Raw genomic sequence first — 124,507 nt, forward strand, 5'->3', positions numbered from 1 at the left:
GAACTCCTGGCCTCAAGTGATCCTCTGGCCTCAGCCTCCCAAAGTGTTGGGATTACAGGCATGAGACACTGCACCCAGCCAGTATAGTCTTTTAACAGCTTTACTGAGGTACGGCTAACATTGAAAAAACTACACAAATGTAAAGTATGTAACTTGATAATTTTGACAAATGTATACACCAGTGAAACTATCACTACAGTCAAAATAATGAACATATCCATCACTCCCAATTTCCTCACGCCCCTTGGTAACCCCTCTCTCCAAACTCCCTGCCCCCTAACATCAGACAACTTCTGATGCATTCTGTCTCCATAGGCTCATTTACATTTTCTAGAATTTTACATAAATAAAATGATATAGTATATACTCCTTCATATATGGCTTCTTTTAGCCCAATTATGTCAAGATTCATGCTTATGGCTGTGCGTATCCTTAGCCCATCTTTTTGTCTTGCTGAGTAGGATACCATTGCATAGACAGACCACAGCTTGCTCATCCATTCACCTTGACAACATTGAATTGTCTCAGTTTTTAGCAATGACAAATAAGGTTGCTATGTACATTCCTGTATAGACATTTGTATAAGCACAGGCTCTCATTTCTCTTGGGTAAAGACCTAGCAGTGGAAGGGCTGAGTCATATGGTAAATATATGTCTAACTTTTTAAGAAACCGTCAAACTGTTTCCCAAAGGGATTGTACCATTTTACATCCCCACCAGCGGTGTATGAAAGTTCCCGTTCTTCCACATCCTCACCAATATTTGGTGTGGTCGGTCTTTTTAATTTTGGACATGCTAATAAGTGCAAAATGAGGCCCAGAGAGTCCGAAGTTACATTTGTATCCTTTTTGGCATCCAAAACGGTGTCAAGCATAGAGAAAATACTTGTTCCTTGAATGGTCAGTCATTTACAAGCAGAATTTATTACAAACCGGTAGTTCTACCGGGTTAAACTATGCCTTACTGTCACAGGCACATACACAATACAGAGAGACAGGAAGGCACAGAGACAAGGCAGGGCATTGATAAGAAGGTGACCTGGGCTCTAGCTCTGGCCTGTCACCTAGTAAAATATTAGTTAAGTAGCCATGAGTAACTCACTTAACTTACCACGGGCTCCATTTTCTTATCTGTAAAACAGGAAAATGGAAACAGCTAATCTCCAAGGTTTGTGGATAATCAGAATTACAAAGATCAGTGACATTTCTATGAGAGAAACATATTTCCAAGTATTTTATGGAGTATATCAGACACAAAGGAAAGGAAACTGAATATTTTTGAGTTTTTTTTTTTACCAAGAAATTCACATTTTGTTACATTTTCAGAACTACCTCCTGAGGAAAGTGTAGCTGCACCCATTTAGAATGATAGAAAACATCAATCTGTCTGACTCCAAAGCCAAGTTCTTGCTACAACGAGAAATGAAACAACTGGATCCCTACAGATGCAGAGACCTGGGCCCCACAAATGTGAATTCTGTTCCCCTACCGAATAGAGTTATAGTTCCATAATACAGTACTCCCTCACTTTTCCACAGTTTCACATTCCACAGTTTCAGCTACCCACAGTAAACTGCAATCCAAAAATATTAATGAAAAATTCCAAAAATAAACAATTCAGAAGTTTTAAATTGTGCTCCATTCTGAGTAGTGTGATAAAATCTTGTGCCACCATCCCACCTGTCCAGCTTATCATTAGTCATTGACATCATCTGCTCCTGACATCCAACCATTGACATCATCATGACTCTATGATCCAGGATCACCGAAGCAGATGACCCTCCTTCTGACATATCATCAGGCCAATATCAGCCTAAACACTGCATCACTATACCCACATCAGTCACCTCACTTCATCTCATCAAGGAGGCAATGGATCAACTCACATCATCACAAGAAGAAGAGTGGGTATAGAACAATAAGATAATTTTGGGGCAGGCATGGTGGCTCACGCTTGTAATCCCAGTACTTTGGGAGGCCATGGCAGAAGGATTGCTTGGGCCCAGGCATTCAAAACCAGCCTGGGAAACATAGTGAGCCCTCCTCTCTCTGCAAAAAAAATAAACAAAATTATTCAGATACAGTGCTGCATGCCTGTGGTCCCAGCTACTCAGGAGGCTAAAGTGGGAGGATCGCTTGGTCCCAGGAGGTCGAGGCAGCAGTAAGCTCTAATTGCGCCACTGCACTCCAGCCTGGGCAATAAAGTGAGACCCTGTCTCAAAAAAAAAAGGTAATTTTGAGAAAGAGACCACATTCATACAACTTTTATTATAGTATATTGTTAGAATTATTGTATTTCATTACTTATTGTTGTTAATTTCTTTCTTTGCCTAATTTTTTTTTTTTTTTTGAGTCAGAGTTTCACTCTTGTTGCCCAGGCTGTAGTGCAATGACATGATCTCAGCTTACCGCAAATTCTGCCTCCCGGGTTCAAGCGATTCTCCTGCCTCAGCCTCCCGAGTAGCTGGGATTACAGGCGCCTGCCACCATGCCTGGCTAATTTTGTATTTTTAGTAGAGACGGGGTTTCTCCATGTTGGTCAGGCTGGTCTCAAACTCCTGACCTCAGGTGAGGCCTCAGCCTCCTAAAGTGATGGGATTACAGGCTTGAGCCACTGCGCCCAGCCTCTTTGCCTAATTTATAAATTAAACATTGTCATAGGCATGTACTAATTTATAGGAAAATCATAGACATATAGAGTTGGGTACGCTATAAACCACAGTTTCAGGCATTCACTGAGAGGCTTGGAACATGCCCTCCTCAGATGAGGGGGGACTACTGTCATCTCCTCAATCATTCTTGACTCAATCCTCAACACAAATGGTTTAGCCAGGTCTTGCCTCTAGAGACAAAATTGCTAAGGATTTAGAGGGGAAAAAGAATGTGGTTCACTGGGAAAGTAACCTCTGCTCCACTGGACAGCAACTTAAAACCCAGACCATGACAAGCAAAAAGGTCACCCTCCACTCTCCTTCACACCTGGAGTATTCAGGAGTCAATCATATTTCAGGACCACCAGGAGCAAACTGGGAAAAACTGAGCTGCCTTGAGGAAAGCAATCAGCTCCACAAGGGGCTTAAGAAACAAGCTCTGGGAGGAGTGGTTGGAGAAGACTTGGGGACACATAAGAAATGCCATCAAATTTCTAAGGGCTCCCTCGTGGTGTCAGACCTGTGCATCTTCAAGGGCGTAAACAGATGGGATAAGCAGATGAGACTCACAGAGGACATCAAAATATTGGCTCCCCAGAAGGGAGAACATTCTAGTAACAGAGCTGTCCAGCTGCAGAGTGGACTGCTTCACAAAGCAACAGGTGCCCTGCCTTTTGAATCACCATCTTCATAGGAATGCAGTAGAAGGGACTTAACTCCTGCTCAGAGGAAAAGGTTAGGCTAGGGAAACAGCTCCAAAATTTTTTAAAAGGAAGCAACATAGGCATCTACTGGGAGTTTTCTAAAGCCTTTGTTTAATGAAACTAAAGAGCTGGGATGGGAAATGTTAAATTAAATTAATAGAGCCTTGCTTTAAGACAATGCAAGTGGATGGTAATGAAGGAATGAGTCCTAGGCCCTGGATCAACCGTATTAAGCAATGCTGAGCATAGAGCCAATTCTGTTCACTAGATTTGCTTAGAAAGGGCCAGACGAGAAGGACTTTTCTAAAGGCGCCTACTACCCAAAAAGCTGCCAAGGCGTCAAATGGAGCCCAGAGAGAATATGCTAACAATAAAAAGTTGAACACCCTCAATAAAAAAGGGTACAAGTAATTAACAGAAAATTACTGAAAGCTTTTTTGAAACCAAAAGTAGTCAGCATTGGTAAAAGTCTACAAAAGTGGACACTTTTATATAATGTTGGCAGGAGGGTAAAAAGACATAACCTTTTTGGAGGACAATTTGGCAATAGAGTACCAAAAACCTTACAATTGAAGAGAACTTTGGCCTGAGTGCAGTGGCTCACACCTGTAATGCCAACACTTTGGAAGGCCAAGGTGGGAGGATTGCTTGAGCCCAAAAGTTTGAGACCAGCCTGGGGTAACACAGTAAGACCTCGTCTCTATGAAAAATAAGAAAAGTTAGCTGGGCATGGTGGCATGTGCCTGTGGTCCCGACTACTCGAGAGACTGAGGCAGGAGGATTGCTTGAGCCTGGGAGGTCAAGGCTGCTGTAAGCCATGTTCATGTCACTGTTCTCCAGTCTGGGTGACAGAATGAGACCCTGTCTCACCAAAAAAAAAAAAAGAGAGAGAGAGAGAGAGAGAGAAAGAAAGAAAGAAAGAAAGAAAGAAAGAAAGAAAGAAAGAAGGAAGAGAGGGAGGGAGGGAGGAAGGAAGGAAGGAAGGAAGAGGGAAGGAAGGAAGGAAAGAGAAGGAATGAAGGAGAGGAAGAAAGGAAAGGAAAGGAATGAAGGAAGGAAGGAAGGAAGGGAGAGAAAGAAGGAAGGAAAGAAAGAAAGAAGGAAGGAAAGCAAGCAAGCAAACAGGCAAGCAGGAAAGGAAGGAAGGAGAGAAGGAAAGAAGGAAGGAAGGGAAAAAAGAAAGGAAGAAAGAAAGAAAGAAAAGAAAGAAAAAAGGAAAGGGAAAGGGAAAAGAAAAGAAAGAAAAGAAAAGGACAAAGAAAAGACCTTTGAACCCTGAATTTCACTTTCAGAGATTCATCTTAAGGAAATCATTCCAAAGAAATTTATCCCCAGGATTATCTAAATATTTGCCTTTATTTTCTTCTAGTAATTTTATGGTTTAACTTTTTTATGTTTAAGCCTTTAATTTATTTGGAATTTACTTTGGTATGAGAAAGATGTGACCTTTTTTCTTTTACTTTAAAAAAATATATTACGATTATTATTTTAGAGACAGCGTCTTGCTCTGTCACCCAGGCTAGAGTGCAGTGGTGTGATCATAACTCACTGCAGCCTTGAACTCCTGGCCTCAAGTGATTGTCCCTCGTCAACCTAGGAGTAACTGGGACCACAGGCATGTACCACCATGCCCAACTAATTTTTTTTATTTTTTGTAGAGACAGAGTCTTGCTTGTTGCCCAGTCTTGCAATGTTGTCTCAAACTCCTGGGCTCAAGCGATCCTGTCGCCTCAGCCTCCCAAAGCACTGGGATTACAGCCGTGAGCCACTGCACTCAGCTGCTTTTTTATTTTTTAATTTTTCAAATGCTTTGTTGGTTCCAAAATAGCACTAATTAACCCACGCTTTCCCCCTCTGGTTTTAAATACTGGAAGTTTGGCTTTGAAATACAACCCACTGCCTTATTCAGGCTACATTCAAGGAAATCTGAGACCAAGAGTCTGAAGGCCCAGTTTCCTTCCTCAAACCCAGGAGGTGGTAAATGTGTTACTTCCACTCTTTCTATCTATTTCTAAGAACTCCTTCTTTCCAAACTCTGACATGCCCCTGGCTCAGGTCTATAGAAATTCCCAGGGTCCACAGACAAAGCAGAACTCACTTATGGGGAAATCTTGGAAATACTTATCTATTCAGTTAAGCCTGCCCCATATGGTGACTCAGATTGTCTAAAGCCCAAAGCATCATTTTCCACCCCAAATTATTTCCTCCTCCAGACTTCTCTATTTCTGTGGTCCAGAGTCAAGATCTTGATATTACCCTAGAGTCCCTCTTCTGCTCTCCTGCACACCCAGATGGGCCTCCCTCCGCAGATCCATTCTCCCACCCTCCCTCCCATCAGTTTGGTGGGCCCATCACCACTTCCCCTGGCCCAGGCTCTCCTTTCGTGCGCTTGGAGCAGCAGACTGATCTCCCAGCCTTCACTCACTTCATGTGGTAATCTGTTGTGTTCACCACTGTCAGAATCTTCTGTGTCCCCTCACTACTCTGCTGAAACACTCTAGTGGTTCCTCACTGCTCATTAATGAAAGTCTAGATATTAAACGTAGAAGGCCCAGCACAATTTGCCCCTATGCCACCTACCTCTCTAATCTTTTCTCCTTACTCTGACAGACTCTGTCTGTCATTTATATATTCTTTTATTGCCCTCTTCTACTTTTAGTATGAACTGGATTTACGGATTTTTTTAACATTGCTTTCAAGTATGGAATAAAGAATTTTATTTATTTGTTTATTTATTTATTTATTTATTTATTTATTTATTTATTTGAGACTGGGTCTCACTCTGTTGCCCAGGCCAGAATGCAATGGTACAATCATATCTCACTGTAACCTCGAATTCCTAGGCTCAAGCCATCCTCCTGCCTCAGCCTCCTAAGTAGCTATGACTACAGGTGTGCATCACCACATCTGGCTAATGGAATAAAATATTACAATGCCTAATCTTAATTTTCAAAATTTTAAATTACATTGTACCTAATGCCCATGCATTTACTTTTTTCAGTGGGTCAACAGCCCTCACTTTGGCAAAGGTCCCAGGCCCAAGGTAAGGCCTTGCTTTTTCCAAACTCATCTTTTGAAAGACATAAGTGCCTGTAAGTTGTACCATGTTAGGTTCTAGGAATTTTTCATTGAAGACTTTATCAGACTATTTTCCTCTAAGTTGAGAAAGAGCTGGGGGCAGAATACAGCACTGAATGACTGAAGAGAAGGCACTGAAATCAGGCCAGAGGTTGCTGGAAAGAGCAATGAGGAACACCAGCAGCAATGAGGAGCCGGTGATGATTTTGGCTTCACAGGGAGGTGTGTACCACACCGATTTTATCTCTATGTGGATGAACCACAGCTGTCGGCTCTCTTGTCTCCAGGACATCACACTCTCCACATTCCCTCCCATCTTCCGGCTTCTGCTTCCCAGGGGCCCTCATCTGCCCCGCCCTGGGTGAACACTGGTCCGTCAACTGCTGGGCGTGCCTTCCCACTCTGCACACCCTCCCTGGCCACCCCACCCACTCTCACAGCTCATACTGCAGAGGAGCCACATCTCTAGCTCCAGCCCATCTGCCTCTCCTGAGCTCTAAATTCATACAGGTGACTCCTGCCGGTGTTGCCTCACAGGCCCATCATACTTCAAAGCATTTTCCCCTCAGAACACCGTGTCTTGGCTGCTCCCTCCAGAAGATACATCTCTCAAGCACATCCCCGCGGCTCTCCCCTGGATGACTGCATTCGCCTTCTGCCACATTTGTCCCCTCCTTTGGAATTTATATAGATTGTTTTAAAACACAAATCCGATGTGCTTGCTCTCCAGCTTAAAACACCTCAAAACTGCCTTCAGGATAAACCGCTGCCCTTAACATGTTCACAGGTTGCCCATGGCCTGGCCCTGCCCATCTCTTCAGCCTCATCTCATGCCCCTTGCCCCTCACTCTCTGGGCATCTGCCTCCCTGGCCCTCCTTTAGGTTCTCTAACACACCATAGTCCTTCTAGTGTTGGGGCCTCTGCACCTGCTGTTCCCATTGCCTGAGACATGAATTCCTCTCCCTATCTCTACCTGCACCTTCATCTGATTAATCCCTACCCTTCCTACTCATGATGTTGCTTTCTCAGGGACTCTCTCTGACTTTTTAAACTAATCAGGGTCTCCCCAGTATATATCTTCATAGCACCTTGTATTACTTCTTTCTTAATGACCACCTGCTATAGACTCAATGTTTGTGTTCCTCCAAAATTCATATGTTAAAACCTAGTCCCAAATGTGATAATATTTGGAGGAAGGCTCTTTGGGAGGCAGACCCCTCATGAATGGGATTAGTAGCCTTATAAAGGAGACCCCTGAGGGCTCCCTTGTCCCCTCCACCGTGTAAGGATGCTACAAGAAGGTATGGTCTATGATCCAAAAAGCAGACCCTCGCCAGGTACCCAATATGCTGGCACTTGAACTTCCCAGCCTCCAGAACTGTGAGAAATAAATTTCTATTTTTCATAAGCCACCGAGTCTATGGTATTTTGTTATAGCAGCACAAACAGACTGGTGTGCCACCCAACCATGATTATACGTGTAATTTATGGTTTCTCTGCTAGTAGGGATGCACCATGGGGTTAGGAACCATGATTTTCTTATTTCCCACACAGTCCTTAGCTCTAAGCACGTTCCTGAATCAAAATTGCCATCTTTTATGAATGAAGGAGTCAGTGAATGAATTAATGAAAGAACTGATAACCCTCAATAATTATTCCAGCCTTTTATACCTACTATTAACAAGCTTGCATTCTACTCCAAATTTATTGGGCTTTAACTCTATTTTTGGCCAGCCACATTTGACATTCCCTGCAGTAAATCTATGCTTTCCATCCTATAACAAGGAAGGACCTGGACTAGTAGGGCCAAGAAAGGTCTAAATTCCATGGGTGGGAGAGAGAGACTAAATCTGAAAGGAAGAATAGATTGAGCAAAGGTGTAGAGAATGGGGAAGGCTGGACATTTGGAGAGAAGGAAAAGGAAACTGACACTAAACCGAACAGTCTCGCAAACACAATCTCATCCTTCCAAAACCCTGTGAAGTAAGAATTACTATCCCAGGGCTAGGCACAGTGGCCCACGCCTGTAATCCCAGCACTTTGGGAGGCCAAGGTGAGTGGATCACCTGAAGTCAGGAGTTCAAGACCAACCTGATCAACATGGTGAAACCCCATCTCTACTAAAAATACAAAATTAGCTGGGCGTGGTGGTGCACACCTGTAATCCCAGCTACTTGGGAGGCTGAGGCAGGAGAATCACTTGAACCTGGGAGGTGGAGGTTGCAGTGAGCAGAGATCGTGCCACTGCACTCCAGCCTGGGTGACAGGGAGACTCCGTCTCAAAAAAACCAAAAACAAAACAAAACAAAAAAACAAGAATTACTATCCCAGTTTTGCAGATGAGGCAATGGAAGCTCTAAAAAGTTAAGTAGGAGAAACAGACATGAAATGTATGTCTTATGCTTTTCCTCATCCTATTTCCTCAGCCTGGAATGTCCATTCTCCCTCCACTATGCAAATCTAACTCTTCAAGCTAACACATAGCAACGTCTGAGAAACCGTCCCTGTGTTCACTCTGTTAGCCTCACTTGCTCCCTCCCCATCCCTCTGCTTCCTCTCTGTTATAACACTTCTTTATTCTGCTGGCATCACAGTCATCTCCACCTGCCTTCCTCACAAGTTAAAAGCTTGTTAAGGGCAAGTGGTGTTCTTTGCCACCTCTTTCCCCAGGGCTTCTAACACAATGCCTCATGCATGACAGAGTTGTGAAACAGGTTACCAAGCTGGCTCCAGGCAGGTTTGCATGGAACTGTGCTCTACAGGAATACCTGCTCCCCCCAGGCCCTGGGTCTTCCTCCTGAGTCCAGGCTCAGACTCTCTCATCCTGCTTGTTCTCTCTTGGGGAGCCACAGTACCTTTGAGCAACTTTGCATGGGATAGAATGGCCTATTAGGGGCAGCACAAAGACCTCATGGAGGGAAGAGTACAGAAAAGGAAAATGATAATCGTATTTTTTTTTAGATGTGCATTTTCTTAACAAAATGCTCTAATACTTGTCCAGACTTTCAAACTCAAAAACCTAAGCGTCCTTTTCTTGAAGATCATCAAAGACCCCGATGGTCCTTCAGGTATGCCAAGCTTTCTAGAAAATAAAGCTAAGTCATAATCACTTAACACACATGGCTAAATGGCCATTTCCTTCTAATTTATCAGCAACTGTTATATATTTCTATACTAGAAAAGAAAAAAATTTATATTTATATTCAGAGTGATAAGTTAAATTTGCTATCGAAGTAAAGCAGAAAGAGCGTAGCATGTATGTATATGTAACTCAACCGTGCATGAGACAAAGATCTATTGAGGAGAATGTGTCTAGCATGGGTCCTGAGCAACCAAACACAATCTATCAAGAGCGTAGAGGTGCCATGAAGCAAAACATAGTCATGTTCAGGGTAGTCATGAAATACTGAATGAACAGGGCTGGAAGAACCCCAGTAGTCACCCAGTCCAATCTCCTCCTTTCATAGATAAGGAAAGCCCAGAGACATGTGGGAATTGCCAGAGGTCACGTAGCTCCTAGAATCAGAGCCAGGATGAGGATCCAAGTCTCTTGCATCTGCAGCCACATTGTATGCCACACCTGCCATTCCCAGTCCATCGCCACAATTGCCCTAACCAGGGTCCCTTCCTCCCCGCAGCCAGGAGTTCACACCAAAAGGAGGAAGGAGAGAACTGTGCACTGGCATAGGACTTCACTGTTGACTATTTGCAATGGATAAAAAGCCTTGTATCAGATTGAATGCTTATATTTGTGTTTATTAAAAACGCTTTGAAAAACTGTAAAGCACCATATAAATGTTAGATTAGTAATATATTTGTTACATGATTTGTATCTGAGATATTAACTCAACAGTACCAACCTTATTATTGGCCATTTTATTTTCACAGCTAATTTATCTTTAATCTGGAATCCAAATTTGGCCAACATGAAAGCATCTGATTAGTTTCTGGGTTTGTCTTATTGGAAAGTTCATCTCCCAGAAGGTAGAGAATGTGACAGAGGAATGCTAATCTAGACATATTTCTGTCCAAGAAGAAAATGATTTGTGAAAGAGGAATTTGAGATAAAGGTTATACTACAGTAACAAATAAATTCCAAAATCTCAGTGACTTACTACATCTAATACAGGTCGTTCTATTCTCATGCATTTGCGACCACACCTAATTCATTTGTAGCACATTCTCTAGAACACGTGACTTCCAAAGTTGCTGCATCAGGGCAAGTTTATGTAACACAGGCATACACTGGCCCTTGATTGCATCAGCCAAGACACGTAACACCTCATCTATCACTTCCTCTCACAGTTCACTGGCCAGAAAAAAACACATGTCCCCAGTCTAAACTGCAAGGGAGACCAGGAAATGAAGACAGACATTAATCGAGTAATCTCTCATATGAGCAGGTATTTGGTGAGCACTGCCTACCACATGTATGTTCTCTAGATTTCAGGAAAGCAAATATCATAAAAAGTTTTTAGTGTCCTAATTGTCTAAAAACAAATCTATATATGCCTTGAAAAAAAGAAAGACTGAAAGAAAAGACAATGGAGTCATAACAATGATTATCTCTAGTTATTAAACTGTGGATTTTCTTTTCTTCTTTATATTTTTATATTTCCTCAGCAAAATTTAATGAACATGTTTTAGAATCTGAAAAAAGTAATACAAGCTATTCCTGGAAGTTGAAAAACAAGCTCAGATCAGAGATAACCTTGACTCCACTAAAGAAAATGACTCAAAAGGAAACGGAATTTCTTAAAAATGCACTTTTGATGAGATAACCAGAATTAGTAAGAAGAAAAGTGAGAGACGGGCACAGACATGACTGCTTCCATACCGGAAGCTCTCTGAGAACTCTGATTTTTAAAGGGCATCCATGAAGAGGGAAAGAAGGACAGGTCTCCAAAAAAGAAGAGAAAGAGGAAGCAGTCCTGTTCATCACTGTATTAGGCCATATTTGTGTTGCCATAAAGAAATACCTAAGGCTGAATAATTTACAAGGAAAGGAGGTTTATTTTGGCTTATGGTCTTGCAGGCTATACAAAAAGTATGACACCACCATCTGTGTCTGGGGAGGGCCTCAGGAAGTTTCCAATCATGGCAGAAGTCAAAGAGGGCCAGGCATGTCACATGGTGAGAGCAGGAGCAAGACAGTGAGGGAGGAGGTACCACACACTTCTAAACAACCAGGTCTTGTGAGAACTCAGTCCCTATTGAGAGGACAGCACTGAGCTATTCATGAGGGATCTGTCCCCATGATCCAAACATTTCCCAGCAGGCCTCACCTTCAACACTGGGGATTACATTTCAATGTGAGATTTGGAGGGGGCAAACATCCAAACCATATTATTCCATCCTTGGTCCCCCAAATCTCATGTGCTTCTCATATTGCAAAATAAAATCGTGCCTTCCCAATAATCCCCCCAACTTTTAACTCATTCCAGACCCAACCCAAAAGTCCCAAAGTCCTAAGTGTCATCTGAGATTCAAGTCAAGTTCCTTTCACCTATGAGGCTGTAAAGTCAAAAACAAATTATTTACTTCCAAGATTCAAAAGTGATACAGGCATTGTGTAAACATAACCATTCCAGAAGGGAGAAATTGGCCAAAATGTTACCAGAAAGAGGTCCCGATCCAGACCCAAGAGAACAAGAAAGAATTCCAGGCGAGTCCATACAGTAAAGTAAAAGCAATTTTATTAAGAAAGTGATGGAATAAAGAATGGCTACTCCATAGGCAGAACAGCAGCTTGGGCTGCTGAACTAAGGATACTTAATAGTTATTTCTTAATTATATGTTAAACAAGCAGTGGATTATTCACAAGCTTTCTGGGAACAAAGTAGGCAATTCCCAGAGCTGAGGCTTCCTCCCCTTGTTAGTCCATGTGGGGTACATTTTAGACGTTGCCATGCCATTTGTAAACTGTCATGGTGCTGAGACAGGCACAGGCATGACTGTTTGGGTCATGGTGGGAATGTCTTTTGGCATGCTAATACATTATAATTAGCATATAATGAGCAGTGAGGACAACCAGAGGTCACTCTCATCGCCAGCAGTTCTCGCACTGCTGTAAAGAACTGCCCAAGACTGGTAATTTATAAAGAAAAAGGGTTATATTGACTCACAGTTCTGCATAGCTAGGAAGGCTTAGGAAACTTACAATCATGGCAGAAAGGAAAGCAAGCACCTTCTTCATAAAGCTGCAGGAGAGAGTGTGAGCATGTGTGTAGGAGGAACTTCCAAATACTTATAAAACCATCAGATCTTATGAGAACTCACTCAGTATCACAAGAACAGCATGGGGGAAATTGCCTCCATAATCCAATCACCTCCAACCACTTCCTCCCCTCAACATGTGGGGATTATGGGATTTATAATTCGAGATGAGATTTGGGTGGGGACACAGAGCCAAATTATACCACCATTTTGGCTTTGTGGGTTTTGGCCAGCTTCTTTACTCCAACTTATTTTACCGGCAAGGTCTTTGCTAGCTGTATCTTGTGCCGACCTCCTATCTCCTCCTGTGAATTAGAATTCCTAACCTCCTAGGAATGCAGTTCAGTAGGTCTCAGCCTTATTTTACCCAGCCCCTATTCAAGATGGAATTGTTCTGGTTCAAACACCTCTGACAAAAAAAAAAAAAAAAAAAAAAGCAACAGGTCCCACACAAGTCTGAAATTGAGCAGGGAAGACATTAAGCCTTAAAGCTGCAACATAATCTTTGATTCCATGTCCTGCAAGCTGGTTCAAGGGGTAGGCTCCCAAGGCCTTAGACAGCCCTGCCTCTGTGGGCTTCCCTGGGAGTAGCCCATGTAGCTGATCTCATGGGTTGGAGTTGAGTGCCCGCAGCTTTTCCAGGCTCAGGGTGGCAGCTGCCAGTTCATCTACCATTCTGGGGTCTGGAGGGCAGCAGCCCCATTCCCACAGCATCACCAGGCAGCGCTCCAGTGGGGACTGTGTGTGAGGACTCCAACCCCACATTTTCCTTTGGCATTGCCCTAGTAGAGGTTCTCTGTAAGGGCTCTGCCCCTGTATCATGCTTCTGCCTGGGAACCTAGGGTTTCTGACACATCCTCTGAAATCTAGGTGGAAGTGCCCAAGCTCCCTCAATCTTGCATTCTGTGCACCTGCAGGCTTAACGCCACATGGAAACCACTAAGGCTTATGGCTTGTGCCCTCGGGAGCAGTGGTCCAAGCTGTATCTTGGCCCGTTTGAGCGAAGGCCGGAGCCAGAGCAGAGTGGCCAGGATGCGGGCAGCAGTGTCCCAAAGCTGTGCATAGCAGTGTGGCCCTGGCCTGGCCCATAAAACCTCTGGGCCTAGTGCACCAAACCTCTGCACCTGTGATGGGAGGGGCTGCTTCATAGATCTCTGAAATGCCCTCAAGGCCTTTGTCTTGAATATTAGCACTTGGCTCCCTTTTAGTCATGCTAATCTCTCTAGCAATGATTGCTCTGCGGCCTACTTGGATTCTTTCTCTGCCACAAGGCCAGGCTGCAAATTTTCCAAATTTTTGGACTCTACTTCCATTTTAAATATAGGTTCCAACTTTAAGTCATTTCTTTACCCCTAAGCATAGGCTGTTAGAAGCAGACAGACCATATCCTGGCTTAGAAATTTCTAAGCAGGCCAGGCAGGGTGGCTCATGCCTGTAATCCCAGCACTTTGGGAGGCCGAGGCAGGTGGATCCCGAGGTCAGGAGATTGAGACCATCCTGGCTAACATGGTGAAACCCCGTCTCTACTAAAATACTAAAAAATTAGCCGGGCGTGGTGGCAGGCGCCTGTAGTCCCAGCTACTCAGGAGGCTGAGGCAGGGGAATGGCATGAACCCGGGAGGCAGAGCTTGAAGTGAGCCAAGATTGCGCCACTGTGCTCCAGCCTGGGCAACACAGCGAAACTCCAGCTCAAAAAAAAAAAAAAAAAAAAAAAAAAAAAGAAATTTCTAAGCAACACTTTGTTGCCTAGAGGTTTCTTGGTTTCTTCCACTAGATACCCTAAGTCACCACTCTTACATTCAAACTTCCACAGATCCCCAAGACATGAACACAATGCACCCAATTTCCTTGCTGAGTCATAGCAAGGGTGACCTTTGCCCCGGTTCCCAATAAATTCCCCATTTCCATCTGAGACTTTGTCACCCTGGACTTCATTGTCCGTATCACTGTCAGCATTTTGGTCACAACCATTTAGCCAGTCTCTAAGAAGTTCCAAACTTTCCCTCATCTTCTTGTTTTCTTCTGAGCCCTTTAAATTCTTCCAATCTTTGCCCGTTACTCAGTTCCAAAGTTGACTCTACATTTTTAGATATCTTAATAGCTATGCCCCATTCTTCAGTACCAATTTTCTGTATTAACCCATTCTTTTTTTTTTTTCTTTTTTTCTTTTTTTCTTTTTTTTGAGACGGAGTCTCACTCTGTCGCCCAGGCTGGAGTGCAGTGGCGCGATTTCGGCTCACTGCAAGCTCCGCTTCCCGGGTTCATGCCATTCTCCTGCCTCAGCCTCCCGAGTAGCTGGGACTACAGGCACCCGCCACCATGCCCGACTAATTTTTTGTATTTTTAGTAGAGATGGGGTTTCACCGTGTTAGCCGGTGGTCTCAATCTCCTGACCTCATGACCCACTCGCCTCAGCCTCCCACAGTGCTGGGATTACAGGCGTGAGCCACCATGCCTGGCCTGTATTAAGCCATTCTTATGTTGCTATAAAGAAATATCTGAGGCTGGGTAATTTATATGGAAATGAAGTTTATTTTGGCTCACAGTTCTGCAGGCTGTACAAGCATGGCACCCACGTCTGCTCAGCTTTTGGCGAGGCCTTAGGAAACTTCCAATCATGGCAGAGAGCGAAGGGGAGCAGGGATGTTACATGTCGAAAGCAGTAACGAGAGCAAAGGGGGAGTGCCACACACTTTTAAACAACCATATCTCAGGAGAACTCATTCACTATTGAGAGGATAGTACCGAGCTATTCATGAGGGATCTGCCTCCATGATCCAAACACCTCCCACCAGGCCCTACCTCCAACAGTGGGGATTACATTTCAACATGAGATTTGGAGAGAACAAATACCCAGACTACATCAATCACCCATCTCCAAAGAAAAGGAAAAGGGAATTTAGAACCAAAAATACACACATCCATCAGAGAACAGATGAGCTAAGGTGAAGAGGTAATTGCAGCTAAATAGAAATTTGCTGACTGAACGTGAAGCTGTCCCTTCCCGCTATGGACTTCAGATTTTAGCGCACTTGAATTGCTCCATATCCTCCAAGCCATGGCCATCCCTTGACTCTCTGGGCTCCCAAGCACTTGCTGCCTTCGTCACACAGTTTGAGTTAAGGCAGAAAGACTGGTTTCCATGTACACTTTGTGGAAGCTTTCTCATTTCTCTATATAATCTCTGTCCTTTGTCTACTGCTTTAAAATCTAGAAATTGTTTACGAACACAAAAAGCTCAAAGCTGATTGTGTCACCTATATATACCACTCTAATGGCTTCCCATTAAACTTTGAGTAAAGACTTTATGGAGCCTACATAAGGCCATGACTATCTGGCTCTTATTTTCTTCCTCATCCTCATCTCACCAAGTCACCCTCCACTCTTACCCCTCACTCTTTCCCCCTCCTCTCTCTGAGCTCCAGACTCCCAATTACCTACTTCCACCCTTTTTGACCCCCAGGGACTTATCTCAGCCTGGAATTTTCCCTCTTTGCTCTCCACTGAACTGTCCACTCCCAGTCTAAGACATATGCTTATGTCACACGCCCTTTCCGTGCTTATCTCAGTTTGTAATTATCTACTCATTTAGAAAAGTATTGATGAAGATCTTCACTGTCAGCTTTCAGGATAGCAGGAATCATAGCTGATTTTACTTACTTAACGGGGTTTCATTCTTTGTAACTTTTTTTTTTTTTTGAGATGGAGACACTCTTGCCCAGGCTGGAGTACAATGGCACGATCTTGGCTCACTGCAATCTCCACCTCCTGGGTTCAAGTGATTCTCCTGTTTCAGCCTCCCGAGTAGCTGGGATTACAGGTGCCTGTCACCACACTCAGCTAATTTTTTGTATTTTTCGTAAAGACGGGGTTTCATCATGTTGGCCAGGCTGGTCTCAAACTCCTGACCTCAGGCGATCCACCCACCTCAGCCTCCCAAAGTGCTGGAATTACAGGCATGAGCCACGGCATCCAGCCACTCCTTTTTTACTTATGGGTGAGAAGCCATTAGAGATTATTTCTTCTTTTTTTTTCTCTCTTCACTGATGCACCAGGGTCACTAAGTGGTAGGATACTTTGAACTAGAATTCAAGAAATTGAATTTTAACTTTACCTCCCACTCTCATATGAATTCTCCATGTGACCTCGGGCCATACTTCCCCTGTACCCTGTTTCCTCTTTTATAAAAGTAAGAGTTTAAACTAGATGGTCTCCGACATGCATCCTTCTCTAACATATTCTGGGACCTTCAATAAACTAAGATAAAGCAGAATAATTAAAACTTAATTTAAAAGAACACAGGAAAGGAAGCAGCTACATTAAGGAAACGAGACATCCTCATGGTTGAAGAAGTGTATGCCCTGGTGTCTGGATCCCATTTAGGAAACTTGGTAACCTTGCAATCTTGGGCACATTGCTTAATTTCTCCAGACCTTGACTTCCTCTTCTGTAAGATGTGATAAGAACATCTACCTCACGGGTTTCATGAGAGGATTAAGTGAGATAATGTATTATAATCCCTTGAACATGGTAGGCTGTTATGTTAAGTCCTTTCTTCCTTCTCTGTAGCTATCATGGAATTTAAAAACACATTATAACTAGAGCATGAGTTGCGACTAAAGGCTCAATTATCTCTGCATGTGTTGGCTCATGCATGCTTTATTCCTCTGAAGAGCTTTTATACCACGTGAAAGGAAATAATTGCATTTCTCTGAAAATTCACAATATTATAAAACAAAGTTATGTTTTTCTCTTTATTCAAGTGATTCTGTCAGACCCAACCACATGCAACAATTTTAGAGTTGCTTCCAAATATATTTACAAATATTTCCTGTCTTCATGGAACAATGGCAAGAACATGACTCAAGTTCACATCCAGATTCCACCACTAACCATGTACCCAATTACTTCAGTCACCTTCATTCAGGTCTTATATATCACAGAATAAAATCAGATTTCATCAGAGGAGGTGAAGAGAGGGAGAGGAGATATTTCAATCCCTTCTCCCCAACCCCCGTTTTTGTTTTTGTTTTTTTAACAAGGATCCTAGAGTTACCGAATGATAGCATGTTTGAGGGGGAAAGACCCTAAGGATGATCTTTTTAAGCCATCACTTGGTGTTGGTGGTGATAAGAGACTCGAGCATCTTTATGCAGTGGAAACAGAAGACTGGACTCGGAATCAGAAGCTTGAGTTCAAGCACTGGTTTCATCAGTCTTGTGATCTTGGGTTGGTCACTTAAACTCTTCAAGTGTCCTCAGCTATGAAAGAGGATAGTATCAGCTAATTCTTGTAGGTGCAGTGAGGAGGCAGTGAGACAGTGCAGGTAAACTATAAAACAATTGTCACATGAAAGGCATCACAATGGTTCTTTGGACCCACAAGCTCCAATATTATAAAACATATCCAGTCACCTACCAACGTAGATAATCTCACCTTGCATATCTGATTTTGTGGATCATGGGAAAAAACTGCTTATTCCTAGCAAAACCCATGGCATAGAATAAGTGCACAATAATTTTTTTTTCCTAAATGATTTAGATGACAGTGACTCATTAAGGGTTTTTTGAGGCCTCCTCAGAGTTGAGAGGTGGGTGCCTGAAGCCACCCAAAGTCCCTGTCACAGGATGGCTCCCAACGCACACACCACAGGCCTGCCCAGTATATTCCACTATTTACCCAGTAGAGCCCTGCCCAGTACGTTCCACTATCCCTTCCCTAGAAGAGGTGACCGTTGTTCACAGTCCCAGAAAAGCGGGCTCCCCAAAACAGTGCAAGGATCCACCTCTCTCTGAACCTCATGCATCCTAGTTTTCCTTTAAAAATCAATTTACAAGAAGATCATGTGAAGGAAAAGGTTGGGTGATATTCTAACCCAAGTTGGCTGTTTCTCAAGCAAGTTCTCTTTGAAAAATTCAACAGCCACCTTTGGGGAATTATCTACAACAGAGGAGTGAGGATGGGACCAGGATGGGTATTGCCTATGTTGGCGGAACCAGGGTTTTTTCCTGGATTACCAAAGAGATGGTACGCATTGCTCCCAGAAACTAAATATCTTCAGGCTTTCAATGGTGGTCTTTACCTGAAAATGTTATCCCTGTTGAAGCTTTCAAGCCAGTATTTTCATAAGAACTATATTTTCTTTGGTGAACTAAGGCATTATAATGATGACTATACAGGTTCTTGAGTGACTGAAGCCATCATTAGCGTTGTTATTATTTTTGTTTAGTTGCATCTCCATAGCAGCTCACATTCACAATGTGCTTTGCAATTGTTCCTTAGCAATAGCCCTCACAAGATTCTCAGGAGGAGAGGGTTAATCAGGATTAACATTTCTGTGTTGCCTAAGGAAGAACCAAGGTAAGCAGAAATGTAGCCAGTTGGCTGGCATCACTGTTGCTTTAGGATTCATCCGTAGACACCCAAGCTTCTACCCTAGTCTGGTGCTACACTTACATTGCTTACATCCAAGTGTGGTTATTTCTGTGGCTCTTGTTGTAACTATTATATCACCAAGTCTATGACCAGGAGAATTAGACTGGCATTAAATCAGAATAAGAGATTTTGCACCTGCAATAGACCTTATGGCATCTAACCAACCCCATTATTTACAATTAAACAGGAACAGAGGGAATACTTTATCCAACTCACACAAGATGCTTTCCTCCCAGATCCACGCTTTTTTGCTTTTATTATTTTTTAGAGATGGGGGCTTCATTATGTTGCCCACACTGGACTCAAACTCTGGGCCTCAAGTGATCATCCTGCCTCAGCCTCCTGAATAGCTGGGACTACAGAGACATGCCACCACACCTAGTTCATTTCCTTTATTTAAAATATACATGGCTTAAACTCCAACTGGCAACCCAAAACATTCATTTGCTAAGAGTCTGGTGTTCTGCCACCTGAACTAGGCTGGCCACGGGAATTATAAAAGCTGAGAAATTCTTTAATAATAGTAACCAGGCAACACCATTGAAGTCTCATATGTAAAAATCCATGCCTTCCTTTCTCCCAATCTCCATTCCCAAATTTAGCCACTGGCTTCTGGCTGAGGCCTTACGCATACCTCCCGGGGCTTGCATACACCTTCTACAGAAGACACACCTTGGGCGTATCTTACAGAAGACCAGGCTTCTCTCTGGTCCTTGGTAGAGGGCTACTTTACTGTAACAGGGCCAGGGTGGAGAGTTCTCTCCTGAAGCTCCATCCCCTCTGTAGGAAATGTGTTGACAATATTCAGAAGAGTAAGAGGATCAAGACTTCTTTGTGCTCAAATACCACTTTTCTCTTCTCTACCCTGCCCTAACCAGGAGCTTGTCGCCCCATACTCTGAGGTGATTTATGCCTTAATCAAGCAAACTTCCCTCTTCAGAAAAGATGGCTCATTTTCCCTCAAAAGTTGCCAGGAGCTGCCAAGTATTCTGCCAATTCACACTCAACCCTGGAGCACAGTCAACAAATTCAGCCAGAACACAACTACAGCTACTATTAGAACTATTATTATTAATAAACTTCTCTCCAAATCTAGCCCCTTGACTTCTGATTTCACGATTTCTCCCTTCCTCCTAGAAACTTGATAAGTTTCCTGCGCTTCCCTTTTTCTAAGACTACATGTTTGTCATCTTATAAAGCAAAGCGGTGAATATATGAACCAAATCAATAACTTCTGGAATATCTGCAAACAACAATAATATCAGCTATGCCATCTTTCATTATTTTAGCCAGTATCGAGTTGAATGAACATAGAAAAATACAAAACTGAATTCTTCCCTGTAAATTCCCCGTTTTGACGACGCACTTGTAGCCATGTAGCCACGCCTACTTAAGACAATTACAAAAGGCGAAGAAGACTGACTCAGGCTTAAGCTGCCAGCCAGAGAGGGAGTCATTTCATTGGCGCTTGAGTCAGCAAAGGTATTGTCCTCACATCTCTGGCTATTAAAGTATTTTCTGTTGTTGTTTTTCTCTTTGGCTGTTTTCTCTCACATTGCCTTCTCTAAAGCTACAGCCTCTCCTTTCTTTTCTTGTCCCTCCCTGGTTTGGTATGTGACCTAGAATTACAGTCAGATTTCAGAAAATGATTCTCTCATTTTGCTGATAAGGACTGATTCATTTTACTGAGGGACGGCAGAACTAGTTTCCTGTGAGGGCATGGGTGAATACAACTGAGGCTTCTCATGGGAGGGAATCTCTTCATCCGAAATTATTAGGAGAAAATTGAACATTTCCAACTCTGTCTCTCTCTTACCTCTGCGTAAGGCCAATACCTTATTTTTGTGGTGTTTTTGTAACCTCTTCAAACTTTCATTGATTGAATGCCTGTTCTGTGCAATACATTAGGTTGGGCACATAAGGAATACCAATATAAATAAAACATTCTAAAAGAAGTTTACGATCTAATAAAGGAGACAGGTACATAGCAAACTAATTCAAAGGAGCTAGAAGATGGAGAAAATGCTGAATGTGGACGAAGTCATTCAACAAAGTTTTCGGGAAGCACAAAGAGGAGGGGCTCCCCTCACAGGTATCTGGATTAGAGGCTGGCTGAGCTGATGGTGGCTGGTGTTCTCTGTTGCAGAAGTCAAGATGGCCAAAGTTCCAGACATGTTTGAAGACCTGAAGAACTGTTACAGGTAAGGAATAAGATTTATCTCTTGTGATTTAATGAGGGTTTCAAGGCTCACCAGAATCCAGCTAGGCATAACAGTGACCAGCATGGGGGCAGGCCGGCAGAGGCTGTAGAGATGTGTACTAGTCCTGAAGTCAGAGCAGGTTCAGAGAAGACCCAGAAAAACTAGGCATTCAGTGTGTTAAACTGAGATTACATTGGCAGGGAGACCGCCATTTTAGAAAAATTATTTTTGAGGTCTGCTGAGCCCTACATGAACTTCAGCATCAAATTAGACACAGCCTCTGTTGAGATCACATGCCCTGATATAAGAATGGGTTTTACTGGTCCATTCTCAGGAAAACTTGATCTCATTCAGGAACAGGAAATGGCTCCACAGCAAGCTGGGCATGTGAACTCACATATGCAGGCAAATCTCACTCAGATGTAGAAGAAAGGTAAATGAACACAAAGATAAAATTACGGAACATATTAAACTAACATGATGTTTCCATTATCTGTAGTAAATACTAACGCAAACTAGGCTGTCAAAATTTTGCCTGGATATTTTACTAAGTATAAATTATGAAATCTGTTTTAGTGAATACATGAAAGCAATGTGTAACATATAATCTATTTGGTTAAAATAAAAATGAAGTGCTTCAAAACCTTTATTTTCTCTTAAGGAGCTTAACATTCTTCCCCGAACTTCAATTAAAGCCCTTCAATTTGTTAGCCAAGTCCAATTTTTACAGATAAAGCACAGGTAAAGCTCAAAGCCTGTTTTGATGATTACTAATTCCAGATTAGTAAGGTATGAATTACTCTATCTATGTGTATGTATAGAAGTCCTTAAATTTCAAAGATGACAGTAATGGCCATGTGCATGTGTGTGACCCACAACTATCATGGTCATTAAAATACGTTGGCCAGAGACCACATTGAAATAACAACAATTACATTCTCATCATCTTATTTTGACAGTGAAAATGAAGAAGACAGTTCCTCCATTGATCATCTGTCTCTGAATCAGGTAAGCAAATGACTGTAATTCTTGTGGGACTGCTATTCTTACACAGTGGTTTCTTCATCAAAAGAGAACAGCAATGACTTGAATCTTAAATGCTTTTGTTTTACCCTCACTAGTGGTCCAGAGACCTGTCTTTCATTATAAGCAAGACCAGCTGCCTCTCTAAACTAATAGTTGATGTGCATTGGCTTCTCCCAGAACAGAGCAGAACTATCCCAAATCCTTGAGAACTGGAGTCTCCTGGGGCAGGCTTCATCAGGATGTTAGTTATGCCATCCTGAGAAAGGCCCTGCAGGCCGCTTCACCAGGGGTCTGTCTCCTAACGTGATGTGTTGTGGTTGTCCTCTCTGACACCAGCATCAGAGGTTAGAGAAAGTCTCCAAACATGAAGCTGAGAGAGAGGAAGCAAGCCAATTGAAAGTGAGAAATCTACAGCCACTCACCAATCTGTGTTATTGTGTTTGGAGACCACAAATAGACAGTGTAAGTACTGCCTGGTATGTCTTCAGTACTGGCTTTAAAAGCTGTCCCCAAAGGAGTATTTCTAAAATATTTTGAGCATTGTTAAGTAGATTTTTAACCTACTGAGAGGGAACTAATTGGAAAGCTACCACTCACTACAATCATTGTTAACCTATTTAGTTACAACATCTCATTTTTGAGCATGCAAATAAATGAAAAAGTCTTCCTAAAAAATCATCTTTCTATCCTGGAAGGAGGAGGGAAGGTGAGAGAAAAGGGAGAGAGGGAGGGAAGCCTAATGAAACATGAGTTACCTAAGACCAGAATGGAGATCCTCCTCACTACATTTGTTGAATACAGCACCTACTGAAAGAACTTTCATTCCCTGACCATGAACAGCCTCTCAGTTGCTGTTTTCCTTCCTCATAGAAATCCTTCTATCATGTAAGCTATGGCCCACTCCATGAAGGCTGCATGGATCAATCTGTGTCTCTGAGTATCTCTGAAACCTCTAAAACATCCAAGCTTACCTTCAAGGAGAGCATGGTGGTAGTAGCAACCAACGGGAAGGTTCTGAAGAAGAGACGGTTGAGTTTAAGCCAATCCATCACTGATGATGACCTGGAGGCCATCACCAATGACTCAGAGGAAGGTAAGGGGTCAAGCACAATAATATCTTTCGTTTACAGTTTTAAGCAAGTAGGGACAGTAAAATTTAGGGGAAAATTAAACCTGGAGTCAGAATAACAAGAAGACAACCAAGCATTAGTCTGATAACTATACAGAAGGAAAATTAATTTTTATCCTTCTCCAGGAGGGAGAGATGAGAAGTGGCCTGAATCGAGAATACTTGCTCACAGCCATTATTTCTTAGCCATATTGTAAAGGTCATGTGACTTTTAGCCTTTCAGGAGAAAGCAGTAATAAGACCACTTACAAGCTATGTTCCTCTCATACTAACTATGCCTCCTTGGGCATGTTACATAATCTTTCCGTGATTCAGTTTCCTCTACTGTAAAATGGAGATAATCAGAATCCTCCACTCATTGGATTGTTGTAAAGATTAAGAGTCTCGGGCTTTACAGACTGAGCTAGCTGGGCCCTCCTGACTGTTATAAAGATTAAATGAGTCAACATTCCCTAACTTCTGGACTAGAATAATGTCTAGTACATAGTAAGCATCCAATAGATGTTAGCTATTATTATTATTATTTATTTATTTATTTATTTTTTTTTTTTGAGACAGAGTCTGACTCTGTCACCCAGGCTGGAGTGCAGTGGCGCAATCTCGGCTCACTGCAAGCTCCGCCTCCTGGGTTCATGCCATTCTCCTGCCTCAGCCTCCCGAGTAGCTGGGAGTACATGTACCTGCCACCACGCCTGGCTAATTTTTTGTATTTTTAGTAGAGACGGGGTTTCACAGTGGTCTCGATCTCCTGATCTCGTGATCCGCCCACCTCGGCCTCCCAAAGTGCTGGGATTACAGGCGTGAGCCACCGCACCCGGCCTATTATTATTATTATTACTTACTATCATTACTACCTATATGAATACTACCAGCAATACTAATTTATTAATGACTGGATTATGTCTAAACCTCACAAGAATCCTACCTTCTCATTTTACATAAAAGGAAACTAAGCTCATTGAGATAGGTAAACTGCCCAATGGCACACATCTGTAAGTGGGAGAGCCTCAAATCTAATTCAGTTCTACCTGAGTAAAAAAATCATGGTTTCTCCTCCATCTCTTTACTGTACAAGCCTCCACATGAACTATAAACCCAATATTCCTGTTTTTAAGATAATACCTAAGCAATAACACGTGTTCACCTAGAAGGTTTTAAAATGTAACAAAATATAAGAAAATAAAAATCACTCATATTGTCAGTGAGAGTTTACTACTGCCAGCACTACGGTATGTTTCCTTAAAGTCTTTGCTATACACATACCTACATGTGAACAAATATGCCTAACATCAAGACCACACTATTTACAACTTCATATCCAGCTTTTCTTACTTAGCAATGTATTGAGGACATTTTAGAGTGCCCGTTTTTCACCATTATAAGCAATGCAACAATGAACATCTGTATAAATAAATATTCATTTCTCTCACCCTTTATTTCCTTCAAATATATTCCTAGAAGTAGAATTTCCTAGAGCCATGAGGATTTGTGATGCTATTGATATGTGCCACTTTGCAGAATCGTGGTGGATCTGCACTCTCTGTGACATATATAATTATTTTTAATGCATTCATTTTTTTCTCAGAGTGCATTCGTTTGAAAACATAGACGGGAAATACTGGTAGTCTTCCTTGTCAGTTAGAAACACCCAAACAATGAAAAATGAGAAAGTTGCTCAAATAGTCTTTAAAAACAATGAAACTATTGCCTGAGGAATTGAAGTTTAAAAAGAAGCACATAAGTAACAACAAGGATAATCCTAGAAAACCAGTTCTACTGCTGACTGCATGATTTCACTTCTCTTTGCTTCCTCATCTGGATTAGAATATTCCTACTATCCCCTCCAAAACTATTTTCCCTGCTTGTACTAGAGTGTGTATATCATCTGTGTTTGTACATAGACATTAATCTGCACTTGTGATCATGGTTTTAGAAATCATCAAGCCCAGGTCAGCACCTTTTAGCTTCCTGAGCAATGTGAAATACAACTTTATGAGGATCATCAAACATGAATTCATCCTGAATGACGCACTCAATCAAAGTATAATTCGAGCCAATGATCAGTACCTAACGGCTGCTGCATTACATAATCTGGATGAAGCAGGTACATTAAAATGGCACCAGACATTTCTGTCATCCTCCCCTCCTTTCATTTATTTATTTATTTCAATCTTTCTGCTTGCAAAAAATATACCTCTTCAGAGTTCTGGGTTGCACAATTCTTCTAGAATAGCTTGAAGCACAGCATCCCCATAAAAATCCCAAGCCAGGGCAGAAGGTTCAACTAAATCTGGAAGTTCCACAAGAGAGAAGTTTCCTGTCTTTGAGAGTAAATGGTTGTGCACAAAGCTAGCTGATGTACTACCTCTTTGGTTCTTTCAGACATTCTTACCCTCAATTTTAAAACTGAGGAAACTGACTGTCAGACATATTAAATGATTTACTCAGATTTACCCAGAAGCCAATGAAGAACAATCACTCTCCTTTAAAAAGTCTGTTGATCAAACTCACAAGTTAACACCAAACTAGGAAGGTCTTTATTATCTCTGATAACATATTTGTGAGGCAAAACCTCCAATAAGCTACAAATATGGCTTAAAGGATGAAGTTTAGTGTCCAAAAACTTTTATCACACACATCCAATTTTCATGGCGGACATGTTTTAGTTTCAACAGTATACATATTTTCAAAGGTCCAGAGAGGCAATTTTGCAATAAACAAGCAAGACTTTTTCTGATTGGATGCACTTCAGCTAACATGCTTTCCACTCTACATTTACAAATTATTTTGTGTTCTATTTTCCTACTTAATATTATGTCTGCAATTTTCCCAATATTGACATCATATATGTATTTTCCATTTTTAATGTCACTAGACAATTCAATCAGATTGCTATGTTGGCCCCTTGGGTTTACTCTAAATAGCTTGGTTGCAAATATCTTTGTATATATTATTGTTTTTTTCTCCTATCTGGTAATTTCTTTGAGCATATCCCAAAGTGGAATGCCTAGATCAATGGGCATAAATAATTTGACAGCTCTTACTAAACGTTATTCTGTAAGTAAAAACTGAACTACTTTTCAGTATCCCTAGCAACATATGAGTGTATCAGCTTCCTAAACCCCTCCATGTTAGGTCATTATGAACTTATGATCTAACGAATTACAGGGTCTTATCCCACTAATGAAATTATAAGAGATTCAACACTTACTCAGCCCCCAAAGATTCATTTAATATAGAAAATTCGAAGAACATTAACCAAGTATTTACCTGCCTGGTGAGTGTGGAAGACATTGTGAAGGACACAAAGATGTATAGAATTCCATTCCTGACTTCCAGGTATTTACACCATAGGTGGGGACCTAACTACGCGCACACACACACACACACACACACACCATGCACACAGTCTACATCAATACTTGATTTTATACAAATACAATGAATTTACTTTCTTTTTGGTTCTTCTCTTCACCAGTGAAATTTGACATGGGTGCTTATAAGTCATCAAAGGATGATGCTAAAATTACCGTGATTCTAAGAATCTCAAAAACTCAATTGTATGTGAGTGCCCAAGATGAAGACCAACCGGTGCTGCTGAAGGTCAGTTGTCCTTTGTCTCCAACTTTCCCTCATTTACATCTCATATGTTTGTAAATAAGCCCAATAGGCAGACATCTCTAACAAGGTGACACCTTCCTCTTTCCTTCCTACCACAGCCCCCACCTGCCCACCCCACTCCCATCGCTTCCAGAGGCATGCCTAGGCAGGATCTATGAGAAAATATAACAGAGAGTAAGAAGAAAATAACCTTCTTCTTTCTTTTTCCTTTCCCTGCCTGACCTTATTCACCTCCCATCCTAGAGCATCCATTTATTCCACTGATCTTTACTGACATCTATTATCTGACCTACACAATACCAGACATTAGGACAATGTGGCCTGCCTCCAAGAAACTCAAGCCAACTGAGATCAGAGAGGATTAATCACCTGCCAATGGGCACAAAGCAACAAGCTGGGAGCCAAGTCCCAAAATGGGGCCTGCTGCTTCCAGTGCCCCTCTCTCTGCATTGACGTCAGCATTATCCTTCGTCCCAGCCCTATCTCCACTACCACTTTCCCCCTCAAACACACACACACACAATAGCCTTAGATGTCTTCTCCACTGATAAGTAGGTGACTCAATTTGTAAATATATAATCCAAGACCTTCTATTCCCAACTAGAATTTATGTGCCTGCCTGTGCTTTCCTACCTGGATCAACTGATGTCTACAGAGTAGGGCAGTAGCCTCATTCATGAACTCATTCAACAAGCATTATTCATTGAGAACCTTCTATTTTTCAGGCATAGTGCCAACAGCAGTGTAGGTAGACAGTGGTGCATCAAAGCCTCTAGTCTCTTAGAACTTAGTCTTCTGGAGGATATGGAAAACAGACAACCCAAACAACCAACAAAAGAGCAAGATGCTGCAGAAAAAAAAAATGAACAGGGTGCTAAGATAGAGAAAATAGGAGAGTGCTATTTAGACAAAGTGGTAAGAACAAAGCCCCTTGTGAGATGAGAGCTGCTGACAGGAGGGGGCGGGTCATGGTTGTGGGTTTGGGGGTAGGACATTCAGAGGAGTCTGAATGCACCCAGGCCCTACAACTTCAAGATGGTAAAGGACAGCTCCAAGGATCAGAAGAAGCACTCTTGGAACTCAGGCATTTTGAGAAGGAGGAAAAATATGCAGAGACTAGTGCTTGCAGAGCTTGCATTTGGATTTCATTTGAGGTACAATGAAAACCCAACCCATTAATGGGTTTCAGACAGTGCAATGGCCTGACCTCACTTATATTTCCTATAATAGAAAACAGATCAGAAGGAAGGCAATAGAGAAGCAGAAAGTCCAATGAGGAGGTTTCACAGCAGTCATGGGGGTGGAGTAAGGAAAAGAAGTGGAAAGAAACAGACAGAATTGGGTTATATTTTGGAGATAGAACCAACAGAAGGAAGAGGAGAAACAACATTTACTGAGAAGGGAAAACTAGGAGAGGAATAGGTTTGGGAAATAAATCCTGCTGACATTGGAAACCCCAAGGAAGCCTCAAAAGTATATTTACTTGCCTTAGATTTAAAAGAGTAGGAAAGAAGCATCTCAACTTGGAATTTGAAATCTATTTTTCCATAAAAGTATTGTTAAATTCTACTCATACTCACAAGACAAGTACATTCTAAAGAGAGTATATTGAAAGAGTTTAGTTACTGATATACTTAGGAATTTTGTGTATATGTGTGTGTGTATGTGTGTGTGTGTGTTTAACCTTCAATTGTTGACTTAAATACTGAGATAAATGTCATCTAAATGCTAAATTGATTTCCCAAAGGTATGATTTGTTCACCTGGAGATCAAAATGTTTAGAGGGCTTAGAATCACCAGTGCTCAGATTTGACGCAAAATGTCTTAGGCCTATGTTGAAGGCAGGACAGAAACAATGTTTCCCTCCTACCTGCCTGGATACAGTGAGATACTAGTGTCACTGGCAATCTTCATAACTAATTTAGATCTCTCTCCAATCAACTAAGGAAATCAACTCTTATTAATAGACTGGGCCACATATCTACTAGGCACGTAATAAATGCTTGCTGAATGAACAAATGAATGAAGAGCCTATAGCATCATGTTACAGCCATAGTCCTAAAGTGCTGTTTCTCATGAAGGCCAAATGCCAAGGGATTGAGCTTCAGTCCTTTTTCTAACATCTTGTTCTCTAACAGAATTCTCTTCTTTTCTTCATAGGAGATGCCTGAGATACCGAAAACCATCACAGGTAGTGAGACCAACCTCCTCTTCTTCTGGGAAACTCACGGCACTAAGAACTACTTCACATCAGTTGCCCATCCAAACTTGTTTATTGCCACAAAGCAAGACTACTGGGTGTGCTTGGCAGGGGGGCCACCCTCTATCACTGACTTTCAGATACTGGAAGACCAGGCTTAGGTCTGGAGTCTGCTCACTTGTGCAGTGTTGACAGTTCATATGTACCATGTACATGAAGAAGCCAAATCCTTTACTGTTAGTCATTTGCTGAGCACGTACTGAGCCTTGTAATTCTAAATGAATGTTTACACTCTTTGTAAGAGTGGAACCAACACTAACATATAATGTTGTTTGTTATTTAAAGAACACCCTATATTTTGCATAGTACCAATCATTTTAATTATTATTCTTCATAACAATCTTAGGAGGACCAGAGCTACTGACTATGGCTACCAAAAAGACTCTACCCATATTACAGATGGGCAAATTAAGGCATAAGAAAACTAAGAAATATGCACAATAGCAGTTGAAATAAGAAGCCACAGACCTAGGATTTCATTTCAACTGTTTGCCTTCTACTTTTAAGTTGCTGATGAACTCTTAATCAAATAGCATAAGTTTCTGGGACCTCAGTTTTATCATTTTCAAAATGGAGGGAATAATACCTAAGCCTTCCTGCCGCAACAGTTTTTATGCTAATCAGGGAGGTCATTTTGGTAAAATACTTCTTGAAGCTGAGCCTCAAGACGAAGGCAAAGCACGAAATGTTATTTTTTAATTATTATTTATATATGTATTTATAAATATATTTAAGATAATTATAACATATTATATTTATGGGAGCCCCTTCATCCTCTGAGTGTGACCAGGCATCCTCCACAATAGCAGACAGTGTTTTCTAGGATGAGTAAGTTTGATTTCATTAATACAGGGCATTTTGGTCCAAGCTGTGCTTATCCCATAGCCAGGAAACTCTGCATTCTAGTACTTGGGAGACCTGTGATCATATAATAAATGTACATTAATTACTTTGAGCCGGTAATTGGTCCGATCTTTGACTCTTTTGCCATTAAACTTACCTGGGCATTGTTGTTTCATTCCATTCCACCTGCAATCAAGTCCTACAAGCTAAAATCAGATGAACTCAACTTTGACAACCATGAGACCACTGTTATCGAAACTTTCTTTTCTGGAATGTAATCAATGTTTCTTCTAGGTTCTAAAAATTGTGATCAGACCATAATGTTACATTATTATCAACAATAGTGACTGATAGAGTATTATCAGTCATAACTGAATAAAGCTTGCAACAAAATTCTCTGACACACAGTTATTCATTGTCTTAATCATTATTTTACTGCATGGTAATTAGGGACAAATAGTAAACATTTACATAAATAATTGTATTTAGTGTTACTTTATAAAACCAAACCAAGATTTTATATTTTTTTCTCCTCTTTGTTAGCTGCCAGTATGTATAAATGGCATTAAGAATGATAATATTTCCGGGTTCACTTAAAGCTCACATTACACATACACAAAACATGTGTTCCCATCTTTATACAAACTCACACATACAGAGCTACATTAAAAACAACTAATAGGCCAGACACGGTGGCTCAGACCTGTAATCCCAGCACTTTGGGAAGCCAAGGTGGGAAGACCACTTGAGGTCAGGAGTTCAAGACCAGCCTAAGCAACATAGCAAGACCTCATCTCTACAAAAAAAAAAAAATAAAATAAAAAAATGAGCTGGACGTGGTAGTACACACCTGGAGTCCCAGCTACTTGGGAGGCTTGAGGTGGGAGGATCACTTGAGCCTGGGAGATGGAGGCTGCAGTGAGCCATAATCACACCACTGCACCCCAACCTGGGTGACAGAGTGAGACCCAGTCTCAAAAGATAAATTTTTTAAAATGTTAAAAAAAATAAAAAAGAATTTTAAAAGAACAACTAATAGATCCAAGCATGGATGCAATATATATTTAGTTGGAAAATCAAGGTTAAAATCAAGGGATCTTGGAATTAGGTGTGGTAGATTTGGGTAAGGAGTAGTCTAAGATGACCCCGTTTCTTGGTACTGGAGACTGGATGAGTGGCAGCGTCTTAACCACATTTTTGGTAGAAATATGGAGGTCTTCATTCCAGGATGAATGATGAGTAAAATTTTAGGCATGTAATTTGAGCTACTAGAAGGACAGTCAATTGCAGATGTACAATGGGGAGATGATAACATATTTGGAACTCAGAAAAATAACTGTATATAGGTATGGAAGACATCAGTAGGTATGTAGTAGATAAAATCCTAAAAGTGATGTCAAAGAGAGAAGAGAAGTATATGGTGAACACTGTTGGTTATCCATGCAATTGCCATCTCTCCTTCTTCCTTACTGACAGAACCCTGATTTCATTGAGAAGTCAACATGCCCTTCCCCAGTGGATGAATCCAATTGGTTTAAAATTATGTTCATTCTATTCTTACATGACTAAGTCATGTTGACTTAATCCTATCAAATGAGATGTCGATCTGGAAACAATTTCTGGAAAAGATTTTCTACCTTGATAAAATAAAGAGCCATATAGATGGTCCTTTATCTTCCTTCTTCCTTGAATGAGATATGTTCTATAAGGAAGTGAAGCTCGGAACTGTGGTCAGCAACTTGCAACGACTGGGAAGTCAGAGCCACGCAATGAAGAATGCAGAATGGAAGGAGAAAAGGAGCCAGCATCTCTGACAACATTGTTACACCGAGAACCTACCTCCAGATTTTAAGAAAACAAGAAATGCTACTGTTATTAAGCCATTTTCACTGGGTTTGCTATGACTTGCAGTCAAATCTAGCTTAACTGATACAGAGCGCCACAGAGACCTGGTCTCTCGTTTGTCTCACCCTGTTCTTCCTTGCAGCCACGACTTTCCCAGGTTTCCTTACCCCAAGTCTGGCTAGAGCAAGACTAAGTAAGACTTGATTCCTTACTGTCCTTTGGTTTTAAGAAATATTAAAGAATTGTTTTAATATTAATGTATTTTAAGAAATAAGGAAACACAAAACACTGAGCAAGCAACACAAATTCAAGAAATCTTAAAAAGTATAATAGCTGCTCAGTCTCTGATTAACAGTGAAATATGGAATCATTGTAGAAATGGCCTTGGAGTGTTATTCTCTCAGGCCAGCTATCCTTATGGTCTGCCCCACCTCCCTCATTGCCTAAACAGTAAGAGAGTCACCATAGTGAGACTCAACAGTCTTAGCACAGAACTTGTTACAGTCTATTTCTTTTCTTAAGGTCCTATATATCAGGTTCCAAGTCAGAGTAAAGCCAAATCCCTGCCTTTAAACTCAAGTGACAGAGGCAAAAAGCCAAAAGATATTTCCCTAACCTTCCTCCCACTGAGTAGACTCCTCTGACATTTAAAAACACCTACACTTGAAATTTGAGGGGTGATGGAATTGTTGAGATGGTAATAATTATTGTGGTGGATATAAAATATGCTTGTGTATCTATATCTCTGAATGACTGAATGATTTATAAGTTTAATGGTTATATACATTTCTGACTTTTAAAAATGAATGTATGATTATATGACAATATAATAATTTACAAAAAATTTATTATCTACAACACCTCATTGAACTACACATAAAATAGATTAAATTATACCTTAGTAACAAGGGATTTTTTTAATTTACAAGGAAAAAAAATCTTTATTCCATTTATTGTGTTGTGTATCCAGAGTGGTCTTTTCTTTTTTTTTTTGTACCCTCTCTCAACCCTAGGCATGAGATGTTCATTTATCCTAAAATGCTCTATAGGGTAATTTACCTATACATTGTTTGCATTTCCCTGTCATTGGCTCTCACTGGCCAAGAACACCTTTGCTCCTTCTTCTCTAAAACTTACGCCTTACCAATTTTTTTTTTTATCAGAGTGGCTGACAGACAAACAAAGGGTATTATGCAACCTTATGAGCAAAGAGGCTAAGCTCTGGAGGGTAAACTGAGGTCTGGCTCAAAAGTATACATCCCTGGGCCTCACCTCTGGAGATTCAGTCAGTTTGGGTAGACCTTGAGCATCTTAATTTTTTTAAGCTCCAAAAGTAACTCTCATGTTTATCACTGGTTAAGAACCACTGCATGAAAAGAGTCCCAGATTAAGGATGGTTTTATTGTAGTGTTAATAATGGCTTCCCTTTGGGCAAGTCAATCCAGGGTTAGAAGAGATGAGAACACACAACTTCCAACAATTCAGTAGAGGCCTTCTCATAGCCACAGTGACACCGGCAGTCCTCATTTGGAAATAAGGTACTCAACGACACAAGTACCCCCATTTTATATACTCACTTATACTTGCATAGAAGCTGAGGGGCCTGCCAGGCAGGTGCTTGCCTTTGGAGTCACTCTTCCAAAAGGTCTGGAGTGCTTTGTCCAATTGAGAGAGGCCTATGAAATAAGAAAAACATCAGTGGATGGTCCCTGTCTTATCTTCTCAACTCTCCGCACTCTAAAAAACAACTTTGGCTCCTAGCATGACAAGAGCCTTGATTTTCAGAGGAACACTCCCTTCTCATCTCCACCAAGAAGTAGAGTTAATTTCCTTCCACACAGCTCCTATTCACTATTTCATAGATGGTGAAGTCATTTCTTTGTCATGTAAGGAGAAATGCTGCTACTATTTTTTAAAACAGAAAGGAGAGAGTTTATGGAGATTACAGACAGGTATTCTTGATATGAATGTATCGCATCGATTTAGAAGATTATTCAACAGATGTTTTGTGCATATGTAGAATAAAATGCTGCAATCCCAAGGTCTCAGGCTGGGATCACTAAGAACAAGTCATGCTGCAGACCTCATTACCACTTTTGATGGGATTACCTGAGTGGCATTGGCAGGTATATCTCTATTGTGGCAGTGAGTGGACTGTGGCTTAATGCCATTAAGCATTTGGATCAGATAGATAATTCGTCTTGTTCTGATCCATACCAAAGGAGTTTTCTTGAAGTTGTTTTGTGTTTGTTTTTGTTTTTGTTTGTAGAGACAGGGTCTCACTATATTGCCCAGGCTGTTCTCAAACTCCTGTCGTCAAGCGACCCTCCCACCTTGACCTCCCAAAGTGCTGGAATTACAAGTGTGAGCCCCTGCACCTGGCCTTCACCAAAGGAATTTCTTATTATAGATTTCCTGCATATTTGCCTACAGGAGGATGATGCACTGGCTAGAGGTATGAATGTCAGGTCTCTTCTGCCATTCTAACCCTGTTATAAAGTAAAATTGGCGCTCCATCTTATAATTTAGTCTCCTTGAATTTAGAATACTGTAGAGTTTGGAATCAAGACTGGATTCAAATCTCATTTACTTTGTGATTTGGGCTAGTCTTTTAATCTTTCAATGTCAGTTTCCTTACTTGTAAAAATGGAGATAGTCATTACTATTAACACATCGAATATTTGTAATATCAAATGAGATAAAATACAGAAAGAGCTTAGCATAGCACCATGGATTTAGAGTGTTTGATTCATTCATTATTTTACTTAAAAGTAGCTATTATCACTTTTACTTAGTGAATGCATCCCTTAGAATCTAATCCACAATCACGACACCAATTAAATCAAGCTCCTGAATCCACACTGAGGATTGGCTCAAGCACTTCTCCCACCTGGGTGAAGGTAAATATTCTACAAACCATCAGGTAAAGTCACTTGACCAGCCAGTCAGCCATCTTTGGTGACTTCAACCCAGCCATACTTCTTTCTTTTCTGGGAGGGTTGGGAGTGTGGTTCATAGAGATGGGGTCTATGTTTCCCAGGCTGGTCTCAAATGCCTGGCTTCAAGCAATCCTCCCACCTTGGCTTCCCAAAGTGCTGGAATTACAAGCATGAACCACCGTACCCAGCCTGTATTTTGATTTTTACCATTGCATTTAGCAAAGTCTCTGCTGATACTGTGGTAGACAAGGCAGAGACATATGGGCTATAAGAGCTAGTAGTATTATTGAATGGGCTTGTGGCTACTTATACAAAGTGTGGTTACTGTATTGAAGGGATCTTTAAAAGGAGAAAGCCCTATTCATTCAAAAGACATTAATTTAGTTTCTATTTGGTGCCAAGAACAATGAATATAGAGGCCTACCCTCAGTTTACAGACGAGCAGGGAGAAAGATAAGCAAATAATCAAGCTAATCACAATCCTTGAGAAAGGGATGTTTTGTCTGAGACTGAAGGATGATTAAGAGTCAACAAAGACACTAGCCTGGCCAACATGGTGAAACCCCGTCTCTACTAAAAATACAAAGAAAAAAATTAGCTGGACATGGTGGCAGGTGCCTGTGATCCCAGCTATTTGGGAGGCTGAGGCACCGGAATCACTCGAACAAAGGAGGTGGAAGTTGCAGTGAGCTGAGATCACACCACTGTATTCCAGCTGGGAAACAGAGTGAGGCTCCATCTCAAAAAAAAAGTAAGAAGACAACTGACCCAATTTAAAAATGGGCAAAGACTCTGAATGGAGATATACAAATGGCCAGTAAACACATAAAAAAGATGCTTAACATCATTAGTCATCAAGGAAATACAAATAAAAACCCCAATGTGATACCATTTCACAACCACTAGGATGGTTGTAATTTAAAAGATGGACAATAACAAGTGTTGTTCAGGATGTAAAGAAACTGGAACTTTCATACACTGCTGGTAGGAATGTAAAATGCTGCAGCTGCTTTGGAAAACAGTCTGGCAATTCCTCAAATGGTTAAAGATAGAATTATCGTATGACACAGTAATTCCTCTCATTAGGTATATACCCATGAGTGTTGAAAACATGTCTACACAAAAACTTATACATGAAAGTTCATAACAGCATTATTCATAATAGCCAAAAAGTGGAAAGAACCTAGATGTCCATCAACTGATGAATGGTAAATAAAATATTGTATATCCGCACAATAGAATACCCAGTCATAAAAGAATGAAGTACTGACACATGCTATGTGGATAAACCTTGAAAACAGCATATTAAGTGAAAGTGAAACTTAACCAATAGTCCCATAGACTGTTCTTTTGGATAAACATAGAAATTGACCCTTCTGGTCTTAAAGCTCAAAGCTTATATTTGTTTTGTTTGAGTTCCTTCCTGGGCAAAAGACCTTCAGGCCTCTCAAAAAAAGTATCAAAGAACTGAAACTTGCCAGATCACCACATCCAGGCAATGAGACTTGGGACCACTCATTCATCAGGATTGCTTCCTTGCCCCTCCCTGGTTCCTGTTTTCTTATGCATTGTTACATTTCTTCCCTGCTATGTAAACCCCTGGTTTTAGGTCAGGGAGATGGATTTGAGATTGAGCTCCCATCTCTTCAGCTGCAGCACCTGATTAAAGCCTTCTTCCTTGGCAATCCTTGTCATCCCACTGATTGGCTTTCTGTGCAGCGAGCAGCAGGACCTAGACCAAACCCATGATATTTTGGTAACAAAAGAATCCCATCAGAGACCACAAATTGCATAATTTCATATATATGAAATGTCCAGAAGGCAAATCTATAAAGATGGATAGTAGATTCATGGTTTCTAGGGGCTGAGAGGAAGGGAGAATGGGGAGTGACTGCTAATGAGTATAGGGTTTCTTTAGGGGGTGATGAAAATGTTAGAAAATTGAATTGTGTGCTGTAAGTGGGAGAATTGTATGGTATGCGAATATCTCAATAAGGCTGCTAGAGTAAAAATAATAATAATCAACTAAGAGAAATGAGAAAGAAAGGTTGGATTCCCAGACAGAGAGGAGTATGGAAAGGAAAAAACAAAGTGTCTGGATAACACTGAGTAAGGGGAGAGTAGTGTGGGCTAAGGCTAAGGGAGGTGGCTAAGGCTGAGGGAGTAAAAGGCCAAGTACTGCAGGGGCTTATTGGTCATCAGCCTGAGAGCAATGGAAAACCGTTAAAGCCACCAGGATCGTCCTGTTGTGGTGGCTCACACCTGTAATCCCAACACTTTAGGAGATGGAGGCAGGTGGATCGCTTGAGCCAGGAGTTCGAGACCAGCCTGGGGCAACATGGCAAAACCCCATCTCTACAAAAAATTAAAAAATTACCCAGATGGGTGACTGAGGTGGGAGGATTGCTTAAGCCAGAGAGGTGGGGGCTGCAGTGAGCTGAGATCATGCCACTGCGCTCCAGCTGGGCAATGGATCCAGATCCTTCTAAAAAAAAAAACACCAGGATCATGGAGAGCTACAGTGGATACTTTGATGAATGAGTTAATAATTTTATTTATTTATTTATTTATTTATTTATTTATTTATTTGGAGACAGGGTCTTGCTCTGCCTCCCATGCTGGAGTGCGGTGGCATGACCACAGTACACTGCAGCCTTCAACTTTTGGGCTCAAGTGATCCTCCCACCTCAGCCTCCTGAGTAGAAGGGACTGCAGGTGTGTGCCACCATGCCTGGTTAATTTTTGTATTTTTTTTTTTTTTTTAGAAACGAGGTCTTGCTATGTTGCCCAGTCTGGTCTCAAACTCCTGGGCTCAAGCAGTCCTCCTGCCTCAGCTTCACAAAGTGCTGGGATTGATTACAGACATAAGCCACCATGTTTGGTAGAGTTGAGAATTTTTAAACCTGCCTAGCTATTTTCCCACATTTTGTGTCCTACAAAATAGACCTTCAAATACCCAAAGGATGGAAAAAAGGAGGCAGAACTGGCCTATGTTGCTCCAAAGGACTAGGACCAGTAAGCAAAGAAGCTCATTTGAGTTTATTTTAAGTTTCCTAATAAGCAGGGGTCTCCAATGACAGGACAGGTAAGGCAGCTCACCAACACCAGCAGTATTCCTGCAAAGGTGCAGTACCTACATGGGGTCTGTGGAATACTCCAGCACTGGGTGGGATATCAGGCAAGTTGACTTCTAAAACTGAGATGCATTCAACCACCTAGATTCTACAAAGACCAAAACAGAACCATCTTCACTTTTCTGAAACTATTGGTGAAGGAGTCCCTTTCTCAGTCATTAACAAAAATAATGATCAGTTTTCCTATTTTAAACATTTAATACACTATTGAAAATATCAAAATGCATAAATCCAGAAACCCTGGCTCTCTTCCAAACTCCCTATTTACGGCCAAAGAGAAGGGCTGCTGCAGTGGCTTCATGCCCTGCTGAGTACCCAACTGGTGAGCTGAACCTGGCCAACAGGTGCCCAGATATGACTGCCCCTCTACCCACCACCTCTCCAGCATCCATGAAGAGGAACCTTCATACGCAAGGAGTCAAAGGCATTTTCCAGACCTCTTTAAGAAAATGGAGAATAGACGAAACAGGACAAACTTCAAAAGAAAAAAATTTTAGGATTAAAACAAGGGGAATGAAGTGTCTAGGGACTCAGGACAACTAGGCCTGCCATCCACTGTCCCTTTCTCCGTTAGCCTTATGGCCTTATAGTCAGCTGATGAGGTGAAATCGAAAATATACCTTGAACAAGAGATCACCCTGAGAGGAGTAAGGCAGTTTCTCAAAAAATTAAAAATAGAATTGCCAGTTGATCCAACAATACCACTTCGTGGTATATACCCAAAAGAATGAAAAGGAGAGTCCCAAAGAGTTATTTGTACATTCATGTTCATATTATTATTCACAATAGCCAAAAAGTGGAAGCAACTCAAGTGTCCGGAGAGGGATGGACCAAGAGGCAAAATGTGGCATGTCCACACAACGGAATGCTATTCCCCCTTAAAAGGAAAGGAAATTCTGACACATGCTACACATGGATGAACCTTGAAAACTTTATGCTAAGTGAAACAAGCCAGTCACAGAACAAATACTGCATGATTGTACTTATATGGCACTACAGTTGTCAAATCCATAGAGACAGAAACTAGAATGGTGATTGCCTGGGGCTGGGGGAGGGAGGAGTGCAGAGTTAGTGATGGGTACAGGGTTTCAGTTGGGGAAGATGAAAAAGTTTTGGAAAGGACAGTAGTGATGGTTGTGCCACAATGTGAGGGTACTTAATACCACTAAACTGCACATTTTTGAAAAATTTAACACTTTAAAATGGTTAAAATGGTATATATGATGTTATGCATATTTTACCACAATTAAAGGAGCCACCCTGCAGTACTAAGAACTAGGAGCCTTTAGATGCATTAAGACCCATATGTTCTCTTTATAGTATTATTTTTTCATAGCTCCTATGAGTGAGACTTTGAAAGGACAGAATCAGGTAGCGGCCCCAGCATCCTGGGAGGACCGCCCTGTCTCTCCGCCCAGGGACTCCCGGAGCGCCCAACCCCAGCTCGATTCAGCGTAACCGCCCCTCAACCGCCAGCCCGGCTGAGGCCCCCACGGAGGGCCCCATACCCACTCGAAAACTTACTCAGAGGCGGGCGGCGCCGCGCCCCGAGGAAGCCGCCCTCAATGCCGAGGTGCGCTACACGTTCTTCCAATCAAAGGGCCCCAAGGTCAGGTTCTCAAGGCCAGAGCCAACCGCAAAGAGCCTATTGCCTGTTGTCCCGCCCCCCCGTGCTGACGGCTAGCGAGTTTCAAACCCGCAGGAGCCAATGAGGACGCGCGGACGCGCGGCACGCAGGTCTTGGCTATAGGCGCGGCGTTTGAAGAAAAACTGTAACTGAAGAGTCATGGTGGGGACTGGGCCTACCGCCGCTGCAGCTGTCGGTGAGTATGACCGCGAATGAGTTCCCGTTATTCTTAGGCGTTGGAACACTGCCGGGGAAGTAGGCCACCGAGTGAGTTCTTCCCGCGGAAGGTGCCCGTCCGCTCGCCTGCCTAAGTTTGCCCCAGGCGTTTTCCATCCCGGGAGCGCAGACGGGACCCCCGGCCACGGCCCCCAGGTAGACGTCTGGGCCCTGGGCGGCGGAGGCTGTGCGCAGGCCCAGCTACCTCACGGGCATATTTACAGAAAGCCCTGCAGCAGCCTTGCAAAGAGATGTCATTGTCACCACGTTCTGGATAAAGGAACTGAGGCCCCTTGCTCGGGCTTTCACCAGCAGTAGGAAGCAGCGCGCTGTTTTTATCCACATTTGGCTCCAGGCAGAGCCGGGCGTGGTCCTCTGTGCCAGGAGGCGGGGTCTGGCTGAAGCCCGGGTCTCCTGCCTCTGGCGGAGCTCTCACTCCACACCTCTCAGCCTGCGGTGGTTAGAAGTTGATTGGTTAAATCTGCACCCACGGCTAAGGCTTCTGCGTTCCCTAATCTCTTAGATGTGCTTGGAGCCCTTTCCTACTTTTCAAAATACTCCTGCTCAGATGCCACTTTCTCCAAGATACGCACCGTTGTTTCGTTTTATCCATTATTCCTGTTGATGCCTACGAGGTCCTAGGCACTTTACATAACAAGCTTTAAAGATGGGCGTTTCTGTCCGCCTTATAGGCTCAGCAGCAGCAAAGTTTGTTAATTTGCTAGAAGTCACGGAGGTGGGACTCCAACCCCCTATGTCAGCCCCTACGCTCTACATTGCCTGCCAAGCTGTCTCTAAGGATACATGAGCATCAGAGAGCAAAACAGGGCAACTCCGTTCAGATGAGGTTAAGAGTCGTTTGGCACCCCTGTCGTCTTTTTGTCTTCCTTCACATCATTATTTAATTGTAACCTTTTCCAGCCACCTACTCCCCTCGTTTATGCCCCACCTCTGAACTCCCATACTTCTTTTCCTCTCTTATGGCCCTTAGATTTTACCTTATACTGTAATTATTGCTGTGTTTATCTCCACTACTAGTTTGAAAGTTCTTGAAGGCAGAAATTATTGACTTGTCATCCCCTCACAAATGGCTTGCGTAGAAAGTCACCACAGTATAGGTGTCTGCCGTGAGCAGACCAGGCATATTTTATCCTTAGTACCAACAAAGGAAGCCATATAAGGGTTTGTGGGTAAAAATCATCATCCCTGTAAAAAAACAAAAGACATAAGACCAGGCCTGGCTCACCAGCTCAGGTGGGCCAGTAACAGAAATTTTTCAAAACAGACTGTTGTGGCTGAGAACAGTGGCTGTGAGCTCCAGGGTTAGAAAAGTCTGTTTTCAAGTCCTGGAATTGCCACATATTAGCTAGGTAACTTTGGGCGTGACATTTACCCTCTCTGAATTTCAGATTGCAAAAACTCATTGGATTGTTTTGTGGATTGAAAGAAATAACGTAAATTTAGGCCAAGTGCTTTGACTCACGCCTGTAATCCTAGCACTTTGGAAGGCCAAAGCAGGAGGATCACTTGAGCTCAGGAATTTGAGACCACCCGTGGCAACATAGTGAGATCCTGTCTCTACAAAAAAATTTTTTTAAATTATCCAGCGTGGTGGTACACGCCTGTATTCCCAGCTACTCAGGAGATTGAGGTGTGAGGATTGCTAGAACCTGGGACATCAAGTCAACAGTGAGCTGTGGTTGTGCCACTGCACTCCAACCTCAGTGACAGGAAGACCCTGTCTCAAAAAAAAAAAAAAGTAGTAAGTTTAAAGAACTTAGTGTAGGCCTAGCATATAAATGATATTGTTGATGTTGATGTTAACTTGAAGGCACATTTATAGGACTAGGGATTTTATAACATTAAGTTGCAAAGCCAAAATCAATACAGAAAAGTGTCATCTTTTAGAATATTAAGGAACTGGTTAAAATCTTGAACTAAAGTTATATCGTTTGCTTGCCTGTGTTGCAGAAGAGCGGCAGAGAAAGCTTCAGGAGTACCTTGCAGCCAAGGGAAAACTGAAGAGCCAAAACACCAAGTGAGTTATCTGTCCACAGTTATGCAAGTTTTGTTGCCTTCTTTGTACTAGCAATTTAAAGCCTTTTTGAAACATGTCCCTTTTGCTTAGAGTCTACTCAGACTGCATTGGGATTCTATGATAACACAAAAAGAGCATTTCAGTCCAGGCATGACAAAAACCCCTAGGCAGTGCTTAGTCCATTGGCAAAGCTTTATGCATTGTTCTGTGCGAACCTCCAAAGGAAGGAGGAAAGGGTCAGTACTACCTACCATGCTGGAAGCTTTGCCTGTTTCTGCTTTTTTTTTTCTTGGGGAAGTTGATTCTCATGAAGGCAATTTTTGGTCAACAACTTACATGACCATGGTTCTGGCATTTCTTGCTAAGGCAGGAGAGCCAGTTACAATCAATCCTCTATAGCAGAGTGATACCCTCCAGCCTAGTGGTGCTCTTGGGTCATTCTCTTAGCATTTACTGTTGAGGTGGACAGAACATGACCACTTCATTTTTATCCTTTGTAGATTCTTACCATCTTTGTCGTGTTATTTGTCCTTTCTTAGCGTTAATTAATTTTTTCCCCATTTGAGTTACTAAATATTTATTTGAAAATTAATTTTTACAAAGTTAGCTTTCACCCTTTATTTTATCTTGGGTGTTTACTCACCTCTATTTCCTTGATTAAATGAACCTGATTCACTTATTCAACAAATATTTATTTAGTACCTGTAACGTCTCAGTCACTTCTGATGCTAGAGATAATGGTGCTTAACAAGACAGACATTCCTGCCCTTCCAGGGCTTATGCTGTAGATGGGAGAGACAAACATCAAACAAGTCATAATCAAAGTCCTTGTTAGTCTAGCAATCGTTTTTGGTCCATGCAGATTGATTCCTTGTAAATTCGCCTCTGTTTTTCTTTCCTTTTTCTGCATTTCCTATCTCACTAGCTATATTTCATGTGTGTCTTGGTTTTTTTTTTTTAATATCTCTTTTCCCCCCTGAAAGTTAGAAAAGATAGTATTTGAAGAGACTTAAAACAAGGAATTTTTTTTTTTTTTTTTTTTTTTTTTTTGAGACGGAGTCTCGCTCTGTCACCCAGTCAGGAGTGCAGTGACGCAATCTCGGCTCACTGCAAGCTCTGCCTCCCGGGTTCGCGCCATTTTCCTGCCTTAGCCTCCCAAGTAGCTGGGACAACAGGCATGTGCCACCATGCCCAGCTAATTTTTTTGTATTTTTAGTAGAGATGGGGTTTCATTGTGTTAGCCAGGATGGTCTCTATTTCCTGATCTCACGATCCGCCTGCCTTGGCCTCCCAAAGTGCTGGGATTACAGGCGTGAGCCACTATGCCCGGCCAGAAATTTTTTAAAGAAGCAGTTAATGGTTTTATTTGGCATTGTGTCTTCGGTGTCTGGCACATTGCAGTGCTCCAGGAATGATGTTTGGATGAGTAAGACTATATAAATATGAAGGAAACACATATATCTCATTAATATTGTGAGAATGCTACATTTATGTATAGACAGTCTCTGTAAGGATCACAAGGCAAAAAAAAAAGAGTAGGAGTAGTTGGTGGTCTCCAAGGGGGAGGATACAGAGCTAAAGAAATGATGATAAGGAGACTTTATTGAATATAATTTTGAATTATTTTGCCATTACAGAAATTCTAATTATTTAAAATTCTATTCATAATTTTTAATCACTGTACTTCCCAAGCTTAGCTTAGAATCCTTCTGTGCTGAGGATTAATTTTAATTTGTCTTTTATAGGCCTTATCTAAAATCCAAGAATAATTGCCAGAATCCACCACCTTCTAAATCTGTAAGTAGAAATTAGTCTTTTTAAAAATATGCGTTCATAAGTATGATTAGTAATAAAAATAATAAAGATGTTAGCAACCTAAAGAACATGTATTTGAAAGATATTTCTTACAGATATAAAAACAGTTTGGTTTAATAAGAGACAATCATTTTTTGAAAAGTGTGACATACTGTAGTTTAGTTTTATTAACCAAGAAAAGCCTCAAGTGAACTTTAGTCCTCTTGACAGCTAACATTTATTGAATACTTACTGTGCGCCTGATACTTTTATGACTTGCATTACCTCACTGAGTCCTCACGATCTTATGAGGCTACTATTAGTAGCCCCACTTTACAGATGAGCAAACTAAGTCACAGAAAGGTTAAATAGGTCGCATAGCTATTAAGTGACAAAGCTGAGAGCCTGTGATCTTAACCACTTTGGTATGCTGCCATGCAGTTAAATAGCTCAGTAGTCATTAAAAGAGAACATTTGCATTGAACCTTCCAAGCCACTTAACAAGTATATGCTTCCTAATCAATTTAATTTAGCTACATTAGATAGAATGGTAAAGGATCCTTAACTTAAAGTTTAAATGGAAGAAATTAGCCCTCTGAAAGAGGCACAGATTATTCACCTGCAATAAAAATCTCACCTTTAGTTTTTAAAACATAGTTTTTATCTGTGTTCTGAAATGTAACTAAAGTAGTGCTTCCTGAAGTGAAACATTCTCATTGGTGAGAATTTTAATAAGTTTTAATGATTCATTCACCAAATCACTTCAGTCATATTTCAGTCATATGCATATGCATATATAGACATATATATGTTGTATGTATACATGACATCATTAGACATTGTGAAGGATAGCAAAATGTATATAAGGCAAAAATTTATGAACAATGATTCAACGTTTGGGAAGCACTGGGTTACACTTTTACTTTATGCAGATTGAACCAGTATAGTATGCGAGTCTTAAGGAAAAATCTACTGGAAAGGGCCCTCATTCAGAGTTCCCAGAGGGTTCTCTGGAAGTTGACAATACTGAATTCAGTACATCAACTCGTAAATGAGGATGATACCTACCTTATCTGCTTTACATAGTTGTAAAAGTAAAAAGTGAACTCAGGAAGGGAATTACAGAATTTAGGAGAAACTAAAAGCACAATGTAAATAATAGTCATCATTACAGTTATATAATGCTTGACAATTTATATAACACTTTCAATACATGACAACAACTAACACCCAGACACTTTATATACATTACCTCACTCAGAACAACCCTGTGAGGAAGTTTGGCCATGTGCTTTAATGTCCAAACCAGGACACTTTTGAGAGTAAAAAGCCGTACTCTTTGACCAACAGGCATAAATCAAAACTATCTTGTGAAAACCGGGATATATGGCATCCTTCCTAGATAATAGATACTTTTACTATTATTAATTTTGCTGTGAATCTAAACCTGCTCTAAAAAAAGTTAATTTTAAAAAGTAATGAAGTACTGATACATGCTACAACATGGGTAAATCTTGAAAACATTATGCTAAGTGAAAGAAGCCAGACAGAAAAGGCCACATATTACATGATTCCATTTATATGACACATCTAAAATAGGCACATCTATAGACATATAGAGACAGAAAGTAGACTAGCGGTTGCCAAGAACTTCAGGGAGCAGAAAATGGGAAGTGACTGCCAACAAGTAAACCAAGTTTCTTTCTAGGGTGATGAATATGTTCTGGAATTAGACAGTGGTGATTGCTGTATGACAGTGTGACTATACTAAAATCCATGGAATTGTGCACTTACTAAAATGGTGAATTTTATGGTTTGTGGATTATATCAATTTGTTTTTAATATATAAGAAAGCAACTAAAAAAACACACATTTGGAAGCTTTCATGCCAATATCCCTCCACCTCTTCAGTAAGCAATGATGGAGAGATCCAAGGTGTATATAAATGTTGGTGCTCAAAGATTAATCCAGATATAGCCATTGTGGGTATACCATCCATCTCTCTGCCTCCCACTCCCAACTCCCCTGTTTCACTCCTAACAACACCACACACACCGCTATCATCCAGAGTAGACATCTCTTTGCCCTTAATGCCAAATGGTTCTGGTTAGACATCCATTACATACTCGCCAAGTTTGTGTAGTGATTCTTCACAATATTTGTCAAATCAAAAATAGAGTGGTAACTCTAGCATTCCCATATCTTACCCTGGAAACATATTCCATAAATCTCTGTGAAATTCTCCTTTCTGAGTAATTGCTTTCATGAGAGATGCTCAGGAATTCATAGTGGCTTGCCCAATTACTTACCATATGAATTCTAAACTCCCTTCCCTAGTTTTCAAAATTCTCTGTAATCTAGTCCTACCTTTCTTATCCAAACTTAAATCACATGACTAAACATTTGTTTATTATTAACATAGACTCTAACCTTAAAACCCTGTCCTGGCTGATTTTGCAAATATGACTATTAAGATGTTACATGTTTATTGAGAGCTGTGGCAGCATATCTCAGGCCTCACATCATCTGCCACCTATCTCCTTGTCACCAATCTCCAGGGATGAGATAGAGGTTCTTGAGTGATACTGTGATGTTTACAAAGGCAGTGGTTTAAAAAACATATAGTGTGGCTCTACAAAGTACTAGGAGAGATTTGTTGGGAGGTACCCTAACTTAAGTTCATTATGTGTATATTTTTTCAGGGTCCTTTGGAGGGCACTTAGGATATAATAGGCATTCAACAACTACTGTTTGAGGCAAATTCATTTTTGAAAGAGCAAGTTTCGCATATTCACTGCATCTCTGCTTAATTCTGTCAAGCTAAAAGATTCTAATATATTTCTGATAGGAACTCAAGTTGTAAAAACTACCTATTAGGACAGGTGCGGTGGCTCATGCCTGTTATCCCAGCACTTTGGGAGGCCAAGGCGGGTGGGTCTCTTGAGGTCAGGACTTCAAGACCAACCTGGCCAACATGGTGAAACCCCATCTTTACAAAAAATACAAAAAAGTAGCCAGGTGTGGTGACATGCCCCTGTAGTCCAGCCACTTGCGAGGCTGAGGTAGGAGAATTGCTTCAACCGAGGAGGCAGAGGTTGCAATGAGCCAAGATTGCATCACTGCACACCAGACTGGGTGACAGAGCAAGATCCTGTCTCAAAAAAAAAAAAAACACAAAAACTACCTATTAGTGAGTCTTTCTTTACTTTCTGAGGATTCAACTTTCTTAGATGAAATTCTAAAAATGATTTTTTTAGCATGTGTTAAACACAGTTATTATTTTAAAAACAATAAGATATGTTAAGAATTTTTTAATATGTATTTTCTTTGTTTTTTCAGACTATTAGACCCAAAAATGATGTTACCAACCATGTTGTTTTGCCTGTCAAACCTAAAAGGTCCATCAGCATTAAACTCCAGCCCAGACCACCTAATACTACAGGGTCCCAGAAGCCAAAGTTGGAGCCACCAAAACTTCTGGGCAAAAGGCTGACTTCAGAAAGTGTTTCTTCTAACCCATACTCTAAGCCTTCTAGCAAGAGTTTTCAACAGCGTGAAGCTGGATCGTCCATAACAGGAGAACTGTCAAGAAAACCCGTGGGGTCACTTAATATAGAGCAATTGAAAACTACAAAGCAGCAGTTAACAGATCAAGAAAATGCTAAATGTATAGATTCTATGAATAATACCCATGTTGAAAACAAATCTTTGGATAACTTTCTAAAAGAAACAAACAAAGAGAACTTGCTCGATATCTTAACAGAACCTGAGAGGAAGCCAGATCCTAAATTATGTACCAGAAGTAAGCCAAAGACTGACTCTTATAAGCAAACCAAGAACAGTTTAGTTCCTAAACAAGCCTTGGGCAAAAGTTCAGTTAATAGTGCTGTTCTGAAAGATAGAGTTAATAAACAATTTGTTGGAGAAACACAAAGCAGGACTTTCCCAGTAAAATCACAGCAACTTTCTAGAGGAGCAGATCTTGCAAGACCAGGAGTAAAACACTCAAGGACGGTTCCCTCTCACTTTATTCAGACCCTCAGTAAAGTTCAGTCATCAAAGAAACCAGTGGTCAAGAACATCAAAGATATAAAGGTTAATAGGGGTAAATATGGAAGACCAAATGAAACTAAGATACGGTCATACCCTGTTACTGAACAGAGAGTGAAGCACACCAAACCCAGAACATACCCCAGTTTGCTTCAGGGTGAATATAACAACAGACATCCAAACATCAAGCAAGATCAGAAGTCCAACCAACTTTGTATACCTCAGACATCATGTGTACTGCAAAAATCAAAAGCCGTAAGCCAGAGGCCTAATTTGACAGTTGGCAGATTTGATTCAGCCATTCCAAGCACCCCTAGCATAAGACCAAATGGAACCAGTGGTAATAACAATAATGGCTTTCAGCAAAAAGCACAGACTTTGGACTCCAAGTTGAAAAAGGCTGTTCCCCAGAACCATTTTCTGAATAAGACAGCTCCCAAAACTCAAGCTGATGTCACAACCGTAAATGGGACCCAAACAAACCCAAATATTAAAAAGAAGGCAACAGCAGAGGATCGAAGGTACTTTGCTTTAATTCTAAGCTTTTGCAACTTAAGATGATTAGGCAAATTGATCATCAAGAAGACTAGGTCAGGAAATAGGCCATAAATAATGGCTCCTAAGTAATTTTTAACTACAGTCTGAAAAAAGATTGGAAGCAAATATAACAAATATTAAGACTTGACAGGGCTAGGTGATAACACACATATGTTATAAATCATTTTCTGTAATCATATGCTTAAAATAGCTTTTTTTTTTTCTTTTTAAGAAATTGAAACAATGGATGAGTAAAGAAGTAGGGGGTGCAGATGTAGACACTTGTTCAATAAGTGCTGTGCTAGACTGAACAGCAGTAGGACAGATAAGTGAGTTCACATAGCTAGGAGGTGAGAAGATGATAATCTCTTGTCAAGCAAACCAGTGGTTACGTTCAGAAAAGTTACCAGGGAAGAACCAGAAACTTCATGAGTCTGAGTGGGCCAAGTTTTGGCAAGTAAGCTCAAGCAGGAGCAGTCAGTTCAAATACAGAGTTCAGACGGTAGAAATCAAGATCTCAGGCCGGGCACACTGGCTCCTGCCTATAGTCCCAGCACTTTGGGAGGCTGAGGTGAGCGGATCACCTGAGGTCGGGAGTTCGAGACCAACCTGACCAACATGGAGAAACCCTGTTTTTACTAAAAATACAAAATTAGCCAGGCATGGAAATCAAGGTCTCAGGTTAGTTAATATTAACATACATTGATTAAAACTGAGCCAGTGGATTTTGTACACTTTCTACCCAGGACCAAATATAGTCTCATGATGTGGGTGAGCCTCCCAGGAGAAGCAAATATGTATACCTGCTTCAAGTAGAAAATAAAGAAATTTCTGACAAGAGTGAAGGGAGCATGTAAAATTAGATTGTTGCCAAGAAGTGTAGCAGGGTGAAGCAAGGTACAGCTTGGTACAGCCCTGAACACCACCACCAAGCTCCTTGCCCTCCTGAAGAGACAGTAAGTAAACAACTTAATTCAGGGTGCTATGATCAAGAGAGTAGGGCTGGAATGGCTACTTCAGATAGAAGGATCAGTAGAGGTACTTTCAACAGCAACGTCTGAGCTGAGACCTAAGTCTCACAAAAGACTGGTGACAAGAAGAAGAACAATCCTGAGGAGAAGGAGAAGTGAGTGCAGAGACCTTGAGTTGGTGAATAAGGAAGTCAGGGTCCCAGCCCTGGAGCTCACAGTCTAGGTTCAGACAACAGAGGATTGGTCATAAGACTGTGTTGCATGTTGAACATGTTTGATTACAAAAGAGGAGGAGTCTAGAGGGAGGGATTCATTCACTCATTCTGTAGGTGTTTCTTCAGCACCTGCAGTGTGCCAGACGCTAGGAGACACAGTGATGAGCACACAGTCAGTCTTTACCTTTCTGGAGCTAATTGTTTGGTGTATATAGAAAGTACTAGAGAAACAAAATTATGGCATTGAGGTCCTACAAGTAAGTTGCCTTTAGAAAGGGAAAGTTCCCTCTTCGTTTATGATTAGAAGGAAGGCTAAGGAGATAGGAAAAATGCTAGGAATATGGAGGAAGCACATGGCAGATGTCTCACCTTGTATCATCAAGTAGGTGGTTGGAGTGAAGGTGAGGGGGCAGTATTTGGGGCTGAAATAATAAATATTGCGTGGATTTTGCTCTGGAATCAGAAATGAGAGTTAATAGCATTCATTCATTCAAAAATTAGTTATTGGCATTCTGGAAAAAACAAAACTATAAAGACAAAAAACAGATCAGTGATTGCCAGGAGCTGGGGGTTAGGGGTGAGACTGACTACCAAGGAGCATGAGGGAATTATTGATGGTGTTGCAACCATCTTATAGCTTGATAATAGTCAGGCTTACATGACTTCATGCATTTGTCAAAACTCAGAACTGCACACTAAAAGGTGAATTTTACTGTGTGTTATTAAATACCTATGTGTACTAGGCACTGTGCTGGGAACTGGACTGCTAAGGTTTCTGCCTTCATACAGCTTACACTCTAGTGGAGGAGACAGAAAACCAACACATTGACTAAATAAGACACGATAATTACAGGTAATTGCCTCTTCATGGAGGTGTCATTTGAGCGGAGGACTGAAGACGCAAGATCTTAAGGCAGGAATGAGTCTGGATCAAGAAACTTCGAGGAGGCAGGGTGCAATGGCTCACGCCTGTAATCCCAGCACCTTGGGAGGCCGAGGTGGTCAGATCACTTGAGGTCAGGAGTTTGAGACCAGCTCAGCCAACATTGTGAAACCCCATCTCTACTAAAAATGCAAAAATTAGCCGGGTGTAGTGGCACACACCTGTCACTGCAGCTACTTGGGAGGCTGAGGCACAAGAATCACTTGAACCCAGGAGGTGGAGGTTGCAGTGACCTGAGATCATGCCACTTCACTCCAGCCTGGGCAACAGAGCAAAACTGTGTCTCAAAAAAAAAAGAAACTTCAAGGATACCTGAGCTCCTGGAAGGGATGAGTGACAGGGAGACTAGTGTGATACGAGGTTGGAGAGGTAGGCAGGAGCCAGATTACACTGTGCCTTTCAGCCTTGGAAAATATTTTGAATTTTATTCCGAGAGCTGTGGAAAGTTCTTGGCAGTGACACAGCCTGGGGTGCTATTTACCAAAGTAAGAAAAATTTGGAACAGATGCAGAGATGAAAATCAATAACTGTGTTTGGGACAGTATTAAAGTTGAAATGCCTGTCAGACATCAAAAGATATCAACTAGGCGGTGGGTTTTACAAAGTTTGGGGATCCAGGGAGATATCTGGACTGAAATGTACACTTGGAAGTCATTATTAATATGTAGTTGTAATTTAAAGAAACCAGAGTGCCTACATCCAAACGTGAGGGCTACATGTCTTGGTGCCCCTACCCCCAAAAGGCAGTCTATCACCTGTTAGAAGCTGGAGTGGAAAATGTGAACAGTGGGGGACACTTGGCACTATCAGAGACCAGCTACTTAAGAGCCCTGACTTTATAGATCTAGCTTATGAAAGAGTCATGTCTGGTCAAGAGAGGGCTAAGGAACTAGGTGAAGTGGGTCAATTTACACACCAAGACCTTATTGAGAGTAGAATGCAGGCTTGGTGGGTTTGAGTTGAGTGACAGCTTATGGGTGAGAGAAATGAAGTGCTGAGTTAGTCATCTCAAAAATAGAGGGATGTCTTAGGAAAGCAAGTGTCAAGTAGCATATAGTGAAGTGAAAACTTTCGGAGAAAAATAATGAATAATCACGAATTCTATTTGAAGTCTGAAGTGTTGGCCACGTGTGATCTTAGAATGTTGGTGTCTGCCTTCTCGTGGGTAGGCGCAACCCAATGCTGCCATTACCCATTTGTAAATTGTTTTTTAATTCCATTCTCCTGATTTTTGTCTGTAGTTGAAAGTATTTAATTATACTCTATCTATACATACCATATACTTTAGCAGCTTGACTATGTTTAAAAATAAATAAATAAAACCACTCTCCCTTTAATTGAATTTCAGGAAACAACTAGAAGAATGGCAGAAATCTAAGGGAAAAACCTATAAACGGCCCCCTATGGAACTTAAAACAAAAAGAAAAGTAATAAAGGAAATGAATATTTCGTTCTGGAAGAGCATTGAAAAAGAAGAGGAAGAAAAGAAAGCACAACTCGAACTGTCCAGTAAAATTAACAACACTCTGACAGAATGTCTGAACCTCATTGAAGGGGTAAGTGAAGAAGATAAGCTCCTCCAGCTTTGGCCCAAAGTCTTATAATTTTTAAATATTTTTCTTAAATATAATATAGGAGAGATAGCCTTCATCTAAGTAGAAATTTAGCTACTCTTGTAAATATAGAGTAATAATAATGACATGCCCATGAACAGTGGCTTTTGTGTATCTGTGCTTTTATAAGCACTTAGCTAAGATTATCTCACATAATTATCATAACCACTGTTACTATGACCACTTTACAAACAAAACTGAGGCACAAAGAAGTTGGAAAACTAATCCAAACAAACTGGCTCCAAAAGGAACTTTGCCTTCTTTGGGTATCAGGTTCTGAAGAGTACACATTTAACATTGAAACGGAGGTCAGAAGGCAAGTTTATATGTAAAGTTGGACTATTCTAAATACTCTGGGTAGCTACAAATAGTATTTAAATTTTATCTTGGATTCTGCAGATAAGGATAAAACAGATGGTAGGCAAAGAGTATGATCCTTAGGGGAAATTTTTCCTGAAGGAAAAATATATTAATAAAAAATGATGGAATAAACTTCTATACTAAGATCCATTCGGTCCTTTGGCTGGTAATGTTGAACATCAGCAAAAAAAAGGAAAAGTTCAGTTTAAGTCTACTCCAGGCAACATTTTCACAACATCCAGTTAAATATTAACTATTTCTCCTTGTGGAATTAAACTTGAGTTCTTTTTCTTATCCTCTTTTTTTGTTGTTGTATTATTTAAAAAATGAGTACCTTTTTATTATTAAAATCATTTCAAGCAATGCAGATAAATGATCACCTCTCTCCCTCTACAAACATACATACTTAGGCATCCCAAACGTCTCTCTGGAGGTGACCACCATTGCCAGTCACTCTTTCTGTTTTCATGTATGTCCGTAAAGTATAGGTATGTAGAGAAATGAAGTATTATATTTTTGTGAGTTGCAATTCTTTTATTCACATTTTTATGTACTTTGGTTGTCTTTTCTTGTGTTTTCCTAGTACCAATGTTATGCTGACTTAGGCAGATGAGTTGAGTATTTTCCCTTTCGCCCTATACACTGAAAATAGTTTGTATGACATGAGAATTATTTTTATTTTTTGAAGGTTTGATAAAATCTTGCCCATAAAAATCATCTGGACCATGTTTCTTTGGAGGATAATTTTGTATATATCCTCTCAATTTGTTATGGGGTCATTGCTCTATTTAGAGTTCATATATCTTGAGTCAACTGTAGTAATTTTGTGACTTTTTAAAAATTAGACTTGCCGAAGATTTTTTCTCATTAATCTTTTTAAAAGACCTCAGGTTTTATTGATTTTTTTTTTCTTGCATCAATGTCTGCATCTATTTTTATATTTATTGCTCTCTTCCTATCTTTTTAATTGAAACCTTAGATCATTTAAAAGTGAGTCTTTCTTTTTTTTTTTTATAAATATGTTCAATGCTATAGCAGATTTGCCTCTGAATTTTACTTTGGTCATATCCCTCAGATTTGACTAAGTAATACTCTTTATCAGTCAGGATCAAGTCTGAAAAACAAACTGCAGAAAGAATGTAATTGGTTACACAGTATCTTATGTGGGTTCTCTAGAAGTGTACCCTAAGAGGAGAATCCCTGTGAAAGTAGTTTATTAGGAAGACACTCCAGGGAAAACTGGGAGGGGAGTGAAGTTGTAGGATCAGAAAAGCGAATCCATGGACGGTGACTCTGGCACAGCCCCACAGGAGAGCTCTGGAGACAGTGTCCGTCACATCTTTCAGAGTCATCCTGATCAGAGGCAAGGGAGCTACAGTGTTAAAGCTTCCACGGTCATTTATTCATGGCTGCCTCGGGCAGACAGGAATTGTCAGGCACTTCTCACTCTCTGGGCACATACAAGGGAGCACAGATGCTGGCTGTGAAAGCACATGGTAAGCCTGTGTGCACAAGATGCTGAAGGGATCAGAAGGGGTGTGGGTGCTACACACAAGGCTGACAGCACAAAGGAACCTGAGGTGGTGATAATTGCAGGAAGCAGCTTGTACCCACTGGGTCTAGGGGAACAAAGGGAGGTTAGGGTATCAGAACCAAGAAGCAGGAGAGACAAACCCTGGTAGAAATGGGACTCCAACTGTAAGGAAGGAATACTACCCAGCAGATGATGGAGGAGAGGCCCTGCAGGGCTGGGGCTCAGATTTTGAGGAAAAGGTGCTATCCATTTGGTGCTCCTGCTCTGAAGCTGCACAGGGAGGTGGGCTCTGAGGGGGAAAAAAAGATGCTAGAACCAACTGTTGCTGCCAGGGTGAGGGACCATTGCTGGGGTGATGAAAGCAAATAGGAAGAAGCGTCTTCCTTCTCCATCCCTGCAGCCGCCCTCTCGTGCCCCCTGCTGGCAGAGCTGAGCAGGGAGTTGCTGCCCAGCAGAAAGTGTTTTACAGAGTTTCATCCCCAGCATCACAAAGCAGAGGATGGGGTTTGGGGCCGATACACAAAAGCTTTATAACTGACATATCTTCTCATTGTTCATTTCTAAATAGCTTGAGATTCCCATTTTGAGTTCTTTAACCCAAAAAATATCTTAGAAGAGTATCTTTTAATTTCCAGATTTGGAGATTTTTTTTCTGCTGTTAATTTCTAGTTATATTGCATTGTAGTTGGTGAATGTGGCCTATGTGTACTCTACTTGATGGCTTTTGTTGAAGTTTTCTTTGTGGCCTTAATATCTGATCATTCTTGGTAAATGTTCCAAAAGTGTTTGAAAATAATGTATATCCTATTTTGTTTATTTGATCTATTGCTTTCTGAAAGAAATATGCCAAAGTCTCTCACTGGCACTGTGATTAGTCATTGACAATTTCTCTTCATATGTCTGTCAATTTTTACTTTCTATTTTTTAAAGTTATGTTGTTAGGTACAGAAAGATTCATGACTTGCTTTGATTTCTTTTGTCTGATTAATCTTGCCACACCTGCTTTTTGTTGTTAGAATATGTCTGGTAGCTCTTTTTCCATCCCTTTACTTTAAACCTTCATGGGCTGACTTATTTTAGGTATATCTCATATAAATGCACACAGTTAAATTCTTTAAACAAATTTGAAACTCTCTGCTTTTAAAAAGCAAATTTCGTACACATTTATTATGATTACTTGTATGTTTAAACTTATGCCTGCCATTTTATTTTGTAATTCAGCTTACATGAATTATTTTTTCCTCATTTCTGTGTTTGATCTAGTTTTATTTCATAAAGAAAATAATACACTGAAATGAAAATAAAGTGGTAGATGTAAGCTCAAACATGATTTGCAGAATATATATCATATTCTTCTTGCGGTTCCTTTTTTTGTTTTTTTTTTTTTAAGAGACAGGGTTTCACTCTTTTGCCTAGATTGGAGTGCAGTGATGCCATCATAGCTCACTGCAACTTTGAACTCCTGGGTGGACCCAAGTGATCCTCCACCTCAGCCTCCTGAGTAGCTAGGACTACAGGTACACACCACTATACCCATTATAGTTTACATTTTTTTGTAGACACAGGGTCTCACTGTGTTGCCCAGGCTGGTCTCGAACTCCTAGCCTCAAGCAGTCCTCTGCCTCAGCTTCCCAAAGTGCTGGGATTACAGGTGTGAACCACCCACTGCGCCTGGCCTGCAGTTAACTTTTATTTCAAGTCTTTCATGTGAATTCTAAAGTTTACTCACTAGTGACTTTATTATTTTTGAATGGCAAACCCTTTGGGTCTGTATTCTCATGAAACTTGTTATTTTGCCTTCATGCTGGAATCATAGTTTGGCTGGGGGAAATTTCTTAATTTCAGCTTGTTTTCCCTGGAAAAATTTAAGTGACTGCTTCATTTTCTTTCTTGCATCTGGAGTTGTTGATTTGTTAATGTCTTACATCAGTCTGATTCTCATTCCTCTATAGGTAATCCTTTTCTTCCCCCTCTCTGGAAGCTTGTATGATTTTCTTTTTATCTTTGGTTTTCTATTATATTTTTTTCTCCCATTCATCCTGCTTAACTATCTGAGACCCTTTTCAACCTGAACAACTATTTCTTTGTTTGTTTCTTGAAATTCTTCTACAACCACTTTGTGTGTTTAACTTTTTTCCTTCTAGAAACTCTCTTAGATGGATATTGGAATTATTGAGTAATGGATATATCCTTCAGAACTCTAAATGTTGTTTTCATACTGTTCACTTCATTGTTTTATTACACTGGTTTCTAGGAGGATTTCACAGCTGAATTTTCAGCTCACAGATGTATTCTTCAGCACTGTCCATGCAGTTGTTCTGCCCTTCTATTGGTTATTTTTCATAACAGCCCATTCTAGGTTTAGGATAGCAATACTCTCTCTTATCACTCTGAAGATATTGACTGTGATACTCTTAAAAGTATTCCTCTTTGCTCCAGTGTCCATTCTTGTTTGTTGAGTTTTATGCCTCTTTCATGTAGTGTTGGTTTTCTCAAATGTTAGTGATTCTCAATTGTGAACTTGACTTTGCGTCTCCCCCATTGCTAGCAGTAGAAGGTGCTGCTTGGCTGAGTGTGCCAGTACCTGGATTTCTGGGCATGGTAGTGCTCCCCATTCCTCTGGGTCCATGTCATTGTCCTGCTTGTGGCACAAGCCAGAAGGGAACCAAACCAGTGAATCCATTTCAAAGTATCTTTTTGTGGGATTTAACCCTCTTTCATAAACACCTGCATAAATCCCTGACACTTACACATATACACCCGTATGACCTTCGCATGCCTGTGTCATTCTTTACACTGCTATTAGTCCTATAGAAATTCTCATCACTACTCAGTGTTCTCGTTATTATAAATATGGAATATTATGAATATGTAAATGTTTACTCTAGGATTTGTTTTGTTTTTGTACCATGTAAAAATGAACATATTTCTTACCTTCAGCTATGATAAACATTTTCTATTTGGTCTCATATAGCTCTTAAAATTTAATGATGAGGAAGCCAGGCACAGTGGCTCATGCCTGTGGTCTCAGCTACTCGAGAGACTAAGGTGGGAGTATTGCTTGATCCCAGGAGGTAGAGGTTGCAGCGAGTTGTGATCGTACCACTGCACTCCAGCCTGGGCAACAGAGTGAGACCTTGTCTCAAAAAAAAAAAAAAAAAAAGGAAAAATTAGGCCAGGCATGGTGGCTCATGCCTGTAATCCCAGCACTTTAAGAGGCTGAGGTGGGCGGATCACGAGGTCAGGAGATCAAGACCATCCTGGCTAACACGGTGCAACCCCATCTCTACTAAAAATACAAAAAATTAGCCGAGCATGTGGTGGCATGTGCCTGTAGTCCCAGCTACTCGGGAGGCTGAGGCAGGAGACTCGCTTGAACCTGGGAGGTAGAGGTTGCAGTGAGCCGAGATTGCGCCATTGCACTCCAGCCTGGACGACAGAGCAAGACTCCATCTCAAAAAAAAAATGATAATTATTAATCTGAAATCATTAAAATGGATAATTAAAACAGGTGCATTTTATTACATGTACATTGTACCTCAGTAAAATTGAAATTTTTTTAAAAGTTCAAAAATATTAGTGATCAAACCAATTTCTGCCTACCTGCTGTAATAAATATTAGGAGATGTGAGACTAACAGTGAAATGGTAATAATTACCTCTGGATATTTTGGTTTATTTCAGGGTGTACCTTCTGATGAAATACTTAACATATTGTCCAGCATTCCTGAAGCTGAAAAATTTGCTAAATTCTGGATCTGCAAAGCAAAGTTGTTGGCAAGTAAAGGCACCTTTGATGTTATTGGGTTATATGAAGAAGCCATTAAAAACGGGGCAACAGTGAGTATCTCTCTTGGGTGGGTAACTTCTTAAAATTCTCTTTCGTGTGAGTTCTCTGTTGTTGTTTGTAATACAATGGTTAGAAGTTTGCAACATCAATATCCAACACTTATAAAGTCATACCTTATCATAAAGAACTTAAAAATATATTAAACCCAATACATCAACATCCTTAAATCAAGAATTAAGAGCCATTGCATGAAATAACTTTTAATTCTAAAATTTGGGGAAAAAAACACTATATAATTATTATTTACAAAAACTGCATCAAATAGTTTTTTTTTTTTTTTGAGATGGAGTCTCGCTCTGTTGCCCAGGCTGGAGTGCAGTAGCGGGATGTCGGCTCACTGCAATCTCCACCTCCTGGGTTCACGCCATTCTCCTGCCTCAGCCTCCCAAGTAGCTGGGACTACAAGCACCCGCAACCACGCCCGGCTAATTTTTTTTGTATTTTTAGTAGAGACGGGGTTTCATTGTGTTAGCCAGGGTGGTCTCGATCTCCTGACCTCATGATCCGCCCGTCTCGGCCTCCCAAAGTGCTGGGATTACAGGCGTGAGCCACCGCGCCCGTCCATCAAATAGTTTTATAATGCTTTTCATTAAAATGTGATTTTCCATGTCATGCTCCATATTCTGTATGGTACCTTTTTCCATAATGGTTCAAAATCAGAATTGTACATGCACATAGTTTAAGCAGTCAAGTAGTTTGATAAGTTTCGTTCAATAAGGCCTCTGCCTTCCTTCCCTCCCATTTTCCCCTTCCCAGAGCAAACTGATTATTTTTATATTAACCTCTGTAGTTTCAGAAGACGTGTTTCTGTTTCTTGATTTTTCAGTTTTAGGTATGATTTATGGACTTCCAGCTATGCAGAGTGAAGATTTAGCCCTCTTTCACACATAAATACACAGATCCCCAGCACACACAAATACACACCCCTATTTACCATCCTTATAGACCTTTGCCATTCCTTATACTTTCATTAGAGTCATGGAAATTCTGGTCACTATTTAGCATTCACATTGTTATGAATATATAAGAAATATATGCGCTGGGCACAGTGTTTCAGGCCTGTAATCCCAGCACTTTGGGAGGCCGAGGCAGGTGGATCATAAGGTCGGGAGATCGAGACCATCTTGGCTAACATGGTGAAACTCCGTCTCTACTAAAAAATACAAAAAAGTTAGCCAGGCGTGGTGGCAGGCACCTGTAGTCCCAGCTACTCGGGAGGCTGAGGCAGGAGAATGGCATGAACCTGGGAGGCGGAGCTTGCAGTGAGCCGAGATTGGCCACTGCACTCCAGCCTGGGCAACAGAGCAAGACTCCCATCTCAAAAAAAAAAAAAAAAAGAAATATATGAATATGTTGAGCCATGTAGTATATACTATGAATACTATGATTACTTTGCCTTTCAAGCACAACTTTCTACTTTTCCTGGAGTTATTGTCTTGTTTTGCCTTTGCTTAGTTTTCTGAGTATTTATTATATAATTAATTCACTCTCTAATTGTCTAAGTTCCTCAATACTTTGAAAACATCAGATATTCTATTGATTTCTTTTTCTTAGATAGAGACCTTTCTCCTAGACCCTTCTGGCTTATTCCAGACTGACCAAGTTACTTTTTACTGCCATCTTCACCAGCTGTCTTTCTGGGATCTCTTTGCCATCACCTTTAGATTCGCTTTACATCCTTCTTAAGTTGGGTGGATCCCTTGTTTTTTAGTACCTATACTAGTTTTCTTCTTCCTACATTGTCTGTTTCTTCTCCAGTGTTTTTCATTTCTTTCTCTCTTGTTATTGTTTGTTTGTTCTTTCTGTTTTGTTCTATATTATTCTTTAAAGGCTTTACACAGATGCTGGTGAAACTGGGCTGTTTGCACATATAAGAGGTGGGTCTGAAAAAGCTTATTTAAAGCCCGAGACGCATGGATGGGGCTTCACCACAGGGTGATCTGGCTGAGTTGATTAGTTAGAAAACCCTCAATATCAGTATCTTTAGGTCTTTCCTCTTAAGCTGGTCAAGTTCTCTGGAGAAATCTGTTCCAATCTCCTTCTTGGGAGCTAGACACCGGGCTGCCAGTGCTGTGGGAGAGAAGACAGCAGGGAGTCTCAACCCTCAACATAGAAACTTTTGCTTATCTCCTTTTGTCAGAAAGCACCCTATCCTAATCTTGCATGATATCCCTCAGAGACTTGGAGAATACATTCCCAGTTTTCTGTTAGGATGAAGGGAGTCAGACACAGTTACTAGGCTGCATAGAGTTTAAGGGTGCAGGGTGGATTTGGAGGTCTGACTGCTTTTTGAACAGATGCTAAAGAGTCCTCCTAATTTGGGCCCTACCACCCATTCCTTAGCCTTTCTGTCAGGTTGTTTCTCAGCCACACTGCCAGCTTGGGATTCGACTCTCTCAAGTAGATCAAATTGTTTACCTCTCTTCCTTCTGCACTGCAGCTTCCAAAACCTTATTGCCATTTCTTCTCTCCTATGTTTTGTGGTTTTTGCCTCTTTTTAATCCCTTTATTATCCTTTCAGTCGATTTTCAAGAGATTAGAAATAAACATATATTTAATCCACCATCATTAACCAGAAGGCTATACAAACGTAAAATATGCTTGATGAATGTTTTATAGAATTCACTCTTTGTAATATATTCTATACATTTATTCCCATTCATTTAGCTGAAATCATAATTCTATTTTGGATTTTGAAAAAATGTATGGAAAGCTTTGCTTTTATACTTTATTGTCAGTTTATTTGATACAGAGTTCCAGGTAAGGAAGACAAACCTCCAACTATAATGTTCTTGTGGGAAAGTGCAGCTTCTGTTTCATGGCATGGTTTACATACTTGAAAAATAAAGCCTATCTCAGATAATTTTATCAGAAAATTACTTTTCCATAAAGGTTTTTTTTTTTTTTTCTAAGTATGTTAACAAATAAAAGAAGAAAGACAGGAAAAGCTGGAGAAAATTACCCAAAATGCCTACAAAGATTGTATCTGGGCCGGGCACAGTGGCTTACCCCTGTAATCTCAGCACTTTGGGAGGCTGAGGCAGGCAGATCACTTGAGGTCAGGAGTTTGAGACTAGCCTGGCCAACATAGCAAAACCCTGTCTCTACTAAAAATAGAAAAATTACCCAGATGGGGTGGCACATGCCTGTAATCCCAGCTATTCGGGAGGCTGAGGCAGGAGAATCACTTGAACCCTGGAAGTGGAGTTTGTGGTGAGCTGATAACGCACCACTGCACTCCAGCTGGGGTGACAGAGACTCCATCTCAAAAAACATTGTATTTGGGGCCAGGTGCAGTGGCTCACTCGTGTAATCCCAGCACTTTGGGAGGCCGAGGCGGGCAAATTACAATGTCAGGAGATCGAGACCATCCTGGCTAACATGGTAAAACTCTATCTCTACTAAAAATACAAAAAATTAGCTGGGCATGGTGGTGGGCGCCTGTAGTCCCAGCTACTCGGGAGGCTGAGGCAGGAGAATGGCATGAACCTGGGAGGCAGAGCTTGCAATGAGCCGAGATCACGCCACTGCACTCCAGCCTGGGACAGAGTGAGACTCTTGTCTCAAGAAAATAAATCTATATATCTATATATAAAATGCATTTTCTGTGTAGCTAGCTTTACATCATTGGGCCAGAATCATTACGTAGGAATACATATTTGACAGTATTATACAAATCAATAGGAAAATAGAATTTGATATGGACAAATTATATTATGGACAACTTTAAATACATCTGTTCATTAAGTCAAGTGTGCCACCACTTAATCAGAATTTTCTGTGTTCCTTTACTTTTCTCATGAAGCTATAAAACTGTCAAGCTAGACGAAAGATTTATAGTTAGACAAGAGATTTTAAAAGGGAACATTTTTTATTATAAAACATTTATTTGAAGTTAAAGTTCCTTAGCAAATTTTTTCCATGAATGTTCTCTTCCTTCCTTCCAGCCAATACAAGAGTTGCGGAAAGTTGTTCTTAATATCTTGCAAGACTCAAACAGAACCACAGAAGGTACTATTATTTTTGTATTTAAATTCATCTTCTCTAGCTGTACCAGTAAAAATCATCCAGGACATATAGGAAAAAGAAGAAAAGAATCATCCCCTGAAATGCTTCTCACTTCTTGGTTTCCATGACCTGGCCCTTTCAGCCATTGTCATCAGCTGATTTATTTGTATTATTACAAGTAAATACGCTGCTCAATACTGAACAAAGGTTGTTTCCACCAAAACAGCCTAGACTGGAGTGTCCCACTTCCTTGGAATCCTAGATGGCAGAAGACAAACGGCTCTTTACTGGAAGAGACTGAGGCAAAAAGGAGAAATGCCTGAAGTTACATATTTAATCATAATAAACCCAACAACATACTCATCTAAATTTGTGTTACGCTTTAAAAATAGTTATCTCAGGAATCTCTTCAATTGGTTGACCATTACTGTCAGTGGTCATAACCTTTAGAAGACTCTTCTATGAGACATATATTGTGCCAAACATGAGTGACATTATAATTGCTTACGATACTTGTTATATGAATGGAAAGAAAAAACAAGCTATCTTTAGAAAATAAATTGGATGATTCTTGTTATCTTAAAAGGTGACAAATCTTTTTCCTTTAATAGTAGATTTAAGCTGCATACAGTAGCTCACGCCTGTAATCCCAGCACTTTGGGAGGCCAAGGCAGGTGGATCACCTGAGGTCAGGAGTTTGAGACGAGCCTGACCAACATGGTGAAACCCTGTCTTTACTAAAAAAAAAAAAAAAAAAAAAATAGAAAAATTAGCCAGTTGTGGTGGTGCATGCTTGTAATCCCAGATACTTAGGAGGCTGAGGCAGGAGAATTGCTTGAACCCAGAAAGTGGAGTTTGGAGTGAATCAAGATTGCACCACTGCACTCCAGCCTGGACAACAAGAGCGAAACTCCATCTCAAAAAAAAAAAAAGAGTAGATTTAACTGGGGAACAATCAAGTCAGGTAGCTAAGTAACCCACTACATGTGGTAAGAAGGACATAAAATAGATAATAGTAGATTCTTTGAGAATGAGGCTACAATTCAGACATTTGGTTAAAAAATGGCAGTGTTCTTAAAAGGAATAAAAAGAGAAGACAGGAATCCATGCCTTTGTTGCACCCTGTTGACCTCACTTAGGGTGTCAGCCTCTAGCCACAGTGTGCCTGGCACAGTCTGATTTCCTTCGTTTCATTTTGGTGATTGTGTTTGGGCTACCATGAAAACTATTAATGCAAGACAGTTTTTACCCACTGTCCAAGGAAGTAACCGTGTGGTCATCCTGGGGAGGAATGGGATTGGGAGGTTGTGTGAGTTAACCTTAGTGAGTCAAGAAAATTGATCTAAGGTGTGGTGTAAGGGTAGAAGGCCAGTGATTAGTCCCTAAGAGAGCTCTCTTGAGAGTGAATAGGAGACTGGAGATATGTTCAGAGTCTTGAAAGGGTGTCAAGAAACTACCTACAGTCTGGGGGGCTGGCCAGGAGAGTAGCATGATGTAGCAAGACATTGCTACAGAGCTTAACATGAAAAAACAAGTTATAAGTCACACTTCAAATCAATCACTATTCAGTATGTGGAGCCCATGAAGATCACTGGGAAATCATTGTATGTATGTATTTTTCATGTTATTGACTTTTAGATGAAGTGTCAAATTGGTAAATCTTACTTTCCTTCATGATCTTACATACACAGGGATTACTTCTGACTCTTTAGTTGCTGAAACTAGTAGAACATCAGTGGAAGAGCTGGCCAAGAAGATGGAATCTGTGAAGTCTTGTCTTTCTCCAAAAGAGAGGGAACAAGTCACGGCGACACCCCAAATAGCCAAGGCAGAAAAGCATGATTATCCTGGTATCAAATTACAGATTGGTCCAATCCCTAGGTAAGCAAACTCTAAAGCAGACTTTGTGTTCACAGACTTAATTCTAGTCCAAGTCTCAATTTTTCCTTCACAGATCTAGAGTAACAGCAGTTTAGAGATACTTCTCCTTCATATGAGGTTCAAGTGGCTTAATCCGTCTTTGGCATTCAGGAAAGAACTGAGGATGAGGGGAGGTGGGAACCATTGACAGGAAGGTCTGTGTCTTTTCTTTGCACACACCATCCCCCTTTCGCCTCCCTGTTGAGACCTGACCTGCAGTGAGGAAGGTGCTGCCAGAGTCAAGAGGGATATTAGAATGCATTCACCCCCATCCTCCTATGGGCTCTCCTACCTTTTCACTGTCATTTGTCCTGCACTTGCGGATCCTATCTGCCTTTCCTGCAAGTGCTGACACAGCTGGGTATGGTTGGGGTGATAAGACAGGGCACAAAGTCCCAAGCAGGAGCAAACTCTGTAGCTGTGGGAGAAAAGGGACAGTGAATACCCCTCTAAGAACGGAGAGCAGTGGAGTATGTACTAGTCAGAGACTGCTTATAAAGTCAGAAACGTTTTATTTTTTAACAAGTATAAATTTAAGGCAGAATCCATAGTAATTTAAGGAGCCGTGTCAGGGCGTCAGTGTCATTTTCTAAAATGTGAGTGTAGCACCACTCTTCTCTGATCACGATCTGGAAAGAATTCCAAACAAGGGCACCAAGACAACAGTTCTGTGTTTTAGTTCCCTGGAAAGCACAGCTGAACCTCTTCCAATCCTAAACTCTCTGAGACACACCATTTTCTCACTACAGTCAGCTCATAAGAGGATGAAAACAGTTCAGTTCATAAGTGGATGAACTACAGTCAGCTCATAAGTAGATGAAAAGAGTTAATCCAAAAACTACCTCTTAATGGCTCTAGAATTCACAAAACCACTAATTACATTAGCCTAAGGAAAATTAGCAGGCAAGTCTGCCAAGATTGCACCATTGCATTCCAGCCTGGGCAACAAGAGTGAAACTCCATCTCAAAAAAAATGAAAAGGCTGGGCATGGTGGCTCACACCTGTAATCCTGTTACTTTGGTAGGCTGAGGCAAGTGGATTGCTTGAGCCTGGGAGTTCAAGAGTGGCCTGGGCAGCATAGGGAGACCCCAACTCTGAAAAATAAAAAATTAGCCAGGCATGCTGGCATACGTCTGTGCTCCCACCAGCTTGAAAGGCTGAGGTGGGCAGATCCCTTGATCCTAGGAGGTTGAGGCTGCAGTGAGCTGTGATCGCACCACTGGACTGTAGCCTGGGCAACAGAGTGAGACCCTGTCTTTAAAAAGAAAAAGCTAGAAAGAATCTTGGAATTCATTAATTCAACCAAATTTGGTATTAGGCCCCATTTCCTTAAAACTTATCATCTGTTTTGAAAGTTTATAGAATAAATGAACACCAACTGCCAAATATTTGACTTCAAATAAAAACCACACTTCATACTTCATTCAATAAATCCTTATGCTTACACCATCCAAGAACAGATGGACACCACCCAATACATTCTGGAAATCAGGGAAAAGCCTTTTTTTTGAGACTGGGTTCTTGCCATGTTGCCCAGACTGGAGTACAGTGGCATCATCATAGTTCACTGCAGCCTTGACCTTCTGGGCTCAAGCAGTCCTCCCACTTCACCCTCCTGAGTAGCTGGGATTACAGGCGTGTGCCACCATGCCCAGCTAATTTTTATATTTTTTAGTAGAGATAGTGTGTTGCTATGTTGCCCAGGTTGGTCTCGAACTCCTGGAAAAAGCCATCTGAAGATGAAAGCTGCTCTAGACATGTCTCTTGTATCACCCTATGTTAAAATATCTTCCCTGTTTTATTATGGAATAAGAAAAAATAATAAAGAGAATTTTTTTTAATGATAAGATTTTTAATGCATCTTTTGCTGTCTCTCAGAATAAATGGGATGCCGGAAGTGCAAGACATGAAACTTATAACTCCTGTACGGCGTTCATCGAGGATTGAGCGAGCAGTGTCCCGCTACCCAGAAATGCTGCAGGAACACGATTTAGTCGTGGCTTCTCTTGATGAACTGTTAGAAGTGGAAGAAACAAAATGTTTTATATTCCGTAGAAATGAGGCGCTGCCTGTAACATTGGGGTTTCAAACCCCGGAATCATAATTTCTTGATGCTTTTTTAAAAAAAGGTGTTTCAGAGCCTCCATAAGACAAGAAATAGTCTTGTCCAAGTGACCTGGAAAAAAGTGTGTAATAGGCATCATGGATCCAGATTATGGACGCTCAGGACTTAAGTAATTCACTGGGCTTACTCTCACATTTTATCTCCCCATGGGAAAATCTTTGCTTTATGTGTTTAAGTCTAGCTTGCCAGTTTTACAGTATACATAAATTTCAAACTTTTGAATATTTATCCTACAACTATGATAAATATTTATACTTCATTGATCTACTTTAATCCCAACATAGTTTTTTATATCAGAAGGTTGGTCCCACAATATAATGGGACTTTTCTTTCTGCATCCACCTTAGCAGAGGGCAAGTTCTTTCATCGTGGAAGATCTGAACTTTGACGCTAGCTTGACAGGCTGAATGGACCTTGACAGATGGCCAAGTCAAAACCCCTCATTTTACAGATGAGTTTATGCTAGCTGTGCCTTTGCTCAGAGATCATAAATTTATGTGTGATCTTTGACTTCCATCACAGTATCCTTGTAAATGAGAGAGAATTCTTGTTTTTTCTATGCCAGGTCTCCTCAGATGAAACACAATCCTGAATTGGCATGGTTGTCTAGCTTTTACATCCAAACCTAGTTTTGCATTTGTTACTCAGAAACACTTCAAGTAACAAAAGGGGGGCAGGGGAGAGGGGTGGGGAGTGGACACTTGCTTCTTCACTTCAGTTATTTGCTCAGCTAGGGGATAGCTGGCCTGAGAAGGCAGTGCAAGCCCCAGAGACTGTTGTAGGTTGCTTTTCCTTCCTCATGGGCAACTATTTGTGGAAAGGTTTTACCTTAGTCATTATGTAAATATAATGTGTAGAAAAACCTAGCCAACTCATTTTAAATTTTAGCTTTCTTAATATTTAAGTATTATCTTAAAACAACATTAAATTTCTATTAGTTCCTGCTTGTTTATCTTATTTATTATAGAAAACTGTGATAATGGCTTTGCATAGAGAATTAGGAGTTTGTCTAAGGATACACCAGTTGGCTGTCCCAAGAAACCTCACAAGGAGCATTCATTACCAAGGAGAATGGACTTTGATCAAAGGTCTATCAGCCTCATCCAGGAACTAGATTTTTTTAAGGGAAGCAGATCTATTTCTGAAAGTCAGATTTATAATAAAGCTCAAAAAACTGAGCTATAAACCTGTAATACCAGCAGACTTTCAATAAGAGATAGACTCTTACAACTCAATTATGGAAAAACTAATAATTAAAAATGGGCAAAGGACCTGAACAGACATTTCTCCAAAGAAGACATAAGAAATGGCCAATAGGTATAGATATGAAAAGGTGTTCAGCATCATTAATCATAAGAATAATGTAAATTAAAACCACTGTGAGCTATCACCTCACATCTATAAGAATGGCTGCTAACAAGACATGAGATAAATGTTGATGAGATTGTGGAGAAAAGAGAACCCTAGTACACTGTGGGCATGTAGATTGGGGCAGCCGTTATGGAAAACAGTATGGAGGCTCCTAAAGAAATTAAAAATAGAACTGTTATCTGACCCTCTTCTGAGTAAGTATGTACCCAAAGAAGATGAAATCACCAGCCGGGCGCAGTGACTCACACCTGTAATCCCAGCACTTTGGGGTGGGTGAATCACCTGAGGTCAGGAGTTCGAGACCAGCTTGACCAACATGGTGAAACCCCATCTCTACTAAAAATACAAAAAGTAGCCGGGCATGGGGACGGGCACCTGTAATCCCAGCTACTTGGGAGGCTGAGGCAGAATAATCACTTGAACTCGGGAGGTAGAGGTTGCAGTGAGCCAAAATCGCATCACTGCACTCCAGCCTGGGTTACAGAGCAAGACTCCATCTCAAAAAAAAGAAGATGAAATCATCACCTCATAAAAATATCTGCACTCCCATGTTTGTGGCAGTGTTATTCTCAATAGCCAAGATGTGGAAACAACCTAAATGCCCATCGATGGACAAATAAATAAAAGAAAATACGGCATATGCATGCCATGGAATAGTATTCATCCTTGGAAAAGAGGGAGTTCTTGCCATTTGCCACAACATAGATGGACCTGGAGAACATTATGCTAAGTGAAATAAGCCAAACACAAGGAAAAATACTGCATGATCTCACAGGTGGAATATTTAATTTTTTAAGAAAGAGCTGAAGTACACAGAGAAATAGTGCTTACCACAGATTGGGGAAGAGGAAATGGGGAGATGCAGGCCAAGGATACAAAATAGCAGATAAGATGAACAAGTCTAGAGATAGGGCTAAAGTCAATACAATTGTATTAGGGATTTTTGTTAAATAAGTAGATTTTAGCTGCTCTTATCACACAAAAAACTGAGATGATAATCTGCTTCACTATAGCAGCCATTTTATTATCTGTAGGTATCCCATAACATCATGTTGTAAATCTTAAATATACCTAATAAAATAAAATTGTCACCAAAATGCAAGAATTAGAGTTAACTTTACCTGTGAAGCCAAGTAATGCTCAGAGGGCTGCTTAGAGATCACAAAATCTGAACATAGGATGTAGAGGAATCAAATATTCAAAATCACCAGGCTTAGAGAGTCTGAAGTGAGTCCTGTATTAGGAATATTCTTGCCTCGAACCTCAGACACTGTCCTAAGCCCGTCGACCAGGTTCTCATGATTGATCCTGCACTGCCATCCATTCTTGTGCACTTAACTTTTTTTCTGGCTTCTAGAATAGTCCATCTTTGCTACCTAAATCCGTTCCCTGACCCCAGGCTTAGGAGTCAGTTGTCTCTTTATGGTAGTTTTATGTCTCTCTCCTCAAAACCATTGTCTTGACATTACAGCTTAGTTCTCAAAAGAGCAGTTTTATTTTCTTTATTGCTAGTTCCTTGCAGGAGGTCTCACAGTATTACCCTGGGTACCAACAATAACAGTGTAGGTTGAACTATTGGTGTCTAATAATGTATAAGTTTCAAAATGGCAAATTGGAGGTTTTGAACAGCCTCGTCAGACTATAGAGTCTTCCAGACACAAAAGGATGTGGAAATGATTGTGGATGGTACAGCAGCTGCAGAAAACTGCACTCTAGTTCTGGGGCTCTTTGTAGATACTCAGTAACCCTCTTGTTTAGTAAATAGCTGCTCCTAGACATAGGGAGCAGGAAGGAGGGAGAGTGGGAAGGAAAGAAGGTGGGCCCTTAATGATTTGGGAAAGAGATTCATAGGGAATTGTTAGTGGAAATATGAGCCTTTGCAGAAATAAGTCTAATGTTGCTCAGGGATGGGTTTTTAGAGGAGGTGAGTGTAAAGCAAGTTTTAAAGAAAGAAAAAAAAAGGGGGGGGATGATTATATATAGCATCTCTGTGCAGAATGACCATGAACCAGAAGACAGAGGAGAGGCATGATGGTTCACATTTGTTAGTGCTCATTATGCCAGGCACTAGGCTGAATCTTTTACATACTATAAAATACTGTTCCTGAGGCTGGGCATGGCGGCTCATGCCTGTAATCCCAGCACTTTGGGAAGTCGAGGCGGGCGGATCATTTGACGTCAGGAGTTTGAGACCAGCCTGGCCAACATGGCAAAACCCTGTCTCTACTAAAAATAAAGGCGTTATCCAGGCGTGGTGGTACGTGCCTGTAATCCCAGCTACTCAGGAGGCTGAGGCAGGAGAACTGCGTGAACCTGGGAGACAGAGGTTGCAGTGAGCCAAGATCGTGCCACTGCATCCCAGCCTGGGCGACAGAGCAAGACTCAGTCTCAAAAAAAAAAAAAGTTCTTGCCTGCCTGGCATGTACTCCCTTTTCCAATAAAAGCACCCCAGACTGGGTGCAGTGGCTCACGTCTATAATCCCAGCACTTTGGGAGGCCGAGGTGAGCAGATCACTTGAGACCAAGAGTTCAAGACCAGCCTGGCCAACGTAGTGAAACCCTGTCTCTACTAAAAATACAAAAATTAGCCAGGTGTGGTAAAGTGTGCCTGTAGTCCCAGCTACTTGGGAGGCTGAGGCAGGAGAATCACTTGAACCCGGGAAACAAAGGGTGCAGTGAACTGAGATCACGCCACTGCATTCCAGCCTAGGCGACAGAGCAAGACTCTGTCTCACAAAAAAAGCACCCCAATTTCCCTACTACCACCTCTTTCCTGCTGACAATCTACGTGGTTAAGAAGAATGGACTCAACCCCAGTATGAGCACGTGACCCAGGCCTGGCAGAGCCAAACTTGGCATCTCCCTGGCCAGTGGCATTGATTGGAGGAGGGGGTAGTGTCACAACCAGTGAGGCATCATTTCCCAGACTTTCATTAGAAAGACGCTTCCTGGTAGAGTTGCTGAAAAGATAAAGATAGAAATCTGGAGTTTGGGAACAGCCATCTTACATCCTCATGGACAAAACCTGCCAGAGAATAGTACCAACACGGAATCAACTTGAGAGTTGGAGAGAGCAAGCTATGTCCAATGACATTGATTTGACTCCCTGGTTAATGCTATGCCTGGAGCTGGGCTAACCTTGGACTTTTTAGTTATATGAACGAATAAATTCTCTTTTTTCTCAAACCAGTTTCATTAGGTTTCCTTCAGTTGCTAAAGAAAAAATCATGACTATACACACACACACACACACACACACACACACACACACACTTATAATAGCATAGAAAACACTTACTTAGTGCTTACTCTGGCCAAGCTCCATGTCCAGTATCTCACTATATCCTTGCAATAGCTTTATGACATGGTTATGGAAATAGAGTAGTTAATAAATGTCAGTCCTGCAATTTCAAAGTCAGGGCTGTCTGGCTCCAGGTCCAGAACTTTTAACTCCTATCTCTATTTAAAGTAAGGAAATGAGGACTAAGGTGATGATAAGGAAACAATACATCTGAGCAAGATAAATTATTGAACTGTTCCCAGTTGACCAAGCAGGAATCACTGTGACAGCCAAAGTACTCTCATTTATTCTACAAATAAATGATCACGTTTTTACCAGTAGTTCACTACCCCAGAGATGCTGCTTGTGTTCTTCATTTCCTGACTGCTCAAGACGATGCCAGAATGAGGATGTCAGTTCAGCTGCTGTCACTAGTCCCAAATGGAAATGCATCTCTATCACATCAGCCATCCAAGTGACAGCCCAATGCTAATCTACTGCCAAACCCAGGCTATGTCTGTCTTGTGACTCCACCATCCCTCGGAGGCAGCCTCGTCCACGTGGCCAAAGAAGGCTCCCAACCAACTTCACTCTCCAGCCAGCTGGAAGGGGGAAGAGAGGAAGGGGAAGGCATGCCCCTCCTGAGGTCACAGATTGGAAGTTGGACCATTACTTCTGTCCAGAATTTAGGGGCCAGAACTTGGTCACATGTCCCCACCCATCTAAAGAAGCAGGGAAATGTGTATCAGATGGCCACATGCCCAGCTAAAAATTCTTCCAGAAATGGGAGATGAATATCAGTGTCTGCACACAGTCTTGGAAGCAATGGTGTGCTTCTGTCTCTAAGGTATAGATAAAACAGGAGTGTAGAGGTGACATCAAGTTTAAAAAACAAAACAAAACAACAACAAAAAAAACTGCCCCAATAGAAGTATCTGTCCTCCCCGCTACCCAGACACGTTCCTGAGAGTTTAGGAGCAGCATTCTAATCCAAAGCTTTATATCCTTTCTCCACTTTCTCTTTTCTCATATTCTTTGTCCTGCCCCTTTCCCTGCAGTTCTACAAGAGTAATAATAAACTGGGTGACATGCGTCTTTCAATAAAATACACAGGTACATAGATGCCAGAGACACAACAGTGAGCCAAAAGGACATTACCTTTTGGAGCTGAGAGTCCAGTGGGGACACATGTTAATCTAAGAACCACAAATGCAAGACTCCAAGTCCTGAGAAATAGAGGCCTATGAGCGAGAGACTAAAGAGAAACTGGTCTAGTCAGGGATCTTAGCTGAGGGGAGAGCAGATGTAACAGGGAGAAGAGGTAGGGAATGGGCCAGGCATAGGAAAAGCACAAGAAAGGCCCTTTGGCCACCTCTCTCCTTTCCCTCGCTAGGATCCCTTAAGGCATTTCTGCCAGATCGTTTATCCCTCAGTCCTTTTCTGTATCCTCTCTATCCTGGGTAGGAATTCTAAGAGTTGACTTTTGTAGTGTTAGCTACTACACTACATTTCAGGACCTTTCTGGAAAAGTATGGGCTCTAGGGTCTGAGTGGTTTTTCTGATAAATACTATCCTTTAGCCCTTGAGTAAGAACCAAGTGTTTAAAGACACAGGCCAGTGAGACCTGGTATTTACTGGAGAACCTGCCCCTGCAGGCTCTGGGACCTGAAAGTCAAACCAGGGAAAGGAAGAAAAGGCCTTAGCAGTGTCAAACCTGGAAGCTTCTGAAATGCAAAGAAGATGTTTAAAAAAAAAAAAAAAATGCCAGGCTCGGTGGCTCTCACCTGTAATCCCTACATGTTGAGAGGCCGAGGCAGGCAGATCACTTGAGGTCAGGAGTTTGAGACCAGCCTGGCCAACATGGTGAAACCCTGTCTCTACTAAAAATACAAAAATTAGCCAAGTGTGGTGGCGTGTGCCTGTAATCCCGACTACTCGGAGGTTGAGGCAGAAGAATTGCTTGAACCCAGGAGGTGGAGCCGAGATCGTGCCACTGCACTCCAGCCTGGGCGACAGAATGAGACTCTGTCTCAAAAAAAAAAAAAAAAAAAGTAAACTCTCTGATTCCATGGCCCGTTGTCCCTTATTTATCCTCAGGTATCCAAGTGTTGCCATTGTTTATCCACAGAAAATGAAGCTAATGAAGTGTGTCCTCAGACCTGTTCCTTCAAGGGTTTACTTTGTCATTTCAAACATGCAGATTCAACCTTGGTCTCCATAGAATGCCAGATGATACCACTAACAGACAAAAAGTAAACTGTAGGAGTAAATTGAAATCAGTGACATCAGAACAATGATGCGTCAGCGCTTTAATACCACAGAGAAGCTTCTAACACATTTGAGAGTCAAGTTTTAAAATAATGAGTATGACTTTTTATGTGTTTTAATGTGTATACACAAACTCAAAGACATTTGGGCTATCTCATTTAACATCTTTCGTAGTGACCCAGAATGAAAGAGCAGTTGGTGAGGCAATATATAGCCAGTCAGGTTTTATTGTTCTTACTAGTAACAGAATCAGAAGTGCACAGAAATAACTATTTTTTAAAAGAAATGTTTAGAAATAAAATTGGATATGAGATATCATGCATTCAAGAGAAGTAGGTAAAATAATTTCACTTGTGCACACGTTTCCAAACATCTCAAAGACCACTGGGGATGCCTTCTAGGTTAAGAGCAATACTGCCTCCTCCCTAAAAGAAGTGTTTGCAGGGTCCGAATCTGCTACATCTAGGAGATGTCAGTACAGTTGCTTTTTCCTTCTTCCATACTTCTGTCATCTGAAAAATATCTCAAGTAGAAGATGACCCGTGATGCCAGCCCATGTCCGGGACTCCGTCAGCCTCGATGTAACTTTCCTGGTCCTCGTTTCTCTCTTTGCCCTCACCCTTATAAGAAACACAGAAAGTGACTATGTATATTTTCTTCCCAAGCTCACACAGTGACTCCCAACCAGGGGTAGATAATGTGTCAAAATGCCCTCGGCTGGATCCTGATGGGATGAGGATGTACAGGGATCAAACCACAGGCTTCCCCAGCAAGCGTCTGTTACTGACAGGAGTGTGTCCATCTCTCTGCTGGGCTAGGATAGAAAAATAGTTGCCAACCACCGATTAAAGCCTGTGAATGTACTTGAATTTTGAGCGTCTCCTAGGCAGGAATGAAGTAACTTACCCTTTATTTTCTAAACTGCCTGGCACACAGGAGGTGCTCAGTAAACACTGGTTGAAAGAACAAACACTGTGCCTGGTACAACCCAGCTAAAGGAGACCTATGGGATGCACATCTTTTAAAGTGAGCCCCCAGAAAGCCAAGGGAGGAAGAGGAACCTTTATGCAGGGTTTTGGGGGTGCAGAACCCAACGAGGAACCCAGGCATCCACTCCTGTCTCAGCTCAGAGGCGGGTCAGGCCTCACAAAGAGTCAAAGGGATCTGAAGCTAGAGCCACTAGTCATTGATGTTAACAAAGCCTGTCTGGGGAGGAAGCCTCAATGTGGAAGAGGGCACGTCCTGCAACTTCCCCTGGAGAGAATAATGTGTATGGATTGGCCAGCAGCAGTCCATAGGGGTGCAGGGCCCAACAGTGCACAAAGCACTGCTGAGCAGAACCTGTCGCCCTTTTGGATCCAACTGCCGCTTTTTTTTTTGAAACAGCCTTGCCCTGTTGCCCAGGCTGGAGTGCAGTGGTGCAATCTCAGCTCACCGCAACCTCCGCCTCCTGGGTTCAAGTGATTCTCCTGCCTCAGCCTCCCGGGTAGCTGGGACTAGAGGCTCCTGCCACCATGCCCAGCTGATTTTTGTATTTTTAGTAGAGACGGGTTTTCACCACGTTGGCTAGGCTGGTCTCAACCTCCTGCCCTCAGGTGATCCACTTGCCTCAGCCTCCCAAAGTGCTGGGATTATAGGAGTGAAACACTACACCTGGCCCCAATATCCCATTTTAAAAACAAATATTTAACTTCTATTTTTCCATCCTGAATTGAAATTAATCGATACAATTATCATCTCGACTGGGCATGGTGGCTCACGCCTGTAATCCCAGCACTTTGGGAGGCCGAGACGGGTGGATCACGAGGTCAGGAGATCGAGACCATACTGGCTAACACGGTGAAACCTCGTCTCTACTAAAAATACAAAAAAATAGCTGGGCGTGGTGGCAGGCGCCTGTAGTCCCAGCTACTCGGGAAGCTGAGGCAGGAGAATGGCGTGAACCTGGGAGGCGGAGCTTGCAGTGAGCCGAGATTGCACCGCTGCACTCCAGCCTGGGGGACAGAGCGAGACTTCGTCTCAAAAAACAAAACAAACAAACAAACAAAAAGCAATTATCATCTCTATAATTTAAAATATCAAGATAATACTCTATAACAAAGGAGAAATAAGAAAAGCATTTTACAATAAAATAATATGCATTTTTACATAAATAATGAGGAATGACTATGATTGCAGACAAAAACAAGCCCACAAGCCCGCCCACCAATTGCCTCATGCGCCCTGAGGTTGATACAACCCCACTGGGAACCACTACTCTAGCCCATGGGACCCCAAGCCACAAAGTTCGTCGGCCACAGCCACTCACCTTCTGGCTGCAGGAGAGGAGGCAGGAGGCATGGTCCAGATTGGCCTGTTCTTGCTCCACAACTGACTCATGTGGCATCTGTAGGGATAAATATAGGTGGAGGTGGAGCACTCCATGCCGGGTACGGCCTTCCAGGATTCCTCAGCTATGCACAGGCTCCCCTGCCCACAGCTGCCAACTTCCTGCCCAGCGATGTTGCTGCAGAGGAAGGAGCCTCGGAAGGTCAGCAGGGACAGGAAGGTCCTGACAGCTGGACTTCACTTCCTCAAAAATCCCAGGCCAAGGCCAGGCACGGTGGCCCACGCCTGTAATCCCAGCACTTTGGGAGGCTGAGGCAGGTGGATCGCTTGAGCCCAGGGCTTCAAGACCAGCCTGGGCAACATGGTGAAACCCTGTCTCTATAAAAACGTAAAAATTAGCCAGGCATGGTGGTGCACACCTGTAATCCCAGCTACTTGGGAGGCTGAGGCACAAGAATTGCTTGAACCCGGGAGGTGGCGGTTGCATTGAGCAGAGATTGCACCACTGCACTCCAGCCTGGGCAGCAGAGCTAGACTTGGCCTAAATAAATAAATAAATAAATAATCCCAAGCCAGGAAGATTGGCAACGTCAAATTTCTTTAAGTGTTTCGCCTTGTCACTTTTGGGGAGTGGGGGCCAGTGTGTTCTTCACCTGTCTGGTCTCTACTTTAACAATAATATCTACCAGCACAGACGGCTATGCCTGGACCCCCAGCTTCGCCCACAGGAGCTCTCTGGTCCAGCCCATCTAAGAGTCCAGAGATGAGATGAGGCCGCCCGGTGAAAGCCAGTTCCCCCAAGTGTGTGGCAGCACAGTGCAGGGGACAGAGTGTGACCCCTGGAGCTTGACAGGCTCACATCCAAGCTGTGTGGTCCACTAGCTGTGTGACAGCAAGTCACTTAGATTCTCTGGGCTTCCTCATCAATAATAAAATGAGGAAGATAAAACCTACTTTGCTGAGTTATATTGAGCATTAAGCCTAATCGATGAAAAGCACCCAGCCCAGTGCAGGAAACACAGCAGACACTCAATAAATGGTTTTTCCCCTCTCAAACGTCTGGAAGGCAGCCAAGGGCAGCAGGGAAGGCAGGCGACAGGGAGCCTCAAAGGTCTAGCTTCAAGTCCAGATCCTAAACTGCAAGCTCTACATCTTATCAAATGGAAATGATGATGCCAACTTGGGAGGACTGACACGTGCAGGTTCCAAGGAAGCCCTGAGCTGGCCGGTCCCATGACTGCTGCTAACCCTTGCCCAGTGCCATTGTAGCTGCCTCTGCCACCCTGTTCTTAACCCAGAAGCATCCTCCAGTCTCCCAGAGGAAAACCAGCCAGAGTGTTTACTGTATCATCTGCTGCCTCCTCCACCCCCTCGGAAGCCACTGTATGTTTACTGAGGGTAGGAGGACTGTGCCTTCCTCCTTGCAACTGGTATCCTTTCTACCAAGGAAATGATGAGATAGTGTGATCTCAATCTAAAGCAGGAGTTAAGGTTGGGCATGAGGAAGAACATCCCTGCTGAGGCATCTTATCTGTATAAACCTAACTCTTCCCATGCATCTGTTAAGATACGGACAGTTATCTGCAAGACTGTGACACCACTGAGTCTGAAGGTGTGAGATTGGGGCTGGTGACCTTGCAAGCTCCTAGCAAGGCTGGGGACCAGTGGGTCCTTCTAGGATAAATGTTCACAAACAGCCATGGAGATTCCGCGGGGACCCACCAACTCCGGGGCCGCCGGAAACAGTGAGCTGAGCGGGTAGTACAGGAAGTTGAGGCAGGTGGCAGTGTAGAGGTCGTCGTAGCGCGTCAGCTGGCTGGAGAAGAGTGTCTGGCGGAAACCGCAGCGGAACAGGCTGCCCATGGTGCTGTAGCACAGGTCCAGCTCCTGGGTGACCCTCTGGCCAGAGGGGCAACACACTGAATTGAAATCCCAGCGCACTTAGGCCTGACCTGGCCTACTCCCTTTCTAGGCAACCCTGGCCTCTCTGGGCCTCTCACCGGGGGACATTGAAACCTGTGCCGCTCTGTAGGGAAGGAGCAGCATGTTGTAGACCCACAGGCTGCACACTTGGCTTTTGAAGGTGGGGCAGCACCCCACTTTGCCACAGGCCCCGCTGCAGCTTTCCATCGCAGTTACCTGCCTGGCCCTGAAGATGGACCACCCAGGACTAAACCCACAGCTTCATTTACCATCTGAGTCCAACAGAGGACTTGGCAAGGTGACACCCCCAGCTCCGCTCCTACTATCCTGGCAGGCCCCACCCCGCCACCAGGCCCTGTTTCCTTGTCTGCTTTTAGAGCCTAAAGAATGGTTCCAACATTTACTCCTAGGATGACCTCTCTCTGAGCCTCAGCTTCCTTGTCTGTAAAATAAAGGTGACAATCCCTGCTCCATCCACCTCTTAAGGCTGTGGGGAAGATCAAACGGCTGTGCTTCGTAAAAGGCTCTGCAAAGACCCTTTGTGATCGGCCCCAGCTGGGCTTGGGATGACCAAGTGACCTGACTTCCTCCACCTGGCCGACCCATGGGCACCTCCAGCTTTTTGGTGGCTGGTCAGTAATGCCACAAGGAAACACTGACTTTTCTTCCCTTTTCCCAGGACCCTGGGCTCACTGGCCCTAAATCACATTTCCTGTCAGAACTGGCTAGTCAGTCAATAAGGGCCCAGCCAGCACGCAGGCACTTCCGGGGCAGGGTGATTGGAGAGAACTGCGGGACTGGAGGCAAAGCCTGCAAATCAGGCTCAACTCAGCCCTTCAAGAGGGCACCGCTGCCCTTTGGAATGTCAGCCAGCAGAGGGCGCTGGCTGACAAGGCAGGTGGAGCCCAGGCGAGGTTGAGGACAATCGGGTAACTGGGCCCTTGGCACCAAGCCGACAGGCAAGCAGTGGGGAAGTGAACCCGGCTCCGCCCCCGCTGGGCCTGTCCTTTCCTCCTTCGCCACGCAGCTCTCACCTGGATCTCTCTCTTGGTGAAGTTGATGACTTGCAGCTCACAACTGCTCCCATCCATGTGCCTGGTACAAAAATAGCCAGGTGACCCAGGGGAGGCACAGAGCCTCCGAGTGCCAGGAGAGTCTCCTTAGACCCCAGCAGGGGTCGGGTGGGGGGACACTGTGCGGGCATCCAGTGGGGGTGCCGGGCTGGGTGTGTGCACGCGTGCGAGGGCAGGTCCCTGAGTGCTGGATGGGTTCAGAGGAAAGGCCTAGAGGTCACAGAGTGTGAGCAGTCCCAAGGGGGTGAGAGGGGTCCCCACATTGTTTGCTAGGGAAGCCCAGGCTGAAACAGATCTTGATGTTCTAACAACCTTGGCCGGGACCTGGCCGCCAGGCAGGGATGTGAGCCACTGCCCCTCCATACCTCTCCCTGCCCCATCCCATCCCCAGAAAGGCCAGGGTCTCACTGGTATAGGTCTGCCAGGTGCGTGTCCAGCCTCTTCAGCTCCTCCAACCGCTCTGAAAAGCCACCAGGGGTCAGTGGGGGTGAGTGACAGCCTGTGTCACCCACTGGCCTTGCCTGCCTGTGTCTGCCCTGGCCCAGCGGAGGACTTGCACTCCCCGAGCTGTGTGCATAACACTCCTAGCCCCTTATATCAGGTGAGACTCTGCCCAGACTGAAGCAGGGACAGCATAAGCCCCGTAGGCCCCATGGGACAGGTGAGGGAGTCAGGTGACCTTCCTGAGGTCACACGGCAATGACTCAAACCTAAAGCCTCAGCTCTCAGGACAAAGCCCAAATTGTGTGGGCTCACACAACTCCCTGCCCTGGAGGATGACTTCAAGTCATTCCTGGATGGAAGGTGTGTACCTTCCACTCACCGAACATCCTTGGGGTGGGTGTGGAGGGTGGGGTCAGGTGCAGGAGGAAGGCGCCACCTGCAGAAACACCACGGGATTCTTGGGTCAGAAGTGGATTTCACTCTCAGCTTTCCCCCTACTGGCTGTGTGACTTCAGGCAGGCTGCTTAGCCCCTCTGGGTCTCTGTTTCCTTGTCTGTTTCCTCCCTCAGAAACAACAGAGTGGCCAGGATTCCTGGTCACAACTACTAACCCCCCACGGGAAAAACGAGAAGGCAGTGCTGGGGCCTCTGCACAGGAGGCCAGTGCCCCTCTGACTGTTCCCGGCCCCAACAGCTCACCCTTCTCCTGGGCCCAGATGTCCAGCTCCCAGGAAAGCTCAGGAACCACCAGGCAAGTCCGCCAGCCCTGCTGCTTCTTGGACTTGAGAATGTCCCCAAAAATGTGGTCCCCAATGTACAGGATGTCCTTCCCCTGAACCCCAAGCAGCTCGCACACCATGTCCGATAAGCCTGCCCCACCAAGGGGAGGACAGACACTCGTTTGCCCTTCCTGCCTTGGGGTAGGTGACTCGGGGCAGGTGAGGGGCCTGGGCTCCTAGTCGAGAGAGGGAGGGTGCCCAAGGAGTGACGGGGCATGGTGGGAGCTGGTACCTCCAGAGTAGACAGCACGGTGCTGGTGGGGCCCTGTGTAGGTGCCCATGCGGAGCTTTCCTGAGTCCTGGAGGGGCAGAGGGGTGCCCTGGAGCCAGGAGAACCACATATTTGGTCTCTAGCTAGGGAGGGTCACAGGGAGCTGGGAGTGGCAGAGGTAACTATGGGGGTGTGGGAGGAAGGAGGCAGCAGAGGGCGCTGAAGGAGGCCTCAGGTTCCCTGCCTCCAGGGACAGACAGGCCAGCAGAGCTGGCAGCCATAAAGGCAGATCAAGTCTAAGGGGCAGGCAGGCTGCCCTCCCCAACCGTGGTCCATGGGTGCAGGTGGACTGACCTCTGCACATGCCATTACCGTGTTGACCTGCCTCAGGACCACCCTCTCTGCAAAGAAGCGGGGCTTCTGTGTGTCCACCACGATCAGGTGAAGTAGGACCTCCAGGGCCTGGCCGAGGCTTTAGCCTATTGGGGGTGCACACGGGCCACACACGCACAGCCTGGTAAATCTGACCTTGCCACAGCCGGTCACCCACCACAACCTGCCTCTCCCCACCAACCTCCCAGCTGGATGAGACCTCTTCAGTCCCTGGGAACCAGGTCTCGCTGCCCAGCTTCCCCAGCCAAGCTGGGCACTAGGAAGTGCTCAAAAGGAACTTGTGGAGGTGGGTGTCGAACGTCATGTGCAGCCTCAGGCCAGCCTCCAGAGCTCCTCACAGCACAGAGACCCAGGGACAGGTGGCACCAGCACGGCTACCAAGTTAGGGCCCTGCTGCCTGCCCAGTGACACCTGGTCACTCCCAGTGCCCAGGACCTGTCACTCCCAGCACCCCTCCCTTTGACCTGCCATGCCCTCGTCTCACCCACTTTCTGCCGCCCCTCCCCACATACCTGACTGCCTCCTATCACCCCCAAAGGCTCCTCCCAGGGCCTGGCTGAGGTCACCTGCCTCCTACCCACTGGGGAGCTTCCACTCATGAGAAATGACCACTCACACACTCGGGTCTTCCTCAAAGGGAGGCTGGACATGGGAGAGGCCCTCAGCATGGTGGTGCAGCCTGGCACCCTGGCCCTTTGCACAGCCCATCCCAGCTGTGCACGCAACACTCCAACACTCACCTCACTGATGCTGAACAGGTAGGTCATGATGGCCTGGCAAGGACAAGGCAGGGTCAGGGCACTAAGCTTGGGCCACCGCCTGCCTCTGCCCTCACCCACCATCCCCCCGGCACACTGGTGGCCACAGGAGCAAGATGGTGAGAAAGTTGCTCATTCCCCTGAGGCCTTGAAAGGCCAAGAAATGGAGCTCAGGAGACCAGTCCAGTGGTGGGGTAGGAGGGTCTTGGCTCCCCGCCCCGCCCCTCCCTGTTGCTTGCAGTGCCTCTGTGTCCCCTGGGGCCAGGAAGGAGGCCGAGGGTCCACCCCTCCATACACATACTCACCTTGGTGTAGTTGTAGCTGCTGTTGGTGGCCAGAAACACTTTCCCAACCTCCTTCATCTTCCCCAGCAGGATGGGGAGGCGTGGCTGGGGCAGAGATAGAGGGACTTGCAGGGGTGGGACTCCCAGAGCTGCCCTGGGATCCTCTCCTCAGGTTTCAGCCTTCTGGGAGCCCACCCCAGCCCAGGCAGGTAGGCACCAGGCCCCATAGAAAGACCCCCAGCCATCCGGGGTGCAGAGCTCAGCCTAAACCTTGAAGAAAGCCAGGGAAGGGTTGCGGGGGCAGCCCTGCTGCTTCGGGGGTGATGACCATGGCCCTGGGTCTGTGGCCACTCACATCCTTCTCCACATATTTCTCCAAGTCCTCCAGGGTCTTCTCCTTGAGACAGCCCTGCAGGAGGGAGCAAAGCGCCGTGTGTGTGTGTGTGTGTGTGTGTGTGTGTGTGTGTGTGTGTGTATCCACCCACATGTCTGTGTCCAAGATGAGGAAAGTGGGCAGCTCTGGGACGCCCAGACCAGACCTCAGTCCTCAGTGGGAAGAGGATGGAAAGTCTATGGGGACTGGAGGCCTGAAGGCTGCCCAGGAGAACCAAGAGCAGACAGGTCAGGGATCCGGGGGTTCTGGGCCACTCACTCACTGACTGGTGGACATTATTCATGACATCAGTCACATCCTGGAAGAGGCTTCGGAAGGACATGAAGAGGTTCCCATGCTGATAGCCAGTGTCACAACTGGGGCAGGCAAAGAGGGGACGGGGAGGCCAATAAGGGGGCCTGACACGACCTCCAACCCTGAGTCCCACACCAGAGCAACCCCACCAGCCACACTGGGGCCTTCACTGGGCTTATGTCCCAGCCATCCTGGGAGGGGCATCACCCAGAGCTAAGGGTCATCCCTTGCGGGCAGCACCAGTGGCAGGGTTGGGGGCTGCCCTGCAGTAGAGGCCTTCCCACTGAGCCTCCTGGAGCCCTTCCAGCCCCTTGGGGAACTCTTGGGGGGCCCCACTTTGAGGTTTGGTCCCTAAGAAGCAGCAGTGTCCTACTGCCAGTCCCAGGGCTGGGCAGGGCACAAGACGCACTTAGTGTAACGGGAGCAGCCGGAGAAGAAGTCCACCAGGCAGGCATAGAGGTAGGTTTCTGCGGGCAGACAGGATGGTCAGTTGTCAGCCCAGGGAGCCAGGCAGTTCACCAGGCCAGAGCTGGGACCCTCAGCTCTGGAACTCAGGACCACCTCCCATGCCCCCAACCCTCCACCCACCAGGCAGGTTGAAGGGTTGAAGAGTGTGCTGAGTATGTAGAAGCGCTGCAGGTCGTCCCTCTGAATGAACTTGCTGGGGTAGAAGCTCCAGATCTCTGCCCTGAGGAGGGGGTAGGCTGGGTGCAGCCAATGACCCCTCCCCAGTGCCTCCTGGAGGCCTGTCCAGGCTCTGGCCATCCCTTCCAACCGCCACGCATCCCTTCTGTGCTGAGCCTCCACCGTGGGCCTGCGTCCTTCCTCCCTCCCTCCCTCTGTCCTCCCCCACGGTGAGCACTCCTCCCCTCCTGGCCTGCCACCCTCCCGGCACCTTTGTCCCTTACTCCAAGAGGAAGGTGAAGCCATGGGCACCCAGCAGCCCTTTCCCGTGGGCATCCGCCTTCAGCAGGTTCCCATAGAGCTCATCGAACACCAGCCCCCTGCAGACGGAGGTCGGGGGGCACTGTGGGTGGGGGTACCAAGGCTGGGTGGCCTCCCACCTGTCCTGAGCCACACACCTGGTGGGGAAGGTGGGGTCGTAGGTGTAGCGCAGAATCTCATGCGGGTACCCGATGCACACCAGGCGCTCCAGCAGCAGCTCGAAGGTCAGGGCCTCATAAGCTGGGGACTTGTAGGCTGCAGAGGCCAGGACAGAGTCAGGGGTTTGGTGCCCGGCTGCCCACCCCTGCTCCCTCCAGCTCCCAGTACGCTGTGTTCCAGCCATCTCTACCAGCCAGAGTGTAGTCCATGTCGAAGCCAAAGCAATGAATCTTCCCCAGCGCCAGGCTGCGGTTGACAAAAATCCTGGGAAGAGAGAGGAGGATGTTGGCATCAGCCCGCCAGCCCCCCAGAATCCAAGGCCCAAGGACAGAGGGGGTGGAAACCCAGCAGAGGAGGGCAGAGCACCCCCTGCAGCTGCAGAAAGGATAGGGGAAGCGGGTAGGGCCAAGCCAGGGCCCTGCCTGGACCCATGTGTGTCTGAAGGCAAGTGTGAGTGCGTGTGTAATCGTGTGTGAGCATGTGTGCAAGCGTGCATCTGAGTGTGTGCAGGCAATCAGCAGCTTGCTGTCCCACCATGCAGGCATGTTATAGGCATCCAACCCTGTAAGAAAGTATGTGCAGTTGTTGGTGTAAGGGTTGTCACCTTCTGAAATGGGACTCCAGTGTCCAAATTCAGAGATGATGAGATGATGTGTTTGTCACAATTGGATAGCCCATGTCACTGTGTCCGTGGTGAAGGGGAGAGATCTTCGTGGAGGGAAGGAAGTGAAGAGGATCTCCTGCCGGAGCGTGTGTGGTCAGTTCCCTGATGGGTTGCTGCAGCTATGGAAGTGCGTCCCTTGTGAGTGCAAGTGTTCGTCTTCATTTTGGGAGTCCCCATAGCTGTGTATTTAAAGGATCCCCTGTGTGCTGCTGTGGCATGTGGGGTGTTTATGGGCTGAGACTCCTGGCCCCCACCCCAGGTGCCCATCTCACAGCTTGTCCTGCTTCGGGCCTTGAGGGGAGACCAGTCCCTCGGGCTCTCCCCAGTCTACACTGGCCATTGTCACCCAGAGTGAGGAGGAGGCAAGGGTCCCTTCCTCAGCCTCCTGCACACTATCAGTGGGGCCTAGCCACTCTCCTCTCCCTCAGAAGCTTCAGGCACCACTGACCCAGCTGGCCCCACCCTGTGCTCCCATCTCCCCTGAGCCCCTTTGAGGGAGGAGTCAGCCAGGACAGGCTCTGGTATCTCATCCTTTTCTCTAGAGCCAAAGCAGCAAGGATCTAGGAAGAGCAATTCATGTCCACTGCACCTTACTCATTCCTAGGGCTTATGCATCCATGGACCTCAGCGGCCTGGAGAGTAGCGGAGAACCCAGAATGAGGCAAAAAACGGGATACAAAGGCAGGAGGCTCTGTACTGTACTCATGATAAAAGAAATAACTCAGTACTCTTGCTTTATGCACAATTCTGACACATTTGGTTATCAAATTTCCCAGCTCAAGGCCGTTTAGAGAAGACATTGCTAGAAGCATGCCAAGGGTTATAAGAATTGGGAAGATAACTGGGATCTCAGAATGGGGGAGTGGCGGAAAGTACAAAAGGAAGTGTCAAAAAGCAGAGCCACTGGGGTCATTTAGTGTAGAGTTCTAAATGCTCCCTGAGGGCCCATACCACTGGCTCCACAATGAAGCATGTGACTTCCATTTGGAGCCGTGACCTGGATCATCCAGAAAGACTTAACTGAAGTGCCAGGCCCTCTTTTTTTTTTTTTTTTTTTTGAGACGGAGTCTGGCTGTCGCCCAGGCTGGAGTGCAGTGGCACAATCTCGACTCACTGCAGGCTCCGCCCCCCAGGGTTCACGCCATTCTCCTGCCTCAGCCTCCTGAGTAGCGGGGACTACAGGCGCCCGCCACCTCGCCCGGCTAATTTTTTGTATTTTTAATAGAGACGGGGTTTCACTGTGTTAGCCAGGATGGTCTCGATCTCCTGACCTCGTGATCTGCCTGCCTTGGCCTCCCAAAGTGCTGGGATTACAGGCGTGAGCCACCGCGCCCGGCCCAGGCCCTCTTTTAAAAGAAAAGACAAGGCTGGGCACAGTGGCTCACGCCTGTAATCCCAGCACTTTGGGAGGCCAAGGCGGGTGGATACGCGGTCAGGAGATCAAGACCAGCCTGGCCAAGATGGTGAAACCCTGTCTCTACTAAAAATACGAAAAAAAAAAAAATTACCCTCTCGGGAGCCTGAGACATGAGAAAAAAAAATTAGCCTCTTGGCAGCTTCTCGGGAGGCTGAGGCAGGAGAATTGCTTGAACACGGGTTGGAGGTTGCAATGAGCCAAGATCGCTGCACTCCAGGCTGGGCAACAGAGTGAGATTCCGTCAAAAAAAAAAGGGAAAGAAGGAAGAAAGGGAAGGCAAGGCAAAAGGCAAGGCAAAAGGCCAGGCCAGGCGAGGCGAGGCGAGGCGGGGTGGGGCAGGGCAGGGCGAAAGGGAAGGGAGGGGAAGGGAAGGGGAAGGGGGAGGGGGGGGGGGGGGGGGGGGGGGGGGGGGGGGGGGGGGGGGGGGGGGGGGGAGGGGGAGGGGGAAGGGAGGGGGAGGGGGAGGGGGAAGGGAGGGGGAAGAAAAGGGCCTGGCACAGTGGCTCACACCTGTCATCCCAGCATTTTGGGATGCCAAGGCAGGCAGATCACTAGGTCAGGAGTTTGAGACCAGCCTGGCCAGCACGGTGAAACCCCATCTCTACTAACAATACAAAGATTAACCAGGCATGGTTGTGCATGCCTGTAATCCCAGCTACTCAGGAGGCTGAGGTGGGAGAACCACTTGAACCCAGGAAGCAGAGGTTGCAGTGATCCAAGATCGTGCCACTGCACTCCAGCCTGGGCTGTTCAGAGCAAGACTCTGTCTCAAAAAAAAAAAGGACAGACAAGTTTACAGTCGGTTTCAGCACTTTCTCTCTAAAATGGCTAAACTAAACTAAATGAAGGTGGCACTCTTAAAAGGATAAAAGTTATCTGGAACAACAACAGAAAAACATATCTATGGAAGAGCTCCTTCCTTGACAAAGCCAGATGAGCAAGCACAGTTGTGTGCTGCGGAACGATGTTCTGCTCAACAATGGACTGCATATGCCACTTAGTCCCTTAAGATGATAAGGAGCTGAACAACTCCTATGGCCTAGAGACCTCATCGCCATCATAATGCAAAACATCACTCACATGTTTGTGGTGATGCTGGCTAGGAGAAATAGGCTGTACCCTGCAGCCGAGGTGTGTAGTAGGCTGTACCATCTAGGTTTGTGTAAGTGCACTCTATGACATCACACAATGGTGAAATTGACAAATGACACGTTTTTCAGAACATATCCCTGTGGTCAAGGCCCGCATGACTGTATTAAGATGGTGAGGCAAGGATATGCAGGCTGCAGGATATGTGTTTCCTCATCGGATGGAGGGATGGAGGATGGATGGAGAGATGGGTGGATGCATGAATGAGTGAATGGACAGACAGTTGGATGTGCAGATTCATGGATAGACGGGCTGATGGTTAGCAGGCTATATACAGCAGCCTTCACGGAGGGTGTCAGGGGAGATCTGAGCTTCAGAAATCAGGAGGCTGTCTGGAGTCGCTTCCACCCATTATTCCATGTGCTCTGCTCATCTCATGGGAGCCCTTTAAGCCCCTTTTCCATATTGCCTGGTTCCTCTCTAGGTCGGAAAAGAGAAGGAGGAGTAATACCTGGTTAGGAGAAGTCTCTAGAGGTTGCTCAGCCCTTCCACTGGGAGGCATCATGGCAGCTGTACAAAACCTGCCTTTCCTATAGCTGAACTTAGGCTCTATCTTGAAGTCTCTTTGCACCTGAGGGTGGTGAAGCCATCCAGCAACATTCAGGTACGATGAATCACTTCAGCGGTTTCTCGGGTCCCTTCTCCAGGTACCTCTTCTGGGGTTGACTCAACAATGTGGGACTTATCTCCAGCCACACTGGTAATTGGGAAGGGCTTCACTTCCTGGAGGGTCCTAGGTCCTCACATTGCTGTCTGTTGAGGTAGCCACATCCCTGTTGAGTCTTTGGCTGGCATGGTCTCTGCTACCATCTTAGGATATAGCTGCTTGTCCAGACCACAGAGTCCTTAAGCTAACTGCGTGTACAGTCAGGGAGGACTGCAGGCTGCCACAGGCCCCCCTTGGTCCTGATCCCTGAGCCAATGCTAAGGCACCCCTGTGAGGCTTGATGCACTGGGAGCCCCTTCAAGAAAAGACTTGCCACCATAACATAAGCAAATGGTTGCCAATTTTTACTGTGTGCCAAGCCTCCCAACAGCCCCACGAGACAGGCTAACTATTCACTGGATTCATGAATGATCAAACTGAGGCACAGAAGGGTTAAGCAACTCGCCCACACTTACCAGGCTGATAAATGGCAGAGTAGGACTGAGCCCAGGCAGCTGGGTGCCAGCATCTGAATTCTTAATCGGTAGGCAAAACCGCCTCTGCCCATGGCCCATCACAAAAGTCCCTTGAATTTTCAATGTCGTTAAAGACAAAGAAAGGCGGAGGAAATGTTCCAGATTACAGGAGGCTAAAGAGCCACGGTGAATGAATGCAATATTCAAGCCTACGCAGAATCCTGTACTGCAGGCACATATAGTGCCAAGGACACGATGGGGTCAACAAATAAGATTGCAGTGTGGGTGGTGGGTTAGATGAAAGTTCTGTCTCAATGTAAACCTATGAACTTGATGACTATACTGTGGTAATGTAAGAAAATATCCCTATTCCTGGGAAATACTCACTAAAGAATTTAGGATAAAGCTCATGATAAGTGTAAATTACCTTCAAGTGGTTCAGGAAAAATAATTGTGTGTATACACATACAGACAGACAGACGGACACATACATGCATGCATACACACATATACATACGTACATACACATACATACACATACATACATACCCATGTGTGTTCATATACAGCAGGGGACAAATAACAAAGCAAACAGAGTAAAATGTTAGCAACAGGTACATCTTGGTAAAGCCTGTAAGGATAGTCTCTGTAATATTTTTTACTTTTACAACTTTTCATAAACTTGAAATTACTTCCAAATTTCAAAATAAAAAGAAGGTCTATGTTGCAACCTACTCATCTGACAAAGGGCTAATATCCAGAATCTACAATGAACTCAAACAAATTTACAAGAAAAAAACAAACAACCCCATCAAAAAGTGGGTGAAGGATATGAACAGACACTTCTCAAAAGGAGACATTTATGCAGCCAAAAAACACATGAAGAAATGCTCATCATCACTGGCCATCAGAGAAATGCAAATCAAAACCACAATGAGATACCATCTCACACCAGTTAGAATGGCCATCATTAAAAAGTCAAGAAACAACAGGTGCTGGAGAGGATGTGGAGAAATAGGAACACTTTTACACTGTTGGTGGGACTGTAAACTAGTTCAACCATTGTGGAAGTCAGTGTGGCGATTCCTCAGGGATCTAGAACTAGAAACACCATTTGACCCAGCCATCCCATTACTGGGTATATACCCAAAGGATTATAAATCATGCTGCTATAAAGACACATGCACACGTATGTTTATTGTGGCACTATTCACAATAGCAAAGACTTGGAACCAACCCAAATGTCCAAAAATGATAGACTGGATTAAGAAAATCTGGCACATATATACCATGGAATACTATGCAGCCATAAAAAGTGATGAGTTCATGTCCTTTGTAGGGACATGGATGAAGCTGGAAACCATCATTCTCAGCAAACTATCCCAAGAACAAAAAACCAAACACTGCATGTCCTCACTCATAGGTGGGAATTGAACAATGAGAACACATGGACACAGGAAGGGGAACATCACACACCGGGGCCTGTTGTGGGTTGGGGGGAGGGGGGAGGGACAGCATTAGGAGACATACCTAATGCTAAATGACGAGTTAATGGATGCAGCACACCATCATGGCACATGTATACATATGTAACAAACCTGCACATTGTGCACATGTACCCTAAAACTTAAAGTATAATAATAAATAAAATAAAATAAAATTAAATTAAATTAAAAAACAGATGCAAAAAAAAAACCAGAAAAAATGCTGACTTGCCTTTTTAACATGTTGGGATTGTCCTTGATTGTGAGTTTGGTACTTGACCTTCATCTATGCAAATTATATGGCTTAAATTAGATCACTGTTTTTGTAGAGTTGATTTTTGTCTACTTCTGCTGAAATCTTTGATTTACTTCTGGACTTATAACAACTTCAGCCATCCTTGATGTCCTGGCTTAATTTGAGTTACAGTTAAAACACTAACACTTTGATGCTAGTTTAAGACTCAGTTTTCCTGTTATAGTGCTATTTAAAAAAAAATCTAACTTCCGGGCAATCTGCATGCTCCTGTGCAGCCAAATATCATTACTATTAACTCTGTAATCAGCTTATGAGTTTTGCTTTGTTCTGTCTACAGTCTAGCTGTTCTACCTTGGAGGAGTCTCTCAGAGTACCTAATGCCCTCCACACCAGAAATTAAAGGTTTATTTTTACTTTTCAAATAAATAGTGATTATGTATATAGTGGGTGATATTAAAGAATGTGCAACAAAATGTTTACTTCCAGTGATTGGATTATGGATGATTTTTATATGTTTGTCCTTCACATTTTATTTTCTAATCTTTTTGTATTAAGCACAAATTACTTTTGTAAAAATATATCACTTTTGGAGTAAAGTTAAAAAATATGTAGGCCGGGTGCGGTGGCTCACACTTGTAATCCCAGCACTTTGGGAGGCCGAGGCGGGCAGATCACGAGGTCGGGAGCTCGAGACCACGGTGAAACCCTGTCTCTACTAAAAATACAAAAAATTAGCCGGGCTTGGTGGCGGGCGCCTGTAGTCCCAGCTACTCGGAGAGGCTGAGGCAGGAGAATGGCGTGAACCCGGGAGCTGGAGCTTGCAGTGAGCTGAGATTGCGCCACTGCACTCCAGCCTGGGTGACAGAGCGAGACTCTGTCTCAAAAAAAAAAAAATGTGTAAAGCTATAAAAAAAAAAAAAAAAAGGTCTATGTTCCAAGACCCCTTTTCCAGCCTCTTTATTGCTATCCTGGAGTTCTTCCCCTCTTCCTCCCACCTTCTTCTGAGCCCCCAGCTTGGCAGCTCTCCTTTATCACAGGGAGGTGGAAACAGGACCAACCCGGCCAGCGTTCCTCTTGATTCTTCTACCTAGACTGTATCCATTTAAAAAGTGTTGCCAGGCACGGTGACTCACGTCTATAATCCCAGTAAGTCAGGAGGCCAAGGCAGGAGAATCACTAGAGGCCAGAATCTCAAGACCAGCCTGGGCAACATAATAAGACCCATCTCTTTAAAAATTTCAAAAAATTAGCCATGGTGGCACACATCTGCAGTCTCAGCTACTCAGGAGGCTGAGTGGGGAGGATCTCTTGTGTCTAGGAGGTGGAAGCTGCAGTGAGCCATGATCACACCACAGCGCTCCAGTCAGGGCAACAGAGCGAGACCCATTCTCTTAAAAAAAAAAAAGTGTCAAGGCCAAGCAGGCTCTGTTCACCAACACTGCCTGCACTCAAAGAGGTCACCAGAACCGGGGGGCATGGTGGGGCAGGGACCAAGTGCAGGGCGTGGCTGTCTCCCCTCACCTTCTGTAAGAGGCAAAATTCCAGATCCCCACAGCACATCCACCACAGCTTTAGCAGTGCGGAACCTGTGGCCTGGGGATGGGGCAACTTCCATTCTCCTGAGCGTGGAGAAACCATCTTGAGGTGACCAGAAACCCCCTTCCAGACAGGGCCTTCCTCGCACAGGTGCAGCTGGTACAGAGGATTTGAGTGGGGGACTTAACCAGTACACCAGGGAGTCTTTTTAACAGAGGAGAGTCTTGGATGAGGTATTAAAGAAAATGTAGGATTTTTATTAGTTAGTTTAGAAGAGAAAGGAATTTCACATAGCCAGCAAGGAGCTCAGTGCTGGGAGGCAGAAAGAAAATGAACCACAGGGGACAGCAAAGGATGGGACCTGCCCTGAGGGCAATGGCCATCGAGCCCTGCTGGGGTCCCCAGGTGTCTGCTCCCCTCTGATGTGGCCACACTGCTAAAAGGCATGTTCTAGGCTGGCTGGGGAGGGACTTGGACCAGTCTGTGACTGGTGGTGGTTTCCACTGGCTGGGAGGGTCAGAGAATGAGTCAGGGACATGGGGCACCATGGCCCAGATTCAATTCTACCTTACCTGGGGCAAATGCTGGCCCCTTTTTGGGGCTCAGGGTCATGGAAGGAGAGATTTGGGGTAAGAGATTAGGAAATTTCCAAAAACCTGTCTCTCCTTCCATCAAAACAATGGACATTGCTAGGAGTTTGTGGTGTGTCTGTAAGTCCATCTGTGAGTGGGGGGATATGTGTGAGCGTGGGTATATGTGCGCACGTGAGCAGATGCACGCATGTGCATGAGTGTGGCTGTCAGTGTGTGTGATTGCCTGCATGCATGTGTGAGCGTGGGTGGGTGGGTAACAGGGTGTGCCTATGTGACCTGGGTGGGCATGCTGGGACCAGGGCTGGGCAGAGGGCATGCCAGACACTGACCCCGAGCTTGGGCTGGAGCCCTTGGAGCCTGCAGTTTCAGGGACAGGAATGTCATTACACAGCCCAGAGAAGGCAGGGGAGACCAGGAGCCAAGAGTTCCCCCAAGTGCCACCAGTGCAAGGCTCTTGGGACTCCTCTTTAACCCCTGAGTGGGTGAAGCCTTACTTACTCCTAAATTGGAACACCAAGGGGGCCCTCATCTCAGCAGCTGTGTAGTCCTGACAGGTCGTGTCTCCCCAAGGAAGCATCTGAGGATTGCGGAGGTGGAGGGCTCCGGAGTCTCAGGAGACAGCTGTGTCCTCTCCTGGAGGAACATGTCAGGGAGGGTGCTAGAGGCCTCCCAGTCCAGTGGCAGAGGGCAGGGAGTTGCAGGAGAGCACCGAGGCAAGATCTGGGATGGAAGGAAGGGCATCCAAGGCCACGGCAAACCTGCTCAGCTCCCACTGAGGTTCAGCCGGGGGAGGCCGAGAGCCAAAGCTGGGGCACCTCTCCCACAGAGAGCCACGGGCCCCCTCCCTGCAACCTTCAGAGTCGGAAGGGACGAGTATCTACACAGCAGGATGTGGGCGAGATGTGGAGGGGCCAGGGCAGAGTTCAGAGGCAAAGGAAGCTGGTGGGAGTCTGAGATCTGTGTATTCCAGGCAGCTCCTATTCATAAACCATCCTAGTCAGACAACATGCATTGATTACGCATCTGCCTCCCACCACGCCCACGCTGGAAGCTGGGTTCAAAACTATGAGTAAGATGTGTCACTTGTCCTTTAGGGAGTTCACAGTACAGGAGGAGACAGACAACACATGTTACTAGGAAACAGTGAAAAGATGAGCCCATGTCCTTGAGCATCCAGGGGGATCAGGGAGTGCTTTCCGGAGAAGGAAGCCTTGAAGGATAAGCCGCCAGGCAAGGGCAGGTGGAGCCACACTCATGCAAGGGTGTCCACGAATGGTGCTGAGCGACAGCCTGGCCAGTGGGCAGGAATCACAAGCAGACAGGCCTGGCTGGAGAGGGGGGACACGTGACTGGGAATGCAGCAGAAGGGCATGAGGCTGGGGCACGCTGCAGTGGCTCTCCAGGGACTTTATCTTGTAGGCGACAGACCATATGTGGAAAGTGGCAACAAGGAGAGTGACCTGGTCCCCTGTGCAAGAAGGGTCGATCTCCCTGGCCCCATTACAGTCACGGGGCTTTGGGCGTAAAATATAGAAGCAGGACATCAACAGGAGAGTTGCATTTCACCAAAAGCCTGGCCTTTGTAGGGGTCCGGGGTGAAGGCAGTTCCAGGAGAAGGTGATGCCCACTCTCTTGAAAACTGAACAGGAGCCCCCTGGGCAGACCACAAGAAGAATTCTTAGCAGAGCAACAGTGGGTGTGAAAGGGAGAAGGGGTGCGACCTGCCCACAACCAGTCCCCGGGGACCCACGGGAGATGGGAGCAGGGAGCAAGGCCAGATTGGGAAGGCTCCTGTGTTCCACTAAAAAGCTTGACCTTGATCCTGTAGGTGGTGGGGAGCCAGGCAGCATCTTGTGCACGATGAGGATGTGCTCCACCGTGTTTCTAAAGCTGCCCCTGGTGTCAGCTCAAGGAGGCATTGGAAGCTCAGATAAAGCAGAGCTGCTGAGAAGTCACTGCAGTAGCCCAGGAAGGCACTACTGAGAGCCTGAATTGATGGGAAATAGAGAAGGGAGGACAGGCCAGAGACCCACTACACTATGTTAGTCAAGACTTGAGAACTGATGAGCCGTAGGGGATCTTGGTGAGGGAAGAGGCTTAGGTTCTAAGGAGCCAGAGGAATATGGGGTCACCAACCCAGGGATGCCAGAAGGAAGGGGGCTTGTCAGGAGGGAGAACAGCCCCATTCATGAGCTGGGGAGGCCTGGGCTGGGGCACACTTGGGAGTTGCAGGTCTATAATTCCTAATCTGAACCCATTAGGGCCAGATATATTCAGATTCAATCTTTTCTTTTCTTTTTTTGAGACGGGGTTTTGCTCTTGTTGCCCAGGCTGGAGTGCAATGGCGTGATCTCGGCTCACTGCAACCTCCACCTCCCTGGTTCAAGCGATTCCCCTGCCTCAGCCTCCCAAGCAGCTGGGATTACAGGTGCCCGCCACCATGCCTGGCTAATTTTTTTGTATTTTTAATAGAAATAGGGTTTCACCATGTTGGCTAGGCTGGTCTCAAACTCCTGACCTCAGGTCATCTGCCCGCCTTGGCCTCCCAAAGTGCTGGGATTACAGGCATGAACCACTGCACCCAGCCTCAATATTTTCCTTTTAAGAAAATTTTTTTTAGAGACAGGGGTCTCACTATGTTGCTCAGACTGGTCTGGAACTTCTGGGCTCAAGCAATACACTGGTCTCAGCCTCTAGCTGGGATTACAGGCACAAGCCACCATACCCAGCTAGATTTAATATTTTCTGGATGTAAGAAGGTAAAACATAATTTCCTCTATATATGCATGATCACACCATTGCTGGGATCTGGGGCAGCAGCCCATAGTCAAACACATTGACTTTCCAGCAGCCAACATATGAATATTCATTCACACGAAGTGGCTACATAGGGACAGCAAATAACCTCCTGTCCAGGCCTATCAAGATTTTCCATCAAATGAGTTTGGAAAATCCCCTAGATTTTTGGACCTAGGGATCAAGGATGAGAGATGTTGCATCAGCATCTATGGCAGCTAAAGATCAAGCACGAGGACCCTTGGAGAAGGATAGAAAGAGAAGCAAGAACAGATCCCTGGGAACAACCAGGTAGGATAGAGACAGGAGAGGACCCAGCAGAGAAGGCCAAGAGGAAGCAGGCAGAGGAGTGGAAGAGAAGGAGGAGAAAGGCTGGCCCAAGCCCCTGGAGCAGGCACTGTGCTACAGAAAGGCAGAGGGAGAGAAGGCCCAAATGCCCCCTGCACTAGGCAATAGGTCAGAGGAGGCTTTGGCCGGCCGATGGGATGTCAGTGGTGAGATAGGGCAGGAGTCAGGAGGGAGAGGAGGGTGCAGACATGGGAACAGCCTGTGAAAGACACCCCTTGCAGGAGTCTTAGCCAAGAAAGAAATGAATCAGGGCAAGTAGCCAGACTGATGGGCAAGAAACCCGGCAGGCCTGCAGGACTGGAGTCTCAATGAGCAGCAAAGAGGCCACAGGAAGGAAAGTGGGTTAAAAGACAATGGTGTGGGACGGTTGCGGTGGCTTATACCTATAATCCCAGCACTTTGGGAGGCTGAGGCAGGCGGATCACTTGAGGTCAGGAGTTTGAGACCAGCCTGGACAATATGGTGAAAACCTGCCTCTACTAAAAATACAAAAATTAGACGGGCATGATGGCAGGCGCCTGTAGTCCCACCTATTCGGGAGGCTGAGGCAGAAGAATAGCTTGAACCCAGGCAGTGGAGTTTGCAGTGAGCCGAGATCCCGCCACTGCACTCCAGCCTGGATGACAGAGTGAGACACCGTCCCAAAACAAGCAAGCAAAAAAAGACAATGGTTTGTGTCCACCAAAAGATATGTGCAAAATGCCATGTCATCTTTATCTATCATCGTCGCAAACTGAAAACAACCTAAATGCCCAACAGTTCCAGAATGGGTCAATAAATGGTGACATGTCGACCCAGTGGAATCAGCAATGAAGAAAAACCAAACATGCTACCCACAATAACATGGGTGAATCTTACGGACCCAACAGTGGGCATAGGAATTCATGTACATTATTGTATGTACCTCCTACCTGAATTTAAAACCATGAAAGATGATCAAATGTAAGTTTTTGGATGTGGAGCAGCCTGGGAGATGACAAGGTCCAAGGCGTCACCAGCAGTTCACATGGGTTATTGTAAAACAGCTATGGAAGACTACTTTTGAAAGTGGATGGGGCTGTACTATTTTTTCACAGACTCTGTCCTATGAGGCTGCCAGTCCCAGCTGCCCCTTCTCCACCTGTCTCCAATTCTTCTCTCTGACTCCATTGCATCTTCCCCGGTGGACACCAGACCCTGGACTCTCACTCACTCACTCACTCACACTCAGACATGCACACCACACTGCACAGCACCCCACACAGCACACTGCACACCCTCACAAGGGCCAGACCTGGATAAAGATGTGAGTGAAACAGCACATGGGGAAGCAGACCAGGAAGTCTATACTGAAGGCCTCGCTATTGGGTCAAGCTGGTTGTGCCAAGCTCCTTTTCCCCTTGGGAAGAGCTCTTTCCCAGGCGGCTCTTCCAGCTGTCAATCCAGCTTGACTTCTGAGAATTCTCCCTCTCCCTCTGTCCCCACACCAGTCACTCCAGAGCCTGAATGCATGTGACATAGGACATATGGGGAAGGCCATAGGAAACAATGAACACTAGCTGCCTGGCACCGCAGCTATTGTTCATTATTGAATTAATGAATTATCATCATCCCAAAATGGTTAAAATGTTCCCAAGTCTTCATTTTCTCTTCAGTAAGTTATGTCTGAGTTGATTTTTTTTTTTTTTTTTTTGAGTCAGAGTCTCACTCTGTCACCCAGACTGGAGTGCAGTGGCACGATCTCAGCTCACCGCCACCTCTGCCTCCTGGGTTCAAGCGATTCTCCTGCCTCAGCCTCCCGAGTAGCTGAGATTACAGGTGCATGCCACCACGCCCAGATAATTTTTGTATTTTTAAGTAGAGACGGGGTTTCACCATGTTGGCCAGGCTGGTCTCAAACTCCTTACCTCAAGTGATCCGCCCGCCTTGACCTCCCGAAGTGCTGGGATTATAGGTGGGAGCCACTGCGCCTGGCCGTCTGAATTGATTTTTAAAGAAGATAGGTTGGAAAGACCTGAGAGTGGCAGCTCTGTAGGAGTGACAGTTCACAGAAGTCTCAAATTCACACTCAGCAGGCAGAAGCAGTGCCTGTCTGTGAGAAGCTGAGAGTTCCCTCGGAGGGCAGCTCCTGGGGGGTTCTGGGCAGCACAAGCTAAGCCCTGTGCAGAGATTCTAGGTCGGCAGGAGAGTGACCTAATTAAACACACAGGCTTATTCTTAGACAAGGAGCCCCAGTTAAGGCCCCTGGGTAACCACAGCACAAAGGCACAGCCCTAGAGGTGACCGGAATAATTCTCATTTTTAAGTAGCAGCCACTTCTTTTTTTTATTATAAAAGTAGTACACATTCATTGTAGAATGTTTAGAAAATATAGAAAGTACAGGAAAGGAAATGCTATCTACTAGAAATAACCGCTATTTTTGCTTATTTCCTTCCCGGTCTTCTTTTTATACATATTTACGTATTTGACGACTGAGGGGAAATGCTTATTCACAAGGGTAAGTGAAAAAAATATATAAATTATAAACGGCACAATCCCAAATTTGTTCTGCAAATTAGGACTGTTATACATATACAGTTCTGTGTCCTGTTTATTTCATTCAATATTAAAAACCAACATCTCCTTTACATCATTAAATATTCAGCAACTTGATCTTTAATGGCTTCATCATGTCCATCATATAGAATAGTGTATACACTGTTCCCCTGTAATGGGGCATTTAGGTGGTTTCCAATTTTTCAAATAACTCTATGATGAACCTCCCTGTATATATTTAATTATTATCTTGAGCTAGATTTCTAGAAGTGAAAATTATTTAGAACTCTTGTTTTGCATTGCCAAATGACTTCCTGAAAATTCCCTGGTTCCTGTAATAACAACCTGAGGTTCCTTTTTTTTTTTTTTTTTTGAGACAGAGTTTCACTCTCATTTCCCAGGCTGGAGTGCAATGGTGCGACCTCAGCTCACTGTAACCCCCACCTCCTAGGTTCAAGCAATTCTCCTGCCTCAGGCTCCCAAGTAGCTGGGATTACAGGCATGCACCGCCACGCCTGGCTAATTTTGTATTTTTAGCAGAGACGGGGCTTCACCATGTTGGTTAGGCTGGTCTCAAACTCCTGGCCTCAGGTGATCCACCTGCCTTGGTTTCCCAAAGTGCTGTGATTACAGCTCAGCTTCTTTATCAACAGACAGCCGATCCAGATCAAACAGAGGACACTGCGAGCAAGGGACCAGGTCCTCAGAGCCGTCTGGTGCTTTGTGACTGAGCACAGCCAACACTGTCTCCTAGCAGGAGTCACCTTTCACCAGGTTAGGCTGCTGTAACCAACAACTCAAGAATTTTAGGGATTACAGCAAGCACGGTTTATTTCTCACGCACATCATTCAAAGATGTGGGTCAACTGTGGCTTTATTCCATGTCTTCTTAGTCTGAGACCCAAGCTGAAGAAACAGCCCAGCTCCTATCTCCATCCTCATGGTCACGGACAAAGACACAAAGCACAAGTCCACAATGGCCTTTAAAGCTTTGACTTGGACTTGGCGTGTACAACTCCCACTCTCTTCCAAGCCTAAAGCCAAGGAAGCAAGGGAATACGCTCCTCCCACGGGAAGGTGCTCCAGGTCCCGCGGCCTGGGGTGATACAGACAGATCCTGTTACAGAGTGGACAGAAAAGAACTGGGAACAAGGATACAATCTGCCACAGCTATGAGCAGTCGGAAACGATGCTTAGTGGTCATCATCACTAAACCTGACATCAGGAATCTCTGGCACCCAGAGTCCCACCTCATACTGGAAAATCCCATGCCCTAGAAGCCTTCTTCCATGGCTGATGAGAAGGATCACCTAGGTTTGACTTTTGTGCCAATAAAAGGAAAAAAATAAAATATACGTGTGTTGTGTGTGTTTATGAGCATATATTTATAAGTAGCTCCACGTAAAATAGTGAAGGTATGCTGTTACATTTTTAAAAGGCAAAAGTAAAATTATATGTATGACAGGCTACCATTTATTTATTTATTGTTGTTTGTTTGTTTTTGTGAGACAGAGTCTCACTCTGTCGCCCAGGCTGGAGTGCAGTGATGCAATCTCAGCTCACTGCAACCTCCACGTCCCAGGCTCGAGCAATTCTACTGCCTCAGCCTCTCTAGTAGCTGGAATTACAGGCACCCGCCACCATTCACAGCTAATTTTTGTATTTTTAGTAGAGATGGGGTTTCACCATGTTGGCCAAGCTGGTCTCAAATTCCTGATCTCAAATGATCCACCCACCTCAGCTTCCCAAAGTGCTGGGATTATAGGTGTGAACAACTGCGTCCAGCCTATCATTTTTTTTTTATTGGGGGAGAATACATATACATTTCTGTTTATATACACATAAAACATTTCCTGAAAGATCAATAAGAAGCTGGTGACAGTGGCTATTTTAGGAACAAGAACTAAGGGACTGAAAGTGGGGAGGAAGGCTTGCTTTTCTCTGTATACTCTTCTTATAACTTGGAATTTTTTTCCTTCTGTTTAGATTATCTTTTCCAAGAAATTTGTTCTCATTAAAAATTTTAAAAATTGTCCTTTCTCACGCACATCACATATCTCTCTGTCTATGTTTCCTTCATTGCTCCCACGTTGGGACATGCCCTGAATTCCCATTCCTACAGCCTGCAAAAGCAGAGTTTCCAGAAAGCACTAGAAAATCCAAGAAGAACAAATACCAAGAGCTACAAAGCAAAAAAAGAGCTCATGCTCCAACAGGCCAACCCACTTCCTGTGGTTGTACAGACCACACTCCCTCACCACCAGCCTGATAAGCCCCTTTGAGTAAGGTGAGATCTACAGATAGGGCTGAACTCTTGCGTGAGTCAGGAGTCTTTGCAGCAAAGGGGGTGGAGAGAGGGCAAGGAAAGGAAGAGACAGAAAGAGAGCAGCAACACGTGCAAAGGAATCCAGGACTGGATGAGATGGAGGCCAGTGGTGCCCTCAAGATCAGGGACTCTACAGATGGGGCTGCCTACTATACCACCGGCTGCCGAGACCTCTCCTCTGTCTTCTTCACATGCCCACTCCTGCTCCAAACCTCCCATACACCACATGCTTGCGGTGAACCGTTCCCTTTGCAGAAATCTCAAGGGCTGACATTTTTACCATCTGGAGGCGTGGAACCAGGACAGCACCCATAGGAACAGGAGCTAAAGTCAGAGATAACATGAGGGCACGGTGTCTAGGGAAATTGTGGAAATTCTGAGGAGTACTTTGGATTTCTAGAAGGCATTGAATTTGGAGTGCAAGCCAAGCTTATGTCTAAATAAGCCTAGAGCCCACAGTGGTCACTGGGTTTCACAAGCAAAGGCCATGAATATAGAATGTTCTTGCATGAGTGGTGGCGAGATTGGTCTGCATCACTGGTCATCTGCTGTGAATTTTTTCAGGGGAAGCTCACATCTTCGGAGGCCTTCGCCTCACCCTAGAAAGATACAAAATGCCCTAGAGAAATGCTGTCTTCACAGCACATTTGCACAGGACGCTGTGTCAGTCACTGATCTGGAACACTTTGCTTGCTTACCTGCTTGAGCTATTGGTGCAATAGCCATATGCAGATGGGCTAGCACAGGCTCCTGGGCTCCCTGAGTCCGTTCCACAGAACCTGGGATCAACAAGGAGTTACGAGAGTTCCATGGAACAAATAGAAGACATGATTAAATACATTTAGGGAAGATGGGAATAAACAAGATTTATGACTGCAGGACTTCTCAGAGCTTTGATGCTTTGATAATGCATGAGCCCCCAAGAAGGGAATATAATAGACAGTGTCTCTCAAATTCCTTTGACCATGGAATCTTTCAGAACAGTATCCCAGCCAGGGTTCCAAGGAACACATTTTGGAAGCCTCAAGTACTTCCAAGTCAGCAGGCAACAATCAGGCAAGCCCACCGAAAACAGAACTTTTGGGAATGAAAATGGGGATACTCTGACTTGGTTTTTACATCCCAACCAGTGCCAATTTCCATCTGGAAATACTTTTGCCAGGTCTGCCACAACCTGAGACCTCCACGTCATGCAGATTTGGCTTAGCCAAAGGTACCATTGAAGTCTACACCCCAAGCCACTAACTGTAGAGACTACAGAGGAGTGGGATTAGGGTGACTGAGGGGAAACATTCACATCCTACTTTATACACTTCTATTTTATTCTTTTTTAAAATGAAAAGCATGTATTTCTTTTTAAATTTCTATGTATATAATAGGTGTGATCCTTCAGGAAGACTCAAGAGAGCGTGGAGCTTGTGTTTCTTGTTCCATAGCATATCCACAGTATCTACAGGGACTGGCATATAGTAGGTGCACACTCAACATTTATTGAATGACTCAAGCTGTGAAAAAGGGTGAAGACAGTAGATATAAGAGGGAAGAAGGCAAAGACTGAAAAGCGTACTCAAGGACAAGGAAAAAAATGAGTTCAAACTTTTAAAAATGAGACGGGGTGCAGAGGCTGAGACCTGTAATCCCAGCACTTTGGGACGCTGAGGAGGGCGGATCACCCACAGCCAGGAGTTCAAGACCAGCCTGGTCAACATGGCAAAACCCCATCTCTACTAAAAATACAACAACAACAACAACAAAAATTAGCCAGGCGTGGTGGCACATGCCTGTAATCCCAGCTACTCGGGAGGCCGAGGCAGGAGAATCACTTGAACCTAGGAGGCGGAGGCTGCAGTGAGCCAAGATCGCACGCCAGCCTGGGCAACATGAGTGAAACTTCATCTCAAAAAAACAAAACAAACAAACAAACAAAAAACTTTTAAAAATGAACTTAAAGGCTGGGAGCAGTGGCTCACGCCTGTAATCCCAGCACTTTGGGAGGATGAGGCAGGTGGATCACCTGAGGTCAGGAGTTCGAGGCCAGCCTGGTCAACATGGTGAAACCCCATCTCTACTAAAACTACAAAAATTAGCTGGGCATGGTGGCACATTCCTGTAGTCCCAACTACTGGGGAGGCTGAGGCAGGAGAATCACTTGAACCCGGCAGGCAGAGGCTGCAGTGAGCTGAGATTGCACCACTGCACTCCAGCCTGGGCGACAGAGCAAGATTCTGTCTCAAAAAAAATAAATAAAATGAACTTAAAAAATTCCCTATAGAGTTTCAAAGTGATTAATTAAAATGCAATAATATTGAAAGACAATGCCAAGAGAATGAGTAGAGAAGCCACAAATTGGTAGAAAACATTTGCAAAAGACACATCTGATAAAGTACTGTTATCCACATTATATAAAGAACTCTTAGCCAGGCGTCATAGCTCATTCCTGTAATCCCAGCACTTTGAGAGGCTGAGGTGGGTGGATTGCTTGAGACTAGGGGTTCAATACCAACCTGGCCAACATAGTGAGACCCCATCTCTACAAAACAAAATAAAAAGTTGCAGCTATTCACGAGGCTGAGGCAGAAGGATTGCTTGAGCCCAGGAGGTTGAGTCTGCAGTGAGCCATGACTGTACCACGGGACTCTAGCTTAGGCAACAAAATGAGACTCCATCCCCTTAGCCCCCCACAAAAAAACACCTAAAATGCAACAACTAGAAAACAAACAACTCAATTTAAAAATAGGCAAAAGGCTGGGTGCAGTGGTTCACACCTGTAATCCCAGCACTTAGGGAGGCCTAGATGGGAGCATCACTTTGACGCCAGGAGTTCAAGACCAGGCCCAGCAACATAGCAAGACCCCTTCTCTACAATTAATAATAACAACTATTATTATTATCCAGGAACAGTGGCATGCACCTGTAATCCCAACTACTCAAGAGGCTGAGGCAGGAGCATCACTTGAGCCCAGGAGTTTAAGGTTGCAGTGAGCTACAATTGTGCCACCACACTCCAGCCTAAGTGACAGAGCAAGATCCTGTCTCTAAAAAAGTAAAAAATAACGTTTTTTAAATGGGCAAAAAACCTTAACAGACACCTCACCAAACAGGATACACAGATGGTAAGTAAGCATATGAGAAGATGTTCAACATTATATATCATTAGGAAATTGTAAATTAAAACAATAATGAGGTACCACCACATGCCTATTAGGATGTCAAAAATCCAAAACACTGACAACAGCAAATAATGGTGAAAATATGGAGCAGCAAGAACTCTCATTCATTTTTGGTGGGGAATACAAAATGGTACAGCTACTTTGGGAGACAATTTGGCAGTTTCTTGCAAAGCTAAACATATTCTTACCATATGTTTCAGCAGTCACATTACTTGATATTTGCTCAAATGAATTTAAAATTTATGTCCACAGAAAAATCTGCACAGAGAGGCCAAGCATGGTGGCTCACACCTGCAATCCCAACACTTTGGGAGGCCAAGGCTGGAGGATCGCTTGAGCCCAGGAGTTTGAGACCAGCCTGAGCAACTTAGGGAAACCACATATCTAAAAAAAATTTTTAAATTAACTAGGCATGGTGACATATGCTTGTAGTCCCAGCTACTTAGGACACTGAGGTGAGAGGATTGCTTGAGCCCAGCAGGTCAAGGCTGCAGTGAGCAATGACTGTGCCTCTGCATTCCAGCCTGGGCAACAGAGTGAGACCCTGTCTAAAAGAAAAAAAAACCTGCACACCAAAGTTTACAGCACATTTAGTCATAATTGCCAAAACTTAGAGGCGACTAGGATATCCTACAATAGGTGAATGGATAAATAAACTGTGGTACATCAAGACAATGGAATATTACTGCTAAAAAGAAATTAGCTATCGAGTCATGGAAAGACAGGGAGGAAACTTCAATGCATATTACTACGTGAAACAAGCCAGCTGAAAAAGATACACACAGTATGATTCCAACTACATGACATTCTCAAAAGGCAAAACTATGGAGACAGCAGAAAGGTCAGTGGTTACCAAGGGTTGGGGGAAGGGAGGGGATGAACAGGCAGAGCACAGAGGATTTTGAGGACAGGAAACTATTCTGCATGATCCTATAATGGTGGATATATGTAAGTATACATTTGTCAAAACCCATGGAATGTACAGCACCAAGAGCAAACTCTAATGTAAACTATGGACTCTGGGTGACAAGGATGAGTCAGTGCAGGTGCATCGATTGTTAATACTTTGGTGGGGGATGTCCACAGTGTGGAAGGTTGTGCATGGGTGGGGAGAGGTGGACGGGAACTCTCTGCACCTTCTGCTCAGTTTTGCTGTGAAACTAAAACTGCTTTAAAAGATAAAGTTTATTAATTTTAAAACAGCAATGATTGATGGGGCACAGTGGCTCAGGCCTGCAATCCTAGCATTTTGGGAGGCAGAGGTGGGAGGATCATGAAGTCAGGAGTTAGAGACCAGCCTGGCCAACATGGTGAAACTCGTCTCTACTAAAAATACAAAAATTAGCAGGGCATGGTGGTGTGCACCTGTAATCACAGCTACTCAGGAGGCTGGGGCAGGAGAATCGCTTGAACTTGGGAGGTGGGGGTTGTGGTGAGCCGAGATCGTACCATTGCACTCCAGCCTGGGTGACAGAGCAAGACTCCCTCTCAAAAAAGAAAAAAAAGAAAAAAAAAAGCAATGATATTTGAAAAATTTGAGTGAAATAATATGATGAAATAAAATGTGTTTGTAAGCATGGGTTACTATTTCCTAGCTCTGTTCACTAAGAGGGGCTAGAAACAGTGACACCCCAGTACCTATGCGCACACCTAGCATCCAAATCTTGGTTTCTAAATACCATTCTCCAATAATAAGAAGAATCAGGGATCCCTGGAGAAGTGGTTGATTCCAGGGTTAAGAAAGAGAAAATGCAAAAGAACCTGGAGCATCTTGTGCTACCAGGAAGTAAAGAAGTACTAAAAGAAATAAAAAATAAAGGCTGGGCACAGTGGCTCATGTCTGTAATCCCAGCACTTTGGAGGGCCGAGGCAGGCGGATCACCTGAGGTCAGGAGTTTGAGACCAGCCTGGCCAACGTGGCAAAACCCTGTCTCTACTAAAAATACAAAAATTAGCTGGGCCCAGTGGTGAGCACCTGTAATCCCAGCTACTTGGGAGGCTGAGGCAGGAGAATCACTTGAACCCGGGAGGCGAAGTTTGCACTGGGCCAAGATCTCGCCATTGCACTCCAGCCTGGATGACAGAGCAAAATTCCATCTTAAATAAATAAATAAATAAATAAATAAATAAATAAGAAAAGATGGGGGCATATTAAAAGAACACAGGAACCACCTGAAAGAGCTCTCCAAGTTTTCAAAACTGAAACAATATGAGTAGCAAAAATGAATAACAATAGTATTGACTTATAACCCAAGGAATGAAATAAATATCTACAAATTCATATTGACATAAATAAATGACTTAATAAATTAATAGGGCAGAAGGGACAGCTCTTCCTTACAGAAGAACTCCAATTAATACATGTTGAAATAATGAGGAAAATGGTAAAATCATTAAAATTCCACAGCAATAACTAAAACCCCACACTTTGTTTAATTCTCTGCTGTCTCCATCTAGAAATTCCTAATACTTTATTTAAAAGGCATTCTGAATTTTTGCTTTGTGCTAAGACCTACAAATTATGTAGCTGGCCCAGTCTGTAACAAGATCCATATAAGAATGCTAAAATTAGTGGGTAGAAGTGAGGTAGGAGGCAGGACTTGACTCCAGATGAGATTGAAGACTGGCTGAAACAGCGAAGAGGCACCAAAAATATCTCTCCATAAGACTCACCCACCAGCACCATGACAGTTTACCATTGCCATGGCAACATCTGGAAGTTACGACTCCTTTTCTAGAAATTTCTGAATAGCCCATCACTTAATTTGCATATAAAGTACAGGCCGGTCATGGTGGCACATGCCTGTAATCCCAGCACTTTGAGAGGCCAAGGCGGGTGGATCACTTGAGGTCAGGAGTTCAAGACCAGCCTGGCCAACATGGTAAAATTCTGTCTCTTCTAAAAACATAAAAAATTAGCCGGGCATGGTGGCACATGCCTGTGGTCCCAGCTACTCAGGAGGCCAAGGCAGGAGAATCGCTTGAACCAGGGAGGCAGAGATCACTCCACCGCACTCCAGCCTGGGCGACAGAGTGAGACTGTCTCAAAAAAAATAATAACAATAATAATAATAAATAAAGTACGTATAAGTATGACCGCAGAACTGCCCCTGAGCTGCTGCTCTGGGCACATTGCCTATGGGTAGCCGTGCTCCAGAAGAAGCACTTCCCCTGCTGCTGCTCTTCACTACTGCATCAATAAAAGTTGCTGTCTCACACCACTGGCTCACTCTTGAATTCTTTCCTGAGCAAAGCCAAAAACCCCCTCTGGCTAATCTCCAATTTGGAGGCTCACTTGCCCTGCATCAGAAGCTTAAGAAAAATCAGGATATTTCAGTAGCTTCAAAGTACCTCCCCCAAAATACTTGTTAATTGGAAGGGGGAAAATAGAAACTTTACAGTGGAGTAACCAGATAGACACTGTCTTAGCCAAGCAATCAGAGTTCATATCATGTATCCTGACATGGTGCACTGGTAGAAAAGCACATTACTTCTGCATTATTCTCTCCCCAAATCCATAACCTTCATATAACCATGAGAAAACATTGAATGGACTTAAATTAAGGAAGATTCTACAAAATGCCCAACCATTACTGTTAAAAACTGTCTAGGTCATGAAAAGCAAGAAAAGACTGAGAAACTGTGACAGATGGGAGATTCAGATGATATCACTACTAAATCAAAACAGGATCCTAGATTGGATGCTGGACAGAAAAAGGACATTAGGTGGAATACTAGGGAAACCCAACTGAAATCTACGTATTAATTAACTCTGCTGAGTCAATGTTACCTTTCTGACTGAAAGTCATTGTACATAATTCTGGAGGACTGTAGGGGAAGCTGAAAGAAGGATTTAAAGGAACTCTCTGTACTATCTTTGTAACTCTTTGGGTCATAAATTATTTCAAAATTAAAAAAAAATTTAAGCAATCATAATTCAGAAAGCAGTGATGAAATACACCATAAGCAAAACCAAAAGCATGTGACACTGTGGGAAGAAGAACTTACAACTCATAACACAGACAAGAGTGAATCTCCCTAATACATAAAGAGCTTCAAGAAAAACATCAATAACCCAATAAGAGAAAAATGAACAAATAATTCAAAGAAAAGGAAAACAACTGGCTCTTAAACGTATAAGATAATCAAGCTCTCTCATAAAATAACTGCAAATTAACACTACAGATAATTTTCACCTATCACATTGGCAAAAATCCAACTAGTTGATAGCATTCTCTGTTGGTGAGTCTGTGGAGAAAGAGGAACTTTCAAACATTATTTGTGGGAATGTAAATGGATGCAACCACTTCTGGAAGGCAATCTGACAGCATCTATCAAAATTAAGATAAATCAGCCAGGCGTGGTGGCTCATGCCTATAATCCCAGCACTCTGGGAGGCAGAGGTGGGAGGATCTTTTGAGCTCAAGAGTTTGAGACCAGCCCAGGCAACAGAGCAATACCCCACCTCTGCAAAAAATGTTTAAAATTAGTTGGCTGTGATGTAGTCCTAACTACTTGAGAAGCTGAGGTGGGAGGATTGCTTGGGCCCAGGAGTTTGAGGCCATGGTAAGCCATGATGGTGCCACCACACTCCAGCCTGGGCAACACAGCAAGATCCTGACTCTACAAAAAAAAAAAAAATCAATCCTTTGACCCATTCCACTTTTACACTTCAGATTGATTTGTACAAATCCAAAATGCCCACATATATAAGGCTGCTCATGGTAACACTGCTTATAACAGTAAAGTAAGTAGCATATATCCATGAATAGAAGGCTGGTTAAATAAAGTTAAGGCCCCACAGTAATGCAATACTTTATACACATACAACTATGAAAAATGAGGTTACCAGGGACTGGGGGGAGAGGGAAACAGAGAGATGGTGGTCAAAGGGTACAAAGCTTCAGCTATTCAAGATAAACAAGTCCTAAAGATCTGCTGTACAGCATGGCACATATAATTAACAATACTGTATTGTAGACTTAAAATTGTGTTAAGAGGATAGAGCTCATATTAAATGTCCTTATCACACCCACAGAAAAAGAGGAAGAAAGAAAATTTTTAGATTTGATGGTTATGTTTATGGCTTTTTTATGGTGACAGTTTCATGGGTATATATTTATTTTCAACTCATCAAGATGTACAAACTGAATATGTACAGCTTTTTAGCGTGTCAATCATACCTCAATTTAAAAAAAAAGAAGAATGAGGAAGCTTTCTATCTACTAGTAAGGAAAGAGCTCCCAGATTTACCAACAACTGTGGGGGAAAAAGGTTGCAGAGCAAATAGTATCTACATTCTGCATTAAAAAAAAAAAGAAGAAGGGAGTAACAACAAGAAAAAAAAACAGATAACCCCATTAAAAAGTAGGCAAGAGACATGAACAAACACTTCTCCAAAGAAGACATACACATGGAGCCAACAAACATATGAAAAAATGCTCCACACCGCTAATCATCAGAAAAATGGGAATCAAATCCGTAATGAGATACCATCTCACACCATTCAGAATGGCTATTATTACAAAGTCAAAAATTAAAAAAAAAAAAAAACAGCTGATGAGGCTGTGGAGAAAATAAAAGGTTTAGATACTGTTAGTGGGAATGTAAATTAGTTTAATCACTGTGGAAAGTAATTTCGAGACTTCTCAAAGATCTTAAAGCAGAGCTTACCATTCAACCCAGCAGTCCCATTACTGGGTATATACCCAAAGGAAAACCAATAGTTCTACCAAAAGACTCATGTACTTGTATGTTCATCACAGGGCTATTCACAACAGCGAAATCATGGATTGGTGCTCATCCATGGATTAGATAAAGAAAATGTGGTACCTCTACACTATGGAATACTAAGCAGCCATAAAAAAGAGTGAAACACATTCTTTACAGCAACATGGATACAGTTGGAGGATATTATTCTAAGTGAATTAATGCAGGAACAGAAAACCAATACCATATGTCCTCACTTGTACGTGAGAGCTAACCATTTGATATATATGGACACAAAAATGGCAACAATAGACACCGGGGACTACTAAAGACGGGAGGGAGGGACAGAAGGAGGGAGGAGGGGAAGGGCTGAAAAACTAACTATTGGGTACTAAGCTCACTACCTGAGTGACCGGATCAATTGTACCCTAAACCTCAGCATCATGCAATATATCCAGGTAACAAACATGCACGTATACCTCCTGAATCTAAAATAAAAGTTGAAATTATTTATTTAAAAAAAGAGGAATAAGAATCTATATTTGAAGTTTCTTCCATTTGCATAAAGCAACTGGAGGAATATATAAGAAACTAAAAACAGGATTTCAGAGGACAGAGAAGGTGGTAGGAACTAGAGACAGGAAATAAGAGAAAGAGATAAATTGTTCACAATACATTGGTTCCTATTTCTGAATTGTGAGCCATGGAAATATATTACCTATTCAAAAAAAATAAAAACTTCAGGAAATAAGTAATCATATAAAGAAAGGGTGATTACAACCAAAACTAAAATTATACCCTGAGCATAACAGTCATTCCTTAAAATAAAACATATTTTTAAATGTGTATTGACAACACAAAAAGCATGCATAAGGCCCAAACATTTCAAAATAATCTGTCATATAAACACACCAAACCTGAATCACCAGACTATGAGAAACCATATACATTTTATTTTTATTCCTGTTATGTACCTTGAAAAAAAGTACTTTTTTTTTTTTTTAGATGGAGTCTCGCTCTGTTGCCCAGGCTGGAGTGCAGTGGCGCTATCTCCACTCACTGCAACCTCTGCCTCCCGGGTTCAAGCAATTCTCCTGCCTCAGCCTTCCAAGTAGCTGGGATTACAGGCACTTGCCACCACGTCTGACTAATTTTTTGTATTTTTAGTAGGGATTGGGCTTCACCATGTTGGCCAGGCTGGTCTCGAACTCCTCGCCTCAAGTGATCCACCCACCTTGGCCTCCCAAAGTGCTGGGATTACAGGCGTGAGTCACTGCGCCCAGCCAAAAAAAGGACTTTTTACTTGTCTGTTTGTTAGATAGAAGGAAGGAAATAAAGGGAGGGAGAGAAGGGATGGAAAGAGGGAGGGAGAGATAGAGGAACGGCCAGTGAGTTAGCCCATTGGTGGGAATGAAAATTAGTGCATTCTTTTTGTGGGGCAATATTGCAATATCTACCAACATTTTTAGCACACATGCCCTTTGATCCAGAAATCCTTTTTCTGAGAATTTATCTAACAGATATATTCCCACAGCTATGTAAAAGATAATTAATGCAGCACAAAAAGACATGTAATGTGGCATAGTTTGTAGAGCAAAAATCTGGAAGTTACCGAAATGTTCATCAAGAAAGAACTGGTTAAATTACAGAATATCCTAAAACGAAACCTTCTGAAGAATGAGTTTGATGCTCCTATACTGAATTGAAAAGACGGTTGTGATATTAGCAAGTGAAAAAAAAAAAGTTGCAGTTTTGTAGACAGCATGATTATATTTGCTTAGGGATACCATGTCTTGAAGGATCCACCAGCATCTGCTAACAATGGGTAACTGAGAAGCAAGACTGGGAATCAGGGTGGGAAAGCCAATTGGAAAACATTCACTTTTTTGAATGGATTATGTTTACTATGTGCATTCATTACTTTTTTGTCTTTTATTGTGGTGAAATATACACAACATAAAATGTGCCACTTTTTAACTTTTTTTTTTTATTTTATTTTTGAGATGGAGTCTTGCTCTGTCGCCCAGGCTGGAGTGCTGTGGAGCGATCTCGGCTCACTGCAAGCTCCGCCGCCAGGGTTCACGCCATTCTCCTGCCTCAGTCTTCCGAGTAGCTGGGACTACAGGCGCCCGCCACTACGCCCAGCTAATTTTTGTATTTTTAGTAGAGACCGGGTTTCACCGTGTTAGCCAGGATGGTCTCCATCTCCTGACCTCATGATCCGCCCACCTCGGCCTCCCAAAGTGCTGGGATTACAGGCGTGAGCCACCGCGCCGGGCCTTAACCATTTTTAAGTGTACGGTTCAGTGGCATTAAGTACATTCACATTGCTGTGCAACCGTCACCACCATCCATCTCCAGAACATTTCATCTGCCCACACTGAAACTGTACGCATTAGACACTAACTCAGTTCCCCCGCCCCTCAGGCTCTGGTTACCACTATTCTATGTTCTTTCTCTATGAATTTTCCTATGTACTTCATGTAAATAGAATCATACAGGATTTTTCCTTTTGTGTCTGGCTGATATCACTTAGTGTAATTGTTTTCAAGGTTCACCCATGTTATAGCACGTATCAAAAAATTTCCTTCCTTTTTTTTTTTTTTTTTTTTTTTGAGATGGAGTTTCCCTCTTGTTGCCCAGGCTGGAGTAAGTACAGTGGCTCAATCTCGGCTCACTGCAACCTCTGCCTCCCCAGTTCCAGCGATTAGCTGGGATTACAGGTTCCTGCCACTACGCCCAGCTGATTTTTGTATTTTTTAGTAGAGACGGGGTTTCACCATGTTGACTAGGCTGGTCTTGAACTCTTTTTTTTTTTTTTTTTTTTTGAGACGGAGTCTCGCTCTGTCGCCCAGGCTGGAGTGCAGTGGCGCAATCTCGGCTCACTGCAAGCTCCGCCTCCTGGGTTCACACCATTCTCCCGCCTTAGCCTCTCCGAGTAGCTGGGACTACAGGTGCCCACCACCACGCCTGGCTAATTTTTTTTGTATTTTTAGTAGAGACAGGGTTTCACCGTGGTCTCAATCTCCTGACCTCGTGATCTGCCCGCCTCGGCCTCCCAGAGTGCTGGGATTACAAGCGTGAGCCACCGCACCCGGCCTGGTCTCGAACTCTTGACCTCAGGTGATCCACCCAACTCAGCCTCCCAAAGTGCTGGGATTACAGGCATGTGCCACCGCGCCCAGCCAATTTCCTTTCTTTTTAAGGCTGCATAACATTCCATTGTATGAATACAACACATTTTGCTTATTTATTCGCCTGTTGATAAACACTTGGGTTGTTTTCACTTTTTGACCCTCGTGAATAATGCTGCTATGAGCATGGGTGTATAGCTATCTATCTGTTTGAATCCCTGCTTTCAATTCTTTGAGGTATAGACCTAAACGAGGAATTGTTGGATCATACGTTGAATCTATGTTTAACTTTTTGGGAATTGTCATACTGTCTTCCACAGAGGTTATATAGCATTTTATATTCCCAGTCAGGCTCACATCTGTAATCTCAGCACTTTGGAACGATGAGGTGGGAGGATCGCATGTGCCCAGGAGTTCAAGTCTTCAATGTGCTATGACAGCTCCGCTGCACTCAGCCTGGGCCACAGTGAGACCCTGTTTCTAAAAAAAATTAAAAATTAAAATTAAAATACATTCCCCCTAGCAATGCACAAGGATTCCAATTTCTCCACATAGCATCGATTATTTTTATAGCTAAAACTGTATTGTATTTTTAAAATCTCACTCTTTTGACTTCAATAAGTTCTCTAAGTTATACCTCTCATTAACATTATGTTTATATTACAAATTCTGAGAGAGCAGGGATCTTCGAAGGGCGGATCACTTGAGGTCAGGGGTTTGAGACCATCCTGGACAACATGGTGAAACCTCATCTCTATTAAAAATACAAAACTTAGCCAGGTGTTGTGGCAGGCCCTATAATCGCAGCTACTGAGGAGGCTGAGGCAGGAGAATCGCTTGAGCCCGGGAGGCGAAGGCTGCAGTGAGCCGAGATCACGCCACTGCACTCCAGCCTGGGTGACAGAGTGAGACTCCGTCTCAAAAAAAAAAAAAAAAAAATCATCCTGGCATGGTGGTAGGCGCCTGTAATCCCAGCTACTTGGGATTCTGAGGCAGGAAAATCGCTTGAACCCAGAAAGTGGAGGTTGCAGTGAGCTGAGATTGAGCCACTGCACTCTAGCCTGGGCGACCACAGAGTGAGACTCCATCTCAATTGATCAATCAAATAGATAAATAGATAAATAAATGCATTAGCCATTTGTTTAAAATCAGTGGAGGCCTTCCAGGAGGAGGAAAGAACCAGTAAACCCTAAAAGCTTAGGTGCCTTCTGAACATGACAGCCTAGGGACAGCTGCTCACGCCCAGCCCATGGCCATACTCCCCTCACATTCACAACATGTCCTAGTCCCTGTCAGGGCAGGCACTGAGAGGTGATGATGTGGGGTCTACTGAAGGCCTCACGGGCATTCCAGTGTCTAGAACATGGTTTCATTTGAAAACTTCTGGGTGTACAAAACCCAGCACCACCTCCCGCACCCATCCCACCCCCAATGGCAGCAGCCTAGGGTCTAAAGAGTTCAGAAAGGGCCCAGCATGGGGCTGACCTGAAGCCGGGTGAATTTCCAATGACGGTTGGGCCAGATGGCTTGTTAAATAGGACACCATGGGCCGGGCGCGGTGGCTCATGCCTGTGATCCCAGCACCTAGGGAGGCCAAGGTGGCGGATCACTTGAGGTCAGGAGTTCAAGACCAGCCTGACCAACATAGCGAAACCCTATCTCTACTAAAAATACAAAAATTAGCTGGGCATGGTGGTGCGTGCCTGTAATCCCAGCTACTCAGGGGGCTGAGTCAGGAGAATTGCTTGAACCCAGGAGACGGAGCTTGCAGTGAGCCGAGATCGCACCGTTGCACCCCACCCTGGGTGACAGAGGGAGATTCCATCTCAAAAAAAAAAAACAGGACACCCTGTCTGCCCTTTCTGGTCACATGAGTCTTTCAGAGCATGAGCAGTTCTCTCCTGGGACCACCTCATTTATCTATTTACCTACTACCAATTTTATCGCCAGGTTTGCTCTCACTCTATGCAGCAACTACAGATGCACAGCAACGGGCCCCTCAGCACCTGCTCTGTGCTCCTGCCTCGTTTCCATGGAGACATGGCTGGGGGCTTTGAGGACAGGGAGGTGTGTGTAGGGGGTGCCTGGGGAGCGCAGGGAGGAGCAGGGGTGCTGGCACTCCACTCCTTTCCCGCCCCCTCCAGCCTCACTTCTGGGTCATTCCTTCCCTCGCCCACTTCGACCCATTCTCTAGACAGCAGCAGAGACCTGGTATGGATGAGAGAATTGGTGTTTAGAAAAATCAAACATCTTGCTTAAGGTGGCTCAGCAGTAAGTGGGAAACCAGGCCTCGAATTCAGATTTTCTGATTTGTTTTTCTTCTTCTGGAGCCAGCAGGCCGGTGTCTCATCCTCTTACTGCTTGGTCTTTGCTGGGTCTTAGTTATGAACAAATCCAAATGACAGTGCCTGGATTTTAATGGGGTCACGATTTAAATATTTTCATTTTCTCAAGGGATCCAAAGATCCTGTATTAACCCAGACTGGTAAAATAGCTATCGCTAAGTAGGGAGGACTTTCTGGAACTCTCAAATTGCAGCATCTTGGTGTTCAGTAGCTGAGCCATCAAGCCCAGGTCCATGCACTCATTCCCTTCCTTAGCGCCCCTGCCCACTCTGCCAGTGACTCATCCTCCCGCATCTTCCCTCTTCTCTCCTGCGCCCATTTGCTCCCCACCCAGCTTTGCCACACCAGGGTTCTCCTGCCTGCCCTCAGAGTGACCAGAGGCAGAAGTCACAGGACTGGGGAGAAACTGACCCCAATTACTCAGGATGAAATGGTTCCAGCATCCCAGTGAGGTGTCTGATTGTGGTGAGACAGGGCTTTGGAGGGACAGTGAAGGTGTACTTGGGTTGGGGGGATGCAGAGCTTTAGCTGGCTCTGGTTGCAGCTCCCAGGTGAGCATGGAAGTGAGGGAGGTATGGGATGGGTCAAGGGGGCCTCTGCCTAACAGGAAGCCAGGATGGTGGAGGGGCTGGGAGGACAGCACAGGAGGAGTGCAGACCACGCTGGACCAAGGCAGGAGAAGCTGGGCAGATATGGGCCCTGAGGAGCGGGGAGGGAGTTGCTGTTGTTACTGTTGCCGCCTGGCTGCAGAAGCCAGAGGTCAAGTTCAGGCATGCTGGTTTCTAGGGAGATGAGCTCATGAGCTCTGACGCTCACTCGCTCACTCTGCAGGAACCTCCAGCATGAGTCAGCATCAGCTAGGTTTCTCTGGTTCTAGCCTCACTCCTCGCAGCAGTCAAAGTCCAGGAGGGAGGATGTGGTTGGCCCAGATAGAGTCACATGCCCTGGCAACCTGGGGGGGTGAGGGATGCTTCCCCTGAGGAGGCACCTGACCTGGACAGGTGACTCCCTGGAAGGAAGTGGGGCTGCTGCATCCGGGAAAAAGAGTAAATGCTGGGAGGTGAGATGACTAAAAATCATTCCAGTCCAATAGTGAAAGGACTGGCCTTTGAATCTATCCCTAAACATGAGGATTTGATTTGCTCAGTGGCTTTAAAAATATCTAAAAGATATTGTGTCAAATTGCCAAACAACTCCCAGGCACTTCCTCTACCTTAGCCATTTCTGGGGCTTTCATCAAGTCTACAGCTCCAGGTAATGGTACAGCTGCTGATCCTTGTGGAATGAGACACGCGAAGCTCTGTGTATGAGTTACTGTTTGGGTTGTGACATTTCTCACTGCAGATTTCCTGCCAAGCCTCACTCCCAGGTTCTACATCCACCCACAAGGCATATGGAGACTTCTCTGGAAGCAGGCCCTGGGAGGCCCACCCAGCCCACTGTGACTTCACACCCAGGAGTGTTAAAGACTAGAATTCTCCTCCAGCTGGGCTAAGCAACATCCCTACTTAACACAGACGAGTAATACACATGCACCAGGGTGCAGTACTGTTTCAGTTCCTAAAGGCTGCCAACAACCTAATGTCCATCAGGGGAAGATGTACTAAATAAATCATGCCGAGCCGTCTAGCATGCTTCCAGGAAAAAAAAAAAAAAAAAAGAAGAAGAAATCATGGTTCATTCACTGTTCAGCCATCTAAGAGAATAAGGCAGCACTCTGTTTGTATGAAAATGGAATGATCCCTGATCTATGCTGTTCAAAGCAAGGTGCCAAACACTGGGCAGAGTACGACATCCCTTGTGTAAAAACTGCACTCATATTTTAGGCCCTCTCATATGCATATGTGGAAGGGACAAAATTATTAAAGCAGAAGCGTTCAGTGTCCGCACCACCCTCTAAGGAATCAGGGAACTCCATAAGGCAGTAGAAAAAGCAGATGGTAGGATGGAGAGTCAAGGAGAGAGGGGACCTGAGAGAAAGAGAGAGGAAGACACTTGGGGGTCAGAGAAAAAACAGTTTTTTTAAGAAGCTTCATAGGGTGGTATCGTAGAAGGCAATTTTCATTCTTTTGAGCCACCCAGCGTCTGATCCTCTGTCTGTTAAAGGAACCCCGTCTTTAGAAGGCAGAATTCCCTTCACAGTAGAAGCTGAAAATGCCAGAGACTCGTGTCCTCAGTTTTCCTTGCAGGGAGGGTTGGGACTCGTTACTCCACCAATCAAATGTACTCAACCAGTGTCTGAATCAGAAATTAGTCACATGAGCCTGGGCAACATGGAGAGAAACCGTCTCTACAGTAAAATACAAAAATTAGCTGGGCGTGGTGGTGTGTGCTTGTGGTCCTAGCTACTTGGGAGGCTGAGGTGGGAGGATTGCCTGAGCCTGGGAGGTTGAGGCTACAGTGAGCCAAGACCCCATCTCAAAAAAAGAAAGAAAAAGAAATTAGTCACACGAGGCACTCTGCAAAACCCACTCAGTCCATGAGGTGGCAGTAGTGGCAATACCTCCAGTCTCCTGGGTGGCAGTTGGAGCGGTCCATGCAGCCAGCAACCAGGACCCAGAGTGGGTGTCATGGTGTTGCAAGCTGCAGCCACCAGTGCCTATGTCTGCGGTCGTATTCTAACCAGACCAACTGCCACATGATTCTGGGGGTTGGTCTCGTCCGCAGAGCCTCCTAGCTGTGAGTTATCCAGAGATTCTATGAGCACCAGTATTGTCTAACAGAAAACAGTGATTTCTGTTGCTTACAGCTGCAAATCCTGAGACACATATATGTGTATTGTGCGCCTCTGTCCTTAGCACTCTCCATGGATCTTTTTTTTTTTTTTTTTGAGACGGAGTGTCACTCTGTCGCCCAGGCTGGAGTTCAGTGGCACAATCTCGGCTCACTGCAAGCTCCGCCTCCCAGGCTCACGCCATTCTCCTGCCTCAGCCTCCCAGTAGCTGGGACTACAGGCACCCACCACCACTCCCAGCTAATTTTTTGTATTTTTTAGTAGAGACGGGGTTTCACCATGTTAGCCAGGATGGTCTCGATCTCCTGACCTCATGATCCACCCTCCTTGGCCTCCCAAAGTGCTGAGATTACAGGCGTGAACCACTGTGCCCAACCACCAGGGATCTTAAGTAAAGAACTAGACTGGTTCAAACATGAGGTCAGATTTGTATTTCTTTTACACAGTCACTGTGCTAAGGCAAGAGCATGGACACCCGGTTTTATTGGGGTGACATCAAACGTGCATATCAGACATTGTGAATGCTGGGAAAGATAGTCACCAATCTGTTCACAGTGGCTGTCCCTGAGAAATGAGAATGCCATGGGGAGGAGGACTTTTTCTTCTCATTTTACATTTTTCCATACTGTTTGAATTTTTTTTACCATATTCATGTATTATCTTTACATTTTTTAAGTTTAAAATAATTATTTTTAAAAGAAAACTAATACATCTACAAATATATCAGAATGTGTACATGAGAGAAAAGATAAAGTAATACATGCATTCTGGCAAAAGGCAGAGCCTTTGGAAGAAGCAGGTGGTGAGGAACCGGTAGTCTGCTAACATCAGTTGAGAATCTTAATTTGGTGGGCTGTCAGGACTGCAGACTTTTTTTTAAGTTGTTATTTGGCATATCTTTTCTTTTTTTAAGAGACAGGGTCTCACTCTGTTGCCCAGGCTGGAGTGCAGTGGCAGGGTCAAAATTCACCGCAGCCTCAATCTCCTGGACTCAAGTGATCCTCCCACCTCAGCCTCCCAAGTAGCTAGGACTACAGGTGCACACCACAATGCCCGGGTAATTTTTAAAACTTTTTTTAGGAACAGGATCTTGCTATGTTGTCCAGACAGGTCTCAAACTCCTAGCCTCAAGCCATCCTCCCGCCTTAGCTTCCTGAATTGCTGGTATTACAGGCGTGAGCCACCTTGCCTGGCCTGGTTTAAAAACATAAATAGAAGAGGAGGTTTTGAGTGAAAATTTGATATGTAGGTTATATTTATGTGTGTGTGTGTGTGTGTGTGTGTGTGTGTGTGTGTGTGTGTGTTTACACATGAGGTCTCACTATGTTGCCCAGGATCTAGGATGTGAATTCCTGTTCTCAAGCAATCCTCCTGCCTCTACCTCCAGAGTAACTGGAACTACAGACTCCGGAGTAACTGGGACTACAGGTGTGCAGCAGTGCACCCAGCTACAATTACTTGTGTGTGTATGCTTGGGGGTATTTATGAATGAATGATGGAAGAGTATGACCACCGTTGTTGTCCATTTATATTCAGGACCCTAGAGAAAATCAGACAGCCTCTGTCAGACTCCTCACATCCTCTGTGCCAGCATCAAAGGAGACCAGGTCCAGGTGAGGGGGTGAAGTAGCCTTCCTCTGCCTGCTCCCCCCTGCAGGTCCTGGGCAGGCTCAGAAAAGAAGGGTGACAACAAGCTTGCCTTCATCACTCTGAGGCGGGCCAACTGCCCAGCTCAGGGCATCTTCATCAGGAGGGCACAGGGGTGTGGGCTGGCCGCTGGCTTCATTTTGTTTTCGGAATTTGATGTTCATCCCCACAGGCAAACAGATGAGTAACATCATGAAAAGCAGACTCAAGGACGGAACACCACGATGGCTGTCGGCAGATCCACTTTCCACCTCCAGACGATGCCTCTGGCGAGTGCCCCCCCACTGTGCAGTCAGAGCCCACCGACAGCAGAATCCTGGAGCTCTGGCCTGACCCTACTCTCCTCTGGCAGTGGGGAGAGGGGCCAGTGGGGACCCTGGCCTTTGCTCTCAACTCACTGCCTCTTCACTCTAGGGCAGGAGCCATGAACTCAGTCCCCACCTGTCTTGATCACTGGGGCCTGGGGTGAAAGGCAGGGTGGCCCAGGGAGCAGAGGGCATGGACAGGCATGTGTGGATACATACCCTGACTGTAAAAAAAGGAGCGGTCAAGAGCAAAAGGTCACAGTGAGTTAGTTCCTGCTCCAGCCTGCTCCTGGTTCTTAGGTGCCAGAATGAGAAGATGGGTTCTGGGCTGAGGGCAAAATAAGTATTTTTTATGTAGGAAACTGAAGACGGCAGAGGCTGGCCAGGCATGGTGGCTTATGCTTATAATCCTAGCACTTTCAGAGGGTGAGGTGGCAGAATTGCTTGAGCCTGTAAGTCTGAGACCAGCCTGGGCAACATGGTGAGTCGCTGTCTCTATAAAAAAATACAAAAGTTAGCCAGACATGGTGATGTGTGCCTGTAGTCCCAGCTACCCAGGAGGCTAAGGCAGGAGGATTGCTTGAGCCAGGGAGGCAGAGGTTGCAGTGAGCTGAGATTGCACCACTGCACTCCTGCCTGGGCGACAGACAGACCCTGTCTCAAAAACTGTTACTGAGGGCCTGGGGGGAAAAAGTTTTTTTAAAAAGACTACAGAGGCTTTTTGATGAGAAGATTCTCACAAAAACTACAAAGATTAATACCAGTTGCAGCTAGGTTAAAGAAAAATTAATGAGGATGATTAATCATAATAACAACCTATATGTATTTGTTGTAACCTCCTGGTTTACAGAGCACTTTCCTTTAAACTAATACAGTTGGTCTTCACAGCAATGTTCAAAGCAGGGAACATATTTTATCCAGGCTCAAGGTCATGCTGTAAAATTGTGCATCAATTCAGAAAAGCACTTTAAAGATCTAATTCATTGACTAGTACTGTTTGACATTGTTAGATAGAATTGGCCATAGCATTGAAATTAACTAAAGCATATTTAGATCTTTGTGATATCCACAGAGACATCTTTGAAGTCTCTATGTTGAGTGGTAGGGCCAGGCTCAGACGTTGTCTTTTCATTCTCAGCCCTCCTCCTGGCTTGCTCAGCAGCACAGCCTCCGTGTATAACCCATGCCCATGCTGTCCCTTAGCTTACAAGTTTGTCTGTAGAGCTAAGAGTTTGTGATTGGCCAGTATTTGCTTTTCAAAAAAATTTTTCTAGATTTACTTTTATTGTAATAAAACTTTTATTAGAAAAAGCACCTAAATTTATGGATCACATCAAATAATCTCTGAGTTAGCCATTTCCAGGGAAAACCAGCCTGCAGACCCCGAGTAGACAGCAGGACCCTGGCGTGAGGGCAGTCAGTGCTACTCCAGAAGGCCAGCACAGGGCCTGGGGGCAGTGGAGAATAGCCCCCAAAATGGGAAATAATGCATATCCAACCTGCCTCCCGGGGATGCTGGAGAAATACAGCACTGTCAATGGTAGAACTACTTTGCCCTGGGTAGACATGCGCTGCTACCATATTTGTAGGAATGTTATCATTGTTATTTTAATGAATGCCTTCTCTTCTTTCTGCTGGGCACTTTGAGTCTCTCTGGAGGGGCCAAGTCTCATGAAAACATGAAACGCTGTGTGCAGATGAACACCATGAGTTAAAGGTATAGAAAGCTAGCAGGTAGGCGGGGCATTGGTGGTTCACACCTGTAATCCCAGCAATTTGGGAGGCAAAGGTGGGAGGACTGCTTGAGCTCAGGAGTTTGAGACCAGCCTGGGCAACATAGTAAGACCCTATCTCTAAAAAAAAAAAATTAAAAATTAGTAGAGCATGCTGGTGTGCGCCTGTAGTCCCAACTACTTGGAAGCTGAGGTAGGTGGACTTGAGCCCAGCCTTGGCAACAGAGTGAGACCCTGTCTTACAAAAAAAAAAGAAAAAGTGCTGGCAGATGGCTCCTCAGGAAGGTCTCAGGAGATCTGTTGCCTGAGCAGCTTGTTGGGGAGCCCTGCCTACACGAAGCTCATAGCCAAAGTCATTCTGTCGCTGAGAGATAACTTGGCCCTGTCTCCTCCCGCCTTCACGGCCCCCTCCCTGCTTGGAAGCCCCGCTCCACTGCAGTCACGGTAGTCATTACACTGGAGCTGAAGTTGGTTCTGCCTCTCCAGTTGCCTGTGAGCTGCAAGGAGGCCAGGACTGTGCTTCAGGCTGTGGAGGGAAGTCAGAGAATGGGAGGAGCTGCCTGTGGGGAGCAGGAATGCTTGGGCCCTGGGTTCCTGCTCAGCCAAGGAACACCTGTAGGTTTCTGAACCTGTTTTTCCATCTGTAAAAGGGGGAAATAAGCCCTGCCTACCTCGTCGGGCTTAAAGCTGCACTGTCCATTATGGTAAGCACTAACCACTGTGGCTAATGAGCCCGGAAATTGTGGCTAGTCCCAATTCACATGTGCTCTAAGTGGAAAATATGCACCAGATTTCAAGGCTGGTACCAAAAACTGATAGCAGGTCCCTCAATAATTTTTATGTTGCTTATGTGTTGAAATAATATTTTTGATATATTAGGTTAAAGCACATATTATTAAAATTAATTCTGGCCAGGCACAGTGGCTCACCCCTGTAATCCTAACACTTTGGGAGGCCAAGGCAGACGGATCACCTGAGGTCAGGAGTTCAAGACCAGCCTGACCAACATGGTGAAACCCCATCTCTACTAAAAATGCAAAATTAACTGGGCATGGTGGTGCATGCCTGTAATCCCAGCTACTCGGGAGGCTGAGGCAGGAGAATCGCTTGAACCCAGGAGGCGGAGGTTGCAGTGAGCCGAGATGGCACCATTACACTCCAGGCTGGGCAACAAGAGCGAAACTCCATCTCAAATAATAATAATTATTAATTCCATCTGTTTTGTTTGTTTGTTTTTGAGACAGGGTCTCACTCTGTCGCACAGGCTGGAGTGCAATGACATGATCATCGCTCACTGCAAACTGCAACTCCTGGACTCAAGCGATCCTCCCACCTCAGCCTCCTGAGTAGCTAGGACTAAAGGCATGTCACTGTACTCAGCTAATTTTTCTGTGGAGATGGGGTCTCTCTATGTTGCCCAGGCTGGCTCAAACTCCTGGGCTCGAGCAATCCTCCCGCCTCAGCCTCCAAAAGTGCTAGGATTACAGGCATGAGCCACCTTACCCAGCTTGCCTGTTTCTTTTTAAAATGTGGCTTCTAGAGAAATTACAGTTACATATGGGCTCATATTATGTTTCTACTGGACAGTACTGGTACAGCAATGAGCTACTTGGATGGATGGAGTTATTACAACCGTATTTCTTCTGTTCTCTTCTCCTTGAATCTTGCAGAATGTGGCATAGGCAGAATGAGGGCTTGAAAAATCCCTGTCCAAAATAAAAGTCTTAGGTTTTTCATCTGAAAGAGTCAGATACTCCAGCTACCTCCACTTCCCACCCCTCAAATGCAGATAAACAAAGAGGCGTGAGCCACCGTGCTGTTTATGATCTTTACTACTGCACTCCAAAATGTTGTAACTTTCCACCCCTCCAGAGATACATGAGAGTACCCATTTCTTCAACCCTCCCTAATACAATTGGGGTTCTATCATTTTCTTCATCTTTGCCAGTTTAATAGGTAAAACTTCCCCTTCTCCGCTTACTGCAGAAAACTGAACCTTGTTCATGGGTTACTGATCATACATCTTAGTTTTTAATAACTTTCCTCATCCTACCTTTTCTTTGCCCATTTTTTCTTCTGAAGTCTATTGTCTTCTTATTCCTATGAGCTCTTTGCATATTAAGGATATTAATTCCTTGTCTCCCATGCTGCAGCTCTTATTAGTCTTTTATATTGTCTGTGTAGTATTTTTTTATGATTATTGAGTTAAACCTCTGAGTACTTCCTTTACGTTTGTGCTTTGTGTGGTTAGAAAAATCTTTACACCATAAAGATGAACTTCTCTGTGTTTTCTTCTAAATTTATTATGGATCTTACTAATGATTCCACTTATTAAAATTTAGTTTTTACCTAACTTGAAATTATTTAAGTTGTGGTATGATTCAGAATCTAACTTTGTTTTCCTCTCCCAAATAGCTAGCCAGCTGTTCCCACTATCTCATGTATCCCAAGACTTCACCACAGTGACACTGTGGTGACATTTTGGGCTGGATAATTCTCTGCTGTGGGAGGCTATTCTTGCACTGTAGGATGTTTAGCAGCGCCTCTGACCTCTATCGGATTCCAGTTGCACCCCCGCAGTTGTGACAACCAAAAATGTCTCCAGACATTGCTAAGTGCTCCCAGGGAGACAAAACCACCCACAGTAGAGAACCTTTCCTTTTCCCAGTGATTTAAAATATCACTTTTACCACACAGTAAATTCCCATATATCATATATCTTTGCGTCTATTTCAGGCCTTTCTATTCTGTTCCAATGAGTTGATGTCTATTCTTGGACTAGTAGCACCAAACTATTTGCATTATTGCGGTTTTGTATTAACTTTTAAATCAGTTTATGTTCTTGCTCTCCCCACCTCTTTCTTTTTTTTAATCCACCACAGAGGACAGTTAATCTTTTTGAGCCATCAGGTGAGAATGGAACAAGAGAGAACCACGCAGAATCTGGGGCAAGGGAGAGCCCCACCTTCAAGTCAGGGAGTTGCACATTGGGTGGAGCCAGCAGGCGCATAGCTGCCTGAGGCTGATAGGAGAAAGAGCGCCTGATAGGACCTGGAAGCCTATCTACAGGGTCATCTGGTAAAGCTGGTGGGAAGGAACTACAGAAAACAAAAACAGGAAGTGGGGCAGTGTTTTGAGCTGCTGGTATTACTAAGTCAGGATGGAGAAAGAATGGGGATGGGAGGACAGGATCTTTGTGATTATTTACAGGGTATCTAGGCTTCCATTGTTTCACAAGCAGTTAAATAAAGCCCACTAGGGAATTAACCGTTCAAGCCCCAGTTATGTCTAATGGGCATGACTGATGGTACACTCCCTCAGGACAGGGAATGTAGGTCCCCCTCACATCTGGAAGGGACGGCCCCACCTCTTCCAGCAACTACTGGGATGTACAGCCCAGGGCGGCCTGTCCCGAGGAGCCCACAGCAAGGGCTGCCAGCATTTCAGTTCTGTCTTCTCAGAAGGGCCTAGCCTTGGCTACCAAGTTGTTTCCCCCATGCCAGGGGCTGGAGCTTTGTCTCTGACCATCCAACAGCTCAGAGAGAAGTAGTGACTGGTATCCCAGGGGTACCAGTTAGGATGGTTTCAGTTTCAAGAAACGAAAAGCTCAATTCAAACTGGCTTAAACAATAAAAGAAATGTATAGGCCCATATCACAGAAAAGTCCGCAGGAAGGCTTCATCCAACAGCTCAATGATGTTGCCAGGACCTATTGCTTTCCTTGGCTCCATGCTGTCTTCCCCATGGGAGTGGCATCCTGGGTACAGGCCTGGACTCCTGTGTTCTCCAGAGGAACACCGGGGGTTGCATGCTCTCCTTTTAAAAGCAGCAGAACCAGGCGCGGTGGCTCACGCCTGTAATCCCAGCACTTTGGGAGGCCAAGGCGGGTGGATCATGAGTTCAGGAGATCGAGACCATCCTGGCTAACATGGTGAAACACCGTCTCTACTAAAAATACAAAAAATTAGCTGGGCGTGGTGGCAGGCACCTGTAATCCTAGCTACTCTGGAGGCTGAGGCAGGCAAATGGCGTGAACCTGGGAGGCGGAGCTTGCAGTGAGCCAAGATTGCGCCACTGCACTCCAGCCTGGGCGACAGAGCAAGATTCCGTCTCAAAAAAAAAAAAAGCAGCTGAAAGTTTTTTACTCCAAAATCCCCACAAAAGTCCTGAGATTCACCCTGAATGGACTACAGTTGTTCACATGCCCATCCCGGAAGATAGAATTGGCATGCCTTGATGGGTTTAGAGCTGGAATCACTGAAGTGCCCCACTGGAAGTCTGAGCCTGCTGGGAAGGGGAAAAGGAAGAGGGAACGGATGCCAGGATATCCAGGAGTGTCCACTGCATCAAACTTCCCAAAGGGATTGACTGTTTGTTCTGGGCTCAGTCTTTTAAAATGTTAATCTGCCTGGGCCGATGCACCTAAATAATAATAATAAATCCTCCTCAACCCCTCGGTCTCTCTGGTTCCTAAATTATCCAGCAACACCCCCACTGGAAGTCTGAGCCTGCTGGGAAGGGGAAAGGGAAGAGGGAACAGCTGCCGGGATATCCACAAGTGTCTACTGCATCAAACTTCCCAAAGAGGCACAAAAGGAAGCAGTCTCCAAATCCTGGTGTCATTCAAGAAGCTTTGCTTCCTATGTCTTCAATAGGCTCCTAATATCATCTGCCTCTGTCAGGCAAAGCCAGGTTCTTGCTGCATATGCTGGCCAGTCCCTCAATGAAGTGCACACAC

The 124,507-nt window shown here is 44.1% G+C and overlaps 3 protein-coding genes across 5 annotated transcripts; 2 read left to right on the forward strand and 1 right to left on the reverse strand.

Moving 5' to 3' along the window:
* Window positions 1-19,606: 19,606 nt before the first annotated feature.
* IL1A (interleukin 1 alpha) lies at window positions 19,607-30,567 on the forward strand. 2 transcript variants are annotated; one of them, XM_030827398.1, is made up of 7 exons: window positions 19,607-20,566; window positions 21,231-21,285; window positions 22,245-22,293; window positions 23,182-23,404; window positions 25,374-25,544; window positions 26,919-27,043; window positions 29,222-30,567. In XM_030827398.1, the coding sequence occupies exons 2-7, from the start codon at window positions 21,239-21,241 to the stop codon at window positions 29,420-29,422; spliced, it is 816 nt and encodes a 271-aa protein (XP_030683258.1). In that variant the 5' UTR covers window positions 19,607-20,566; window positions 21,231-21,238; the 3' UTR covers window positions 29,423-30,567. The 2 variants fall into 2 exon arrangements, with proteins under 2 accessions (XP_030683258.1, XP_030683259.1); XM_030827399.1 differs by lacking the exon at window positions 19,607-20,566 and adding an exon at window positions 20,615-20,694.
* Window positions 30,568-39,838: 9,271 nt separating this feature from the next.
* CKAP2L (cytoskeleton associated protein 2 like) lies at window positions 39,839-68,351 on the forward strand. 2 transcript variants are annotated; one of them, XM_003277684.3, is made up of 9 exons: window positions 39,839-39,905; window positions 41,897-41,963; window positions 43,709-43,760; window positions 47,097-48,328; window positions 51,822-52,029; window positions 57,664-57,819; window positions 61,777-61,840; window positions 63,529-63,718; window positions 65,637-68,351. In XM_003277684.3, exons 1-9 carry the CDS (start codon window positions 39,869-39,871, stop codon window positions 65,860-65,862), a joined length of 2,232 nt encoding a protein of 743 aa, XP_003277732.2. In that variant the 5' UTR covers window positions 39,839-39,868; the 3' UTR covers window positions 65,863-68,351. The 2 variants fall into 2 exon arrangements, with proteins under 2 accessions (XP_003277732.2, XP_012367878.2); XM_012512424.2 differs by having other exon boundaries at window positions 39,849-39,905; window positions 47,156-48,328.
* A 4,975-nt stretch (window positions 68,352-73,326) lies between these two features.
* Window positions 73,327-83,346, reverse strand: NT5DC4 (5'-nucleotidase domain containing 4). Its single transcript, XM_030827104.1, is given in 18 exon segments — window positions 73,327-73,422; window positions 75,111-75,188; window positions 78,088-78,148; window positions 78,535-78,586; window positions 79,269-79,439; window positions 79,581-79,647; window positions 79,932-80,002; window positions 80,005-80,038; window positions 80,693-80,725; window positions 81,016-81,099; window positions 81,350-81,403; window positions 81,651-81,744; window positions 82,092-82,149; window positions 82,267-82,370; window positions 82,591-82,686; window positions 82,765-82,882; window positions 82,977-83,050; window positions 83,321-83,346. Coding segments are annotated over 18 exon segments (1,356 nt in total). The 5' UTR covers window positions 83,332-83,346.
* Between the last annotated feature and the right edge of the window lie 41,161 nt (window positions 83,347-124,507).

This window comes from Nomascus leucogenys, chromosome 14 (assembly GCF_006542625.1).
Source record: "Nomascus leucogenys isolate Asia chromosome 14, Asia_NLE_v1, whole genome shotgun sequence".
Lineage (NCBI taxonomy): Eukaryota > Metazoa > Chordata > Mammalia > Primates > Hylobatidae > Nomascus > Nomascus leucogenys.

Bases quoted from the DNA above. Each gene is read 5' to 3' on its own strand.
- CKAP2L (XM_003277684.3), top strand. From the start codon at position 39,869: ATGGTGGGGACTGGGCCTACCGCCGCTGCAGCTGTCG. The intron at 52,030-57,663 runs GTAAGTGAAGAA...GGTTTATTTCAG, and splicing joins GTCTGAACCTCATTGAAGGG to GGTGTACCTTCTGATGAAAT. The intron at 63,719-65,636 runs GTAAGCAAACTC...GCTGTCTCTCAG, and splicing joins CAGATTGGTCCAATCCCTAG to AATAAATGGGATGCCGGAAG.
- IL1A (XM_030827398.1), top strand. From the start codon at position 21,239: ATGGCCAAAGTTCCAGACATGTTTGAAGACCTGAAGAACTGTTACAG. The intron at 23,405-25,373 runs GTAAGGGGTCAA...TCATGGTTTTAG, and splicing joins CACCAATGACTCAGAGGAAG to AAATCATCAAGCCCAGGTCA. The intron at 27,044-29,221 runs GTCAGTTGTCCT...TTTTCTTCATAG, and splicing joins ACCAACCGGTGCTGCTGAAG to GAGATGCCTGAGATACCGAA.